The sequence below is a fragment of the Hippopotamus amphibius genome, chromosome 5, assembly GCF_030028045.1.
Source record: "Hippopotamus amphibius kiboko isolate mHipAmp2 chromosome 5, mHipAmp2.hap2, whole genome shotgun sequence".
Lineage (NCBI taxonomy): Eukaryota > Metazoa > Chordata > Mammalia > Artiodactyla > Hippopotamidae > Hippopotamus > Hippopotamus amphibius.
The window spans coordinates 38918118-39062296 of NC_080190.1; the positions used below are offsets into that span (position 1 = coordinate 38918118).

General features: G+C 41.2%; 2 protein-coding genes and 1 pseudogene across 6 annotated transcripts; all 3 read left to right on the top strand.

The window, feature by feature from the left end:
• The first annotated feature begins 5638 nt into the window (after positions 1-5638).
• On the top strand, positions 5639-7096 carry LOC130854197 (serine/threonine-protein kinase MARK2-like; annotated as a pseudogene).
• Positions 7097-23785: 16689 nt separating this feature from the next.
• Positions 23786-59617, top strand: LIPA (lipase A, lysosomal acid type). 5 transcript variants are annotated; one of them, XM_057736430.1, is made up of 11 exons: positions 23787-23987; positions 27044-27155; positions 28842-28959; positions 41782-41980; positions 43066-43175; positions 44658-44794; positions 46957-47103; positions 48013-48084; positions 55125-55196; positions 56074-56331; positions 56972-59616. In XM_057736430.1, exons 2-10 carry the CDS (start codon positions 27045-27047, stop codon positions 56305-56307), a joined length of 1200 nt encoding a protein of 399 aa, XP_057592413.1. In that variant the 5' UTR covers positions 23787-23987; position 27044; the 3' UTR covers positions 56308-56331; positions 56972-59616. The 5 variants fall into 5 exon arrangements, with proteins under 5 accessions (XP_057592416.1, XP_057592413.1, XP_057592415.1 ...); XM_057736431.1 differs by having other exon boundaries at positions 23788-23987; positions 56074-56328; positions 57128-59616; XM_057736433.1 differs by lacking the exon at positions 55125-55196 and having other exon boundaries at positions 23786-23987; positions 56972-59617.
• A 3909-nt stretch (positions 59618-63526) lies between these two features.
• On the top strand, positions 63527-65693 carry CH25H (cholesterol 25-hydroxylase). The gene is made up of 2 exons (XM_057736241.1): positions 63527-63882; positions 64288-65693. The coding sequence occupies exon 2, from the start codon at positions 64406-64408 to the stop codon at positions 65216-65218; it is 813 nt and encodes a 270-aa protein (XP_057592224.1). The 5' UTR covers positions 63527-63882; positions 64288-64405; the 3' UTR covers positions 65219-65693.
• The last annotated feature ends 78486 nt before the right edge of the window (positions 65694-144179 follow it).

Sequence of the window (144179 nt, forward strand, 5' to 3'; positions counted from 1 at the left end):
CTGTCAGTTGTCTGTTTACAGTTCTCTTTTTAGGTTCCTATAACCTCTCCTTTCTCTCGCCCCTTCATGGCCTAGTGTGTTATTAGCCCTAGGGTATTACATCACCTCTTCTCATTGCTAAACCCAACCTACTTCCCTATTCAACTGCCTTTAGTTACTCAGCTTGAGTTCAACATCAGTTTCCTGCTAGGAACCTGCCTAATACAGAAAAAGAAAGGAAACCTTAAAAATCAGGACTCAGGACCTGAGAACTAATTGGCAGATGAAATTAGAGCATTCTTTTTGTGACTTTGTGCAAGTTGTTTAGCCTTTCTGAGCTTAGATTTCTTATATCTTTTGTGAGGATTAAATGAGATACATAAAAAGTGCCTGTAATTGCCTGGCACATAGAAAGCATCTGAAAATGTTATTATTATTGTTATCATTATGGGTAAAAACAAATTACATTAACCAAGTTAGGCCATTCACAGGGATCATTTTATTTGATATTAACAGCAGCCCCAGGAGGTAGGAGGTCCATAAGCCCATTTTCAGATGAGGAACTGAAAGGACTATTTTCTTACACGATATCACACAGCAAATACATTGCCACTTCAGTCAACCAAATTGTGTGTGTGTGTGTGTGTGTGTGTGTGTGTACAGGAAAAGAAAGGTCATCGTTGAACAATGCATTCTTGATTTCTGGAATGATGACAGAAATCATAGCACCAGAAGCCTCTTCTAATAATAGTAGCAGCATTAACAAATGAAATCATTCTGCATCTATGTGGGTTCTGAGAGGAAGAAAACTCCCAAAATGTCTATCTTCAGGGAAGTCACCTCCCTTCCATCAGACATAGAAATGACAGTTCCTTCTGGGAGCCCCGGTCCCCATCCTTACCCATAGTCTCTTGTCATGGTCCAAGGATCAGGGGAAATATTCTTTATTTTGCCAGATTTCAGTAGCATAAACAGTCTTGTTATATGAGTCAATGAATACAAGATCGAGGATGCTAAGGGACAGACATCAGTCAAAAATGTTTTTTCCAAAAAAAATCCCTTTATTTCCTAATTAAGATACTCTGAAGACATGTTTTGCCCTGGTTTCTTAGCTGTCCAACACAGAAGTCTCTCTTTTTAACTTGTGGGCTGCTTTTGAGGACTGAGCAGAGCAGAGACTTGAGCATGCCCCCTTTTAAGAGGACCAACACCAAAGGCTGCCTGGACTCAGGCACCATGGACACATCCTGTGTCCATGGACGTGGTCCTTTCCCTCAAGGTCATCTGTCTCCTTCTCTAATTATCCCCAAATGACCAACAATGATGACATCCATATATGCTTCTCGTTTTCATTGGGTTTCCATCCTCTCTTCTCGAACAAAGACAATTCGAAGCAAAGGGTGTGCAAATATTCTTACAGCAGAATGCAAGACCAGAGGCAATCCTTTGCTCTCTTTTAGATTCTTGCTATTATTTAATTAAATTATATCTCACAGAAAGCATTAAAACATTTCCAATAACCAAAAAATACCCCAAAGGGTGTCTGTACTTTTGTCTGGGGTCCCTGGAACACCATCAGCAGTTTCTACCGTCTGATGAGTCTCAAGGATCCCAGGAATGGGAATCTCAGCTATAATACTGTTCTCTAGTAGAGATTGCTAACTTTTTTAAAGGGCCAGATAGTAACCATTTTCAGCATTGTGGGCAACACAGTCTCTGTCTCAACTCCTTAACTCTGCTGTTACCATGCAAAAACAGTCATAGATAATACATGTTCCAGTAAAACTCACTTACGAAAGCAAGTGGCAGAATGTACTGAGTCCATGAACTATAGGGTGTCAGTGCTTGCTCTGTGGCCCAATACAGTCTTCATATTCACAGGGCATCCTGAGGAAATGGCACCTAGTATTACTCACGCTACCTCCTTTTACTTCAAATTTCTGTTATCTTTTAAAATTTTTATCTATTTTTCAGTGTATTTTTGGCCACGCTGCACAACATGCAGGATGGTTCCCCAACCAGGGATTGAACCTGCGCCTCTGCAGTGAAAGCACCGAACCCTAACCAGCAGGCCACAGGGAACTCCCAAATTTCTGTTATAACAAAAAATGACCTACAGCTCAGGAATATCTCATTGAACATCCCACACGTATCATCTCCAGCTATACCTTGGCTAAATCTTTTGACTAAGGAATCCATAAAGTCCTGTCAACTGTGGCCCGATCCTCTCCTTAGCAGGCTCCTCGCTGCTCCCCACTTTACAATATTTTTCCTAGCAGACCTCTTTCCTGGGTGTCGAAAATGTATTAGTCATTAGCTGTGTTTTCTTAGCGTTTTGATCGATACCTAGGTAAAGTGGGGTGGACGTCGTTTCCTAAACAGGAAACAAAAAGCTAAATTAACCATGGAAGAAGTCTTGGTGGCAAAATACTTGCTAGGGTTTATTGCTAAAAGGTGCAGAGCGCTGTGAAGATTTAAATGAAGACGTGATCACATAAAATTCTGTGAGGCATAAATGGTTACAAGACTGCTGCAGAAGTAGCTCTTGGGTGTTCGCTGCAGGAGGCTGGAATGTTATTGAGGTGGGAGCACTGCTGGAAACCTCCAAAGACTTACACAGTAACACAAGAACAGTGAAAGCTTTATTGGGCACCAGAGAGAATTCCATTCGTTGGTATGTCATTGTTTGGAGCTGGAGGGAAAAGCTGGAGGCAAGTGTGGGAAGCCTCGAATCATCCATCAAAGGCTTTATAAGAGAACTGGCCTCTGCAGAATGGGAATTATGGCCACACCAAGATGAACAGAAACTTTCATCTTGAGTATCAACTGCCATGAATTGGTAGCAAAGGACTGGCATGGTTTGCTGGGAGGGATCCTGTTCGTGTCTGCACGGTGGGAAAAACGCTGCAACCAGTCAGTGACTTGTGATGTCTCCCATGGCCACTGGAAGGAGTAGTGGTGTATATATGTCATAACAACATGATCCCAGGACTGTATTTCTAGCACGGCACAATAACCCACCCGGATGTTTTCCTTTCCTAAATTTCCGGGTACAGATGACTCACCCTTATCCGTCTGAATGTCTGCTCCCAGGTTTGTGCAACTTCATGTGGGTTTCTGTGCTCCTGGCCTCCTGAGTTCCCTCTTCCCAGACTCCATGTTCCCGCTGCTTGTTTTGACCTAGACCTGAAATGAACACCATCACACAGCACCCCCAAAATATCCATTCACACAATGCAACAAACGATTTCGCATTTGTGCCAAAAAAGCCGGGTCATCCACCTTCCTCCCACCTTTGAATCCCTTTTGTCAGAGAACACCCAGTTTCCACACCCCATCTCTCTCCTCTCTGTACCCAAGGAAAAGATGTCCTCCCACGCTGAATCCAGAAAATGTACCAGTTTATTTTTCTCAAAAGAAGAAAAAGGAAAAAAATATGAAACAGGAAAACAGAACTGCACCCCCCCGCCTCCCCCCCCCCCCAACAAGAGGAATTGTGATGCCAGTGGCTACTTTAAAAAGGAAAATTCAACTCATTCCACACTAAAATGCTAGTGGAATCCCAGTGTTCCAAGACTGTGGATAAATTTATTTTCTTTGCAGTTTTCTGTAGTTTCTTAATTTTCTGAGAATTTCTTTTCAAGTAAGAACTACAGAAGAAGAATTTTGAAGCACTCACTTCGGAAGGGGGTGTGGAAACCTTTTGTGGGGAAAGAAGATGGACAGGCCACCGCAGCCCAGCTCTCAAGGGGCCAGTGAGCTGGCAGGCCCGCCCCCTAGTGGGGAAACCTGACAGCGCTCTCCACCCCTCCAGGGCCTGTTAAAATTGTCCCTGCAGGAAAACCTCCTTGATGTCCGTCTTGACAGTGATTGTTTGGATGTGATACCAGAAGCACAAGTACTAAAAGTAAACAAATGAAACTACATCAGGACATGACCACTACATGACACTGTTGTTTTCTTCTCTTTTCTAATTTCAGTGTGTGTTCTGTTTCCCCAAAGACTCCGAAGGGTGGAGGCAGTATGTGGAGCCCTGCAGAGTCCCCCACTCTGCGTAGCACAGCCCCTGCTCATGGTAACCACAGTACTTGACTGAAAAGCCAGAACATTTCCCCACAGTTAAAGGTGACACAATGAGAGTCCCTGATCCCCAGGATTCCCAGCTGCCTGAGTGGAGATGCTGAGATATTCCCAGATATGGGACACCTCCTGACTAACTGGTCTGAGATGGATGAGAGAGACAGAGGGCAGAGATGAGGGCCATACGACCACAAGTTTATGATGCAAATAGAAGGATGTGATAGCCTTAATGGGTTCTAATCCTGGAGATTTTGTAACTCAAGTTTGTTCTCCACATCTATTCAAAATAAATTATTTTTATGGATCAATTTCACTAAATTATAATAAGTCTTACAAGTTCTTTTCATTGGCTTTATAAAATAGGCTTGTTTTCAATGAGTTCCAGCAATGACAGGCTTTCAATAATGTAACTGGTTTCATACCCCTACTGTCACCAGTGTTTCCCAGGTCATTCCAATCTGGAGTCAAAACCAGCGTCTCCATAAGAGAAACAGAAAAGAGGAATAAAACCCTGTTTCTCTGGCTCCATTTCCACCCACAATAGCAGGATCCAGCCCAGCTCTAGTCCACCGCCCACTCCCAAATATGTCTGGGAGCTCCATGGAAGCTCCATGTGACATGGTAACACTCCTGTCACCCCTCTTTCCAAAGCCCAGGCTGAGCCTCGTGTCAGCTGCTCTGCTCCTTGGCCAGGCCGTCTGCTCCCCATTGAACTGGGACAAAGGTTTGCCTGCTAGTTCCTGTCAGCTTTAGAGATGTTAATAATGTTCTTTCTTGTGCCTTATGAAACAGAACATTTCATACAGTATTATAATGCCAATTAAATGGTGACATTATTTTGAGCTGAATCATTCAGATTTTAGAGGACAGTGAATATTTTAAGTGTGGACATGATGAGGTTTTTAAAAGCCAAAAATGATCGCACCTTTCCAAACTAGAAAAGGCCACTGAAGCATCCTACAGGTTTCAGTCTCTAATAAGGTAATGTCACTTGCTATAACCCATAAAAAAAGCTCTCTGAGGTCCTTAATAATTTTTTTTTTAAAAAGTGAGGGGGGTTGTTGACATCATAAAGTGAGAAAATCACCGTGAATTCTCCCCAGCCTTGTTGATAGGTTCATTTCTTCCCATGACCTCATACAAAACTATTGCTTTGGAGTTCCTAGCACTTATCCAAGTCCCTGGCTGGGCCTAAATTGTCAGTCCTTCTGGCTCAGGAAGCTGCTTTGCAGTCACTTGAGAGACTTTGACCAAAGATACCCTGTTTCTTCCTTGGCATTTTTGTCTGTTTCATTTGTTACTTTCTTTTTCTTCTCATTTTTTCTTTTTCTTTTTCTCATTTTTCTGTTTTCATTTTCTTTTTCTTTATTCTTTTTACTCACTCCTTTTTCAGTTTTTCTTATTTGTTTAGTTTATTTTCACTTTTGTCTGGCATTTTGTTTTGACTCTGTCATAAAGACGAGTTCATGGAGTGAATTTGAACTGATTTTCTTTTGATTTTGACCAAGCTTCTCACTAGCTCTTCCCAAGTGTAAGCTGACATTAGGATACCCTAACTCCAAGCGCAGCAGTGAATTCAATGTGCTGTAGGGCCTCTGAGCCTTCTCTGCTGAGGAGAGACTCAGATTCACCTGGTTTCCTCCAGACCCTCGAGACCATCGGCACGGGAGACTGGGCCACAGTGAGGTTGGCCAGCACATCCTGGCTGGGAAAACAACAGCCGTGAAGATTGTTGATGAGACTGGACAGAACTCCTTCAGCCTCTGGAGACTGTCCCGAGAAGCAGGAATCATGAAGGCTTGGATCATCCCAACATAGTGAAATATTTGAAGTCACGGAGGCTGAGGAAACTCCGCCTTGTTAGGAGGACGTTAGTGGAGGAGAGGTGTTTGAGTACCTCGTGACTCACGGCAGTAGGAAAGCAAAGCAGCTGAAAGCAGAGTCCACCAGACAGTGTGCGCTGTGCAAATGGTCACCAGGAGGGTACTGCCCACAGAGATTTGAAGGCAGAAAACCTGCTCTTGGATGCGAACACGAACAGCAGACTTTGGCTTCAGCAACAAATTTACCTTCTACAACATGCTGGACACCTTCTGGGGTGGTCCCCCTCATGCTGCCCAGAACTCTTCCTGGGAAGAACCACAGGAAGTCATCCTGTCTACACTGGTGATGGATTCCTGCTTTTTGAAGGATGGAAACTCAAGGAGCTGTTGGAGCAGGTATCAAGCAGGATGTATCCACTCTTATCAATGGAACATGAAAATCTGGTAGAGAAATTTCTCATTCTTGATCGAACAAGAATGGCCCTTTAGAGCAAATCGTGAAGGATCCGTGGATTATTGTTGGTCACAGATATGAAGAACTAAAGCTCTACATGGAGCCACTCTCTGACTGCAAGGACCCCAGAAGGCTGAATTCATGATGTCCATGGTTACACGTGGAGATAGAGATCCAGGACTCACTGACAGGCCAGAAATACAAGGTAATGTTTCAATATCTGCTCCTGGGTTATAAGAGATCTGAGCTGGAGGGCTACCCTGTCACCCTGAAGGCTGAGGCGGATCTACCCTGTTGGTTAGATCCGCCTCAGGCTTCAGCAGATCTAACCAACGCAGTCCTCCTTCCCCACCCTCCAGGAACGGCACAGGGTCCTGCCAACTGCAAGCAGTACATTCCCACCTCTAACTGCTACTTGAAGAACACTCAGAGGAGGAATGCAGATCTGGAGGAGGGTCAGGGGACAGGGCAGAGGGCCACAGCACAGCCAGCGTGTCAGCAGAGGAAGAAGACCACCCCTGTCCCCCTTGCCAACAGTGCCCTTTACACCAGCACAAATCAGAGCAGGAGTTCCCAGCATTGGGAGAGAGCCAGCCTCGGCCAGGCCTCCATGCAGAACGGCAAAGACAGGTTAACCGTGAGGGTCCAAGGCCCCTGTGGCTTCTGCTTCTGCTACAACCCACCCCCCACTCCCTGCACCAGGAATCCAAGTGCAGCCCAACCCAGCCTCTGGGCCCCGCCCCACTGGGAGTACCTGTGAGGAGCCCAAGCCCAGCACAGCCCCCAGCCTGTCCCCCAGCCTGTCCCCGTGTTCACTCGTCTACCTGCAAAGTCAGCAGGGAGTGGAGCCCTGGGTCTGTCCAAAGGGAACTTCGCCCACAAAAGCAGCCCGACAGGTGCCAGACCCAGAGTTTCTGCCCTGAGGTGAGACCCCAGCCTCTGCCCCTGTCAAATGGTCAGGGGGCCACTGGGACCTTCTCCAGGAAGTTCAAGTCCAGATCTACAGGAAGAAATTGAGGTTTGCCAGAACAACCTGAATGAACCTGACAGCAAAGACAGAGGGAAGACACTCCTCCCTCACGTGGTGGGCAGCAGGGGCAGTGATGGAGACCATGAACACTGGGGAGCTGGAGGAAATGATGTGGAGACAGGAGAGGATGAGGGGACAGGAGAGGATGTGGAGACAGGAGATAATGAGGGAGCAGGAGAGGATGCAGGGGCAGGCAGTGCTCCACATAAGAAGCTGCTGGTGCAGCAGAAGCAGGACCAGCTGCTGTGTGGGCAGCTAGGACTCCCAGGTGAGGAGGGCAGCCTCCCACCCCAGGGGATTGAAACGCAGACCCCTGGCTCCACGGCCTCCAGAAGCATTGCCTTCAGAACTGCTGCCCAGGGACCAGAGGAGGGGCTGCTCTGAGCTGAGGCCGCGCTTGCCCACCTGGGCCAAACCGCAGCCAGGCCCGGCACCTCCGTGGAGCCCTGCTTCTCTTTCCTTCCACCTGCTGGGGAGGCACAATGCCCTGTAAGATAAACACAGGTGACTCCAGTGAGAACACACAGCTATTTACTCAGAGCCGGCTAGAGGAGTTGCCACTATCACTTGCATTTGGTGGGGACCCCAGGCAGGCAGGGAGATGTGAAGCTCCCAGGTGGAAAGGGAAGGCTCTGGGTGTGTGGATTGGAGGCTGCTGGCACCTGGAAGCTGGAGGAGGACTAACTAGAGATAGACATCTTATGTGATTGGTTTAAGAAGCATATTTGGCTTTCTCTGGTTGGACCTGAGTTGGAAGGGGAGTATAGATGTGGGGAGGGGGAAACAAAAAGGAAGCTGGCAATCACTGATGCCAAGTTCTGATGCCTGTTGCTTTACTGCAATAAGGAACCCAAAGTGCGACTTAGCAATTTCAGCTACCAGGTTAAAGGAGCCACAGTCAATGTAGATCCATTAATTCTGGACATCTTTCCGTCTTGGAAAGATTAACGTGCGGGTTAACTGTTCGAAGCTCTTCCACTGGGGGAAATTCCCATAACTACTGTCCTTCAGAACCACCCCTAAATGGGGCTAGAGTGCTACAGTTGTCTACTTTGGGGAGGCACCAAGCATATCATGCAGAACCATGTATAAACTGGTCCAAACAGTCTCTTCCTTAGTCAGCTGGTCCCATGGAACTCCCCATGAGGCCACAGGTGATGACAGAGAGAAAAGGCAATGTAGAAAGAATATGAGTCATGGGAACCTTGCCTGTGGGACTTCCTTGCGTCTTTAGGTCCTACATGGGCTCAATTCCACCTACAGCATTTCTTGATGATGGAGAGCTCCTGTGCACACCCAGCTTTATAGTTTGATGGGTCAGGCTACACCCAATTCATGATGGGTAGCCAAGTCACATACAGCTTGATGGCCCATCATCGAGTATTCATTCAACCTCTACCAAGAGTCCTGGACAAGGCAGACACTCTTCCTCAAAGAATAGTAACTTTCAGAGGATGACACAGCTATGTTCCAAGATCCTAAAAGTGTGTTCTGTGATTCACCTGACTAAGGCTCCATAGAGCATCCCTATCTGTCACAGACACTTTGAGCATCTCAAATGTGTTGGGTCGTATGGCACAAGTAGTAGAGCAGCTGGCCTGCGGCTCAGACCTGTTGCAGAGCCTTCTCTCGATCCGGGTGCACTCAAAACTGGTAGCCTTTAGGGTTATCCAGAAAATGGGTCCAAGTAGCAGGCTCAGTTGAGGTACACATTGTTTCAAACCCCAAGGAGGCCCACTAGGCTTGGTGCCTCTTTCTCAGTGGTAGAAGGGAGCAGATGCAGCAACTTGTACTTCACATTGGAAAGTACATGTCAACATGCCCCAGACACTGGACTCCTAGAAATGCCACTAAGATGGCAGACCTCTGAAATGTTAAGGGGCTTATTTCCACCCACTGATACACATGTCTTACCAAGGTGTCTAGAATGGTTGCAACTTTCTGCTTACTATGTCCAAATCAGCAGCATACCAACAGCATCCGAGCAGACCAGCATGACGTCTTGGGAAATGGAGAACTGTATCCCTGAGGTAGGACAGGGAAGGTGAATTTCTGGTCTGGGAAACAAACGGCTTCTATTGGTCTTTACCTGCACAGATAGATAATATGGCATTTACTGCATGCATAGCTGCCTGTCACCTGCCCCAGGATGAGTCAGCTTGCTCCAACAATGAAAAGCTGGAACAGCAGCTAAACTGAAGTAACCATCTCATTAAGTTGAATAAAATCCACAGTCCCCACAATGCATCTGCCCTTTGCATAGGCATAATTAAGCAATCCTTTAAAGAGAAATTGGCACTAAGACCACACAACTAACAAACGTCAGACCAGAATTCTGACTCCAAAGTCTAAGCCCAGGTCCTCACATCTTAAGATCTCAGCGACTCTGTAATCACATCCGGTTGCCATGACAAATTGGACCTGCAGATTCATTACTAGGACTTAATCTCAATTTCTGGTAAAGAAATTAAAAAAAAATTGCCCTGTCAAATATGACATAGATTGCAAAGTAGATACCCAAATATGATCCAGTTCTGCAATAACCGAATGTTCTCTGATGAAAGTCTGAATGGTGACTGGCTTTCTAGATGGCGGTTTGATAACAAATCAACATCCTTAATGGCCGCAGTGGGCGCAGGCGGCGGGGCTGCGGGCTGAGTGTCCATCAGTCTCCAGCCTCCCTCCTGCGTCCCCGCCGACGCGCTTGGAGCCCCGGCCCCGGCTCCTGGGACTCAGGCCGCAGAGTCCGGTAGAGCAGCGGGAGGCGCTGAAGCACCAGGAGAGACTGTGACAGCGACAGATTCACTTGCAGGCTGCCCACCGAGGGAGAAAAGAGCTTCGACTCTGTGGCCAAACTGCAGAACGTGGGGAGCTTGGAGGAAAAGCGAACGGTCTCATCCTGGCGGATTAGCCTGTGCACCAAGGCGAAAAGCCACTGCGGGAGAGGATGTGGACACGGATAAGGGCCAGAATTCTGACAGTGATTCGCGACATTTTATGACCCGTTCCTGGCTGTTCCTCTGCAGATACCAGCAGGTCATCTACAGCAACCTCACACAAACAGGGACTGCGCGTCCCCTTCACGAACTACAGAGAGACTTCAGGGGCGAGTCGGCAGTGGGCGAGGGCCGGCCTTCCAGATGCAGAGCCCGGGCGCCTTCCTCTTCCGAAGACAGTGAGCACCTCCCTCAGCATCCACATTCAAGGCAAGCAGAAGACACTCCAGCTGTGACAACCCGTTTATCAATAGGTGACAATGGATCCCAAGGTGAAAATCACCCAGAAGAAAACACAAGTGCTGTACCTTGATAGGCCTTCACAGTGGAACTCGGAAGAAGCCTCGTTCATGGAAGGGCTAGGAGTTAGACCCAAAAACCCCGTGCTCCCACCACATCAAGTTAGAAGGAATGTATTACCTTTTGTGATTAGGTGAGAAGAGGGGCTGCTGGTTCCTCTGAAGGAGGAGGGCACGAGGGTAAGCAGCGTCTCAAGGGCACCCCAGCAGCTGCCCTTCCGCCGCCTCCCCATCCGCCGCCTCCCCATACACCGGCTCGGCTGCTTTCCTGGAAGGATCTCCGGCACTTCAGCAAGTGCAGAAGCAGTTATGAGGAGACGCAAGCCAAGCTCACAGGACAGAGATTAGCTGAAAGATTGAATATTAAAATGCAGACCTATAATCCAGAGGGTAGACGTGGGGGAAATACCAAGAAGTAAGGGATGAAGACGCTGATGAGTTCTCTGATGATGTATTCTGCAGATGGGCATTGGATAATCTCCTAAATCTCTCACTGTTGAGACGTGGTTATCTTCTATCAGACTTTTTAACAAGCATCGAGGTCAGTGTCAGACACTTTTGAAGGCAAGCATTTTACAAAGTTACACTAAGGAAACTATTGAAAAAATGCCCAGTTCATCTGTCAGAAGATGCCCTTTATGTGCTTGTATATTTTTAACCACATTGTATTACAGTTTTGCACTATATCGTGCATTGGTCTGAGTACTGCTTATAATAGAGTACTTTCTTTTTTCTTTAAGCCGAATGAAAGCAAGTAAGTCCTTTTTGTCTTATTCTCATCTCTATCAGATAGTACTTTCTACCTGTCTTTCAGTGAAATACTCAGTTGTGCCGGGTGTCACATAGACTGGATTAGAAAGACATAGCATCCTTCTTTTTTGGATAAAGAAGTGAGCAGTCTAGAGAATTTTATGCATATTTGCAAGGGGTTACTGAAATATTGGACGTGAAGTACTTAGGAAGACATGCATAGGAAATGCTTAACAAATGTGTTTCCTCCTTCTGCCTTCCCTTAGAAAGAATGTTATCTTTCATCTTGTTGGAAATAAGGACTACTTTTAGTAGGAGCTAGAGCTGAAGGGTCTTTCTAGTTAGCCAAAATTTCCTGGAGCAGCCTGGGATCTAGGAAAAGTCTAAGATGATGGGTGGAGGTGAAGGGAGTACCCATGCCTGTGCTTTTCCTGTGTTGAGTTCTTTGATCTAACAGGGCATGTGTTCATTTACTGAATGTTAACATTTGGAAAGAAAATAGTTTCAAAAGTTACAGTTGAGGGACTTCTCTGGTCCGGTGGGTAAGACTCCAAGCTCCCAATGCAGGGGGCTGGGGTTCGATCCCTGGTCGGGGAACTAGATCCCACGTGCATGCCTCAACTAAGAGTTCACATGCTGCAAATAAAGATCCTGCATGCTGCAGCTGAGACCCAGTGCAGCCAAAATACAATAAAATAAGATAAAATAAATAAATAAATAAATGAAGTGCTTACCCATTTAAAAAAAAAAGCTTCAATTGAATCGTCCTCTTGCCAATATGTCTCTTTAAATTTCCCCCAAAGAGGGGGAAACCTCTATGCTGCAGAAACTTCAATCTCACTTATACACACCTTCATGTCATCTTAAAGGATTGTATGGTTGTCTCCAGAGAAGTTAACACTTACATTACTAAAGATTTCTTTGTCTAATATGTTGGCATCTTTAAACAATGTTGAGAGAAGAATAAAATATTAATTAGAATAAATAAGAAAAATCCTTAAAGGAGAACCTATGTTAGACCTATAAGTTTTATTTCAAAGACTTTATCCTAATGGCATTACCATGGACAGTAGCTGATATTGGTTTTTAAAAATGGAAATAAACATCCAACAAAGGGGAGTTGTTAGTAAATTATTGTACCTCCAAATGACAAAATCACACATGCAGCGTGATTTTTAAAATGTTGACTGACAGAAAGATTTCCAATATTAAGTGGGAATAAAGTAGACAACTGAATAATATGTATAGTATGAGCCCACTTTTGTAAAATTTGGTATGCAGAGGAGAAAAAGTTTAGATGTATATACACCAAAGTGGAAATTATATTGAACCTATATAATAACTAAAGGCCATTAATAATAAGCAAATAAATTGAATTTATAGAAAAGAATTCACTATGAGGAAAAAAGTTAAAAAAAATTAACCAACATTTATTGAGTGCTATATTCCAGATTTATTATAAGTGCTTTACACATTTTATCTTGTCTAAACCTTGAAATGGTCTTAGACACTACTAATTTTATTTTACAGATGAGAAAACTGAGGCAGAAGAAAGTTAAAAGTCTTGTCCAAATTTGCACAGCTAACAAGTTGTAGATATTGGCTCGAACTTGGGAGGTCTGACCCCTGAGTCTGCACTCTTAACCACAATTCTGGACTTCCTCCTACTTCCCTCTGTCAACATAGAGTGTAGAAAGTTCATGTGAACATTATCTTGAATTTCCCTGCTCTAGCTCCATGTTCCATCCTTTTCCATCCTGCTCTGTGAAGTGGGAGGATTATGGAATAGACTGTATTAACAGGTTCCTATATCCTCCAGCTACTGGTTGGGTTTTGTCAATGAGGAACACTTTGCAAAAGATTGAAGGGAGGGAGACAGTGATGGTGAAGAGTTTATTTCTCTGGTTCTCTCCCTGCTGAGAGGCTAAGGGCTGGGTCATTCTACTGAAGGATACTGTTCCTTTCAAGGGGGCTTCTTTGAGACTCTTTCCTCCCGTTTTCCAGTAAGCATCTCATCTCTTTGGGCCTCGGGATAGCTAACAGCTGTGCCGTCTTGTGATTCCCTTACCCAACAACTGTTAAATAGTCCCTTTGTAAATCAGCTCTCTCAATCATCCCATTTTAAGTGTCCTAGTTAGAATCGAAACTGATACAAGTTGTGATCCCTATTTTCAGAAAGCGGACATTGAGCATTTTGGGTATATACCACATGAACAGGAAAGTTGAAGATAGTATAAGAATCGATCATCTGTAGGAGTAAAGTTGATGGTTACAAACTAAGATATTTTAAGTTGCACATTCATGGCCACCTGCACCTTATTCTCCATTCCTTATTTTCCTCTTTTAGACAGATTAGCTGTAGAGATGTCTGTAAAGCACGCTGCATGGTGATCAAGATGCTTTTTGAAGTTTTGCAGTCTAGCTGTCGTAAGTAATTATATCAAAGTAACTCTCACAGCAGTTTTCAGAGCAATTTTCAGACCTTGTGACACACGTGGACATTGAGTCATAGAGCATTTTGTAGACAGCTCTTCATCTGGAACAGATTTATGAGGTCATTAGATAGGACCTCTCTAGAAACTGAGAAATAGAAAATAGAAGCTGAGACAGACTTGAGTCAAAACATTTATATAGACTCCTTAATATAATACACAGTTCCTTCCCTGCTTTCTCAGTCCTCTAATGTTGAGGCCCTTTTTGTTAACTGTTGAACTATTTCAGAAGTCTGAACACAATGGACATTTGAGGACTTGCAACTTAGGAGAAGCCAACAGAAAAGGTGTGTCTACAGTCAAGCACTGCAAGTCATGACCTTGTCACTCTTCCACTCCCTTGAGGCATCAGCCTTCTTCCTTTGTACCCGACATTATTGACGGTGATAGCATACAGAAGTTTCATTAAAAAGAAAAATACACATTTTTCTAAATCTGAGGCAGTGAAAGAGGCTTTAATTTTCTGCTCTGACAGCTTAGTTCTGACTCACACAGGAAGAGAAAGTGTTGGAGGAGGAGGTGGAGAGTAAGGAGAAATTCTAGAAAATTGCCTACACAAATAAGGAACAAACCAGTAGATATGAAGGTACAGAGCATCTTTAAAGCTAATGCTGCATCTGCTAGTTCTGTCTATAGTTGTTTCCTTAACTATATTCAGATCCGTGCTCTCTAGAAAATGCCAATAAATTCTGTAATGCTTAGAGAGACTGATCATATGAGTGTAACTGTAAGACTGGTCTGGTTGTCTATAATTGTTGGCACTGAGAATTGACACCAGTTTCCGTATTCTCAGAGTTTACGGGGTAACAAGAATCCTGTGGGAGAACCCAGCACTGCAGACCACTGTGGCCTTTACTCAGGTCTCAGTCTGCTCTCTTTCACACCTTCTTTTCTCCTAAAGATCCCAGGGATTTAGCCTGGTTTGTCTTTTCTTTGGAAAGTTCCTTTTCTATAATGAAATGAATGGTATGGACAAAAAGTATAATTGCCTACTCCCTCTCTACTTTAATATCTCCTCTGAGGTTTTTTTGTTTGTTTGTTTGGTTTTTATTTGTCTGGTTTTTGTTTTATTTTGAACCATGAATCATTTTTTTAAAATAATAATATGTTACAGAACTCCAACAGAAATTTGTGAATTATAATATGATGGGGGTATAGAAGGTGCTGCAGACAAATTGTTTAAAGATGTAAGCACAATTTCATTGTTTTAAAATATCATGTGGTTGCGGAAATCGAATCGGTCTGTCGAGAAACCAAGCACCACACTCGGAGGGTTGGAGAACTCAGGTTTATTAAGCCAGCAGTCCCAGACGAGCTAACGCTCCAAAGTTCTGGGGCCCTGAGCTCAGGGTGAGCTTTACTTTTATAGGGGTCAGTGCACGTGGTTACAGTTAGCATTGGTTGATTGGTTACCTGGTTGCTATAGGTTACGGGCAGTTACAGAGCGTGGGAGTTGCTATGGGTTACATGCAGCGGGTTTCCAAACAGAAACTTGCAGGAGCAAGAACAGAACATTCCATACTTATCAGAACATCTTAAGGTTACAGTTGGTTGTTAGGTCATCTTGTTCGTATCTCGGTGCAGCAAGCAGATTTTACAGAAGCAGAGCAAGCATGAAGTTATTTCTAGCTGAGTGCAAACTTCTAATTTTCCTCTTCATTCCCCCTTCTTGATGCCCCTTAAATCTTATAAGGCATCAACCTTTTGATATTCTAGGCCCAGGGGCTGGTAACCTCTCAGGGCTAGGAGGTGTGCGGTGGCCCTCCTATCCAAGGTGGTTTCATCTAGGCTGCAAATTATCCTCGTGAATAATGGCAAGAGGCAAGGTAAGAGGAGGCAGGTCCCAAGGAGGAGTAGAACTATTTTCACAAGAGTTTTGAATCCTCCTAAGTAAGAGAACCACCCCCCCAAATAGCTCTCTGGGATTCCATCCCTTCCAAGTCTGGACTGGGACATGAGCTATTTTAGTCATCTTGTTGGTTATTTTTTTTTTTTTCATAACCTTGCCCTTATCATCTATCTGTAGACAACAGTTACTGAGATTGAGCTTTCCACAGACACCCCCCTCTGCAGCCAGTAAGTAATCTAGGGCCAGGCAATTCTGATAAACAGCATTATGCATCTTGGTTTGTTGTTTTGCTAATAACTTAAGAACCTTGGCCGTTTCATTAGTAATGATTTTAACTACCGCCTGGAGTTGGATAATTCTGTTAAGCATGTAAATTGGGGTTCGGTAGCCCCAGGACCCAACTTCTGTCCAAGTGGCTGGCCCATAATATTGGATTATGTGTTCATGAGGCCACTCATCATCTTACCAGTTCTCAATCTATAGAGACCTGCATTTCCTGGTGAGGCCTCTGTCTTCATAAACTGGGACCCCTAATGATTTACCTTGGGCTAAGGGAAGTAGGAAAACGGAGGATTTTTTTTTTTTTTTTGTAGGGGGGGTTTTGCTAGTCAAGAGGAGCAGACATCACCATGTGAGGATTTAGTGTTTCTCCAGATATGAGGAGATGCAAGGGTTGGGCTCATAAAATCAGCTCCTGAAGACATCTAACTATCTGAAGACCTGTTCCGCCCATCCTCCAAAGCACAGAGTGCCTCATTCCTGGTCTCCACCTGAATTCCCTTCAGGAGATGTGGAAGGTCAGTACCTACAGCAGCACAAAGTGATTTAGTCCTTGTACAGGCAGATGGCAAGTTCCAATTTGTAGTTGACAAGGGCCCCTCGTGGTCATAAATTCTACCATGCTTTGGGAGGCATTTCATGACCATTTTGTCCCATGGTGCTAGGAAGGCTCATTCCTAGGTCTGATGAAGATCTCGCCGATAGGCCACTCAGTGTGCCAGGACTGGGCTAGGTCTTTGTAACAAAAGCCAAAGCTCTCTGGACCACCTGTATTCCTAATCTGTTATGGTCCAGGAAAAATTCCCTCTTGTTGCATCTTGCCATATCCAGAGTTACACTATTAATTGATCACATACAGAACTATATATTTGATCAACTGCTTCAAGTAGCCTAGTCATCGTTATTTTTGTTGGCGGTTCCGTCACACATTTGGTAACATGAGAAGCAATAATCTTGAAAAGCAGGCAAAATACAAATGATATAGCTAGTGGCATCAATAGAGTTACAAGTAAATACCTAAGCCAAGAGCTTCCCACACCAAACCAGTTTTTGAAGAGGTCAAGACTTTGGAGTGGGTTGCAGAAATCTGAGCAGGTATTATTAATTGGCCAGCCGAGGGGATCCCCGAACAGCACTATAATTTTTTTCTTTTTTTAGAGCACATTTCCTAAGGGACATCCAATTAAAGCCTTGGAGGGGAGAAACCCACCAAGGCAACCCAAAAGTACTAGTCATAGGTAACTGGCCACAAACCCAACAATTGGATTGATTTTCAAAATTAGCATAGGACTGTGCCCATGAAAAACATTTGATTTATATGCAGAGGTTCAAGAAGTCAAGAAAAAATTATAAATGCTCATACGAGTCAGGTCCAGAATGTTGTGCTAGCTGTCTACTTCTGATGTCGGCTTCTTCTCGCCCTAGTGTGAGTGTAGTTTCTCTTTTGAGAAGTGTCCTTCTGTCTAGGTTGTAGATTGTCCTTTAAATTACATCCTTTTAGTATCCATAATGCCCTGGTTGCAGGTTGTGGGGCATCTGGTTTTCATCCAGTGATAGATTACTGAGATAAGCTTCAGAAACAAACTTAGAGTGTCCTTTTAAAAACTTTGTTGGATTTTACATCACTATAGCACAACAGCAAGGAACTATCCAGGGAGTGAATCTTAGTAAATACAGACCTCCATCAGCAAAACTGGCACTTAATATTTATTGAAACATAACCTTTTTCTCTCTAAAATTACCCTCATTTTTACCTAATGTAACCAGATTAAGGCTAATTTGTTTGCAAAATAAGTCTGGTCTCAAAAGAATCTTGGCCTGATAATTTATGTAACTATAATTGATCATATAGGCTTTTGCCTTTGTTGAAACTTTTATAAGGAGTCTCAGACTGGACTTTTTTTAAAAGATCTCTCAGGGGTAGGAAAACCATACCAAGGGCTTGGGCTTATCACAGATTTTTACCTAACAGATGTAGGTGAATTCCTCCCTTTTCAAGTTTCCCAAAATACCTTGCGTTTTCTGTACCTGTTAGTGAGGTAAAGAAAACCCTAACTTATTTGATAAAGCTGCTGGGAACCTAAGAGTTTCCAGTGTCTGGAGGGAACAGGTAGAGAGAAAAGATAAATGTTTCAATCCTTTTTACAAATGTATAATTTATCAAATTATTGTAAATCATAATTAGTTTGAAGGGAAGGTTTTCCTTACACCCGGAAAACACAGATTTAAACCAGTAATTTTTTTTCTTTAGATAGAAACCATAGAATTTATAACCACATTCACCAGTTTACTCAGTCATATGCAACATCTTTTTTGTTAACAGCTTATGAAACCATCAGGTTTTTGTATTAGGATTTTTTAATTAATTTTTTTTTATCTTGTTCAGCATTATGGTCTGAAAGTCAGAAACTTGTATTTATCCAAAAGTCCTTTTTATAAATCTTTTTGAAGAGGAGGCATTTTTGCAAAGGCATCAGAATAAAACCAGAATCATCTTAAGACATAAGGCCTAAGAAGGCGTGTTTAAAATCTGATTGCAAGGTCAGTCAATTTGGTTACTGTTGTGACATACAACATTTTAAGATAACAACTAGAATTATGACTGATAATATTTTACCAGGACATATCAGAATTTTAGGAACTCCATATAATTTCTAGAATATCTATATTAATAACAATTACCATGCATTAAAATCTAAGATTTATTATTTGCTTGACAATACTTTTCATGTAACAATGTACCAAATGAACCTAGTTTATATCTGTCTTTGGGATGTTTCAGGGGCCCTTTGAAGCATCCCAAAGTTACCTAGAGGTCAAAAGGACTTTATCAAAATTTGTTTTAGGAAGTTTTGTCAAAAATACCAAAAAGGGTTTAGAACATTCAATCAGATAGGCTTACAGGTCACTGTGAAACAATAGTTGTTCACTTAGCCAAAGTAACAAGAATAGATCACTTAAAAGGTAAGAAAACTTAAAATCTGTTATCAAAAGGCAGTTCAACATTTTAAGAAAACTTGTCCTCTTAACAGAGAGAAAAGCCAAATTCAAGTTTTGCACGGGCTTACTTTTAAAATTAATTTACTCAACTAAATTTATCTAGACTTAGTCAATCCTGATCACGCACAAAACTCTTTTCTCAGGGTCCACTTTCCACAAACCTTCTTATCACTTTCTTTATCATTACTTTATTTCCCATTCAGAAACAGCCACCTATAGTCAGACCTATTTTCTTTTCCTTAATAAAATGTAATTTCACTTCTCATGCCTTCTTGAAAACACACATCCTACTTTTCTTGAGCAACCATGAACTGTCCTTTATGTTAGCATTCTGTAGATTGGTGAATATAAACACCAGTAATATTTTCTGAAAACATTTGTTTTCTTTACAGAATGTGACACCAAGCATATTCATCAATAATCCTAAATATCCTTTTGTCTCTCTGTAAAAGGAAGCCAATGTTCAGTAATTAATGTTTCAGTATCTTATTTTATTTGGGAATGATCTAGCTAGTCAATAAACTTTCATCACTTAATTTAGGGCAACTCCAGAATTTCTAGTTACCACGATCTGGAGAGACTATTTTAGGTAGATATTCCTAAAGCATAATTCTTCTTGACAGAGTTTATCTAAAAGCTTCTATCTTATTTACATTTTCTTTCCTTAGAAGTTTCTTTACATCAAGTTACTTTCCTTGCTGACAAATTTGTAACAGATATAATAAGATTATATTTAGTTTAAATTACACCTAGGCACAATAGAAATTTTTATAAAAATTATACTTAATGTTGGTGACTCTAAAACATGTCTATATTAATCAAACCAACAAGCTTAAGCCATCTTCAATACCAGATATCACTTTAGTACTGAATTTTCCAGATGTCATGAACCTGAAATTCATTCTGGCCAGATTATTTTCTATTTCTGCGTATTTATAAGCACTTAATTTTTTTAAGCCAATTAGAGCTCTTTTATGAATTCTTTTGGCAATACCATACACCTACAATGAACATATAGATACATATGAATACACAAACACAGAGGCCTCCTAATTCTCATTCTAAAATTTCAGTACTGAGTCAGGTACAACATAAAAGCCATCAGTCACAGAGGTTGGATTCAAATTGGCTTCTAGCAGATGTAACAAATCAAGGTCACCTATCTAGAGGTCACCTATCTAGATGGCTAAACCCTTTTACTGTTTACAGAAGAGACATTTAGGATTTCTATTTATCTTTGACAAGTCAAGTTTCAAATTACTTTGCCTCTTTTTTTTTTAATTTGCATTTAAAAAGATAGCAGAGATAAGTGTTCTTTAGATGACCAGATAAGACATTTACCTCTCAAAGGTTCAAGCAAGTTCCTCCTAAGATGACTTTGTTTCCCCATTGTTGACAAGTGTAATTTACCTCTTTGACCAGGAAGAGGGGCGCGCACGGAAAGGGCCTTGTCTTAGGGCCTTACAACCTAGGTAGCACTGATGTCACCACTCCTGGAAAGCCCAGTATTCCCAGACAGCATGATTACATGCCTCCTTGAAGATGGCCCTGATCGTTAAGTGTCTCAGGGAGACGGAGCTGAAAGGAGGCAGTCCCTTGTAATGGGGTTCGCAGAGAAATAACTTCAGGTGGGGCTCCGGAGGGGGTTTGGGGTGATTGACCCTCTTGAGGGCACTGAGCAGGTGGAGGAGCAGTATGTATACTCCTTGCCTAAGTGAGGAGCTTGAAATCCTTGGGGAATCAGGGGATTATGAAGGAAAGGTGACAGAGGAAGGCAGCCTCGTAATGAGAATCCAAAAGTATACAAGAACATATCAGAGTGTGCCGCTCCACACAGACTGGCCCAGGGGACCTAGAGAGAGAGAGAGAGGTGCAAATCTGTCTGGCAAAAGGGACAAGTCTTTCAGGGAAAACCTAATTTCTCAATAAGTCGGCTCAAAGAGTCAGCTGACGGAAGTGGAGAGTGAGCCTTAAAATTTTTAAGAAAATTTTGGCAGAGGGCCCTAGGGCAAAAGGGCCGTTTGGACATACACAATTTCTAAATCAAATCAGTAACCAATCCACCCCCCCCCCACCACTATCCCACCCTGTGTCGGTGGCGCAAAAAAACAAACAAGGGTGGGTGCCCCCTCCAAAGAGGAGATCACTCAGGTGCCCACCTGGCCACGTCCCCATGGGTAACTTAGATGCCTATTAGCTTTGGCACGTGGTATAGAATCCTGACTTGAATCTGACTTGCAGGGAGGGACTGGGTCCCCCAGAGGCAGATACCGACCTGAGCTGTATGAGGTCACCACGGAACCACAGGTCAGGGCCCACTCAGACCCTGCAGCAATGAAGGCCATGGAGCCACATAATCGCCCTGGAACAAGGACAAACCAGGGCACTCACTCACACACACATTCAGACCAGAGTTTATCACAGTGCCTCCCCACTCTGGGAAGGTCCCTAACTGGTGGGTGCCTCCCCCCTCTGGGAGGGTCCACCTGGTGGTCTTCTTACTGAAGACCGTAGGAGGTGATCAAGCTCCTCTTCTGTCTGGAGACGGGACCTGACTAGGTTCAGTGCCCTGGGGCCTTATCTGATCCTGTGGCTGTTCCTGGTGAGTTGGTCCATCCCTTCAATGAGTCCGGTCAGGGTCCGGCCATCCAGAGAGTCAGAGCACCGGTCCGAAAGAGAACCCAGAATACCGTTGGGTGGCACGCCTCCTCTTTCATCTCAGAGCTCCTTCACCCCAACCCAGCTGAGCCACCAGTCTGGTGGCTCAAGGGGCTGGTATGGTTGGAATCTCACTGGGGCCTCCAGAAATGTTGTGGAAATCGAATCGGTCTGTGGAGAAATGAAGCACCACACTTGGAGGGTTGGAGAATTCAGGTTTATTAAGCCAGCGGTCCCAGACGAGCTAACGCTCTAAAGTTCTGGGGCCCTGAGCTCAGGGTGAGCTTTACTTTTATAGGGGGTCAGTGAACATGGTTACAGTTAGCACTGGTTGATTAGTTATCTGGTTACTGTAAGTTACGGGCAGTTACAGAGCGAGGGAGTTGCTATGGGTTATGCGTAGCAGGTTTCCAAACAGAAACTTGCAGGAGCAGGAGCAAAATATTCCATACTTATCAGAACATCTTAAGGTTACAGTTGGTTGTTAGGTCATCTTGTTCTTGGTACAGCAAGCAGATTTTACAGAAGCAGAGCAAGCATGAAGTTATTTCTAGCTGAGTGCACAGAGCAACCACAAACTCAATAGTAAGCAATATTAAAACAACAAAAACATTTTCAAATCAGTAAAAGCCAAAGTCCTCACAAGGATTTATGTGGCCATACATGATGGACTCCCTCATCCTTACCCCCACCTCTGCCACCCTCTGAATCTCCACCTGGAATGCTCCCCTGCCCCAATATTGACTGGGAAATCTCCCCCATTTCCTTCAGCTTGACTCAGTTTTCCCCTTCTCTGTGACAAAGTGAAAAATGGTCTGCTGGCAGTTAAACTATTAAGAGGTAATGGAATAGAGAGCCCAGATATAAACCCATGCACCTGTGGCCAATTAATCTATAACAAAGGAAGCACAATTATGCAATGGAGAAAAGAGTCATTTCAATAAGTGGTGCTGGGAAAACTGGACAGCTGCATGCAAAACAATGAGATTAGAACATTTCCTCCCACCATATAAAAAAATAACTCAAAATGGATTGAAGATCTAAATGTAAGTCCTGAAATCATAAAACTAGAAGAGAACATAGGCAGGACATTCTTTGACATAAATCATAGTAATATATACATATATTTTTGGATCTGTTGCCTAAGGCAAAGGAAAAAACAAACAAAAAAAGGAGTGGGGGGGGGGGAACCTAACGCTTTTGCACAGCAAAAGACATCATTGACAAAATAAAAAGACAACCTATGGAATGGGGGAAAATATTTACAAATGATATGACCGACAAGGTTATGTTGCATTTCTCCTGAAAACCTTCCAATGGTTTCTCATCTTGGTCAGAAGAAATAGCAGAGTCCTTACAGTTGGCCCCCAAGGCACCCAACTACCTCTAGGACTTCATGTTCCACCACTCTCCAGCACGCACATTCTGTTCCAGCCATGCTGACTGAATTTCCCTTACTAGAACCTACTAAGAATATTCCTGCCTCAGGACCTTTGCATTTGCTATTCTTTCCTCTCAGAATGCTCCTTCCCCAGTATCCACGTGGCTCGCACCACCGGCTTTTTGTTTGTGCTCAGATGTCACTTCATCAGAGAGTCCTTTCCTGACTACCTTGTACATAACATAGCACCCACCTTCATTATCCCTTTCCTGTTTTATTGTTCTTCATAGCACTTTCCACTGCTTCATTTTTATATTTATTCATGGTGTTTCTTCCCATTAGAACGTAAACTGAAGAAGAGGGCTCTTGTTTGGCTGCTATACCCCTAGTGTCTTAATGATGCTAGGCATTTTAGCATTAAAAATAAAATGTAAGGTAAGATTGCTTTGCGTCAGGCACACCGCTAAACGCTTACACGTAGCGTATAATTTCTTTTCATCTGTAGTGCCCACATTCTCTGTGCTAGGCGCAGGGGGTGGCGGCCCTGCAGGTGCTCCTGGGGCAGAGCAGGGGGCAGCCGCTAGGAGGCGGGGCGGGTGCGGCCCGCAGCGGGAGCTGGTGATCCGCTCCGCCAGGGAGGAGGCCGTCTGGCGCCGCACCGCTTGGGGCCGCCCAGGGCGCATGCGCCGCGGGAGCTGAGGCCCAGTTCAGAAGCGGCGGCGCCAAGCCCGGGTGGCGTCTCCACCGCCCTTCCCGGCGGCTGGCTTCTCTGATTGGAGGCGCTGATAGCCTGAGCCGGGGGCGGGCGCGGGTCCTCACGCCCAGCAGTCTCCGCCCCCTCCAGGTCCCTGCCTGGTGACCCAGCCCAGCGAACCGGCACTGCAGCTCTGGACAGCGGCCCGAAAAGATCGCTCCAGGTGAGTGCCGGCCTCGGTGCGCTGCCAGGTGCAGGTGCAGCAGCTTCGGTCTCCCTCCACGGGCTCTGAGGCCAGGGTCCTGTACCATCCCGAGGCCCAGTCCCGCCGTCCCTGAGCCACTGCGGGCCGGCAGACCCTAAGCTCTGGTCTCCCGCGCGTCTTCCCTGGAGCATCTGGGGGTGCCCTTTCTGCAGACGGTGGCCCGAGGCATGACGCGGTGGCCCAGGAGTTGAGGGCTCTCTTGAAGTTGCTTGCCCTTTCCCGGGTGCCCTCGTGTTTCCTGGGCAGACGGGGTCGCCGCTGGGCTGCAGCGACATCCTGGATTTCTGATTCCCAGCTCTCCTCACCTCCTTCCTCCTCGTCCTTTACTCCCATTAACTCCTCCAGGCGTTCTGCAGACCTCTCTAACTTGTTAGGCAAGGTGTGGTTGGGAACGGTTTGACATCGGTCCTGGTGAAAATCCTGGCGAAAATCCTGGCGATACTATTAATCTTGGCATTTTACTTCCAGTACTTAACTTGGGTGAGCCTCAGTTTCCTGGAAAAAGGACTTCACGGTACTGCAGAGAGTTGGTGGAGGCGTAATTGACATAGCAGGTCGGAAGCGCTGCCTGCGAAGTCTGGAGCATAGCAAGAGCTTAAATGGGAGCCGAAATTATTAGTGTGCTGTTATTACTAGAAAGCTGAACGACAAGCTGCTTTGGAGGTTTTCTTTTCTTCAGCCACTGAACTCTGGACCGCCCCAATCCCATTTTTCAAAGTTTGTCTTGTGCATCTTCACTTTACTAGGTCCTGGGGGTTCAGAGTTGACTCAGATGCTGGCTCTGCCCTTGGGTTGGGTAAAATGAAGACATGTACTTAACTGAATTGTTACAATTTAGAAAGGATTGAGATAAGGTTTTTAAGAGCCCAGCAAAGCACACTGAATGCATCCCGGAAGGGTTTTTTTCTCCTTTGAACTTCTCAGTCATCATTCTTATAAAGATTACTTGACTAGTAGGTTGAAAAACTTCCTAGTGTTTTGTTGGAAGGAAAGACCAACTGGGTGACATTTCCAGTTGAGTAGCTTCAGCTGTTGTCTTCCTGGAGCTTCCATTATGGAAAAGCAGATACTGCCAGAGGCTTCACTGTTTCAAATTGTAGTTACAAACTTTCATTTTTCCTTTTCAATCTACTCCTTATTCCCTAGTAATAATGGGCTTTTTGAAAGGTTGTATTTATGATAAAAGGTGGCCGGAACTGTACAGCCCTTCCCAACCACCATAAAGAAATGCAAACTTGTAAGCGTGGTGGGCTTGCTTTGCCAGTACAGACTCAAGATAACAGCCCCCAGACTTCCTAGGTAGTGCAGTGGTTAAGAATCTGCCTGCCAGTGCAGGGGACACAGGTTCAATCCCTGCTCCAGGAAGATCCCACATGCTGCGGAGCAACTAAGCCTGTGAGCCACAACTATTGAGCCCATATGCTGCAACTATTGAAGCCCGCACGCCTAGAGCCCGTGTTCTGCAGCAAGAGAAGCCACTGCAATGAGGAGCCCTCGTACCACAATGAAGTGTAGCCCCCGCTCACGGCAACTAGAGAAAGCCTGTGTGCAGCAACGAAGACACAACACAGCCAATAAATAAATAAATTAATTAATTAAAAAAAAAAGATAACGTCCCCTCCTGTCTAGAAGTTCTGGGTTCACTACTGCTGGGAGAAATCATTCCAGTACCAGCAGGAGATGCTTGATAGAAGGGAGTCAGTTCACTTTTGCAATCTTCTGAGAACCAATTTCTTAAGACTTGTGGAATTCTCAGTTTAAGCCCAAGTCTTAAAAACAGCTGTATTGTCTTACTGATGTACAATAGCAGGACATATTTAGAATATACAGTTTAAACTGTTTTGATATGTTTACACTTGTGAAACTGTGATACATTCAGTGTCATTAACCTGTTCATCACCCCCAGAAGGTTGCTTGTGCACTGGGTATCCCTTGCAGTGCTTACCTCCTGCCCCTCGTCTCCCCAGGCAGCCATTTATCTGCTTTCTCTCAATAAAGATAAGGTTGCATTTTCTAGAGTTTTATAGAAATGAAATAATATGTATTTATGTATATGGTCTGGCTTCTTTCACTCTCCATAATTGTTTTGAGATTCATCCATGTTATTTTATGTGCATTCTTTTTTTATTGCTAAGTAGTATGTATATATCACAATATGTTGACCCGTCCACCTATTCAGGGCATTTGGGTTTTTCCAGTGTTTGACTATTGCCCAGAGAGCTGTTAGAAGTATTTTTATACAAGTCTTTGTATGGGTATACACTCATGCATCTTTTAAAATCTTTTACATATTTATTTTCAAAAATGTGGGAGACCTTGGCTGTAGTCCCAGCCTTCCTCTAGTCATCTGGGTGTCCTTGGAAGAGTCACTTCATTTTGCCTTTAGCATCCATCCCCAAGGTCTTTGCTACGCTGTGATTTTGTGCCATCACTGCCAGAAACTAGATGGTCTTTGTCGATGGCTGGAGGGTCTCAGAAGCAGAGAAGGGTGGTTTTCTTTCCCTGTGTTTCTCTTGCAAGCTTTCTTTCCTTTCATTTCACTTTTTCCCTGGGGTGTAATTTTGTGCAAGAAGGGAAGTGAATAGCTAGTGGAAGCAAGAGCTCATATCAGCTGAACTTAAAAATATTTAAATCACAATTAGAGAGGAAAAGGTGGGAGTTAACAGGCTCTAGAATTTGGGGGATCTTCTTTTTCTCGGCCTATTCTCTCTGAGTCCTCACTTCTGCTATTTCTTTGGGAACATTATGTTTAACCTCGTGGTGAGGAGGTGAGGAGGTATTCTGGGCTCCAAATGTCACATATGAACTGGGGGTGGTGGGTGGGAGGTTTCCTAGTAAAAAATTTCTCAATTTTTGCTTCGAGATATGACTTGAGCCGTTTGTTCCATATTTACCCTTCACCTAACTTTTTACCTAAACCTGGTTTAGAACTTTTTATGGGAGCATTATCTACCAGCATAATTTTTGTGTAGTAAAATTTGTGTGGACAAATAACAACAGGCTGTTCTATACAGAATGAAAATGTGGCTCTGGGGTTTGGTGGTCTGTCTGGTCCTTGGGACCCTGAGTTCTGAGGCATCCAGAGGGAAGCTGAAACCTGTGGATCCTGAAATAAATATGAATGTGGTAAGTTTCTCAAAGTAAGAATGTAGTAAGCTTCTCTGCTTTTAACAACGCATCTGTGATCAATGGTATTTTCTGAAATCCAGTTATGTAGCTACACTAGCCACGCATGATGTTTTTCATGTTCTCTGAATCTTAGAGTCAGCTAGCTGAACTTTACCCACCGGGTAAATGTGTATTTTACAAACCTCATTTACTGTCAAAACTTATACTTCTTAATAAGATAAGTGATATTTTTATATATTCATTTCATTTTTAAGTCTCACTGAATTTGTTTAAACAACTATAAAAAAAAGTGTCAAAACTTTGGAAGAATGTTAATACTGAATGTGCTGAACAGGGACAGATTACCAATGTCCATAGTTCAATACAAAAATCAAAGTATCTGAAAAAAATTTTTAGAGCAAATAAGCAAAAATAATCCCTTGAGTAATGAAAACATTTCAAAGTTATTAATCTTAAGCAAAGAGTTAAATCTGGAGATACCTTATGAAGGCATAAAGTATCAGGAAAGTACAGATTGCTACAGAAAAGAGCAGCTTTAAAACAGATGATGCAGTGACACAACTGACGAATCAGGCAGCCTTGGAGATGGAGATAAATTTATAGTCAGCCAAGAGAGTATGACCTGATATCAGGGTCTTAAGGTTACATTTTATTTCTTATCCCAAATCTTTTCTTTTTTAAGTTTTTTTAATTAAAAGCATTTTTCTCTTAACTTTTTTTCCTGTGAGAATGATAAACTCAAATCCTTTCAAGTATTTGTGGTAGAGAAAATAATGAGTACTTATTTACATGAAGTCTTCCGGATAATTGAGTTATCCATATGCTACTGAGCTCCTGATTAACAACTGCCACATGGATTAAATGGTACAAACTGCTATATATAAAATAAGAAAGCTACGAGGATATATTGTACAACACGGAATATAGCCAATACTTTAAAATAACTGTAAATGGAATTTAATCTTTTAAAATTGTGAATCATTGTGTTGCACACCTAAAACTTATGTAATATTGTACCTCAACTATACCTCAGTTTAAAAAAAAAGAAGTAAAAAAAAACAACAACCAACAATTGTCCCATGGATCTTTCTTTATGGAGTAGTGACTTTGATCATAATTCCTTATTTTTTCTCTTTCCCCCCAGGTTTATTGAGCTGTAATTGAAATATAACATTGTATTAGTTTAAGGTGTACAACGTAATGATTTGCTCTATGTATATACTGTGAAATGACTACCACAATCATTTTATCCTTTCTTGTTCTACCTTGACATTCTAGTGTAGTTTTGTTGGTCCATTGGTTAAAAACAGAGTAGTACTGTTTATGCTTCTTTTCCCAGAACAGGCTCTTTTAAAACAAGGGAAATGGTAGATTACAATAGTAGCTGGCATATTTAGAAAAGAAAGAAGTGTTTATTTGTGCCTAGGAGCCAGGATGGAAACAGAGAAGCCCAAAGTTATGGTAAAATAAGACATCCTTGGTGTAGAACATGTTAAAACGGTGTAACCAAGGTTTAACTAAGCATCTGTGGGTAGAACACAGGGGTAGAACAAGTGGAGGATTTACTCTTGTCATGGGATGTTGGCTACTAGATTGAGCATAGTGAAATTTCAGTAACAATTGATTTCTTAAATAAAACTTGGAAAATGGCATTGACATTTTGTCTTCCCCTTTGCTCCACAGAGTGAAATTCTCTCTCACTGGGGATTCCCTAGTGAGGAACACCTAGTTGTGACAGAAGATGGATATATTCTTTGCCTTAACCGGATCCCCTATGGGAGGAAGAACCATTCTGACAAAGGTATGGGTGTTTTCTGTGCTGAGATTAGAAAGCTCTGAAAATTTAACAGCATTGCTGGAATTTGGCTGGTTTTTATGTCAGTAACTAAGTTCAGATATGACTTGAAAACATTGAAATGGGATTATTTTTTAGACCAACGTACTCAGCATGTTACATTTATGCAAGGTATATAAAAAATACTTCTTTTAAAGATAAGTCATCTAATTTCATATTTTGCTTAAAGATTCAAAGGTCAGATTTGTTTGAGGATATGCTAAAATCTCTGCTTTCTTTGTTATAAGGAAACATTTTATTTAATGAAATGGTTTGAGCATTAAGTAGATAGCTCTTGCTATTTGAAAATTACTTAATGTTTTGAATAGGCAATGTATTCACATAGTTCAAAAATCAAAGAGAATAAAAAGATACACAGAGAAATACCTCCCTCCCATCTCATCCTCCACCTCCCTAGTTTTTTATGTATCTTTCCAAAATGTCTCTACTTTAAATTTCTTTATCTCTAAAAAAAAATCTCTTTAGAAAGAAATTCTCCTGAAAACTGCATAGGTGCTTCTCTGATAGCTTGCATTTCCATGGTCCAAGGCAGAGCAGGGAGCTGAGGCTCTTCACTCCCATTCAGGAACAGTGTTATCCATGGTGCTAATTCGGCTTATTTAAGCCAGCCAGGCAGAAAGCACACACACAATCCTTCACACCCAACATGGAAGCCAGCTCATCCATGCCACTTCCTCTCCTGACTTCTTGCTCTGTTATTAACAGCCTCCTCCTCCTAATGACCTAGACCAGAAACTGCACAGTCATCTCTTGACTCCCATCCTCAAGGAGCTGGCAGGTCCTCTCTAGGCTCCCCATGTTGTATGGCTTCAGTTCAGCCCTTTCTTCTCTTTGCCAGGCCTCCACCCTACCTTATGCTCTTGTGACAGTTTACTTGGCCATCTGAAATAAGCTCAGAACCTGAGAGGGAGAGAATTTCAAAACAGGAATAGGAAAATTCAGTCTGCTTATCGTTTAAGAAATTAATGCTTTTGATACATAAGAAAACAATGCCATACATCTGTACTATTTGTAAGTCCTTACAAGATACATGGAAACATTATTCATTTATCAAGGATGAAGTGATGCTATTCCTCTTACCCTTCTAAATATAGTTTTTCTCAGTTTTTGTGTCCTGCTGTGATGCTGCAACCTTACCCCTGGGTTCGGGGGTGCTAGCAAAGGCATTCTTGTCTGTGGGTAGTTGCTAAGTTGGAATCTCTGTGAGGGTACTAGGGCTGGGGACCTCCTATTCTGCCATCTTGCTGATGTCACCTCCATTATTTATGTATAGGTACCACATTCCTTGTGGAACCTTGGTTTCAAGCTGTGCAGTGAGTGTCTTCCAGTCCTGTCTCAGTGGCCCCCTCTGAGTGTATGCAGAGCCTCACTTGGGGCTCACTGGAAGTTTTTTATGACCACAGGACCTGGCCACATGGCTCCTCTGCCCATGCCAACTGCTCTCCTTTTTGCCAGCCTCCCTGTTCTCATCCATCTCATGTAGTTTTGCAGGATTAAGCTTCACAGAGCCAGGTATAATTATATGATGTTGCCACTCAACAAGCTTCTTGAGCCTAATAAAGGAAGATAACACCATTCCTTAATATTTTGTCCTAGCTGTTGTCTTTACTGTTCACCCTCATTCTATACAGCAGTGGACCTTTGAAGTTCACCATGGATATGTGCGAGAACTTCATGGTTCCCCAAACTAGAGATCACCGTTGTAGGCTGCGATGTCTACAGTGTCTTCCCCTGTAGGATGGGATGGAATACCTCTTTCACAAGGTTCATGAGGAGTACTTGAGAACCATTGGTTGCCAGCTGTGTTTACCGATCATCTAAGAACCATTTATCATTTATCAACTGCACAGGTTTAAATTGGCACCATAGCCAAATTGCAAGCGCTGTAACTGAAGTTGTATCTGTTAATAAGCATCAGAGCACTGCTCTCTCACACCCTCAAATCCAAATGAGTTATTTCCTTTTTGCTAAATTCTCACTGGGCCTCAGCTAGTGACACAACCCTCTGGATTGGCGCCCACCCCGCCCACCATCTTCATTTGTACACAGTCCTAAAAACAGTTCTTTCTGTCCTTCCAGCCACACCCAGCTTAACTGCCAACTCTCCCTGTTGCTTGAGTAGGAAGGAGACACACTTCCTCTGAACTCCCAAATGCCTTGCTAACAGGCCTCCTGAGGTGCTTTTCTTACTCTGCTTTGGGGTTGACTTAGGTGTGTACTTCCCTCTCCCCACCATCCCTCCCTGCAGCCACTCTTTGAAGGCAGAGGCTGTGACTTTGTCATCTTTGTCTTGCTCTCAGCAACCAGCAGCACCATGATGTCTGCGATGCTGGCTTCATTAGAGGTGTATTGGGCAGTCTTCAGAACTGGGATTCTGAAGTGGATGAAGGCAATGGATCCTCTCTCTAGTAACATAACATTTGCACACACAAATTTTATATTAAGATGCGGAGAGTGTGAGGATCCAGTAAAGAATCCCCTGATTTAGTTTTTATTTAAAAAGTTTTTTATTGAAGTATAGTTGATTTACAAGGTTGTGCCAATCTCTGCTGCATAGCAAAGTGACTCAGTTAAACACATATATACATTTTTTAAAATATTCTTTTCCATTCTGCTTTATCACAAGATATTGAATATAGTTCCCTGTGCTATATAGCAGGATCTTATTGTTTATCCATCATGTATATAATAGTTTGCATCTACCAACCTCAAACTCCCAGTCCATCCCGACCCCCTCCCCCTTGGCAACCACAAATCTGTTCTCTATGTCTGTGAGTCTGTTTCTGTTTTGTAGATAGATTTGTTTGTGTCATATTTTAGATTCCACATATAAGTGATACCATATACTATTTGTCTTTCTCTTTCTGCCTGACTTCACTTCGTATGATAATCTCTGGTTGCATCCATGTTGCTGCAAATGGCATTATTTCATTCTTTTTTTAAGGCTGGGTAGTATTCCACTGCATATATGTACCACATCTTCTTTATCCATTCATCTGTTGATGGACATTTAGGTTGTTTCCATGTTTTGGCTATTGTGAACAGTGCTGCTATGAACATAGGGGTGCATGTATCTTTTTGAATTATAGTTTTGTTTGGGTATATTCCCAGGAATGGGATTGCTGGATCATATGGTAATTCTATTTTTAGTTTTCTGAGGAACCTCCATACTGTTTTCCATAGTGGCTGTACCAACTTACTTTCCCACCAACAGTGTAGGAGGGTTCCCTTTTCACCACACCCTCTCCAGCATTTGTTATTTATAGACTTTTTAATGATGGCACTTCTGACTAGTGTGAGGTAGTACCTCATTGTGATTTAGATTTGCATTTCTCTAATAATTAGTGATGTTGAGCATCTTTTCATGTGCCTACTGGCCATCTGTATGTCTTCTTTGGAGAAATGTCTATTAAGGTCTTCTGCCCATTTTTCGATTGGGTTGTTTGTTTTTTTGTTGTTGAGTTGTATGAGCTGTTTGTACATTTTGGAGATTAAGCCCTTGTCTATTGCATCATTTGCAAATATTCTCTCCCATTCTGTAGGTTGTCTTGGTTTTTTTATGGTTTCCTTTGCTGTTCAAAAGCTTGTAAGTTTAGGTCCCATTTGTTTATTTTTGTTTTAATTTCTATTGCCTTGGGAAACTGACCTAAGAAAACATTGGTAAATTTATGTCAGAGAATGTATTGCCTATGCTGTCTTCTAGGAGTTTTATGGTGTCATGTCTTGTGTTTAAGTCTTTAAGCCATTTTGAGTTTATTTTTGTGCACGGTGTAAGGATGTGTTCTAACTTTATTGATTTACATACAGCTGTCCAACTTTCCCAGCACCACTTGCTGAAGAGAGTTTTTCCCATTTTATAATCTTGCCTGCTTTGTCAAAGATTGATTGACCATAGGCAAGTGGGTGTATTTCTGGGCTCTCTATTCTGTTCCACTGATCCGTGTGCCTTTTTCTGTACCAATACCATACTGTTTCAAAGAATCCCCTGATTTAGGCAATCATTTGCCTGTCTGGTCAGACCTCTACTAATTAGGCAGCTTGAAATGTGTATTTAGGAAGTTTTTGGTGTCCCGTGGAGTGTATGTGGGCTGTTTCTCAATGTTAAGCAAACTTCTCCAAAGTGTTGAGTTACCCCTACTTTGCACTAACTCCGATAAGGGAACTGAAATTCAGAAATCCATCCTTTATAGGGAAGTGGTTATATCATCTGCTCAGCCTTATTTCAGAAAGTCATGGGATGCTGACATTAGAAGGATCTCAGAGTCTTGCCTGAGCTGGGGATTTGGAGAACTTGCATTTTTAACATAACGCCTTAGTGGATTCCAAGGTAAAATCCTTGGGTTTAGGAACCCTGGTTCTAGAGCAACACCCTCATATTACTGGGCAAGACAGCTTCAAAGAGGGAAAAGGATTTGCTTTAGGTCAAAAGATAGTGGCCCAGCCAGTCTGACTCCAGGTTCAGTGTTCTTTGAACTGGAGTGTGTGGCCTTAAGTAATAAGTATTGAACAAGTTGAACCTATGATAGTCAAAATATTTGTTTTATTTGGCTAAAACAAAGAAATAGATAAAGGGCTTGCCTAAAATACATAAAATAGCAACAATAACAGTGAGACTGACTTACTTCTTGCCTAACTGGGAAATAACCTGTAAAATAAAGCAATCATCAAAAAAAGCACCCACAGTGGAACATTTATATCTGAAAAGCAGTGCGTGTCTTCTGGCTGGATGAGTGAAGTGCCTTCTGGAGTATGAGTAATTGCCTTCCTGCAGAAACAGGGTCTTTGCACTTTGCCTTGGCAAAGTCTCCTCAGGGGTTGCCCATTGAACTTAATGAGTCATGATTGAAAATTCACAACCTGGCGTTTATGAGTTAGATTTTGCGGGGAAAGGCCATCAGCCTGTGGTTTAAAAAGAAAAAAAATTTTTTTTATTATTATATGTTTTAGGATTCTGCCCAGTTTCTGGATTTTCTGTTCTTCCCTCATACGTGGTTCCTAAGGAAACCATTTCCTAAACGCAGTGCTCTAACAAGCTAAACAGAAGCCTTGATCAGCTGGGATGTAATTCCTCACCTCCCGGTGGCTCTGGACAGATGTAGGGCCATTAGTCAGAGCCCAGGCTTGTTGACTCTGGCTCCCCGAGCTCACGCCCAGGCTTGCTTGGACCTTGATGGCACGCTGGGCAGGGGACTGTGTTCAGACCCTCTGCCTAACTGAGCACCACAAGGCAGTGTCAGCTGCACAGCACAGTTTGTCTCATACTTGCAGGTGGGGCTGGAGCAAAGAGTCGGAGTGGAAAGGAAGAGAGTGCTCAGCTCGGCACTCCTCCCTCCTCCAGTGCTCCCTTTCTTCCTCCCACTTAACCTCAATGTCACTTCAGGGAGAAATTCCCCAGCTGCTCACACCCACTCAGGCTCCAGGCTACATATTCTCATAGCTCTCTGTGTGTTTCCTTCATAGCGGTTAAGACTGTTGAGACAATGAATAATAGCGTATTATGTCAGTGATGTAAATAACCTCGGTCTTCCCCGCGAGATCGTGAGTGCTTGGAGGGCCCAAACCTTTTCTGATTACTTGATAATCTCTGCGGCCCAAGGCTTCAGTCTATCTGCTTCTACAGTCCTGGTCCTCCTGGGGACTGGGTTGAGCAAAGCATGCACACTTTGTAATGTTCCTCGCTCAAGACCACGTTGAGTTAAGGATCCTCCTGAGCTCAGCGGCGTGCTGCCTCTGTTTGAAGGCAGGCTGTGGTCGCAGAGGAGGGCAGGGGAAGCAGAAAGGCAGTTTGGCATGGACATCATGGGCAGTTTGGCGTCACGTGATCACATGGTTCCCAGCTCCACCATCTACTAATTGTATTTACATCCTTGGGCAGATTATTTCTTTTTTCTGTGCCTCGGAGTCCCATCTGTAGCATGGGAAGCATAACATAAATGACCTAGTGCCATCCTGGGTACACAGTAAACTCTAATGAAGGCAGTGCCCTGGGAAAGTGCACTTCGTGTATGTGGGGTGTGTATCTCTGTGTGTGTGAATATGCACTGCTTTTTTTTTTTTTAAGTTCCTTCTTTTATTCCTTCATTTTTGCTTTTATTCATCAAATTTGCCTGGAGTGAGCACCACATGGCAGACTCAGCCTTGGGTACCACAGATGCTGCAGTGAATGAGACAGCCCGATCACTGCCTTCTGGTTGCTTAGAGATCAGAGTGACCACTGCCGCTGGTGGGGAGAATGGCGCCCTGAGGCTGGGCTGTTTTTCTTCCCAGCTCTGTGATCCAGGCACTATGGTGTTCCCTCCTGCTGAGGGTCACCCCCTTTCCAGCAGGGTGACTGTGAAATGTGAGTGCGGTCGTCTGGACAGTGGCAAAGTCTGCATGCCTTTCTGAATGCTTCCTGTGACTGGGCCTTGTGCTGCGCTCTGTAAACCATCACATGACTTGTCACACAACTCTTGGAAGTAAGGGTTCTTATTACTTCCTACTACAGATAAGGAAACCAAGGTTACAGAGCGTCGTTGACTTGCTCATGATGAAGCAGCTGGTTGGTAGTAAGAGCAGGATTCCCATAGCTTGTGACCACGTCTGCCCCTTGGGCTCTTGGTACCACAGCGATGTCTCGGATCAAGGGACAGTGTGGAAGGTGCTTGATTTAGCCAACCTGTGTACCAGCTTCCATTGCTTAAGTTTCTGGTGATGAATGCTTTGGACATAAGCCTCTCCTTATTTTTTCCTCCAGTGAATGTAAAGTGTTGTGGCTGAGGCTTCTCTCTAATGTTATTTGTTATAGCGTTTTGGGCTGTTTTTGAGGCCAATTTTACAAATTAGAATTAGACTACAAGAATTCACCCCGTCGTCCCTTGTTGTGGATAAATGAAAGTCTGGTGTTAATAATTCTTGAGAAGGAGGCCCTAGAACTACCTTCAGGGGCCTGTTGGATGCTGGACCCAGGATGTCCGTGTCTGGTTGGCCTCTTCTCTGGGCCAGCCTGGTGCAGGGATTAGACATGCTCCTCTTTCGATGAATCTACTCTGAACACAGCTACAGATGGGCTGCCTCAGAAGCGCTGAGGGAGCTTGCCAAAAATAAATATTTCTAGGCTCCGTCCCTAGAGTTCCTGATTCCCTAAATCAGGACCAAGGGCCGAAATGTGTATGAAATGCCCCGAGATGATTTTGATATGTAGCCACTTTTAGGAAATAGTGCTTGGCTTGCTTTGAAGTGGCTGTGTACAAACGAAATATTTATAAACACTCCCCCTCTCCCCTACCTCTTTATTTTTGAATGAAGTTTTTCTTTAGAATAGCGGTTACAAGCAAGGACTTTGGAGTGCAGCTGACTTGGGTTTCAATTCTGGCTCACTGCTTAGGTGAGTGTTCTAGGGCAGGCTACTTAACCTCTCTCTCCAGGCATCAGTTACCTGTCTTTAACATGGGGGTGGATCTAACAGCTCTCTTTCAACAGTGTAGTCCATGTGAAACATGGTGCATGATAGGTAGCTGTTACTGACAAATACTAGTAATAATGACAAATCAACCAGAGGCCACAGTGCTTGCTAGGGTTTATCTTAAGTAGTCCGGGCATGTTCAGGAAGCCCCCTTTGGGTGATCTACAGCCTGTCTTTAGTGAGATAACTTTTTTAAAAATTTAATTTAATTTAATTTTTTGGCTGTGCCACACAGCTTGCAGGATCTCAGTTCCTGGACCAGGGAGTGAACCCAGGCCATGGCAGTGAAAGCCCAGAATCCTAACCACTAGGCCACTGGGGAACTCCCTTACCACCTGTCTTTGGGATGGTTGAGCCAGCTCTTGGACTTTGGGTTTGTCCAGTCCCGTGGATGTTGCATAGAATCTCAAGTGAGGGGTGATCCCGACTTTGCTTTACTCAGTATGAGGTGGCAGGGCTGCGTATGCACCATAAGCCAGGTCCTTGTTGCCATTTTGTCTGGAGCCTGCCTTTGCAGAAGGAGAGGGGGGCCTTTATGCAACTTACAGCCTGTCTTCTAAGCTTTTCTAGAAGATTTTAGGGCATGCAGGCTCCTCCCAAACTAGCACGGAGCCAGGTCTCTCTCTTCTTCAGGCCCAGGAGACATCCTGTCCGCCTCTGAGTCCTGGTTTGGGATTGCTGGCTGTGCAGCTCTGCACAGGTTACTTAGCCACACCGTGTCTCAGAGCCCTTATCTGAAAAATGGAGGTAAAAACTCGTCCCCCAACTGTATTAATTTCCTACTGCTGCTGTAACAAACTACCACGCACTTAGTGGCCTAAAGCAGCATAAATTTATTACCTTACTGTTCTGGAGGTCAGAAGTCCTAAGATTAAGGTGTTGGTAGGGCTGCCTTCTGGAGGCACTTGAGGAAGATCCGTTTTCTTGCCTTTTCCAGCATCTAGAAGCTGCCCACATTCCTTGCCTTCTGGCCCCATCCTCTATCTTCAAAGCCAGTAGGGCAGCATTTTCCAGTCTCTCTCTCATTCTGGCCCTCTTAGAAGGACCCTTGTGGTTACGTTGGGCCCATCGGCTAATCCAGGATGATACCACACCTCAAGATCCTTAATCAGAGCTGCAAAGTTCCTTGTGCCATGTAAGGTAACATGTTCACAGGTTCCAGGAATTAGGATGCGGTTGTCTTTGCTGGGCCACTATTCATCTTACTGCCTCAGCTCAGAGAGCTGTGTGGTGGCTTATCTGAGACACTACATGTGGAGTGTTCAGCATGGTACCTAACATAGTCAACACTTAGTGTGCTCTTACTATAGCTGAGATTATATTACCTTGGCTAAAGAATGCCACTTTGTGTTGTCTTTCTTCACAGAGCTTGTGTTCTAATAGTAATTTATTACATTTGTACGTTTATTATTATTATTGTGAGTCACTATTATTTATCAACCACGGTATCATCCCCACTTTAGAAAAGGACACCTATCCTCCAGAGAGATTAATTCCTAAAGGATTTCGTATTCAGTAAAAACCAAATTCTGCTTCATGCCGATGCCCCGATCTTTGTCATGTCCTCCTCCTCCTTCTTTTGGTTCTTTGTTGGACCTCAACTGATTTCTTACACTGTTTTCAAGGGTGGTGGAGGCCCGTCCAGACACTGCGCTGGTAGCGAAGGCCAGTGCCTTGGGAGGCAGGAGGAACTGCCCCGTGTACCTGGTCATCTTCCCCTCGTGATGCTGTGGGCTCAGCAGGTTCATTTTTGGAGCCTGAGGAATCCCCTCCTGGCTTCCACCCACGTTTGGCCCCATCAGGCAGGCAGCACCATGGCAGGCCATCGCTGGGCTGCATCTCTTTGCTGGCTCTGTGCTAACTACGAAGGTGACTGTGATGAAGTCACTTGCCTTCTCTGGGCCAAGGTGCTTTTAGGCCTTTCCCTCAGCCCCTAGCCCTTGTACAGCCAGTTTGGACAAACTAATTGTAAGGCACAGCAGGGAAGGCAGCCCTTGTCCTGTCCTGTTGGTTTGTTGCTCAGACAGTCCAGGCTGCAGGTGCTGGAGTGCATGGATGAGGCTGGTCCTTGGAAGAATTGCCTGAGGGGGCACAGTTGAGTGCCGTGGCCCGGCCTCCTGTTTCTCTGTCTTCTCCATCCATCTATTAGAGCTGCCTTTCTTCCAAGCACTCCCTCCAAAACAGCTTCCCCTCTTCGGCTTGTCATTCCCTGAGGGCCTCTGTATGTTGTAGAATGACTCTCTGTGGTTCACCTTTCCCGTAGCAAAACAGTTAAGAGCATGGACCCCGGCATTAGACTTATGTGGGTTCAAATCCCAGCTCCCCCACTTACTAGCTCTTATCCAATCTTGGGCAAATTACTTAACTTCTCTTAGCCACAACTTCTTGTTCTGTTAAATGGAAATAGTACTAACTTCATAGGATTTTCAGGACAGCATCTTAGAGCACAGAGGTGCGCAGTAATAGCTAGCTGTTACTTCAGTCAGCTCCTCTCAGCAGGATGAAAAGAGATCTGATTAAAGTAATTCACTGGAAGGTGTGAATGGCAGTAGGTTTAATTAACCCTCCTAGAGAGAAACTTCTTTTTCCAGCAAATCCTTAATTCCTTGCTTGGTGGCAGAATGGGAAAGATGACATAATGCCTTCCTTTCTCCCCCCTTTTCCCTCTCATAGGAGCAGGTAGAAGAAGCTGGCAGACAGGTGGGTAGGCCTGTCACAGTGCCCTTGTCTATTCTGCTGCCCTTTTGCATTCACTAAATGCCAGAGGGAACGAACAAGCAGTTTAGCACCCACTTTCCACACCAGGCCAGGATTTGTTAATATTTTCTCTTTATTGGTGGCCCATCATGTCTAATGGAGTCATGGGCACGGGAAGCCCAGTGAGTTGTATCCTCTGCAGCTTCCTCCTCAGAGGCCCCTTTTGTTCTGGAAGGAAAGGGAGCTGGCCCCGCCTGCAAGGATGTGCAGCCCTGAAGGAAGTCCTGCGTATCCCCTCTATGCCCAGGACAGACAAGGCACCACGCGCTACTAGTGGTTCTCCAAGCTGCCGGTGCATCAGACTCCTCTAGGGAGCGTTTACATTTGGGATGCAGTGTCTGTTCTCTGCACATCCAGGCTGCCGTTTCTTCACCTGGACCCTTTGTGGGGCAGTCTGTCTCTTATTTAAGATGCAGCTCAAATATTCCTCCCCGGCTGAGTAATTTTCTGTTTCCGCTGGGCTTTCCTGTGTGGTGGTCTGGCCTTTTCCACACTGGGCTAGAAGGTAACAGCATGTCTGTCTCCTTGACGGGGACAGAGCTCCGTGGGGGAGGGAGCATGGCTTACCTGCTTTTGTGCCCCTGAATCTAGAACGGTGACTACACATAGTAGGTACCAAGACAGGTTTATAGACAGTGTAACGTGTGTCTTGAATCACTTGATTTTTTTTAACTTCTAGTGCTCTGCTTATTATACGCTAAAATTCTCAGTAAAAACTCTTCAAATGAATGAGTAGGACACAGCTGAGAGGCCTGAGGTTGCTGTCAGGCTGCGCTATTTCTCAGCCATGTGCCTCTCCATGCCAGCCCCTTTCCTCCCCTGCTGGCATTTCCCACAAGAAAGCCCGTGGGGTTTGCCTTACCCTTTGCAGCTCTTGGCCCAGATCCTCCAGATTCAAAAACGCCTGGCTTTTCAAGAGCAGGTTCACTATTTTCTTCCTATCTGGTGCCTTCTCTTATTTCTGTTGTTCATTGAGTTTTTGTATTCAGCTTGAAGTGAGGGATGGGAGAACAACAAACAAAAAGAGAATTAGAAAAAAAAGTGACTTTGATCTGCCGCTCCCTTCCCCTATGACAGGTGTCTTAACAAATCACTGAGTTTTCTCTACCACCCCCTCCCCGTCATCCACACGCTGGATGGCTTTGCTGATACCCTGGGGTCTGCACAGGGGTGTGTGTGTGTGTGTGTGTGTGTGTGTGTGTGTGTGTGTGTGTGTGTGTGTATAGCTGTGTTCTCTTTATCCCTGTGCAGTTGCTTTCATTTTGTAGACCCAGCTGCTTGTGGCATCGGTGTTAATGGGTGTCCACAGACTACCCCTTAATGTAAACAGTTTATCAAAATCCCAGAGTAATTAAACATATTTTCTTTGTTTCTTTTTCTGTTAAACATACACTCTTTATAACTAGGATTGCAGTAGCGATTGTTTGGCAAAGCCAAGTCCATAGAAATTCAATGTATAGGGCAAAGATAGCTTACATGGAGTGTAGTGTGAGGGGTCTGGGAATGTTTTAAGTCTCGTGCAGGGGTGAATGGCAGGTGCAGGCTGCAGTGGGGGTATTTGCAGATGTTGTTGGGAGCCCCTCAGCTCCATCGTTGGCACATGTGCACGGTGGGCGTATGCATGGTGGGCATGCCTGTGTGGCAGGCGCGTGCCTGAGTTGGCCGCCCGCCCTTTCCTGGGGTTCGTGCTCGCCTCCTGGAAAAGCGTCTGTGACTCCTAATTGCCCGTGGGAATCCAGAAGTTATTTATGGTGATGTTTAAAGAGTTTCCTGGCATATCTTCAACTTGCCGACTTCCACATTTCTCCTTTGAAGCCTTCTAGGGGTGAGGGAGGGAAGTGCAGAGAGATTTCAGTGGAATTTGGAATATTCCCCATTGAGAGAAGGTTGGGAGCTGACTCCTGGTCCCTGCAAACTGCACCTGCCTGCCCTACCTGCTCAGTCCTGGCCTGGTGCCCCACTCTTTATCCCGCTTTCCCCTCCTCAGTTCTCCCGCCCCCACTGAAACCTGCCCTCCTTTCTCAGGACTCTGCCCTGTGAAGTTGGCTATGCAGCCTCAGGTTTTCCACCAAGTGTCTGAAGAGCCACAGGTTGGAACCAGCAGCAAGAAATTTGGCCCCTGCCATGCTTTCCTTCTGCCTCACTCTTGCTCTCCTTTCCCCAACAGAGACCCCTGCAGACGTAGACGCTCCTTCTCTCTTCCTGGTGACCAGCAGGAGCGCCTCTTGGAACAAGGCAGCCCTGCCCCACTTGTCCCCATATGTTGCCAAGGTCTTTCCTCGGTCAGCCTGACTTCCTGATCTAAGGTCCAATCTTCCTCATGGCCCAGCCCCAAAGCACCTTGGATGGGTGAGAAGTGTCGTAATGTGCCCAAGGAAAACATGCAGCTCCCAGGTGCCCTTCATGCGGTGTATAGTACAGTTACCACTGAATGATAACGCTACCTCAGTCTTTTGTTTCTGTTTCATTGTTTGCTTTGTGACCTTTTGTGACTTATCTGGTTAGCAAGATATCATGTTTGCTTTGCAGCTTAGTGCTGCTAACTCCTAAACATGATTGCCTTCCAGGTCCCAGGCCAGTGGTGTTCCTGCAGCATGGCTTGCTGGCGGATTCCAGTAACTGGGTCACAAACCTGCCCAACACCAGCCTGGGCTTCATCCTGGCAGATGCCGGTTTTGACGTGTGGATGGGGAACAGCAGGGGAAACACCTGGTCTCGGAAGCATAAGACTCTTTCAGTTTCTCAGGATGAATTCTGGGCCTTCAGGTATCTTTGAGTTGATTATGACAGGGGTCTGTTTCCTCTGTACCCTCAGTGTAGACACTGGGGAGGCAAACAGATGGGAAACTGTTTATGAACGGGTTTACACCTTGTCAGGAATTTAATAAATAGCAGTAAGGTAAATTAGAAGTATTGATTGCATTTAAGGATTAGATTCAATAAGGAATTTTTAGTTATTGTGACGTTGCTGGTGGTGTGGGTGCTACTAGGTAGGTTATGTACCATAAGCTTCTCCCTTCCTCTATAAACATGTACTCCAGATATTCACTTTTCTTTTTTCCAGAAGTTCTCCTCTTCTCTCTTACTTCTGGCTATACCAGTTGGTCACCGCATGATGTTAGGCTTGTAGCATAAGCCCTGTGTCTGTTGCCTTTTGTAAAATGGGGATAATAGATACCTATCTCGTAAGGTCACTGGGGGCTTAAAGGAGAGGATGCAGGGAAAGGGCTGGCACAGAGCCTGGCACGTCGTAAGTGGTGGTGACAGTCGGCACACGTGCGTGCAGGTTCAGGGCTGGGTCTCTGTACCAGGTGTTAGAGAAAGTCAGCCCCACGGACTCCTTCGGGCTTCTTCCCGTTTGTAAAACCAGAACCTACCCGAGGCCATGAAACACAAGAATGAGAGCTTTTACCAAAGGCATGTCCAAGAACATATTTGTTGTTACGCTATTTGTCATAGTGAAAAATTGGAAATTACCAAATGCCCATGAGCAGTGAACGAACAAAGTGTGATGTATCTACACCACGACCAGCCGACAGCTGTATGTGACGGCAAAGATGACATCAGATACAGGAGGATACACGGTGTTTGATCCCATTCATAGAAAAGTTAAACAATGGATCAAATTATTGGTGTAAGAAAGGAGGATAAGGGTTATTTTGAGGAGGCACGGTTAGCAAGGAGCCCGGGGAGGCTTCTGCAGTCCTAGTAATGTTCACTTTCCTGTGTCAGGGCTGCTTTACCCAGCTGTGTTCAGTTTGCGATAACTCGTCAAGCCTCACACTTGCATGCTGTTGTTCTCGTATTTGTATGCAATGTCTCAATGAAGGATTTCCTTTTTTGGATTACAGTTATGATGAGATGGCAAATTATGACCTACCAGCTTCAATTAACTTCATTCTGAATAAAACTGGCCAAGCGCAAGTATATTATGTGGGCCATTCTCAAGGCACCACGATAGGTATGTCTCAAATAAAGATGGGAGGTTGATATGATGTTTTATTACAGAGTTTGTGTTTGTTCTTAAAAGTAAAATATAAAAAAATAATGTTCAGATAGAGTTTTGTGTTTGTTTTTTAATGCCAGGCAGAAATAATGAATAGGGCAAAGAATTTTGGTAATATTGACTCTTCTCTGGAAAATCAGACTTAAACACATAAACATGGTGTATGGTTCTCTTGATTGAAGGAATTGATGTAAACTACAGCCTGTTACATATTTTCCTAGTTAAGCGATATGGGGCTGTGAGAGGGTAGAAAACAAGGAGTTTTATAAGTGCAGAGACTTTTATAAAGAAAACATGGAAATACACTGATCTTTTTAAGTGAAGTGAAATAAAGCTAGCTACAAGGATGCCGTAATACACTTTATTTACAAATAGTTTTTTAAACATCATATACATTTTTAATTTATGCTGATGATAAAAGTAATATGTGTTCATTGTAACCAGAAATAGAAAATTTAGCAAAGTTTAAAAAAAATAAAACTTGCCAGGAGATCTCTGGTGGTTAGGACTCTGAGCTTTCACTACCTTGTCCTGGGTTCAATCCCTGGTCGGGAAACTGAGATCCTACAAGCCACGCGACGTGGCTCTCTACCTGCCCCCCGCCCCCCACAAATGCCCATAATTCGAACAAACGAGAGCTTGTTGATTAGGGACTAGACACCTGTCCCGTAGTTTATTTAATCCCCCATATTAGTGTTTACTATGACTGATGTCTTCGTGTTCCTATCACACAATCTTAGAATACATTCCTAGAAGAGAACTACGATATGAAAGGTGTCTCCATTTACGTGGTTAAGTTATCTCACTGCCACCCCCTTTGTCAACCTGAGAGGCTTCCAGCAAAAAGTCATGTGGACACACTTGCCTTTCTTATTAATGGACCAAAGCATTTCTTTCATGTATATTCCTTCTTCCGTGATTTGTTCATGGGTGTCCTTTACCCCACTGCTTTCAAAATTGACATTCTGGGGCCAAGTTTAAGGCAAGAAGTGACCTGAGAGGAAGCTAAAAGATATTTTAAAGCTAGAGGATTCTCAGCATGTAAGTTCCTTTTGAGTCCTTGGCAACCGCTTTGAATACCTTTGTACCATCTTTCTTAGTAGGAGGGGGAGCAGTAGAGTGGAGCTGTCAGGAGTGCAGCCTTCGATCCCTGGCTTACATCATTAAAGGAACGGAAACGTCTTCCGGCTCCAGCAACCTGGATTTCTGCCAGTGTGTATCCAGGCTGAAAATCTAAACAAGCGCTTAGCAAATACTTGATTTACTAGTTTAATCACACTCAGTGCTTGTGCACATAGGAGTTCAGAGTTTTGCCTCCTGGTGTTGCTTGCACAGTTCTCAGATTGCCACTGGAGAGTGACACACAAGCCCGCCCTCGCCTTTTCAGAGAATCGTCCCAGAAGATGGAATTCTGTCATTTTCCTTTTGTTCCCACAGGTTTTATCGCATTTTCACGGATCCCCGAGCTAGCCAAAAAGATCAAAATGTTTTTTGCCCTGGCTCCTGTGGTTTTAGCCGATTTCGCTACTAGCCCTCTAATTAAATTAGGACAATTGCCGGAGTTTCTCATTAAGGTACTTGGATTCTCCCCACCCCAACTCCCTTCCTTCACAGATTTCCTGTTTGGTTCTGAAGAATTGGCCTTTAGAAGAAAAACGTGTGCCTTCCTCCTCTGTGTTTTGCTATCAGTGGAACAGTGGATTTTCCTCTCTCTCTGGTTTTTCTTCCCCCCTTCACCCCTACCTCCAGATCCTGGTGAGTCAGGGAAGGTATCCCTAACTCTGCACTGGAGCCCCCTGTTCTCGTGGTTAACACATCAGTGCATCTGCCTACCCACCATACAAAGAGAGCACGAGGAAGGCCGGGAGAAGGAGCTTAAACCTCCTTGCAGTTGCCCTTTATTCCATAGGGTGGGTCCGTGCACAGGAACAGGCAGAAGTGGGAGACAGGAGACGTGCTATTCCACATACCTGACCCTGGCCACACTGAGGGTGATCTAAAGACGCTGTTACTATTATATTTTATTATATGGCCCCTAAGCACAGGCCAGTAACTTTATCGGAGCTCAATGTGGGAACCCCCCAGAGCTCGAGGAGGAAGCAATTTTTATGAGAACCAGCTGAGGCCAGATGGTCCATTACGCATACACTATCTATGTTTTATGTATGGTAAGTTTACACACACATATGAAATCTCATGCAGGAATATATATACTTAACATATATATAATATGTCTCTTGGCCGTTTAAGGGATATGTTCGTAGGACATGCAGACTATACTCTGACCTCAGAATCTGATTCTCACATAAGATGGAATTTTCTGTACCAGTGGTCAGATAGGCAGATACAATGCGGGCCTCTCTAACCACATTTGTTTTAAATACCTTGGATAATAGAAGCTTCAATTTTCATAATAAACAATTCAGAGATAACAAATAAAGTACCCTTCAACTACCAAGGCTTATCCTAGTGCCTTCCTCAGAATTAAGCACAGTGCTCAGTCTGGGGTCTTTTCCTATGGACCTCGTATGTGAATTTACATACCTATATAGGTCCAGAGAGAAATGTGTTTTGTTTTAATGTAGATGGTATCCAACTGTGTAACTTGAGTACCTTGATAAAGGCCCTATTTTCTAATAGTGTTGCATGCTGAGATTCAGGGAATTGGGACTTCAACATATCTTTTCGGGGAGGGACACAATTCCTCCCATAAAGCTGCCTTTGTAGGCATCTGAATTTTTTACTCTGCTTGTCCCTCCAGAAGGTGGGCATCAGCAAAAGTGTAAGTTATAAGGAGACAAATTTGGGTTCACTATAAAGAAAATCTTTTTCCTATTTCCTATTACGCATGTATGTGAAGCTCTGCCTTGAGGGCACAGCAATTGCCCCGGAAATACTTGAACACAGGTCCAGGGGCCAGTGGTCAGGCCCGATGTACACCAGGAGTCAACAAACATTTTCTGTTAAAGGTCCAGATAGTGAATAGTTTTGCCCTTGAGGGTGGTATGGTTTCTGTTGCAACTACTGAACTCTGCCTTTGTCTGGTGAGAATAGCCAGACACAGTGTGTAGAGAGAGAAGCCAGGCTGTGTTCCAACAAAACTTCATAAAAACAGGCGTGTTGGCAGAGGAGGCATGCGGAGTTATTGTTTAATGGGTACAGAGTCTCAATCTGAGATGCTGAAAGAGTCCTGGAGGTGGGTGGATAGTGGCAGTGGTTGCACAACAATGTGAACATACTGATGCTGCTGAACTGAACGCTTAAAAATGCTTAAAATGGTAAATTTTGTGTTAAGTGTTAAAAAACCCCAAAAGGCAGTGGGCAGGATTTGGCCCGCTGGCCAGTAGAATCGGATTAGATGTACGTGCCCTAAGTGGACCCAGTGCTGACCAATCCGTTTCAGCTCTTTCTCGGAAGTCACTAGCCATCCCTCAAAGTCAGGTGAAACTGTTTGGGGGTGGCCCTGGGATGAGGGACCATTCAAGGCCCCCTCCCACCGTAAACGTCTTCTGTGGACCTATTTGATTTTCTGCCTTCTTTTTTTCTTTTGAGACTTCACATACACACATATAACATCTGCTGTTGTGTCGCACAGGTACCCTAGTTTAAATGACCACTGGTTGCCATTTCTCTTCGAGGCCATCTGTGGAGACAGGTGGCATGTGTGCTTGTGGGGTGGGACATGGAGGCCAGTACACCAGGATGAAATGCTGAGATACTCTTTTTTATTTTGTAGGACTTATTTGGGGTCAAAGAATTTCTTCCCCAGAGCGCGGTTATGGAGTGGCTGAGTACACATATTTGCGCTCATGTCATTCTGAAGGAGCTTTGTGGAAATGTCTTTTTTGTTCTGTGTGGATTTAATGAGAGAAATTTAAATATGGTATGTATGTTTACAATAAGACTTGCTTTAAACTTTCAGTGATTTTGTTTTATCTGTTCATGTGTTTCTTTGTGTTGGAGGATGTGGGAGAGGCAGGAATGATCTCGTTAGAGCTCTGAAGCCTCTTTCATTTGAGAGGCACAAGAATCAACCTCGGTAGGTGCCTGGAACACCATTTGCAACTAGACTCATCGCCAACTTCCCACATTGTACCTATGTGGAATCTGTGGAGTGAGGAGATCGGTCATCATTTAAATTCCAATATTTATATTTATTCTAGTGATTTTTTTTTCTTTAAAGTAATTACTGTAAGTGTGCTTAAATTCCAAATGGACACACCCCCCCACACACACTCATGTATATATACATTTATTTATTTATTTATTTATTTATTTATTTATTTATTTATCTACTTATTTATTTTATAAAATGTAAACCCGTGGCCAGCAATGTGCTGGTGTTTCTAAATACATTTGTAGTCTGTCATGTTGTATTTTGAAAACGGGTTTTAAAATTCTGGAGTGAAGTCTCTAGAGAATTTTTAAGGGATGTTAATTTTTCTTGTTTCTGATGACTAAAAGCAAGGTATGATTGTTATATAAAATTTTGGAAATTCAGTAAAATATGAAGAAGAAAATAAAAATGACCTGTAATTTCAACTGATACAGCCCCACGGTTACCATGTTGCTGTATTTCCTTCATGTGTATTCTGTGTGTGTGTGTGTGTGTGGTTATTCATATTTTTACAGGATGTATTTGTAGTGAAAAGAATTTTTTTCCTGCTCTTAATCTCATATGTTTGAGATGGTGGCTCTGTAGTTTTTTATGCTTCAAGGTGCAAACTGTGTTTATTATCAGTGTCTCCTTCAGGCTGTTTTCATTCTTTATTTCCACCTATTTATTTTGCAGTCTAGAGTGGCTGTGTATATAACACATGCTCCCGCCGGAACTTCTGTGCAAAATATGTTACACTGGAGACAGGTAGGCATTCCAGGAGTGCAGTGGGGGTTTGTGGAACATCGGCCTTAGAGAGTTCTGTGCATTCCGTGAAGCAGATAGAGGGACAGTCTGCTTACACATCGGAGCTGCTTTCCTTCCTGAGTCCTGGGTTCCTGTCACTGTGTTCGTGTTGCCTGTGTTATCCTCCCTTGGGCAGACGGTACTACGTGTGAATCCACCAAACTGCTATTGGCGTTGACTTGTTTTTTCTTTTCTTCCCCCCCATCTGTCAGTTTCTCATTGAGTCCCAGATTTATTTTATTTCTGTGTTGCTCCAGAAAGCAAGATTTTAGAGCAGCTTTGGAGATTGAAGCTGGTATTTCAGCATTAACCTAGGAACACGGTATGCCTGAAACATCAGTGGTTACACAGAGCTAAATCAATCAGGGATATAAAGAAGTCACTAACTTTTAAAAGAGTTTTGATTGTATGATCCCACATCACAAAAATATGCCTATTCATTCTAGAAAATTTATAAATTACATATGGGTATAATAATAAAAATTCTCTTAAGATGAAAAATAGAATTGTTCTGTGATCCCACACAGAGATAGAAAATGTGTACCCAGGGATATGAACTGTCTCTGATTCTACTCCGTATCTCTTGCTGCGTATCATTTCAGAAAGAAGTGGTTAAAGATACAGATAGAAATTGTAATTGTAGAAATAGGTTGATTTATTTTCTTCTTACTCTTTTATAGCTTTATTTTTTCACCTGACAACGTCAGGGACGTTTTTCTACCTCAGGACGTATTTTTGTACAATTTCCCCCCGGCCCCCCAGATTCTTTTTAAATATGAAATAACTCACCATTTAAGCTCCAAACCAAGATGCAGTGAGTGTCTTGGATAGCAATCTCCAAACACCTGGCAGTCACTGCCTGCATCAGAATCATGTGAGTTGTCCTATTTAGAAGTACACTTTTTAAAAAAATGCTGTTTTTAAAAAGTAAGGGGAATTGGGTTTGTGGTAGAGCTGTTGGGTTAGCTACAATCCAGGCTTTTAAACACAAAGACTCCTTTGTCCCAGCCCTAGAGAGTCTAATTCATTTGGACCAGAGTGTCTATACCTTTATTTTTTTAAAACATCTTCATTGAGGTATATGTGACATACAGTATTCAAAGTGTACAATGTAGTATGTTTTGCCATAGAAATACACCTGCAAAGCCATCACCACAATCAAGACAGTGAACATATCTATCACCCCCAGAGGCCGCCTTTAATACCCCCTCCACCCTCTCCCATCCTCAGCAACCCATCTTCTTTTTGTCACGGTAGGTTACTTTGCATTTTCCAGAGTTTTGTCTAAATACAATCATACAGTATATATTTGTTTTTGTCTGGCTTCTCTCAGCAAAATTATTTTGAGATTCACCCAAGTTGTCACGTGCATCCGTAGTTCATTCCTTTCTGGTGCTGAGTGGTGAGAATTTATATTTTTAAAAAATTCTGCCCATTAGATTCTTCTGCCCAACCGGGTTTCAGTACCACTGCTCTGGGACATCGCTGGCGCTTTGGTCTCCTTCCCCAGCTGTCCAGGAACCCTGTCAGTGGGGAGTGCCATCGGTCAGTTGCCTCTGCATGGGCTCATCCCTACAGAACCAGGCAGGACCGGGCCTGAGGCTTTTAGCCCCGTAGTGACTGAGGCCTGGTGTTAAGCATCAGTGACTTGGTGCCAGAGTTTGGCCTGGAAGCAGGGCATCTGGAAGCTGGGTAGCTCATGACATGCTGTAGAGCACGCCCTTCGCTCTGAAGGAGCGTCCCCAGACCTTCAAAAGTCCTCACATGTTCACTCCCAAGTGTCCATTCAGGCCCCTGCTTTTCTCCTCAGGCAAATCTCTGTCTATAGCTGCTTGTTTTCTTTGTATACCCTGCCACCAAAATAGCCTTATCTTTCTGAGCATTTTTACCCTCTTACCTAAGGGACATTTTGCAGAAAGGCCCAGTTTCTGTCACCTCGGGAGTCACTGCCCCCTTGTGTGGAGGACAGCTGAGCCGAGCTTGAAGGCAGATGCTGAGCTGCCCACACGTACCCCGTGCCTCAGCAGAGCACACAGATGACCACCAGCCCTGGCCTCTCAGGAACCCTTGGGCAGGTGGCAGCCAAGGCTGTCAGACTGCCCCGTTGCATGTCCCAGCACGGCATTCCTCCAGCCTTTTGTGGCGCAGGCCTCCACCGGCCTTGGGTTTGCCTAGAGCTCTCGGACTGGCTGCAGTCCAAGCTCCTGCTCTTGTCCCAGCCCCTTTCTCCGCAGCTGGCTGGAGGCCGGGGCTGCTGGCTGTGGATCAGAGCACCACTCTCAGGCCCCGGGGTGACCGTGTGGTTGTAGGTCCCGACCGTGTCGGAATGTGCGCCACGAACGTTTCTGAAGCCCAGATTCCCTGCGGAAGGCAGCCCTGCCCTCTGCTCCTCTGCTTCCTGTGTCATCCCTTTGTCAAGAGAAGAGGTGCTTTGTGCAGCTCTTTCATAGGATCTTCTTGATTCTCCCTCCTCTGGGCTGTTGGCCAAGGGCTGCCAGCCAGGGGCTGCCACTCCATGCCTACCCGGACACACTGGGGCAGCTGCCCTGGTCCCTGCTGGGAGAAGCTTCTGCTGAAGGCCTGCGGGGCCTGGATGCTGGCGGGCTGGAGGGCTACTATTCAGGTGCTAAGTTGGGAGGTTCCTGTGGCAGGAGTTTGGGGACGTCCTTAAAGACCATTCTATTCATAGTACATTTTGAAACGGATCTTTTGTTTAAGTAATTAGCATTCAGTTTTCGACAGTTCTAAAACCTAGTTCTTCACTGGGTTTTTTAATTTAGCTTACAAATATTCTTATTCTCTTCATAAGCCTCACACATTTCAGAGACCCTCCAGAATCTCTAGTCCCCTGGTCACCTGTGCCCAGAGCCCAGGTACTTGCTCCTATTTGAAGAAGGTCAGTCCTGATGTATCTTTACAGTGTTGCTCAGAATTACTTAGGGTGCTATAAAAAGATACAGATCCTTGGGTCTACCCAAGACTTGTTGAGAGTCAGAATTCCTGAAGGTATGGCTCTGGGATCTGCATTTTAATAAGTACCTTGTAAGATCTGATGTTCTCTATTGTTTGAAACCTGCTGCTTAAAAAAAAAAATCCAAAACACACATCAGCTAGGCTCTTCAAAACACTGTAAGAGACATTTAGTAAAATTTTATTATGCATATGTTCATTATGAAATTTTAAAAAATATGTGAGTACAAAGAAGAAAATACATCACCCGTATGTTTACCACCAGGGATAACTACTATTAGTACTTGGGTATTATAGGGGAGGTAAAATTTTTCCTTTATCCTCTTAGGGTTTCAGACTGGGACTGCCATAGGACAGATCGACAGGAGAAAAGCATACGGATTTTATTTATGTGTACATGGGAGCCCTCACAAGAAAAATAAGACTCAAAGAAGAAACCAGGCCTAAGTGCATCTATACTAAGTTGAACAAAGAGTAGCTGTTGTGGAAAAGTAACTAAAATATATGGGGAGACTTAAAGGACATGAGAGTTATTTTCAAAAGGTCTTTTTTTTTTTTAAAGAGTATTTATTTATTTATTATTTGGCTGCGTTGGGTCTTCGTTGTTGTGTGCAGGTATTCTCTAGTTGGGAATGGGGGCTATTCTTCCTATGGGCTGTAGGCTTGTGGGCTTCAGTAGTTGTGGCACATGGGCTCAGTAGTTGTGGCTCACAGGCTCTAGAGCTCAGGCTCAGTAGTTGTGGTGCACGGGCTTAGTTGCTCCGAGGCAGGTAAGATCTTCCCAGACCAGGGATCAAACCTGTGTCCCCTGCATTGGCAGGCAGATTCTCAGCTGCTGCACTGCCAGGGAAGTCCCTCACAAGGTCTTTTTGTACAGATTTCCCTCAGCTTCCTCTCTTAGACTCTGGTGATGAGCGGGTTTCTTCCTCCTGGTATAGGGAGGGCTCCTTTCACATGGGAGTTTTGTTTTCTCCTTTTAGAAAGAAAAGGAAGGTCAGTGTCCTCCTTACATCTTCTGTTTTTCAAGGGCCCTTGATTCAAAATAACCTTTATGCCAAAGTGGCATATTTTGGGGTGCCATGTCCTGAACTCTTTCAGTGTAATCTTTTAATAATTTATTTATTTATGTATTTATTTATTTTATTTATGGCTGCTTTGGGTCTTTGATGCTGCACACAGGCTTTCTCTAGTTGTGGCCAGTGGGGGCTCCTCTTCATTGTGGTACATGGGCTCCTCATTGTGGTGGCTTCTCTTGTTGTGGAGCACAGGCTCTAGGCACATGGGTTTCAGTAGTTGCAGGCTCAACAGTTGTGGCTCACAGGCTGTAGAGCGCAGGCTCAGTAGTTGTGGTGCACAGGCTTAGTTGCTCTGCAGCATGTTTGATCTTCCTGGAGCAGGGATTGGACCCATGTACCCTGCCTTGGCAGGCAGATTCTTAACCACTGTGCCACCTAGGAAGTCCCTCAGTGTAGTCTTATAATTTTTTGGTATAATTGTTTCCATTACAAAAGAAGGATTATGCAACATGCACTTTTTAATAATTTTATTTTTTATTTCATTAAACAGCATTGTATTTGTTAGGTACAGGCTAAGGTGCTGTATCAAAGACCCTAAAATACAGCATCTAAAAAAATAGTTTTCTTTCTCACAATCCAATCCAGACATCAGAGGCACACGGTTGTGGAGGGGGTGTGTGACTGCTCCAGGAAGTCACGCAGGGACCCAGTTCCCTCTGTGCTGTGGCTCGGCCATCTGCTGGCCTCTTCTGCCTGGTTGAAACTGGGTCATGTTCATGGAAGTTCCAGCCCACAGGAAGGAAGCGCATGAAGGATGTGGTTCCTAACCTGGCAGCCATGTGCTTAGCAAAAACTTTAGGAATTTTATTACCTAAGGGAAGAAGGCAAGAATGCCTATGGGGATGGGGGCGGTGGGCAAGCAGCAGTCTCTGCTATAATCAAAAATGCTTTTCCAGGTCAATAACTACACTTAAAAATATTTGTAACTGAGGACAGCTTTTTATTGCTTGAATTTATTATTATTATTACTACTACTACTATGATAGGTTTTTTTGGCAATAAAACATTCTGGGATAAATATTCTTGAATTAGAGATCTGTCCTATTACATTAAGCAGATGACTTTCTTAGGATACAGTCTTAGTAGACTTAGTGATCAGAGGGTAGGCATCTCTTTAAGACTTCCAAATATGCATGGTACTTTAGAAAAGATGAACCTATTTACATTTTCATTACCAACAAGATGTTAAAATAATTTTTAAAATTATTTTAAAATAGTTTAAAATTGAAATAAACTTAAAATATTTATATGTGGATAAAGATCAGATAGAAATGCTTATAATGAAGTCTCTCCTAATATTATAAGCATTTCCACCTGACCTTTATCCACATATGATTACCAGTTACCATATAACCATAGTGTATGTTCAAGTTTACTTTCTGACTTTTCTCCACTTAATATTATTTATAAACAGTTTTCTCTTTCTATCTTATGATATTTATATTTATGACAGTGGCATACCATGTGTATATTGATGTAGTATAATGTGTTTAACCAAGTATCTGTCACCGGATGTTAGCTGCTGAGCAGGTTTTTGTTACTATAGTCTTCTTCACGTTTCTCTCCTTCTGAGATGCCCTTTCAAGGGTGTAATTTGAAGTCCTATGACTCTGAACACAGAAGTCAAATCTGAAGTTTAGTCTGAACTCTTGGTGCATCTTGCCTTTGTTTCTGCACTCACCCTGGGTGCTTTACATAAATGCTAAAGACATATATGAGAAAGTGACGAACTGATATCTGTCTATGGGAGAGAACAGCTCGCACTGATGTATTTCCACTGACAAGCAGAGCTCGGTAACAGATGCACTAACAGGTGCTGTAAATTCATATCTTATTCTGCTTGTTAAATGTGCCACAGGTATTAATATCTGTCATTTGCAATGGCAAAAGCAGAAGCTAAACATTTCCTCTGTAGTACCTCATCTCACACTGTTTTTTGTTGCATAAAACAGTAGAATTTTATGCAATTGATAAGCACTGAAACCGAAAGCAATTCTGACAAAGTATGTCTAGGTTTTTCCTGTTTACCAGGTGCCACCCTCTGGCCAAAGCTTAAATAGTTTCCAGTTCATTTGGTTTGCCAATTTTGGATTTAATTCTTGACATATTGTTAATTGGGGGATATAGAGGAGGTATGGATTTGCATTGTTTTAAAAGTTATGAATAAGTGACTTTTTGTTAACATTTTTATATCGTGCTATTCTGAGTATACATTTAAATTTCATATACAATATTATTTCATGGCTCTAGTATCCTCAACTGGTTAGAATTGTTCTGGTATGCAATACAATTTGCTGATTTACTGGTACTGGTACTCAAGAAAAAGTGTTAAATAAATAAAATTATTAAAATATTAAGTAATATTAAGTAATATAACTAGTCAAATAGGATGATATATAGGAAATATAATGGAGATTATATGTAATTATATATAAACATGTTAACATATATTAATATAAGTATATAGGATTAATATTAATATATGTATGTAAATACACGATTCATATATTTACATGGTAATATAAATATATTTATCCATGTAAAGACACATTAATATATTAATCCATATATTCTGTGTAATTGTATTTCTTTCCCAAGTAAGATAGTTAACTCTTTGGAAAAGTTTAAGATTCAAATTTCAGTAAAAATCATCAGCATAAAGTTTATCCAACAGATGCAATATTGATCCAGTATCAATTACAGCATATATGTGTAGCTGCTTTATTGTGTCATGTAATAGCTACTTTCCAGTCATACAGTGAGAAATTGAGTCATTTAGGAAAGGAGAGAAAAATAATGCCATCATATTTTAAATTATGGTTTGGAAATGAAGAGTGAATCTGGGTATTGATGTAAACTTGATAGCTGGGGAGCTGGCTAACTCTTGCAACCTGTGATGTTATCTCAAATTTCTGTGTCAGATAACTTTTTTTTCTGCAATTATCTTCTGTCTAGCTTGTTAAATTGGGAAAGTTTCAAGCTTTTGACTGGGGAAGCAGTGCCAAGAATTATTTTCATTACAACCAGGTAACGTCTTCAAAGTCTTTAGAATTAAAATGGGCCCTGGAAACTCATCAAGGAAGCCACCCTGAGTTATAAGGCTTCTGGCTGGGCTCAGGTGCCGGGGGAAATGTTCGGGAGGATTGACGAGGTAGCCTTTGTTCCCCTCCCCAGTCAATTCTAGAACAACCTCAGCTTCCTGGTTCATGCTTTGGACTTTGTCCTTTCCCTGGCTCTGTATAAACAGCCATCTCTGTCATTGATCATGGGCAGAGATCAGGCACACAGACGTTAGAGTCAGACAAGCCTAGGACTCTTACCTGGTGGCTGGGGGGGCCTTGGCCAAATTGCATTGCCTGAACCTTTTCTTCCGTATACAAATGAATTGGCCATTTTTTGAATGCTGAGGGCTCTAAAATGTGAGGCACTCTGCCCATGTTTTTCTTATGTAATTCTCAGAATATCCCTGTGACACAGGTGTGATTATTATTATTAAAGAGGAAGAAATGGAGACTTAGAGAATTTCTATGACTTGGGTCACACCCGAGAGGGAGGGGAGGCGGGGGGTATGACTCCAAAGCCCCTTCCCAACCACTTGGTTTGGTTCTGCAGCTTGGCATCAACTACCTGGGAGAACACCTTCCTCCCAGGGAATGGAACTGGTTACCTTGCCCAGCACAGGGTAACAACTCCACAGCTAGAAGCTCTTATGGCTGGTATTCTTTTCTTGCGGGTTAGGCTTCTTTTTGTTCTGGCAAAAGCAACTGGAAAGGTAAACTGAGAGTGATTTTGAAAATTTAGTCTTTTATTGTCAGATCAGATTTACTGATCAGTGTTTCCTGGGGATTGTATTTTTGTCAATTAAAACAACAAAGACAAAACTTTCTATGGGTTTTTGTTACAGAGTTACCCTCCCTCTTACAATGTGAAAGATATGCTGGTGCGGACCGCTGTCTGGAGCGGGGGTCGGGACAGCCTCGCAGATGGCAGAGACGTCAGTGTCTTACTGACCCAGATCTCCAACCTGGTGTACCACGAGAACATTCCTGAGTGGGAGCATCTTGACTTCATCTGGGGCTTGGATGCCCCGTGGCGGCTCTATAATGAAATGATAAAGCTAATGATGAAGTATCAGTGAACGCCAGACTGGAGACATTCACTGGCAAGTCACGTTACATTTGTTTGCTTAATTTCTCTAAAATACTTGTTTTCCTTTCCCAGGCATTTTGTATTTTTATATCTAAGAAAATCATGCCATTGAAGATGCCCAGTTCTCTCCAGTTAGGATCAAAAATGCTTTCGCTTTTTTTGTTTAATCATGGCCAAATATGAAGCTGGTGCCTCAACCAGGCTTTTAAAAATGTCACTGACTCATGAAAGATCGTGACCATTCTGTTTATGCTTAGAATTTAGAATATACTCTATTGCCTTTTTTTACCCCTGACTCAAGACACATTGACACACGTCAGAATTTTCACGTAGTGTTGTTCATCGGTGAATAATTTGATACAGACTTGAAGGAAGCTCAGTGTATAAGTACCCAGTTCTTACCTGCTTGTCTTAAAGGGCTCTTGGTTGAATGGCCTTGTATTTGGGGATCTGAGTGACGCCTCCTCATGTCCTCATGTGGTAGGTACAGAGTCAAGTCCAGTGACTCCCCAGCTGTGTCAGTTACAATGATCCTATGAGGAATTTTATCAGACCTAACTGTGAGAGCCACTATTTAGCAAATGTTTACATTGCTCAGACCAAGCGAAATAATTTTCTGGAGCCTTAAAAAAATAAATTACTTTCATCAACAGCAATAGCAACTGTATTTTAAATCACTTAAAGACTGATACATTCAGCCATCGATATTCATGAACTTTTCATTGTGTGGAAGGCCACTTGTTTGAGAAGGAAAGTCCTGTGGAGAAACAATACCACTATTCTTCCTAAAGTTAATGTACTCTGTTCACCAGCTGCTGGAACTCAGTAATGACGTGCGTGAAGCAGAAGCCCTGAGGCCACCTAGGAGGACTGTCCTGATTCATTTTTACACAAAAGAAATGTGAGCTGAGACGAAAGCTCAGGGATTCGTTTTGTTTTTTTTCTTTCGTATGTGTCCAGATTTTTAATACTCCTGATTTGCATTCCTGTGTCAGAACGCCCATGTTCACCTGCTTTTCTTGAAGCCCTGTTTCCTTACAGTGCTGTCAGGTTAACAGTGACAATCACTATATTCTTCTAATATAGTTGCTTTGCAATAATAAACAATACTTGGTATTGGTCAGTCTGTGCAGACAGCATAATACTGCTCTGTAACATTCGAAAGACCTTATTTAAACTTTTCAATAAAAGTCAGCCTCCTAGGCCTGAAGGATTGCATGCATGTGTGAGTTCTCCTTTATTTAATAGTCACTCTCGACTTTCCTCTCTCTTCCAGCAGGACTTACACTTTCTTTTCTCATCTTCTCCCCCTCTTCCTTACTCCTTGTAAACCTCACTGATACTGCCCGCGAACCTTTGATTCTCTCCCATGGGGAGGAGAGTGGTCTTAAACCTGAGGAGGGGTGGGTGATGGTTTGGAAATCCGCAGTTTCCCCTGAGCAAGGCTGTACGTGGAGACTAAGCCCTGATTAAACCCATCTGCAGGGAGTGGCTGCAGGTGGGACCCTGGATTCAAGGACTGTCCATCAAACACTCTGCTTGAACAAATGAAGCAACCAAAGCTGGCAGAGACAACGCCATAGGGCTCCTGAAACGTAGATTCAGGGGGTCTAATGTGATCTCTGCCACTACTCTGTAAGTTTGAAGATATATGTTACTCATCTCTGTATGCCTGGAATCTAACACAAAACCAAGAATATTAGTGAGTTAATAAATATATGTGGACTGACAGAATGTGTGAAAAATGATGGACTTTGTTATTTAGCTAAATGAAATTAGATGCACAAATAACATCTAGGAGGGTCTTCAGTGGAATCTGATTTTTCATGGCAACTAAAGTGTAACTGTAAAGTAAACAGTAAAACTGTACGAGATGCAAAGGTTACATGTCCCCAGAAGGATGCCACTCTCCCTGCTGGCCTTATGTCTCCCTAAAGAAAGAACAATGTTTTCTCCTTTGACCAAGGCAAACTGGTCAACCAGGTGCAAGATTCTTGGGTTAGGACCAGAAAGAACAGGACAGTGAGTGGGCGTTTCTGTTTGTTGTTTTCCACCAGTAGTGGAGGAGAGCTCATCAGAGAATGGCTTCTGTGTCATAGGTGACTTGGTTTCCCTTCTTTGGTTGCTGCCATGAAGTCTCCCTCAGATGCCCTTGAGAACTTGTGCTCAGTAAATCTGTCAGTCAGACTATGGGAGTGAGTAAGCAGAGGCTACATTCTATAGAGTCCACCTTTTATTGGAGTGTTTTTCTCTTCACCTCCTTCCAAAACTTTGCTGTGGGGATTTTTATTCAGTGTGTGGGCCAATGCAGAGGTGGAGGTGTTGCATGGTGGTTTTTGCTACAGTTGGGTTACACGATGCATTTGCCTTTGTTGTCGGCCTCTTGCTCCTGACGCAGCTGCAGAGGCTCTTATGTCTTTACAACTCTAGCTGCATTCATGTAGCGTTGTTTCACTGTTGGCTGAAAGTGCAGAACAAGGTTGGACCTTGTGCCTTAAGAAATCCTGCAGTAGGTTGGGAGGAGTTCTGACTCTGTTCTTTCCCAGTGGGTTTGATATATAGTCTTTTGAGCAGAACACAAAGATCTCCGAAGACCTCTAGGGTAAAGAGAAGACTAGTTAATATTCTGTCAACTTGGAACTCCAAGATCTTGTGTTTACTTGGGCAAAGCCCCGACATGAAGTCACAATTGAGTATGAAATCATTTTTGTCATTCACCATAAGGGGGCAGTCTTGGCTCTGCTTCTATCCTCTTCTGGGCTAGGCAGAGAACTTTGCTGATGTAGGAGTCCGTCATTTGAGGACTGATAAGACCAGCCATGTCTGTGGTCATTTCTATCCAGGATCATGACTAATTCTGGCCTAAGGCATAACATCTGAAAAATGTTTTCAAAAGGATAACTGTGCCCCAAGTGGGACATGAAAATGAAAACTTGCCTAATAGGTAAGAGTGGTCAGAACCTCAGACATGAGGGAGGAGGCAGTGAATGCTTTGACCGAGACCTCACACTTATTAAGACTGTTGATAGTATCTCCAAACAATGATGATTTTGTGTCTGTGGGTATGAAATGTGTTAATTTGTTAAATGTAAACATTCAACATATCCTGTAATTTTTTTTACCCATAATGTGTTTATTTTTTTGTTTAAGAACTTGTATTGAGATACAATTGACATACAATAAATTGCATATATTTAAAGTGTACAATTTGTAAAATATCCTGTAATTTTAACTCTTTTTTTTTTTTGATATGTGGAGAGATTTTCAAATGTGACCTCTGAAAGGCAACATCAGGTTATGATAATTCTGATTTTAAAAAAAAGTTTGTCAGTGATTCATTCAAGAGTATTTATTGAGTATTTATTATACTGTGCAAGGTGCATATTTCAAGATCAATTTCAAAATAAACAAGTAAAACTTTCTCTGCCAGCTTGTTTCAGTAGTACTAAAACAAATGCTTTGCATTTTTACTCTGTGCCTTCCAGGGTTTTGAAGCCTTCTCATAAGGCTGTGATCTTTACAACACCCCTTTTGATGGGTGAGGTGAGTATTTTCTCTGCTTTACAGGCAATGCTATGCCTTTTAATGGGGATGGTTTTATATGCTTTAAATATTTTAAGCAGGTGGATGAGAGTTCCAACAATGTTGGTAGAAGCACCCACTTACATGGGACACAGATGGATCAAGATATTAAAAGAACACTTTTAAAATCAAATATGTGTCAGCATCTGTGTCAAATAAGGGCATCAAGGAGTCTTTTGGGGGAGCTGATAGCTCCTGCCCCCCATGTTCTTCATCAGCATCCCCTACTGTTTTGGTGTTGATAATTAATGTTTTCTGAGTCTTTTGTAAACTGCCCTAGACATGCCCCACTCCAAACCAAACTCCTCCTGTAGAGGTACCTACCTTGAAATCGACATTGACCAGGTTCTGCTGTTTGACTTTGACTTCCTATTGAACCCTAGCTAGTCTTGACTTTTCTGAGACTGAGTCTTCACTTTTACCACGAGGGATTAGATTTTGATCTTTGAATTTACTCTACCTTCTGTGAGTTTTACATGTTATAGCTATAAGATGTTGCAATACTTCCCAGCTCTGATATCCAGGAATAATCGTTTCAGTTAGATAGATGCCAAGACAGTCTCACCTAATTTTGGAAAGAAAAAAAAAAATCATAAAGTTCACGCAGAAAAAGAGATTGTGTCATTAGTAAAGGGGTTTTCCAACTACATGTTCTATTTTTCCTTGGGAGGGAGCATTACACGTTGTCTTCTGGTGAGTTGGTACCAAATAGCTTTGTGACTGTGTTAAATATGCACAGACCTCATTGATGTACTCTCAGAAAAGTGATTTGATTTCTAAGATAGCTAGGGAAGAAAGATTCCTATCCTCCAACCCTGTTGGAAAGACCACACCAAGATAAAAATACACAGGAAGTCAAAACCAACTAGAGAAGCACAAGATATAGTGTGGCCAAAATCCTAATGTCATCAGAAGTCAGTAGACACCCCCTTCTATGGAAAACCATCTATAGAAAAGTAAGTAGACATTAAGACATCAACCAGTGCCCCAGAAAAAAATGATTCCTTTTTAAGCCTTGATTTAAAGCCAATATCTTCTAAAATGACCATTCAGTCCACAAATATCTTTTGAACCTCATTATGTGCAAGGTATAATGCTTGACATTGTGGGAAAAAAATCCTAGAAGATAGACTCTGTGCCCTAAAAAGACTTATTCATCTAGCAAGCTGTTAAATAAATTTTGTGTAAATTAGAAGTGTTTAAAGGTGCATGCTTGCCAATTTAGGAAATGGCACCACTTAAGTAAAGACAAAATAGGGCTCAATTTTATTTGGGTCCATTAAGTGATGCTGGTTTTGGTCGGTGAAAATGTGCCTACTTTTTCAGCATCCTCTGTAACACAGAGTGGACAACAGATGAGATTTTAACTGACCACTTTTGCCATTGCATTTGTACATAGGAGGACACAGACTTCTGTCCTGGGCGTCTTCATGGTCTGGAAAGGCAGAGAAGCTGGTGGCTATTCTTCAAAGTGCTGCGAGTAAGAGGGGAGAGCCTGGGCTAAGCAGGCTGAAGCTGTGGCTTCCAGGTCTTGCTGCTCAGGGTTTTATGGAGCATATTTAACAGGCTTAGGGTTAGAGGATAGAATAACCAAGTAAGGAAAAGAATGGGTTGGTTGAGACTAGGGGCTCAAAGGAGGCAGTCCTGATGGCAATCTATTACCTAAGTCCACATTAAGCAAATTAAGCCACCCACTTTAAAAATCTGAGAGAATCTAAAGCATTCAAGCATGAGAGCTGAAACCACAAGAAAAGAACAGTATGTGCTGAACGGAAATTTGAAGCTTGACTTAGTTTCTGTGGAGGGCAAACCTGAGCGATATGTTACTTCTGTGCAGAACTCATTTGTAAGTTTGAGAAAGTGAGCTCTGATGGTCCCTCTGGAGCACTGAGGGGCCCAAGAGTGAAGGCTTAGTAAATGGTATGAGACATTCAGTAGTGTGGTGTAATTCTCAAACTTATTTTTTAAAATCTCCCTGGCCCCTCACCCCCCCCCCCCCAAAAGCCCTCTTCTTCTCTCTAAGATGCTGCTTGAATTACACAAAATTCAACAGTAGGGTGACGTCCACCAGGAACGGCAAAGAAGAAAGTCCCTTGGTTGCCCTAAAAAGTGGATTGCTAAGAGCGGTGGAGGAGGGGGAAGATTGAAAAGAAGCCTAGAAAGGATAGGCTGTCTAATTGAGAGAAACCTACCAGCAGGGAGGCCAAGGGCCTGCATGCTACCTGTCTCTGCTACCATTCAGATATCCAAGCAACATTACAAAATTCACCCCCTTTCCTTTCTTGCATTGGCTGTCAGAAAGCTTGAAGCTGCTTCTGAACATTTATCTCATCAAGACATAAGCACAATATCATAATATTCTTATGGCTGACTGAGTTTAAAAAAATTTTTTTAAAAAGTCTGCGGTAGAGCCAGAGGCTGGGGGATGCCCACTGGCATCTAAGGAATATCCATATTCCATCAGTGGCAGTTCAAGGAGGTTCTATATTATGAATTGACCTAGTATAGGTGTGTGTGTACACATAAAACATCCCATATATATTTTATATATTCTATATTTATATATATTATGAATTGGACTACTATATATCATATATTTCTAGGCCTATATTGGTCTATATTTTTGTTGTACTTATTATTTCCTTATATTACATGGCTTTATACCTTTTATTTCTTCTCACATAACTTTATTTGATTTTAATTGCAAACTTCCTCAATTATTCCCTAGGTAAAATGTGGAGTACACATTTAAAATAATACGTGTCTCATTCTGTAACTGTGTTCCAGGCACTATACTTTTACTTCTGTAAGACCACAGCAATAATAATCTTGGCAGCGTAGCAAAGCCAGCTCTTCTAAGGAGTGGATGAAATCACTTCACGAAAACACTTACCCAATGCCTAGCAGACATTACATAGTAACTTTATCATTATTATTGTTGTTTTCTCATTTAATGCTTGCAGTAGCCTCATGCGATGGGTACTACTGTTAATTCCCTTTGGAAAGGGGTGGGGCGGGGTGGGAATGGAGAACACAAAGCTTCCTAGAGTGAGGCGCTGGCCCCGACCTCATAGACGCAAGAAGAGGCAAAGCTAGGATTAGGAGTGATCCCTGGCTTCAAAGTTCCCGTCCCAAACTTCCCTCCTCTAGGCGTCCTTTGTGTCAGGCCCCCTGGTCAAACGCGGAGGTTGCTTTTCTTGCAGGTCCCTGGGTCACCCCCTGTCCCCGCCGCGAACCACCCGAGCTCTCCTGGTACTGACTTCCCCACGGCTCAGTCTCGGCCAGTGGACTCCAGCTGCTGGTGGAGAAAAGCAGAGAGGAGGGTGGGCTCTCTGCGCCAGGGATGGTTTGGGAGGATAGGGGTCAGGGACATGGGGGCAAGGTGGCGTCGCGAAGCCAGCCGAGGGGAGGGCAGGAAGGGAGCGACATCATGTGTTCAATCAGCAGCCTCCCGTGAGGCCTCAGGAATGCAAAAAGAGTCCCTTGATTCCTCAAAGTGGGTGGTTTACTGATCCCACCCCAGTTGAGATGCAGCGGCTTTTAGCCAGATCTGGGCAGGCTCTGGATGTTAAATCCAGCCCTTGACTTTTTTTTTCTTTTCTTTTCTCCTTTTGGTAAAGCGAAGGATAACAGTCGCGGTCCCCTCTCTTGCCGCCGTACCTCCTGGTTCCTGTCGCTGGTTTCGGCGACCCCGGCGCGTCGCGAAGGGACGACCCGCCGGCCGAGTTTTAGGGCTCCTGGGGGGTAGTCTGAGTGCCGTGGGATCTGGAGCTTTTCGCCAGCCGGCAGGGATAGCTCCTCACGGGAGACACTGGAAATGGAGAAGGTTCCCGTCTCGCCACCCTTCCAGCCAGATTTCCCGCACTGATCGCCGCTGCGCGCCACCGGGGACCAGAGGGTCCCTCTGAGAAAGGTTAACTTGCGGATCGCTGCTGGTTAGATCAATACAGCGCCAGCAGAAAAAAGATCCGAAATACGAAAGGTACGTGGCTTTTAAAAGCTTTTTTTTTTTTTTAAATGCAGTCACACTTGTGTCTTTATTAAAATACATAGATGCAATTTTATGTATGTATTAAAAAACGCAAGTAATTCTGCGTTGATTGCAAAGGGGCTCTTTCCGGTGGTGATGGAAATATTCTCTTTCTTATTTGGGGATGGTGATGACTTACGAATTGAGTTGTCAAAACTGTTAGAAGCTCTGCACTGAAGATCTGCATTGTATCGTGTGTAAATTGTACGTCAATTAAAAAAATCAGAACATAATCCTGCATGCTTAGAAATTACGTGCCATTGCGTAATTGCGTACAGGAATGTCGATTAACTGCCGCTGTAGATGAGTACTTAGAGCAATTAAGCGCAACTCTATTGGATTATTTATTTATGGAAGCTCCGCGAAGCCGGGAAAGGCAGAAAAACCGCGGCTGACATCACTCGGGGCGGGGCCGAAAGCCCTAAGAAAAGCCGATAGGACCCGAGCGGCAGCCGCTGCTAGACACAACCTCACCATGAGCAGCCACAACGGCTCCGAGCTCCACGTCCTCTGCAGCTCCGGCCAGCTGTTCCTGCAGCCCCTCTGGGACCGCCTGAGGACCTGGGAGGCCCTCCTCCAGTCGCCCTTCTTCCCCGTCTTCTTCTCCATCACCACCTACGTGGGCTTTTGCCTGCCCTTCGTGGTGCTGGACGTCCTGTGCCCCTGGGTGCCCGCGCTGCGGCGCTACAAGATCCACCCGGACTTCTCGCCGTCCGCGTGGCAGCTGCTGCCCTGCCTGGGGCAGACGCTCTACCAGCACTTGGTGTTCGTGTTCCCCATGACTCTGCTGCACTGGACCACCAGCCCGGCCCTCCTGCCCCCCGAAGCCCCCGAACTGCTCCAGCTGGTGCTCCACGTCGTGCTCTGCCTGCTGCTCTTCGACGCCGAGTTCTTCGTGTGGCATGTGCTGCACCACAAGGTGCCCTGGCTGTACCGAACCTTCCACAAGATGCACCACCAGAACTCGTCCCCGTTCGCGCTGGCCACGCAGTACATGAGCATCGGGGAGCTGTTTTCCTTGGGTGTATTTGACATGGTGAACGTCTTGCTGCTGCAGTGCCACCCGCTCACCGTCCTGACCTTCCACGTGGTCAATATCTGGCTGTCGGTGGAGGACCACTCGGGCTACGACTTCCCCTGGTCCACGCACAGACTGATACCTTTTGGGTGGTATGGGGGCGTGGCGCACCACGACCTGCATCACTCCCAGTTTAACTGCAACTTCGCCCCTTACTTCACACACTGGGACAAACTACTGGGAACTCTGCGGTCTGCTCACACCAAGTAACATGCACGCACCCCTCTGGGAGTAGTGTGTGGTGCCGTGAAGAGTGAGTGCATCTCAGACGTTGTGCATTTCACACTTGAATCAAGAGAGACACACTTGAGGGTGTTTTTTGCTTTGTTTTGTCTTTCATTTGGTAACTTATTATCTGCTGGAAACTTATAGAGAAAATCTTTTGTGTTTTTCACCATCTAACAAAGTAATTTATATCATGTTTGTATATCAACAATTGTATTCTTGATGTAGAATTCTAGCTCACTTCAATAGCCTTGATTTCTGGCTATAAAGTATCCAAAATCACTGGCATATTTAAATAATCTCTAAAAAGATTTATTAGTAGAACAAGGAATTTTACTCTGTTTGAGGGTGTCCTAGAACTAAGCTAAAAGTATATATTTTTATGGAGAATCTGCTCTCTGACTTTGTAAACAATGAAATGTTCCTGGTGGACAGTGACTAAGATTATTGTACTTTTTTCTATGTTTTTATAGAACTGTATATTTATATCAAAAGAAATGTTATTTGTGTTTGAAAAAAAGTAAAAAGAACATAAACCAAACAAGTACTGGCTTCTGGCATTTTCACTGGCGTTTTGACTGATAAAAACTGAAATGAGAAGAGGGAGCTGGGATGGCAGGGGCTCCTCAGAGTCTGCATCAGCCCAAGTGTGGAAAGGGAGGAATCTGGTGGCCCTGGGTTTGGGCAGGGGCAGAGTTTGTAGGAAAGGAAGTGGTAGGAGAAGGGTTCTGTTTGTTGGTTTTGGTCTAGAGATTTCACAGAGGAAAAACACTATTGTTCTGGATGTGTTTTAGCTGATTTCTGAGTAACAGGAAACTGATGAATTTAAAAGAGAGATTAACACTGGGCCACTATTTCATTATTTGGGGGGAAGGGTGGCGGTGTTGGAGGAAGAATAGAATTCCTGAAGTGCCTTGCTTTGCAAAACTGGTAAGTCAACGGTGTGCTTTAAAGGGGCTCTGATAGTTAGGGAAAGGATAATGAGTGAGCCCCCCCCAATTCATAAAGCCATCTAATACAAGTGACCATCACACACATTGTCTCTGCAATCTGAGATGTTTGTATGTTCACTTTTTTTATGAAGACATACATACAAACTGCATACTCCTGTCTCAAAGAAAGAAAAAGTGAAATTTGGCCCCAGATCCCTAGTTCCTCACCTGCAAAAGGAGACTGATTGTGTCCCAGATGTTCTCATAGATTACTTGTGACAGTAAATGTGCCTATAACTGACCACACACCTGTTACCCATCATGTGCCCCATTCTGCTGCTGCTTAATTGTTTTAATTTTATCTTTAGAACATAAAATAGACAGGGTAAAGTTAAATAAGACAATTTAGACAGATCTAAAGAACTGCAGCTTTGCATGGAATTCTCGGCTCATTATTTATGCACCAAACTATCTTATTTAAAGGTGAAAAAATCCACCGAAAACCTTGATATCCACACTCTGCCAAATGACCCTCCTGAGAAATATGTTCCTATGCTCCAAATCTTTGGCAAAGCGCAATCGCAATCAGAGTACCTGGCTGCCCGGCTGATTTTCTCACATTTCCTCCCAGTGGGTGTGCTCTCTTGGCTTCTGCTGAAGTCACCTCCTCATCTGCCCAATTGCTGGGACTTAAAGATTATATCGATGAATAAAAGTGAAATTCACAAAAGCAGGTAATGAGGGGAAAATGCTGCGCTGGAGGTAGTATGTTAATATCATGATCCACACGGCAAGTGGAGAAAGAAAAGGAGGATGAACAGGCTGGTGTAGCATATACATTAGTTGCTTTGAACAGCTCTAGGCATCCAAAAGCGGCCTGCCATTCTCGGATAATGACAATTTATTACAGCTCGCTCCCAGAGAATTTTTGAAATGGATCATGTTGCCTCACTGTGTAAGGGAATTTCCCATTTAGGACAAATTGTACACATGGAAATTACTTGGGTTCACAAACACTTTCTTATCAGCTTTTAATATCTTGGGAGGTGGAAATGGGGGAGTGGGGAAAATGAACAATTTTCGGATGGTTTTGAGACAATAATAGTAATAATGAAATAGTGTACATTTACATGAACTTTCTCATTATTTCACTTGCTCCTTTACAATTACACACTAAGGGATGTAGAATAGTTATTTTTTATTTTAATTTTTATTATCATTATTTTTCCATGTTATGGATGGAGAATTGGTATCTGCATCAGTGAAGTGACTTGCTCCAGATTATATTGAATAAAATAACTAGGAGTTAGGCGGTTCTTGAACTTGGGTCTGTCTGAACTTTACCTGTCTGCATGATGCTTATGATAATCTTCACAACTGCCAGTGAACTACAAACCCTGCAACACCAACAAATGGCCTCCCTCTGCTATTCCTCCCCAGTCAAACACAGCGTCCAAAATGAGTTCAAAGCCTCTGCTTGGCAGGGGAGAAAGCCAGGTCAATTTCAGCAGGACTTGGGAAAGCATGAAGCAGGTTCAAAGGCTCTGTTTTCTGTATCCCTCAGTGCACATCAGGTAAGAGCACACATGCTGAAGCCAGATTGCCTGGGATGGTGTGGTGTGGGAAACTTTACTTGGGACTTAACTAGCTGAGTGACTCTGGACAAGTTACTTAACCTCTCTGTGCTGGGCTTCCTCATCTGTAAAACGTAGATAATTATAGAACCTACCTCCCAGAGCTGTTGTGAGAGATTCTGAGCTACTATGTGTGAGTGCTAGATGGGTTGGAGGTCTGGACTGTATTTGTGTTTGCTGTAAATGATGCTTCATGATGTGAGCTCCTGGACTGCACCAGGATGGTAACCTTCTGTCCACAGGCATGTTTGAGCTCTCCCATCGACAGAGAACCAAGAAAAGCCAAGTTGTTGATTCTGCTTTTATCAAAGCTGCTTCTCTCACCATCCTTTCAAGGCCAAAGTGTTGGAAAGAGCCAGAAGTCTGGTCTGATTCCGCTTCCTCACCTCTGAGTCATCGCACCCCCACCTCTTCCTGAGACTTTCACTCCCTATTCACTGCTATCTTCCTAATGGTCATTTCCAATGATTTCCCACCCCTTGGTTTTCCATCTCCTTGGCTTTGTTTTTAGGGTATTTGTTTTTGCTCACCAGCCTCTTAGAATGTGACTCTTGCTTGGTTTTCATGAGGTTTCTCTATGTGTTTTCCTTCCTAATTCTCCAGCTGTTTCTCCTTCCTTCAGTGGCTCCACACTCTCCTCAGCAGGGAGGCCAGCCTCATGGTGCTTCTTATTTTATTAAAAAATATCTATGCTGTGAGTAATGACTATCCCTCCTCCCATCTTCTGGTGCACCCTCTAAATCTCCACTTGCATTGCATTCTAGTGCACGCCCAAGGCACCTATACATGCCCAGGGCATGTGAATGTACATTTATGCGAGACATATGTATACACACTGTATATGTACCTACCACACACAAACTATACCACACACTGTTATATGGACACAGACACGCGTTTGTCCACTATGTATGTGTATATGAACATACACAGCACATGTATGAACACTATATATGTACAAACATACTTTATATACCCTATACATGTATATATGTACCCATAAAATATGTATACATATACACTATACACATACATGTACAAACATGATATATATGTGTATATATAGAGAGACAGTATATATGTACAACCACCATATATTATATATGTGTATATATGTATATACACACGTGTGTGTGTGTACATGTATATATATACACACCTCTCTCTTTCTCTAAATACACACACACACTACCATTTCTGTCCTGTTTATCATTTATCTGTGGCCCTAGGACTATGCCTCATTCTTGATAAATATTGGTTCAGTGTCGTGTGAATCCTGGAAGCAGCAGAAACACAGATTTGCCATTAACCATGTTTTTCTTCATTCATTCCGTCCTCCATCACTAGTCCATCCCGGCTTCCTAACTAAGGCCGTGCTCGCAGCCCATAATCTCTGTTCTAGAGAAGGTCACAGTCTACCAGGAAAGAGAATCAGGCAAGCAAATGCATCTAATCTAATGTGATTAGTGCTGTAATGGGGGTGTGTTAATAGGTTGTTAAGGGACCCCAAAGAAGAACAGGTCATTTGAACACTAGAAATCCTGGAGGATTTGTATGCATTCACTAGGTGGGTGAAGGGCATACCTGGAAGAAGAAACAGCACTGTAAATCAGAGCAGGATGAAATGACAGGATATGCCAGAAACATGGTGGGAAGCTCTGAGCACTGGGTGAACAAGGAAGGAATGTCAAGGAGTACTGTTTCACCACTTGACAAGCCATTGAAGCTGCTTAGAACTGCTTGCTCATTTGCCTGTGTCACAGGAATTTGGGAGAGTGTATGGAAAATTGCTTTGAGATGAATGTTAGGCTTTGATATTATTTGTTGATTTATAATGAGCACATGGATGAATTGAAAACTGGACTTGGAAATGACATGCTAAGAAGCTTAGGCTGTATTCTTTAGGCAATGGAAGGGGATGGGGGTGAGAGCTCCACAGATCTTAAGCAAAGGGGTGATGTGATCAGATCTGGTGGGAGAAGATAAGTGGCAGCAGAGAATGGTAGTGGGGATTCCAGGTAGGACCACTGCAAGGTCGGCCTGCATTCCAGTCCTGCCTCTGCCGTGTACGGACTTTGTGTGTTTGAGCAGATTGCTTCATCTAAAGGCTCAGTTTCCTCATCTGGAAAAAGAGGGCAGTAATACCTACTTGTAGAATTGTGGTGAGGAACAAGGAAGATATTTAGAGAATTTAGCACTCTGCCCCATATAGAGCAAAAACTAAATAGTAGCTCTCTTGTTAGAAGCTGTTACAAAAGGGTTATAATTGCAGGTGAGAGGTGACACACCTGCCGCAAAACAAGCCAAGAGAGGTGGAGAAGTAGACATGGATTTTTCTTTTAACGTGAAAGTAACATATGCTCATGGAAAAATTTCAAACCCAGAGAACAGTGTAAGGTAGCATCCATCCCCATTCAATGAACTTACTTCCACCACAGATATAATCAGCTGGGATGCATTAAGCAGTTTGCATTAAATGAGTGCATTAAAATAAAAGCAAGTTGTGAACAGAAATTCTTTGGACAAAGGCCCAAGAGCATTTCCACCCTCTATTTAATATCTTTTGCTATTTCTTTTTCCTCTTCCTTTTGATCACTATTCAAACCAGAAGAGACACTCAAGTTGTCTCTCTTCCACAGCCTGCGTGGAAGGCTCGCTTGGTGGTGTGACTGCTCTGTCTCTGAACGGTCCGGGGCCAGAGGAAGAGCGAAGTTTTCCTTGCTTCCCCTTCTGATGCCTATGGCACTTCTCTGGCACCTCAGACAGTGACTACCTTCTGCCTTCTGGTGAAGCAATTGCCTTCCCTACCGGGATGGGGGCGGGGGGTGAAGATCTCGGAAAGAAGAGGCCATGTCTTATAGATCTTTGATTCCTTCAAGGATCTTACTCTTGAAAAATGCTCAGTAAATGTCTCTGGAGTGGAGGGTCCAGGGCTTGGAGCCTGAAGAGCCTGGGGTCGAGCTGCCTGATTTTCTGTTGGGGAGGAATCATTGCATCACACTCAACATCAGTTTCTCTCCCTGTGAAGTGGGTGGAGGTTGGGGTAATAGTAACTGCCCTTGCCTACTTCCTCAGGCTGCTGTGATGCTGCAATGAGATAGAGCAGCAAGTTGCTGAGTGGATATGGGACGGTGTGCACCTTTGGCGGCTATGAAGTCACGAAGGTGCCATGACTGCCATGTCCCTCTATCTCTGCCACGACCATACTCCTCCACGGATGGAGGGCTTCCTCCATCCAGCCCCTGCCTCTCGGGCTCCCTACCTTCGATTACTTGTATTCCTCTCCTCTGCACGCCTGGCTCTTGCTGCCCTGCTGAACCTCAGGAGAACACAGGAGGAGAGGGGAGCCTCAGAGGGACCGGAAGTAGAGGGCGCTGGCCCCAGAGTAGCACGGTTAGCAAAAGTAGCCCGAGCTGTAGTATTTGTGTCAGTCAGAAGTAGTGTCAATCTGAGACACGTCAGGAGAGGGCTCTTCTTTCTGTACCAAGGACTGGCTCCAAGCCAGGAGCTGCAGCCTGCTGGATAAGTAGATTTGGCCTCAAAAGCTTTTGAAAGGGAAGCCTTGTGGAGTTGGACAGTAACTGGAGAGAAGTCAGCCGCCACTAGGCAGTCTGAGTTCCTTGTTAGGAGGCGAAAAGAAAGAGTGATCCATGCTTGGCAGTGGGTTTGATCTGCCTGAGGTCTGGCATCGCCAAGGGAAGATAGCTCACGTGCTGACATTGTCAAGCTCAGAGTTTCTACAAATGCTAAGTCTGAGACACGACTGTCCAGTTTCCCTATTTTATGAATAAGGAAACAGAGGCTCAGAGGTGGGAAGTAACTTTCCCAGGGTCACACCGCTGGGTTAGAACTCAAAGACCCGTGCTCTTCCTGCTTTTCCCTGCTGCTTCCCTCCCACCCTCTGGGTCCTCACAGCCACTGGGGACTGTCTCTTGCTGAGAAGCAGAAATGCAGTTATGGGACACCGCTTGGAAATTGTTGCAATCCATATTCTTCATTAATCATTTGCATAAACACAACAGAAACAGCTCTGCTGATTTGTAGGGACTTGAGTGAAGCATTCATTTCAAATTTTGCTGAGCTCTATTTTGCACTCCTTCATGCGAAGGGTAGCTGGTGTGAACTTTTATTTTCTTCCTGTGAACTCTGAAAAATTGTTTCAGAAAATGTTTAAGAAAGCATCCACGCAATGGAATACAATTCAGCAATAAGCAAAAATGAACTTGATGCATATGACAACAAAGATGAATCTTAAAATAATTATGCTGCATGAAGGAAGCCAGACCGAAAAAGTGTGTGCTATATGGTTCCATGTATATAAAATTACAGAAAATACAGATGAATTCATAGGACAGAAATTCATATGACAGTAGTTGTTTGGGGCAGGGAGAGTGGCTGCAAAGATGGATCACTAAGGGGCACGAGAAAACTTTTAGGAATGATGAACATGTTCAATACCTTTGATTGTGAGACTGGTTTCATAGGTGTATACATACGTCAAAACATTAAATTGTTTACTTTAAATATGTGTAGTTTATTTTTTTTTATTTTTTAATTTTTTAAAAACTTTTATTGAGATACAGTTAACATACAATAAACTGCATATATATAGAGTGTACAATTTGGTATCCCAATCTCCCAATTCATTCCCCCCCAACCCACCCTGCTTTCCCCACTTGATATCCGTATGTTTGTTCTCTACATCTGTGTCTCTATTTCTGCCTTGCAAAACGGTTGATTTGTACCATTTTTCTATTGTCCGTATATATGTGTTAATATACGGTATTTGTTTTTCTCTTTCTGACTCACTTCACTCTGTATGACAGTCTCTAGGTCCATCCATGTCTCTACAAGTGTCCCAGATTCATTGCTTTTTACAGCTGAGTAATATTCCATTGTATATATGTACCACATCTTTATCCATTCATCTGTTGATGGGCATTTAGGTTGCTTCCATGTCCTGGCTATTGTAAATAGTGCTGCAATGAACATTGGGGTGCATGTGTCTTTTTGAATTATGGTGTTCTCTGGGTATATGCCCAGCAGTGGGATTTCTGGGTCATATGGTAGTTCTATTTTTAGTTTTGCAAGGAACCTCCATGCTGTTTTTCCATAGTGGTTGTACGAATTTGCATTCCCACCAACAGTGCAGGAGGATTCTCTTTTCTCCACACCCTCTCCAGCGTTTACCGTTTGTCGATTTTCTGATGATGCCCATTCTAACTGGTGTGAGGTGATACCTCATTGTAGTTTTGATTTGCATTTCTCTAATAATGAGTGATGCTGAGCAGCTTTTCATGTGCCTCTTGGCCATCTGTATGTCTTCTTTGGAGAAATGCCTATTTAGGTCTTCTGTCTATTTTTTGATTGGGTTGTTTCTTTTTTTGATATTGAGCTGGATGAACTGTTTATATATTTTGGAGATTAATCCTTTGTCTGTTGATTCATGTGCAAATATTTTCTCCCATTCTGAGGGCTGTCTCTTTGTCTTGCTTATAGTTTACTTTGCTGTGTAGAAGCTTTGAGGTTTCATTAGGTCCCACTTTAAATATGTGTAGTTTATTGTATATCAATTATACTTGATAATGACGATGATGGTGATAAGTTAATCCAGGACCTCATGTTTTTAATTTTAACTTTAAAGCTAATTTACCATGAAAAAATACGGCAAGGGACTTAACGATAACATCACAGACACATACATGCGCGTGCACACACAATCTAAGACCCATCCTTTGCTTATCTGTATTCCTGACCTATCAGAGACAGCCTCAGGTGGAAAAAGACATGTTTGAGAGCCTGAAAAATCCAGACTGTGTTCTCTGAGGACCTCCACTACTCCCCCATCCTCCTCCCAACCAGAGTTCAGAAGCAGCCGTATTATACTATCCCATCCCTCTATTGTGGCCACAGCTTTCTGGACCTGGGTTGGAATCTGATCGGCATAGGAATAAAAATATGATTTCCCAAGAATTTAGGGTATTAAACAAGGGGCTCGGGATAACCATTTGGGGGCTACCATCTTGCGCCAGGTGAGTGGAGTTGCAGAGAAAGGTCATCTGTAGTACAAAGGGAGGATGAGCAGATTTCCAAGGAGGAGAGAGGAGACACACACAGCCCCGGAAGGAGGGTGGGGGAAGGAGAGTAGTCAGGGCAGTCAGCTGCTTTGGTTTCTGGGGGCTCCACAGGTTCCAGGCAGCAAGCCCTGCCTTTGCGTTCCATGTCTTTCCAATCAATTCCTTTTCTTGGTGGTTTAAATGCCCTTCTGGTTCTTGTCAAAGAGAATACTGATTAAAACACGCGGGTTCTATGGTATCCTTCACCTTTAGGTTGAAGGAGGGAATCTCTTTGGGGCAAGCAGTCTGGAAGTTGTGGGTGGTTCTCTTCAGCGGACGACGAATAGGCACATCCTATGTGATGGCCAGAGACTGTGTTGCCTCACAGCCCGGGTGGGGAAACTGAGTCTGTGTGGTTGTTAGGGACCAATGAGAAGCACAAAGTGAGCACCCTGACATCATGTAGTAGCAATAAATCCCATCTTGACCTTTTGTTGCCCAAGGTAGGCAGGCACTGCTGCTGTATAACAGCAGGGTTTATTTTAAACTGTGCTGAGACATCCCAAGTCCCAACAAAGAGACTTTTTTTTTTCAAGTGAAAACTTTTATTTTGATTTAATAGGCAGTAATGCAAACTAAACACCAGTCGATTAAGACAAATGTTTTCAAGGCCTCACAACTCTATGTTATTAGTCACACATCCCTGACAAAGTTGCTCAACTTCCATAAATATGTTTTTAATGATCAGATGATATTTAATCTAGTGCATACTCTCTCTCACATTAAGCTGAAATTAAATGCACTGTTTACTGTGTCATATGCCTTCATGGCTTCAACAATCCTCTCTCTTCTCCTCTTTTGAGCTCTGATAACAATTTGCAATGCATCTATGTAGCATCTGGTAGGTAAGAAATACTGCTGGAGGTTTTCAGTCTCAATGACATCAAAGAGACTTTGAATCAAAGCCTACCCAAGTCGCATTTTGAATCACAGGGGATGTCTATTTCCTAACAGATCTCCTACAGGGAATGGGCCCAACAGCGGCACACTGGAGTCCTCATGGGTTTGGGATCTCAGCTGATGCTAGCAGCTTTCTAACACATAGCCCAACCTCTGCTGGGCTAATTTCCCATCTGATGCATTTTGGTATTTTCCTTGTCTCTGTCTGTCTCTCTCCAGCTGTGTCTTGTTTGTTGCCTTTTGTTTTTGTTTTGTTTTGTTCTCCAGCTGACGTTTATCAAATGTTTACTATGTCCCAGCCTCTATTTGACTCATATTACATCTAGTAACTCATTTAATCCCTCACAGCAAACCCAAAAGTGACAGAGAGGTTAAGAAACTTGCCCCATATCACTCAGCTAGTGTGTGCAGAGTTGCAACACATACCAGACAGATTGGTTCTAGAACCCATACTTGTCATCACTCTTCCTCAGTAGTTGATTTTTCCCTTTGTCACGTCAAATTCTCATGCTCTCATTGAAAAAGGAGTCAAAAGTTGCTTAGAAGGGTTTGTATTTGGCCTTTTCCTTGTGACCCTGTTCCTCTTTCTGCAAGGAAAAGATGAATTCCTACAAGCAGGGATTACACTGTCATCAAGGGAGGCTAGACCATGAATTCACTCAAGGGGACATTTCCAGAGGCAGCTTTTCTCTATATTTCCCATTACTGGGCTTGCTCAATGGGATGTGTTAAGACTGGATGGGAAGACCAACACAGCTGGTATTCAACGATGAAAGGGAGAAGAGGATCATAAATGAAAGAAGTTTGCAAAGAAAAGTTCTGTGTGCAACTCAGGTATGACCTACACTCTTCTGGTAAGATGGGGTGGTGGGCAATGATGAGGGAACAGGTAGGGGACTGTGAAGGTGGGTCCCCTGAGTGAGTCCTGGTAGCTGAGCAGCCACCAGCTATGCAGACAGCTGGGAACTGTGGTCTGGGGGTCCAGGGATTGACCCTGGTTTGACTCTCATCAGTGGCCTGCTTCAGTCGAGGGGCTTCTTTTTGACCATGTCATCAGGGCACAGCCAAGCACATCAGCCCACTCAGGACTGCTCTCTGTGCCTCCCTGACCTCATGCCCAGCTCTTCAATTCAATCAACACTTTCAGGAGCACTTACACTGTGATAATAAATAGTGATAATAGCAGCGATAATAATAATAAGAAGAAAGCTCTTAGGTAATAACTGCCTACTATGGCCAAGACATTTTGCACAAATGATACCTTTGCATACGTTTTTGTGAGAGCTAACTATCTGCTTGCTTAAGTGATGACTTTATTGACCTCAAAGCACCACCTCAGACAATAAACAAGTAAACAAATGAATGAACAAATTAATTTCAGATTATGCTAATGCTTGAAGAAAATAAACCAAGTTGATGTAATAGAGAGGACCTGGAAAGTGTGGGGAGGGTTCCTGTAGATAGAAGGTAAAGGATGTCCTCTTTGAGGAAGTGGTATTTAAGTGATGTTGAATGAGAAGAGAGAGCCAGCCAGGTGAAATACATTGTGTGCTTGTTCCTATTTCGCAGACAAGCTTGAAAGGTTTAGTAAATTGCCCCAAATTAAATAGCTTTATGGTGAGAGCTAGAGCAGGGACCCAGGCTAGTCGTATTGCATGCTCACATCCTTTCCAATGTGTCCATTCTGTATGTCATGGCCTGAAATAGCTGCCACCACTTCACCTGACCGTAAATTCTCCCTTTCTACTGGCTCTGGCAAGTCCTCTCCCTTTCCTGTTACCCATTTCTCTCTGACCTCTGGTTTTCCCAGTTCAAGCTCATTAGCCAGCTCTTAAGGCAGGTTTTACCCTTAGATGAAGACCATCTTCTAAGATGTTAGCTGACATTGTCTCGGCAGTTACTGTGGCATGGGGGTTGTGTGTATATTGTTACTGCAGTCTGTCTGCAGGATGCTACATTTGAGAGCTTCTACTCCAGATCCCAGCCTGCAGAATAAAGATAATAGTCAAATTCTGACAGGCTGGGATCCAAAATGGAGGGGAAATATGCAAAGAAGGTATGTATACAAATAAGGACATTTTTTTTCTTTTTCCTTTTCCATTTGGATGCCTTTTATTTCTTATTCTGCTGGCTTATTTATGCCTTATTGCACTGGCTAGAAGGCTATAACATCCAGCAAATTATTAAATAGAAATAATAATAGAGGACATCCTTGACATTTCTGATTTTGGAAGAAAAGCGTTCATTCTTTCATCATTAAGCATGACATTATCTCTAAGTTTTTTGTACATGTCTTTTATCAGATTGAAGAATTATCCTTCTTCCTAGTTTTCTAAGTTTTTATGAGGAATGAATGTTGGAAAGCATTTTCATCAAATTCTTTTACTGCATTTTTGAGATGATTATATGGTTTTTCTTTTTGGTCTGTTAATAAGATGAATTAGATTGATTTTCAAATGTTGAATGAAACTTGCAATCCTGGTGTAAATTTCACCTGGCTATGATGTAATATCTTTTTATTATATTGATATATTAGATTGGCTAAAATTTTGTTAAGAATTTTTCATATATGGTTATGAGGAATATTGTTTTATATTTTCTTTTCCTATAATATTCTTTTTTTTCCCCTCGTAATATGTCAGTATAATGCTAGCCTCATGGAGTGAATTGTAAAATAATCTCTTATAAATTCTTCTCTCTTAAAGAAGAGTTTATGTAGAACTGGTACTATCTTTTCCTTAAATATTGGCAAAATGAAGCCATGAGGACCTGGAGTTTCCTTGTGGGATGATTCTCTCCTCCTTGCCCCTCCCATCACCAAATTCGATGTCTTTAATAGATACAGGGTTACTTAGGTAATTTGTTTCTTCATGAGTGAGCATAGAAACTTCTCCGTTTCTTTCAATTTGTCAAATTTATTGGCATAAAACTTTTTATGATATTTACTTATTATCCTTCTAGTATCTGTAGGATATGTATTTATGTCACCTCTCCCATATGTGATATTGATAATTTGTGCCTTCTGTTTTTTTTTCTCATCAGTATAGCTAGAGGTTTATCCATTTTATTGATCTCAAAGACATTGCTTTTGCTTTATTTTTGTGTTATTTTTCTGGTTTCTACTTCATTTGTTTCTATTCCCATACTCATTATTTTATTCTGCTTAGATTAGGTTAATTTTGCTCTTCTTTTCTAGTTTCTTAAGGAGAAAACTGATGTCATTTATTTGATTTCTTTTTTTCTAATATAGATATGTTAGTACTATAAATTTCCTATAAGCATTGCCTTGGCTATATCCCACAAATTCTGTTATGTTTTCATTTTAATACAATTCCAAAAAAAATGTAATTTCATTTTTGATTTATTTTTTTGACCCATGGTATGTCAAATTGTGTTATTTAGTTTCTAATGTTTGACATTTTCCCATGTATCTCTTTGTTATTGATTTCAGATTTAATTCTAAATTGGTCAGAGAATGTACTTTGTATTTTTTTAAGTTGATATAAAACTTACATAACATAAAACTCACCACTTAAACTATTTTAAGTGTACAATTCAGTAGATTTTAGGATAGTCACAAAGTTGTATAAACATCACCACTATCAAATTCCAGAGAATTTTTATCACCCATAAAGAAACTCATGCCTGTTAGTAGTTACTTCTCATTTCCCCTTCTGTTAGCTCCTGAGAAGCACTAATCTACTTTCTATCTCTATGGATTTGCTTATTCTGCCGTTTCATATAAACAGAATCATACAATATGTGACCTTTTCCCTCTGACTTCTTTCAACTAGAATAATGTGTTCTAGGTTCAGCCACGTTATAGCAGGTGTCAGTACCTATTCTTTTTTTTTGTCCAATAATATTCCATTGTATTGATATACCACATTTTGTCTATCAATTAATCAGTTGATGGACATTTGGGCTGTTTCTACCTTTTGGCTATTATGAATAATGCTGCTATGAACATCCACATACAATTTTTTGTGGGAGTGTATGCTTTTATTTCTCTGGGGTATAATTAAGAGTGGAATTGCTGGGCCACACAGTAACTCTATGTTTAGTTATTGAGGAACTGCCAAGCTGTTTTCAAAATGAATGCACCACTTTATATTCCCACCAGAAATGCGTGAGAGGTCCAACTTCTTCATATCCTCCCAATACCTCTTATTTTCATTCAAAAGAATCATGGTGTTTTGTGGGCCAGTCTCAGCCTACCAACAAGCAATGTTGAGAATGGACTGGCCCTTATAGTTCTTATTATGATTGCAAGAAGCCCTTCAGCAATAGCGATCAGGAAACTTTGAAAAATAAAGGTGTTTTACTTATAGGAGCTGGGAATTACACAGCACACCTGGAGCCCTACAGCAAGGCCATAAGCAGGGGCGGGGAGAGGGGGGTTAGGGGAGGTGGGGGGAGGGGGGCAGAGAGAGAGGGAGCACATGAGAGAGTGAACGCACACAGACCTGAGGTTTGGCTTTTATTGGGGTCGAGAGTGGGAGCCTAGGGTTTTGTTGGTTTACTCTATTGATGAATTTATGACATAAGATGGGGTGGGGGGGGGGAAGTGGCCCAAATGGTCAGTTATTTAAATTAGCCAAGATCTCTAAAACAAAAATGCCTCAGTGGAGGAAGTCAGCCTGGCTCTTTGCCTAGCCCATGTGACTGGTGATGTGCTTACTGGAGATAGTCATCTTTGAAGTGGATGCCTCAGCAATCAAAGCTTGTCAGGCACTTACATCACAGAAAGACACACACAAAAAAACCCCCACTGTCAGGGTTTACACTACATATAGCCATTCTGGCAGGTGTGGAGTGAAAGCTTATTGTGGTTCTGATTTGCATTTCCCTAATGACTAATGATGTTGAGTTGGGGAGTGGAAGATTGGAGGTAAGATAAGATTCAGCCATTTTTTTCTTTTTTTTTTTAAATAAAGAATTTTTATTGAGTTATAATTGACACACAGTAAACTGCATATATTTAAAGTGTACAATTTGATATTTTTTCTTTTTGGTATTGTATATATGGCAATCCCAATCTCCCAATTCATCCCACCCCAAGCCACTTTTTTCTTGATTAAGCACTTTCCTGCTCCCTATAAGCTTTTGGTTAGTTTCCAGAATTCCAAAAATGTTGTTTCTGAGAGTTTTTCCTATACCTTTAAAGAGGGATACATTTTGGAGTTCTTTACCTTGCATTCACTGATGACATCCACTTTGTATGTTTTGAATGGTTTTAAATTCATGCACGCTTGTTTTGTGGCTCAGAATGTGGTCTATCTTGTACTCATATTAGTCAGTTTGGGCTACTGTGACACAATACCATAGACTGGGTGGCTTAAATAATGGCCATTTATTTCTCACAGTTCCGGAGGCTGAGAAGTCCAAGATCACTGGCAGATCAGTTCCTGGCGAGGGCCCCCTTCCTGCCTTGCAGATGGTTATCTTCTTGTCATGTCCTCAGATGATGCAGAGCAAGCTCTGGACTCTAGTCCTCTTCTTGTAAGGACACTAATCTCATTATGGGAGCCCCACCCTTATGACCTCATTTAAGCCTAATTACCTTCCAAAAGCCTCATTTCCAAATAATTACATTGGTGGTTAGAGCTTCAACACATGAATGTAGGGGATGGGGACACAAACATTCAGTCCATAACAGTACTTGAAAAGAGTGTTTATTCTAGGGTATTAAGTGTTCTGTAATTGGTAATTACATCAAGTTGATTGAAGTGTTATCCAAGTCTCCTATATATTTATCTTCTTTCTACTTGTTCTGTCAGTTATTGAAAGTGAGTTTTTGAAATTCTGCTTATAATTGTGAATGTGTTTATTTCTCATTTTAGTTCTATCAGTTTTTGCTTTGTGTAGATTGAACTCTGTTATGTAATGTATAGAAACCTTTATAATTATTATGCACTCCTAATTTATTGAGTACCTACTATGTGACAAGAATTGTTTTACCTGTTTTCTATACATTAACTCCTTTATTGTTAAAAGTGTATTCAATAATCAGTATCTGAGTTTTAGGAGAGGTGAAGAAAACTGACACACAAAGTGATGAAGAACCTTCACAAAGTTTTACATAGTAGGAGAAAAACCCAACCAGTTAGATCCCAGAGTCCTCAGTTTTAACTACTGTGCTATTTTAGGTGTGAAGTGGGGACTTGAACTTTGGGCAAGGTCAGGGTAAGGAATATGATTGGATTGTTAAGATCCCTTGACATTCTGGCCTTTTGTTGTAGTTGTTCAACTGGTCCAATTCTTGGCACATCATGCATACCTATTATCAGATGAGAAAACAGAACACATTTCCTGACACAACAGAAATAATTTAAGTTACAGCCAAATTCCACATGTTTCTGTTCCTCTCTCCTGTTTTATCTGTGTGGCCTGAGAGCTGATCTCTCTCCCTGTCCCTGGATTGTACAAAAACAGTCTCAAGATGGTCAATGAAAAAAGATGGAGTCACCTTAAATAGACTTTAGCAAGTCTGTGAAACCTATTGCCGAAGAAGCTCAGTAGCCAACCCATTTTCCCAGTGGAGCTTCCTTCAAGTGCCTCCCACAACCCCCCCCTTTTTTTTTCTGCTTAAATGACTCTGAGATAGGGCATTGAACTTGTAAGGAAAAGAAGGGATTTGAGTCTTGGCTTTTCCACTTACTAACTTTGTGATTTTGGGAAAGCAACTTAACTGATCTGTAAATGGGTCTACTAATAGTACCCACAAAAAGGTCATTTTAATAGTAATACATAAAACACTACTTAACTGTGGGGTATTATTATTATTATTATGATTAATAATCTCTTTATAAATAAAGGAGGCCTGCTTCCTCCAGTATCTGCTTAGCAGTTTGAATCAATACTAATAATTGTTAGTAACTGAGTTTCTTCCATGTATCAGGCACTTTTATCTACATAATCTCATCTAGCCCTCATTTAATCCAACAACTTTGTAGAATCTTTCTTGTTATCAGCTTTTTCAGAGGAGAAAACTGAGACTTGAAGAGGTTACTATACTTGCCCATGATCATGCCTAGAGTGTATGTGGAAACAGGGATACACATTCAATCTGTAAGTAAAGCCTCTTTCTTCCCAACATCTCTCTCCTCCTTCCTTCCTCAAATGAAAGAGGGACTCTCCTAGGCCATCCATGTACAGCCATGCACGTTGTACACTGAACAAGTCCAGGGAGTGTCTTTTTCATAGATATCGGTATGAATGGTGTCTCCCTGGAGGTATGAAATGCACACCTTGTAGATGTGTATGAGGAGGCCCTGGAGCAGCTGATGTGTTTTTTTCAGAAAGGAAAGAAGATTTTGCTGATAATCACATCCTCACCCCTGCATCCCTTCTCATAATCATTCTTGGAGGTGCTTTCCATGCCTTTTTGATTCTGAGTAAATGGCCTGAAGGGACGTGACCGCACTACCTCTTACCACGTGGTATGACTTTCTCAATAAGATGGTGATGGATATGCCTGCGTTTGTATCCTTTGGGAATTTACCTTCTACACGCCCCTACCTGCCTGTCACCTTCCAAAAAATTGCTGTGAAAGAAATTACCTGACTGGATTTGGCAGTATGATGCTAAAACATAGGCAAGGGTGAGCTATCTTTGTTGAGTTCATCTTAGAAGATTTCTTTCATGTACTTGCGTGTGCTGACGCCGCTAAAATTCTGAGAAGCAGTCTTCCATGAAATAAACCCTTTCATGTCTCATTTTCCAGAAAAATTGCTCTATTCCACTGGCTGTGAGATATGCCTTTATCCATATATGAGTGAACGTCTGAGTTTAGGGATAAGTTAAAGGACGGGAATAGTTTTCATTTGGGCATGTTTTCTTCATCTCTAGGCCAACTTCTTAAATGCTACAGTTCCCAGAGATGCTTCCCTATGAGCTAAGCTTTAACAATGGTGTTTGCACTCAGGGGAGCTGGAGGCAGAGGAAACACTAACTTTCAGTGGACCTGAGAAGGGTCCGTGATCTGGGCTGGGCCCAGTGAATGATTTTATTTAAGTACCTCAGTAATAGTTACAGAAAGATTATAATACTTCCCTTACATTTATATAGGGTTTTACAGAATGCTTTCGCAGTCAGAAACTGTGATCTATGTTATAACTTTGTGAAGTTGGAGAGAGAATTTTATGTCTTACAAAGGAGGAATCAGGAATAAGAGGCTAGAGATTGTCAAACAAAAGGTCTGAGTTCACAAATCAAGCAAGAGTTGGAACCTTGTTTGAGCTTTCCTTCTAAGGATGGCTGTAGCAATCACTAAACCCATTTAAAGGTCTCAGAGACCTAAATCCTTTGCTTTTCTCAATTCCTAAACCCAAAGAATCACTGCAACAGTGTGGAGAACATGAAAAACCTCCCCAAATCATAGTGATTTTAAACTAGACAGAGTTGAGTGAGTATTCCAGTAGAATAAATCCGTGTTTTTGTAAATTGCCTCATCCAGAAATAGCCCTTTATGTAATCCTGTATCTCATCTACAAGTGCCAACATAAACAGTAAGGAGCAGAACTGCGGTTGTTGTCTATTAAAAGTTGCTTCCACAAGAATTACCCCGAGACCATGTAGTATTCATACCCCAGTGTAAACTGTGGTCCCTGTTGGTCTACAGAGTCAGAGGGACGTGGAGCGTGGACAGCCCAGATGACCGATTGTCACTCAACCATATTATGATGCTGTCTTCTTCTCAGGGACTTAAGAGTAACTTTATGCTCTAAGAAATCTGTGCTTACACTCCCCAAGTCGTCCCCTCTACTACTTCTGTCTTCAAATGGGGTCTCCAAAGAGACACGAGTGTTTTGTGTCTAAATGTGTATGTTGATAGAACAATGTGCGTTGACGTACATCATTAATTGATGACTAAGAGGCTCTTTTTATTCTCTTTCAACATCTGGGTTCTTGGGGACAATGGAACCAACTTGACAGTAGGATGTTGATGTGAATGGCAAATATTATTTTGAACAATGGAAATGTCTTTTGATTCAATGGAAGCCAGTGCTGATCACAGCTCAATGGGGAGTTTAGCCAAAAACATCAGCCTAGACCAAGACTGGAGTAGGTTGGAATGAGAGAGAAAATTCAGAAAATGGGAGTTAAGCTTTGTGATTCCAAATTTCCTTGTGTGGCTTGACATGGTTCCAAAAACTTTCTCTTCCAAGTGAAATATCAAAGCAGTAGTTCCATTGAAAGTTAGTGTTTCTAACTGCCTCCAGCTCCCTTTAGGGCAAACACCTTTATCAAATCTTAGCTGATGGGGAAAGAGTTTATGACATGTAACACAGGTAGATGTATTCCCTCTTAGTCAGAAACATCAAAAAAGACAAGAAGGGGAGAGTGGAATATAACGTCAGAAACACTTTGTTGGAGATAAATACTTGACAATGTATCTATTCTAGGGTAACATTTAATAAATTTTCTTTCTTGTCTTAACTGAAATTTCATGTAATATAAAATGTGTAGAGAAAACTGGAACTATTACGGTTGAATGGGAGGTAGTTATTTGAAGCCTACTTGATCTGCCACCCACATGTGTCCTCTGGGGAACATCTGAGGGACTTTAGATCTCTAAGGAACACAGTGAAAAACCAGCAGACTAGGGAATTTCTAGAATTTCTTTGTGAGGAATGAAGTGGTTGTTTGGTAGTTATTGCTAGAGGAGGCCAGGAAGAAAAGATTGGATTCTTGAATTCTTTGATGGAAAGGATCCTAACTTATTCATTTCTATATTGTTGATGACAAGCACAAGGTCTGGCTCATGGCAGGTGGTAATTAATTTTGCAATTTATTAAATAAATGACTCTATTTTAAGAAATTTGTATTTGATGACAAAAGTACCTAAAACCAAGTGAGACCAGGAAAGTAAAAGTAAATACACTAAGGAGAATGAACATGGGCCTTACGTGGCCTGCTGTCCTCATAACTGCGTACTTGGAGGGGGGTACCTCTTGCTCCTTGGTCCTAATGAGGAATGAAATACGTAACACCGATGAATCTCCCAGCTTAATGAAGTTTTGCTCTGATATATTGTCAGATCTAATTCATACACATCCTAGAAGCTGGATTTAGGAACTTGTAAAACTATGGCTCTCAAACATCAGAACACATAAGAATCACTCCAGAATATTAAAAACATAGGTTCCTGGGTTTTGCTTATAGGAGAGCAAAACTTGTCCCCTCAAAATGTCTCTTTGGTATGTGGATAATTCCACACTGAAAACAGTCAGGCCCAAAAGACTCAGGAAGAAACTTTAACCTTCCTCCTAAATGTCTAAAAAAATTTAGACAGAAGGCCTATTACAGGAATAGAGCTATCACCAGAAATATCTGCAAGAATATGGGCTAGGTGTGGTGGGGAGAACAAAGCCTAGAGATCAGAGTCCTCTCTGTGTCCCATTGTCTCTGCAGGCCCAGAAAACATTTGTGTACCAAACACTAGCTTTTCCACCTCCCTGTGAATTACCCTCCTCCCCTTTGACCTCCCAAACCACTACCCCAACATCCACTTTTGTCTTTAGCTGAAGATGGTATTTAAGGTGAAGGTTTCAACCATTTTAGTGAGCTTCTCAGCTTTCCTGCATCTCTCCCATGTGTACATGTTATTAAATTTTTGTTAGAGTTTCTTCTGTTAATCTGTCTCAGGCTAATTTAATTCTTAGACCAATCAGAAGAACCTACACAGATAAAGGAAATGTTCTTCCTCCCAGACATGCTCTAGGTGTTCTGATTCAGCAGGTCAGAGTAAGGACTAGGAGTCCTTATACAAATGGTTCGCAGGCCACAATTTAAGACACTCTGACTGCCCTGGATAAAAGGTACAGGAAACGAAAGGTAATTGCTTGTTTTTGGAGGTAATGACTACGCTTTTAGAGTTTGTGAATTCTAGGCAAACCAAGAATCCCAGCACAAATCTTGAAGGCAGCCCTAAAATCACCCCCATTCCTCCAGACATTCCCAGAATGGTCACTTTCACCTTGCAGGTTTGTCAGCTCACCCCCTGCTGTGGGACTATAGGAGCGGAGGCTTGGGAAGAAGGCCCCAGGTGCAGCTGTAGCCTGGATTTGCTCTTTTGACACACTCTATTAAAAGTCTGGAATAGCCCCAAAAGGATCAAGCAGTTGTCAGAATGTGTTCAAAATAATGTGAAAAGAATAACAGAAGATTACAATACAAATCTCTATAACCACATTCTTTCAAAGAAACCAGCCTCTTAGCAGAGTCTATGAAATCTACCAGCAGGACAGAATGGAAAAACCAAATTCCTTAGTGATTGCAATATTTTCCTAGTTGTTAAATATTATGACTCTAAATAGAGGCCTGGCTTTTAGATTGTGGTAACAACTAAATTTCGTGTATAATGCACATTTACAAAGAGTTATTTTAATCAACTAGTCCACAAAGAAGCCTAGAGAGGTTGGTATGGCAGATTTGATTTTAGAATATTAAGTAATTTTTTAAAACAAAGAAACATCATCTTAAATGGTGTCAGTTCCATAATTACTTCCAATGTCAAAAAATGTTTTTTAATACCTTAGAGGATGGTTAAAATAACACGTACAGACAAAAGCCCCTGAGGGCAGGTTACAAAGGGAATCATTGTACCCTCCACCCTCTTCCCCACCCCACCTCCAGAATGTTTGAAGCAAGAGTGCATCTTTACAGGAAGTCTAAATTAGCCCCAACACGTCTCATTGATTAGTTATAGCAGCCTTGTTTCAACCAAATACTGAACAGTCTTTTACAGCTGAAGTATCTCTGGATATTGATGAGGTCTGTCATGCCAGCTACTTCTCAATCCTGTCAGCTTTTACTCAGAAATAGCTGAATGCGAAATACCACAACAAAATGCATTAAAATATGTAAATATAATCTACAAACATTGCTAAGGGAACCGAGGATGCCTGCCAAGAAGACTTTTAATACTTAATGAGAGTCCTCTTACTGAAACAATGCTTTTCAAACTTTTGGGAACATTTGTCTCCCTTTTAATTAACATTAAAAATTTTCAAATTTCTTCTTGCCTCCCTTCTTCCTTTGAAAATCACTCTTCTTCATGGATGGAATCTTTTGTTAATGGTGATCCTTAAAAATAATCTTTGCAAATGGGGAATATAATAAGGCTGCGTCACGGAGAGCTCTGGAATGGAAGTTAAAAAATGAAGGGTTTGGGGGCTTCCCTTGTGGAGCAGCGGTTAAGAATCTGCCTACCAATGCAGGGGACACGGGTTCAAGCCACAGTCTAGGAAGATCCCACATGCCGGGGAGCAACTAAGCCCGTGTGCCACAACTACTGAGCCCATGTGCCGCAACTACTGAAGCCTGTGTACCTAGAGCCTGTGCTTCGCAACAAGAGAAGCCACCACAATAAGAAGCCTGTGCACTGCAATGAGGAGTAGCCCCCACTCTCTGCAACTATAGAAAGCCCACACGCAGCAATGAAGACCCAATGCAGTCAATAAACAAAAAAATAAAAAAAATTAAAAAAATATGGGTTTTATTCATCCCATGGCCCTGCCCCATCATCTGTAGCCTGTGCTATGCACCCTCCTCTTTGGCCCTTTCCATTTTTCATTTATAAACCTCAACCTATAACTCCCTTCCAGCTCTGATGTGTTATGCTGTGAGAAATATGACAGAGTTATAAATTGTGATCATGACTGATGGGCCATGTAAAGTATCTGGTTGGTTTCCCAGCCAGATAATTTTTTAGCTGAGACTCTGGAGAGCAATAGCACAGCGTGGAAAGGAAGGGAGAAAGTATTATGAGTCATGATCCATGCTGGTCCATTATCTAGATAAGATCTGGTATGGAAAACATGGATGTGTCATGGAGGAAGAAATGTCCCTCTACCATTCTAGGTTCTTCTGGCTGGTCTAAGAATTAAATGGACCTGAAATAGATTAACAGGAGAAAATAAAACAAAAGTTTAATCACATGTACACATGGGAAAGACCCAGCAAAACTGAGTAGCTCACCAAAATGGCTGAAACCCTCACCTTAAATACTATCTTCTGCTAAAGACAAAAGGGGATGTTGGGAGCAGTGGTTTGGGATGTCAAAGGGGAGAAAGGCAATTCAAATGGAAGTAAAAAAGCAAATTTTTGGTACACAAATGTTTGCTGAGCCTGCAGAGACAGTAGGACACAGAGTGGACTCTCATCTCTAGGGCCTGCTGAGATTCCCCTCAATACCTGGTCTGTATTCTTGGCAGATATCTTTGGTGATAGTTCTATTCCCGTAACAGGGCCTCTATCTAAATTTTTTTTAGGCATTTAGGAGGAAGGTTGAAGTTTCTTCCTGAGTCTTTTGGGCCTTGATGGCTTTCAGCGTGACATAATTCACATGCCAGAGACATTTGGGGGTGGCATGTTTTGATCCCCTATAGTCCATTTGTGAAACTTCTAGTTTCACAGCCCAGAAGTTGAGTTGACAAATTGCTTTATATCTCCTTGAACCAGTCTCTTAGTCCTGACAATAGGTCAGTCCAGTTAAATTCATTTCAGGAGGCTGTGGTGCAGGTGGATTCTCAAAGTTAGGCCTATAAGGTGCAAGTAGTCAGGTATTTAATGAGAAGCATTGCTATGGAGACAAAAGAAAAACAAAGATTAATGATTAGAGCAAATTATAAACCCAGTGTCTGAGTCCTGAGAGCTGCCAGTAGAGAAGATTTCTAGATGTCAGGCTTGGAACATCTTTTGCAGGTTGAAAAGTCTGATGATGTCATCAGGTGTTCAGGTAAACTCTCTGAGTTACTTACACTGTCAACAGGCATAAGGTTTTTCTAAACATCAGCTCTTGTGATTTCTCAAGTTTATATCAAGTTGTTCAGCTTCAGTTTTCAGGGCTTCAGAAAAAGACATTTTTAGTTCTTAACGATTCCAAGTCAAAAGTGGAGAAAAATTGGAAATGTTAGTTTGGAGAGTTGTAGCCAACTATTTGAGGAAACCACAAGAATTAAGAATCCAGTCTATTTTACAAGTGGAAAAATAAAACTTCAAAGATAATTAACAGAACTAGAATCTATCCACAGCTATGTATTATAGTTTCTACAGAAATACATTTTTTTCCCTCCAAAATAACCCTTATTTCTATTGAAATAGCCAAACTGGGACTAATTTATTTGCAAAATAAGTTTAGTTTCATCAGACTTGGCCTGATTACTTACATAAGTCCAGCAAGAATAGCAATTGACCACACAGGCTTTTTAAAAAAATATCTTTATTGGATTATAATTGCTTTATCATGTTGTGTAAGTTTCTGCTGAGCAACAAAATGAATCAGCTATACGTATCCATATATCCTCTCCCTCATGAACCTCCCTCCCACCCTCCCCATCCCACCCCTCTAGGTCATCACAAAGCACCAAGCTGATCTCCCTGTGCTATACAGCAGCTTCCCACTAGCTTCTATTTTACACATGGTAGTGTAGTGCTACTCTCTCAGTTCATCCGACCCTCTGCTTCCCACCCTGTGTTTACAAGTCCTTTCTCTATGTCTGTGTCTCTATTCCTGTCCTGCCACCAGGTTCATCAGTATCATTTTCCTAGATTCTATATATATGCATTAATACATGCTTTGCTGGAACTTTTCATAAGGAATCTCCAGACTGAACTTTTTTACCTTCTTTTTTTTTCCTTCCAATTTTATTGAGAGGTAATTGACATACAGCATGATATAAGTTTAAGGTATATATGATTTGGCTTACTTACACCATGAAATGATGTAAGTTTAGTGAACATGCATCATCTCATATAGGTACAAAATTAATGAAATACAAACAATTTTTTTTTCTTTGTGATGCAAACTCTTTCCTCAGTGGTATGATATGAAAGTTATGAGAGACTCTATTTGTTAAAAAGTTTTTTCTATGACTCTTCTTGAATATGAAGCATTTTTTCCAAAAGCATCAGAGTAAAGTAGTAACTGTCTATAAATGACAAAGGACTTAAAATGGCATAGTTAAGGATCTGATTACAATGCACAGACAAAGAAATTTGGTTATCTCTGCGACACACAGCACTTTAAGATAATAACTAGAATTATGACTGATAACATCATATTAGAACATATCCAAATTTTGGGAACTTCCTATAATTTCTAGTTTATATTAATAACATCTACTCATACAATATAACCTAAGGTTTGTCATCACTCATTTGATGATGCTTCCCATATAATTTAACACACCAAATAAGCTTAACTATTTAATACCTCTCTTTGAGACATTTTAGGGGCCCTTGGAAACATCCCAAAGTTAATTAGAGGTCAAAAGAACTTCATTTAGAATTTGATTTGGGAAGTTTGTCAAATGTATCAAAAGATTTAAAAATTCTTGGTCAAATAGGATTATAGGTCACTATGAAAGAATACTTACCTAACCAAAGTGACAGTAAAAGATTTCAGAGGCAAATACAGAAAATTACAACAGATTATTTCAAAGATAAAGAAACGTTATAATCTGTTGTCAAAACAGATCAATAGTTCAAGAAAACTTTGTCCTCTTAACAGAGAAAGAAAACTGAATTCCAGTTTTACACAAAATTCACTCATCTCTCTTTAGGGCAAAATTACTTTCTTTTTCCTTAACAAATGCCTTTCCATTCCTTATACCTTTTTTCTTTGCACATGAAGATTTTTTTCCTTATTAATTTTAGTAGTTTTAATGCATATAGTAATTAGAATTCTCAACACTTAGAAACCTTAATTTCTAGTGAAAACTAAGCAAGCAATTGTGAACTGTTTTTTATACCAGTATTTCTAGATTGGCAAATTTATGAATACATTTCATGATTTCTAGAAACATACCCTCATAGTATAATAATTTTTTTCAATGTGGTACATGACATATTTCTAACACACTTAAATATCTTTAGTTTTTTTGTAATAAGAAGACAAAAGTAGGTAAACTCAGACTTGTTTCGCAATTAATGTTTCAGTATTTTATCTTATTTGGAAATGATCTAGACATTCAATAAATTCTCATCATTTAAATTAACCTGGCAAAACTCTAAAGTTTTAAGTTACCGAAAAGATTTGAAGAAACTATTTTTAAGTAGACATACCATAAAACATAATTATTCTTAAAGAGTTTACCTAAAAATTCTTAGCCTAGTTGCATCTAACTAGATCACTTGTTCCTAACAATTATATTTAGATTACCCATGAAAACTTCATGAAACGTTACACAAAATCCACCATCATGTCAAGCTATTTTTCTTGCTGACAAATTTTGTAAGAATCAACATGATCTTATTTGACTAAACATAAGTACAGTAGAAGTATTAGACAATGTTGATAACTCTAAAGACATGTCTGTATTAATTAAACCAGTAGCTTTAAAATTGCTTTTATTTACTAAAAATCAATCCTAGATCACATGAACTTGAAAAACGTTTGGATTAGTTTCTATTACATTTAGAAATATTTAATTCATAAGTGCATACTTTTAAGCCAATTAAATAGAGCTCTTTTACAAATTAATTTTGGTAATATTTTCCAGAGGTAGAAAAATACCATACCTATTTACATATCTGTACAACCAGAGATCTCATCACTTTCATTTAAAAATGTGAGGCATGAGTCACATATAACAATATAAAACTCACTAGTTTTTTTATAAATAAGTTTATCAGCTCAGATGGTTAAGGCTTTTTGCTATTTGTAGAAAAGATTTTAAGATTTGTGTTTGTCTTCGACAAATCCTTAAGGAACCTGTGAATTAGATTTTGGGTGAGGGTGCCTTTCCAACAGTTTGTACTTTTAAAAAGACCTCTTTCTCTCTCTCTTTTTTCCCCCACTTTGGTTTCAGGTTCTACGTGATTGAGTCAACTTAGCTCAGTCTTAGGTTATTGTGGGCTGTGTTTACATTTCTGATTTTGTAGAGATTTGCAAGACAAGGACAGTTGCTTTCCATTCTGAAAAGAACTGGGCTACTGCCTAAATTATACCCAAAAGCTGATCTGCTCATGAGCAGATTTCTTTAATTTGCTTCTTTATATCAGCAAGGAGATTTTCAACTAAAATGGAAATTGAAAGATTTCTATGTTCTAGAACTTCAGGGTTCAGTGTATCATGCCTTCAAAAAATTCACAGAAGGCATGCAACAAAGACCCTCTTACTGAGGATACAGCTCAATCCCAGGCCAATTCACCTCTGATTTCTCTTTATTCTTCCACTTTTAATATTTGCTTTATTTACTTTATTTCTTAATAACTTTTTAAAAACTGTCCACCTTGTTGGGAAGAGTCTCCTGACTTTTCCCTCTACTTCTTCCAATTTTCTTGTTAATTAACCTAATGCTTTTGTTAGCATCCCTAAAACCCATTGAGGGGAAGCTGAGACCACAAATCCAATAAGGCTCCCCAAACTGTTTTTTTTTTTTTAATTTTTTTAAACTAAAGGGTTTCTTAAGACTAGCCATTATATTTCTTTTGTATTCACCTTTTAATTTGGCCTTTCCATAAGTACCAATAAAACAGCTGTTTATGATGAGAGCTCTCTAAAAATTTCCCAGTTTAGAAGTTTTTCCAATTTAAAGGCTCCATCCTCTGGTCATTGATGAGTAGTGTCTTAATAGTGACTCAAACCAATAAGCCTATTTATGGAAAGACCCAGAGGTAACTTTCCAGCCTTAGTACCATGGATGCAAGAGTTGTCCCTGGTGAGGCACAATGATGCAGCCCTCATGACCCAAAGACTCACTCCAAAAAATAGTATAAGAAAGTTTGAGATGACAAAGGCCCATTATGGACCGAGATTCCTGAGAGCTGACACAGCTGGACAAAGATCTTGGAATTCCAGTCTATTTAACTAGTCCCCAAATGCACACCGGTATGTGTACTTTCTGGATGGCAGAGACCAGAGAGAATATTTTCACTGATTAAGAAGCCAAGCTCTTAAGGCTGCATAAAGCAAAAGGAAAATCTCATCAGGCCAATGGTTTTCCTCCTTATGACAAATGACACAAAAACGGAAACAAAGAAAAACTGACCATCTCTGGGAGGAAAAGACTCAACAAATCAAGAGTACTCAATCAAATTTCAAACCAAGAGTTGTTGAGTCTGAGTCTAGCCCTACAAATATTTTTTCCTGTTAGTCTAATTTTAGAAAAAAGAAAAACTCTTATCACTCTTGTTTCCAACAGACCCTGGAGGCAGAGGTCCAGGAGACTGAGTGATGTGGTAAGACTTCTCACCTTCTGCTGGCTTTTATCAGGTGCAGGTCTCTTAACTGCAGCAGCTTTGGGGCAAGTAGTGTCCAGCCAGTAAAGTTGCATCCCATTCTCGTCCCAGCTGTCGGGGAGGAAGAAATTTCCATCTACCCTTCTAGGTTCTTCTGGCTGGTCTAAGAATTAAATTGACAAGAGACAGATTAACAGGAGAAAATCAAACAAAAGTTTAACAACATGTATACATGGAAGAGACCCAGAAAAACTAACTCACCAAAATGCCTGAAACTCTCACCTTAAATACCATCTTCAGCTAAAGACAGAGGGGATATTGGGGGTAGTGGTTTGGGACTGCAAAGGAAGGAAGGCAATTCCACGGAGGTGGAAAAGCAAATGTTTGGTACACAAATGCTTGCTGGGCTATGCAGTGCAATGGGTCACAGAGTAGACTTTGATCTCTAGGCTCTGCTGAGTTTCCCCCACCACACCCAGTCCATGTTTTTTTAACTTTTATTGATTGATTGATTGATTGGCTACGCTGGGTCTTTGTTGCTGCACGTGGGCTTTCTCTAGCTGTGGCGAGCGGGGGCTACTCTTCGTTGCAGTGTGTGGGCTTCTTATTGTGGTGGCTTCTCTTATGGCAGAGCACAGGCTCTAGGCACGTGGGCTTCAGTAGTTGTGGCACATGGGCTCAACAGTTGTGGCTCGTGGGCTCTAGAGCACAGGCTCAGTAGTTGTGGTGCACAGGCTTAATTGCTCCGTGGCATGTGGGATCTTCCTGGACCAGGGCTCGAACCTGTGTCCCCTGCATTGGCAGGTGGATTCTTAACCACCGCGCCATCAGGGAAGTCCCCTAGTCCATATTCTTTGCAGACATCTCTGGTGAGAGCTCTATTCTGGGTACAAACCCTCTATCTAAAAAAAATTTTTAAGCAGTTAGGGGGAAAGTCAAAGTTGCTTCCTGAGTCTCTTGGGCCTGGATTATTTTCAGCTTGAAATAATCCACATGCCAGAGACATTTTGGGGTGGCAAGTCTTGCTCCCCTACACAAGCATATCTAGATGACTATAAATTAGTCCAAGAGGAAAACCGCTGTGCCCTGCCTGGCAGACACTGAGCTCTGCTCAAATAACTGCTGCCAACAAATTCATCCACGATGGAGGACCCACTGTGAAGGGAAGAGCCTGGAAGTGTTTTCTTTCCCGGCACGTAGGCTGTGGCAGTTTGCAGGCGTTCTCTGGCAGAAAATGGATATGTGTGTATTATGACAAGGGTTGAGCGGTCCTTGGTCTTTTGGGAAAGCCAGCTTGGACTGTTATCCTGCAGCTGTCTGATATGATAAATTGGAATTAGGTACTGACAGGATAGGCTGAGGGCCTTGTGGGGACAGGAAAATGGCTGGAAGTCATAAGGCTAGAAATTCCTTCTGGATGTTTGTTGGCATTTGCATGAAATTTGGCCTTGACTGACACCTTATCATAAATACTCCACAGATGAACACCACTTAAACAAATTTTTTTGCACTTGGAAGTCACTAGAAAGCCAATTATTCTCTTCATCAAAGAATTGAATTTTTGTTTTTACCATTAAAATTGCATACAAATGTCTATAACATTTGTAGATACTTAAAAAGGATAGTGTATAATATATTGTCTAAAAAATATACACCAAATTTTTAAAAGGTATAATCTTTGATAAGATTATAATTGCTTTTTTCCCTATGTTCTTTTCTTTTATTTTTAATTTTTTAAAACATAAGCATGTATTATTTATACATTAAAAGAAATATAATTGTTATTCAAAATTGATGTAATGACAATTGCTGACAATTTTGGAGACTTTTTTTTTCCAGGCCAGGTTCTGGGCTCAATACTCTGCATGTACTGCCTGCTTTAATTTTCCCAATACCCTTTGAGAGTGGAACTTGCATTTTCCACATTTAACCAGTTCAGAAGTAGGCTTATCAAGGGTCAGTGACTTACCCAACTTCATACAGGGTAAATCCATGGCCAGGATTTAAACTCAGGTGTTTTGTGATGCTAGGGCCTTTGGCCCAAACTTTATTAATAAAATCAGGACACCTCTTCAACTTTCCTTGCTGTTACGTCTTCTTGCTCTCAATAGGATCTAACCACTAAGTGAATCCTTCTAAGATGGCAAATTCTGGATTTTTAATCTCAACAACAAGATTTTTTTCTTCACTTCTCACCATTTTACTCTCTCTCTCTTTTAAACTTAGAAGCCCAGGGACTTCGTATTTTGAACAAACCACAGGAAACATGATTCTAAAAATTAGTTTTATGAGGTCAGGACTCTAGATGGTCTAAGAGGTTGGCTGAAAATTCACGGATATCAGAAAATTAGCTAGTTTTGGAAAATCTTTTATTTTTCTTATGAGTTGCCCCCACCCCTCTCTCTTTTTAATAAAAGAGCTCACACAATGTTGATTGAATAAAAGTTATGCTGGTGAGTCCTGCTTAATGGACGACTTACATTCCCTAGGGGAAAGCACAGGCGCCAACTTGTCCGAGGGGGAGTCTCCCGTGCTGTGCAGACCCTTGCCGGGCCTCCAGCTGATCGACAGTGGGTGAGTCTGGAAGGGTAGGGTAGGCGGGAAGAGGACTGAGCAGCCAAGGCAACAGGAGGACCCTCAGGGTGTAGGACTAGTAGCTATGTACTAGAGAACATGGAAGAAAAATTGATTCTCATTCTTTGTGGGACTTATGTGCTATAAAGTGGCTATGATCTTGGAATTGGTGAACACCTAGCCAGTGCTCCTAAGGGAAATATGGGGTTAGGTTTCTGAGAGCCTCTGGTCACAAGAGTTTCGTCAACTGATCCATAGATAATCTTGTTTTATGTGTGTTTCTGTTTCAAGACATGTTAATATCTCTTATCGACTCATTACCATCGCACTCCCGGTCAGCATCGCTATAACTCATGCCTGAGCCAAGCCTACTTTCCCCACAAGGCACGTCACAGCCTTTCTGTGCTTAGGGACACTAGACTTCATGCAACACTGCACTTGGGGGTCATTTAAAACACCCACAAAAGCACCGAATGTGAAAAGCATAGCACTACACAGACCACGGAAAGGACGCTCTTTCACAGTACGAGAGCTCCTTCACAGTACGAGAGCTGAAAACGGGAAGATGGAGTGTCACCTGGATCAACCTCAGCTGGGAACACGTGTGCAGGTGACTCAAATCATTTTGCTGCTCTGGGTGTGTCCACGAGTGACCCCGAAAATGCCATGTGAATTGATTTTGGGGTTGCAAGTAAATTTTAGCAAGTAGGTAAATTTGCAAATGGAATCTATGAATAAAGAGGACTGACGGTATTTTAACACTTTAATGTCTGGTAAGGCCTTATTTGGGCATGGAGTGGAACAGCAGCAGTGGCGTAAAATTCCATGGCCTTGAGAGATGTCACCTTGCTCTGAGGCTGACCTTCTCCCTCATACCTTATTGTACCATCTGTGCCTCTGCTCTGGCTTGTTCTTCAGCTTTGGCAAATTACTCCCTTCTTTCTCCCATTTAAAGTCATCCTGTAAGCCTGTCAAATATTCAGCCTCCTCCACACGCTCACCCCTGATAACCTTAGGCAATATTAGCCTTCCCGGCTGCCTCCCCCGCCTCACCATAAATACTACTCCTCGGTGATATCTTGCTTCTATACTGGGTCTCTTTCTTTTACATCCACCTAAAGGTTGCTCAATAGAAAGGCTCCTTGGACAGTGGCCGGTCCTTTTCATGTCTCCCTCCCCCTCCGCCTATCAACCTTGCTTTCACAGAGTTTAATAAGATGGATTTTCAGCCAGTCATAGAATGCAAAAGCTCTTATAGACCGCTGAATTAAGAGTTATACACAGATTAAAGCTTAATTTACTTGATCTAGCTTAAAGTTTTAACCCTTCCATCATTTTCTTAACAGATCCAATTCTGTTCTACTACAGGCTGCGTGGCAACGCAAGCTCTGAATTTTGAAGTCGTTCAATGCTATACTTTTAGACGCTTGCATTGCTGTTTCCAGTCCAGGTTGAAGTCACTTTCACTAAACTGGGCTATGAAGTTCATGCAGGGAAGGACCACACCTGACATATTCACTGCTGAATCTCCAGTGGCTTGTCTTCTATAGAATAAATGAATACAGCCACTGGAACTCACATGTAAAGATTCTGTTCGCAGATCAGTCTAACCCTGATGAATCAAATCCAAGCCCGCCTTCCTTGGCACAACGTGGCTGAACGTCACACGTTCTTAGCATTCTCAACCTGCTTCCAAATTTCCATTTCCCCCTCTTCGCCCTCTGTCATCGGCACTCATCACATACTGCCTTGTGTTATAGTGATTTGTATACATTTATCATCTCCTCTTCAGAACTATCAACACCTCAAAGGCAGGTGTTGTGTTTCAGTGGACTCTTGTTCCCACTCGTCCTTAATACCTAGCAAGTGTGTAAGTATGTTTTCATCAATTTATTAATTCATGGACCCAATGAGCACCTATCGTGTGCCAGAAACTTCTGAACCCTGGGAAATAGTTCCAGCCCTCATGGAAATTACGTCATAATGGGCGAGACAGATAATAACCAGGACACGCAGTATGCTCGAGGTTTCTGAGTGCTCAGGGGAGTTACAAAGGAAGGAAGGACTAGAGACCATGTGCTCCAGGACAGTGGTGGGAGCTGTCACACAGTTTTATAGCGGGTGGCCAGGAAGGCTTTACAAAGAATGTAACATTTGAATAACAGCCTGGAAGAAATGAGAGGGTCATGGACCTACCTGGAGGGAATCCAGTTAGAGGGATTCCCCAGGGCAATGGCTTGAGACAGACGCCTGCTTAGAGCTTGTGAGGATCAGAAAGGCTAAAATGGAGTGAGTGGCTGGGAGTTTACAGGAGAGAAGGTCAGAGAGGTCAGAGATCAGAGAGGTCAGATTACGCAGACCCTTGCAGCCTGTTGTGAGGCTTCCTGGGAAGCCAGGGGAGGAGTTTGTGCACAGGAGTGACAGGTGCTGACTCCTCCCCGCTGTTTGCTTGCCCTGGTTGCTGTGTGGAGCGCAGACTATAGAAGCAAGTTTGGAATCGAGCAGAGAGGTAAAATTACTTCTATTTTCTCAGTGAATAGAAGTCAAAATTATCAGCTGAGAGAGACGGTGACGGAAGGGGCCTGGAAGTTTGAGGAAAGAGGAGAGGGAATAAAATAACCACCTAAGAGATGGGAAAAGCGAATGGATTGGGGGAAAATAACGTGATTGCCAAGCAACATTAAGTTCCCATTTGGGGTTAGTGGTCATGAATTTAAAGTAGGGCCATCAGAGACCTAGAGATTATGATACTAAGTGAAGTAAGACGGAAAGAGAAAGACAAATATCATATGATGTCACTTATATGTGGAATCTAAAATATGACACAAACTTATTTATGAAACAGACTCACAGACATAGAAAACAAACTTATGGTTACCAAAGGAAAAGGAGGCAGGGATGAGATAAATTAGGAGTTGGGTATTAGCAGATATAAACTAGTGTATATAAAATAGGTAAACAACAAGTTCCTATTGTCTAGCACAAGGAACTATATTCAATATCCTGTAATAAGCCATAATGGAAAAGAATATGAAAAAGAATACACACACACACGTGTATGTATATGTAACTGAATCACTTTGCTGTACACCAGAAACTAACACAACACTGTCAATCAACTATATTTCAGTAAATAAATAAATTAAATAAAGCACAGCCATCAGCATGATTGTGTCTTTTTCTCCAATGCAAGTACTTGTGTGGGAGTAGGTACAAAGCAGGTGGAGATCTAGATTGAGCAAAGCTTGGGGCTTTGCCAAGCAACTACATCAAACAATAGAGAGTAAGGAAGATGAGGGAGAGAGCAAGGGAATGGTTATAATAACTGGCCATGGCATTCAGCCTGGGGAAGGAGGAGCGTGAGACTCCAACTGGGTGAGGCTAGTGAAAAGTGGGAAGAGCCTATGGATTATAGATCTTGGTGGGGATCAAATGACTGACGGAGCTGAGGTTTTAGGGAGAGGTAGGTGCAAAGATAGGCAATGGGGTGGTCAAAAAATGGGATGGTTGAAATTGGATTCTGGTGGGAAAGCAGTTATTGGTAATGACAGTGTCTAGGTTGTGACTGTGGAAGTGAGTGACTAAAGTGGTGTGGTGGGCAAGATCACTGAAGGACAGAAAGTCATGGCATTCAGAAATCGGAGAATTGGAAGGATAATTCTTTTGTAGAGATTTGGAGAGAATGACAGCGAGCCAGGAGCTAAAGTCTTCAAGGAGTGAGAGAGTGTTCCAGGGATCTTTAGGTAAAGAAACTGAATACAGGATGGTATAATCTGATGACATGAGAATCAAAGCTAGGTGATTTTAGAGAGGAAGGGGGGAAGATGGTTTCAAGTAGCATTAAAGAGTAAGAAAGGCATCTACTCATCCATCTTCAGAACCAGTATATGCAAAGCTGGGAAGGTGGCATTTAAGAAGGCTGTCGGGGAAGCAGGATTCTCAGGGGAGAGCCAGGTTTCATTTAGGACATGGAGGTGAATGGAATCCTCACAAAAATGGAGACAGATAAAGGAGAGTTTGCTGGTGATAGATGATAAGTCCAAGAACTGATTTTCATTTTGGGTTTTAGGGCATGGGAAAGGTAGGAGATAAGGTCAGAATAGGTGGCAGGCATTAGAGCACAGCATCTGGAAGACATGGGCATCTTTTGGATTATTCCTAAAACTCCCCTCTTGCAACAAACCATTTGGTCCTGTTTTGTTGGAAGTCTCCTGCTCCCTATTCAGTACACAAAGCTAGAAGCTCCATCCTCACATTAATAATGCAGCCATCAGAAATAGCATGAGGGAAAAAAAAAAAGAAGTAGCATGAGGGATTCAAGATCCAGAGGCTCTATAATGAGTAGAGGGAATTTACCGAGGTTGCATACATGGTCAATAACCACAATTTTCTCTGTAAAACTGTGCATAAAATAATGACAAGACATTGAAATTTCTGGAAAATGATGGTCCTCCAAAAAGCGAATCATGCATTGCCAATCAAGCTAAAGAAAAGTGGATTTCTGACAAAGTGGTGTCAGAATTATAGAAATGCCAGAGAAGATTGGCCTGCTTCCAGATATTCTGCTATTTGTTGTGAAATGTGACAAATGTTCTCAAAACACTCCCAGTCCTGGGACATTGTGAGAATGGATTACAGACAACTCCTAAGGACAACTGAATAGCACAGTGGGCAAGCCAGCGTTGCCAGTGGCCAGTCCTGCACTGTCTCCCTACTTTCTCCCTGTGTGGTCAGGGGCCTGGAGCAGGCAGTATCAGCATTTGGGTCCTTCCATCTCCCCACGTGTGCCCCCTCCTTTCTTCTTCCCACATACATTCTTCCTGTATGGGTGTCTCCTTATGGTCCTCTGGTGGGCACTGGCTCCCAAAACCCTTTAGTTGGATCTGAACTTCTCCACCCCCATCAAGAGCCCCCTCTAAGGAGGAATTTAGGTACGTGCTCAGCAGGGGCAAGCTGGGGAAGGCATCGCGCAGCCCTGCAAGGGATCACCATCCTACTGGCGCTCCACAAACTTCCCTGTGTTCTGATTGGAGGCTCCTTCTCTTGTTTGCTTGGCTACTATACCACCTTCCCCTCAACTGACTTTGGTTGGAGGGCAGGGGGGTGGGGGTGCGCGGGTGCTGTCTGACCCAAAGCTTGGGAGTACGGTGTTGAAATCTTTCCCTATGTCCCCTCATGTTCTTTCCCCTGGGGAGACAAATGGGACAAATCTGTACATGAAGGCTGAACCAGGAACCTCTCGTACCTCACTTTGAACTGGCAGTGTCTTACTCCAATCAAGCTGCTATAACTAAATATCGCACAACTGGGTGGCTTATGAACAACAGAAATTTCTCTCTCAGAGTTCTGAAGGTTGGGAAGTCCAAGATCAAGGCACCAGCATGGCTGGCTGAGAGCCCTGTTCCTGGCTCACAGTCAGTGCCTTCTCTCTGCATCCTCACATGGTGGAAGGGCCCCTGGTTTTCTGTGGAGTCTTTTTTTTTTTATGAGAACACGAATCTCATTCATGAGGGCTCATGACCTAAGAACCTCTCAAAGGCCCCCACCTCCTAATACCATCATCTTCAGAGGGTTAGGATTCCAACATGTGAATTTCAGCATCTGAATTCAAACATTCAGATCAGAGCAGGCAGCTTTTTTTTTTTTTAATAAATTTATTTATTTATTTATTGGCTGTGTTGGGTCTTTTTTGCTGTGCACGGGCTTTCTTTAGTTGGCGGTGAGTGGGGGCTATTCTTCGTTGTGGTGAGCAGGCTCCTCATTGCCATGGCTTCTCTTGTTGCGGAGCACGGGCTCTAGGCGCGTGGGCTTCAGTAGTTGCAGCACATGGGCTCAATAGTTGTGGCTCACGGGCTCTAAAGCGCAGGCTCAATAGTTGTGGCACACAGGCTTAGTTGCTCCACGGCATGTGGGATCTTCCTGAAGCAGTGATCGAACCCGTGTCCCCTGCATTGGCAGGCAGATTCTCAACCACTGCACCACCTAGGAAGACCCGAGAGCAGGCAGCTTTTAACCTAAAGTTTTCTGGAAGGATATCCTGTTTGTTCTTGGAGTCGATCTGAAGTTTTGGGCAGAGACTAATCTTCTTCCATATTTTTCACCCCAAAGCATCAGCCTCCTTAGGGGGATTTAAAAATGATCTTGGAGTGTTACGACGGTGGTGGTAATTCGCTCATTTTGTGTGGCTTCTCAGAGGTGACTGCTGTTCAGTCAGGACACTTATCCTGACTATTCTAGCTGTTAATGGAAGAAATAGTGAAGGCAGCAGTGAGGTTTATGAAAACTTGACCATCCTGAATTGGAAAGCAAGATTCTTCTCATCCTAGTACTTCTCAATGAATAAAGATGACAAGGCACACATCCCTCACAGAATATAAGAGGGCTTAGAATGAATTTAGCAGAATCAACAAAGTCGATTTGCTTTCTGTTAGCTCTATTTTTAAAGAAAGACATGTGCAGAAAATAGTTCCAAATACCTAGAAACATAAGAAGGAATTTTGGCCTCAAAATCTTCTTTGAATGTTGCTGAGAACGTTTGACCAAGTGTTGTCCAGAGATTCCTCATAAGGTTCTTATTCCTAGGCCCCTTTAAAAAATTTGCTTAATTAATTTTATTAATTAATTAATACTGATTTTATAACTAGCTCTGCAGTAACACAACTCTAGAGTGTATTTGCCATGAATAAGGCACAAACCTCATTCACGATCAATGAACACATGCATGATTCCATCACGCTTGGCATTCCTCAGGCTAATGCAAACATTTCACTGCTTGTTGAAATGACTGTGATTCTTCTTCTTCCAGAAATTATTCCAGCTGGTTTCCACATGAGAGTCAGAGGTTGCGCTGGCTGGCTTTAAAGCTCTTGATATCTGTGGAGAACTAATAAAAATAACTAGCATTTATCAGCACTCACTGTACACTAGGGAGGGTGCCAAACAATTTGGTGTAGCACACTATAATGTTTAATCCTGTCAACTGTTAGGGGAAGTTACTGTTAATGGCATCTTTGTTTTGGAAGCGGAGAAAACCGAAGCTTGAGAGTATTACCCAGCTCACTTAATGCCACGTGGCTAATAAGGTGTCAGAACTGTGATTCAAATCCACATATACTGCATGCCAGCCCACTTAACCTATATTCTCTACTGCTGTTACGAGGTTTGATGTTTTCAACTGAGGTTACATTTGGCATAGTTCAGATGAGTGGATTTGGGAGGTAAACCAGCCATAAGCCAGAGAAGGTATTACTTCATATTGGTCACACATGGAAAAAGAAATCTCACCTTTAACTCTCAAAGTGGCAGCCATTAGAGTTCAATCTTTGCTGAGGAAAAACCATGCCGTAGCCAGTCATACATAATCGGGTGTCGGGAGGTCATAAAGATCAAAGAGGAATAAGACAGAGCACTTGTTAGATTATATATAACCTGCTAAAAATACTGAATCCTTACGCTCTACACCTGAAACTAACATAATACTGTAAATCAACTATATTTCAATAAAAAGACAGAGTGCTTGTATTCTTTATGTTTATAATCATGTGTGAGAGGAAGACACGCAAACCATAAATAGGTTATTTTTTCTTGTGTATGTGTATGGTGTGGCATACTTGCATGTGGGTGGTGTGTTCCGTGTGTGTGTGTGTGTGTGTGTGTGTGTGTGTGTTGTGCACGTGTGGATGTGTTCCTCTGTGTGAATGTTTCAGGTCTGTGTGTGGTCCATGTAGGGTGTTGTGCGTGCATTTGGGTGTGATGTGTGTGCAGTGTGTGCGTATGCGAGTGTGAATTTGTGCACGTTGGAGAGTTGTGCTGATGGTGGCAGAGTGCAATTATCCCACTGAATGATCTTGAACTCAGTTTCCTCTCAGACTTCAGGCCAAGTTTAAACTTTAAGATGACATGTGCCCTCAATAATAGAGAAAACTGGAGATATCTTTAAGGAAACAATCATCATGAAAGAATTTAAGGAAACATATGTGACTAAAACTCACCGGCTTTTCAGAGAAAACAGTGGTAGAATCACATAGTTTACAGGAATAACTTAGCTCACAAGGAATGTTTTGGGGTCAAAAAGTGTCTTTAGCTTCTGTGTGTAATCAGAGAGGATTCTGATGTCATTCCTCTTACTGGTAAAGCACAATGAAGTGACTTTTGCAGTCCCAATCAATTCATTTGTCTGTGTATTCAGTGAGAGTTTCTCCCTGAATTTTGAGGATGGTAAACTGGATTACATAGAGGGCTGGACTTTTCGCGCATGATAAGTGGACTTCCGAACCTTCCTCTCACAGACATGAGTAATCCACCACAACATTCCTTCCTGCCCAGTCAGGAGCTGTCTGCCAATTTCTGGACATGTGGCTCTTTGGCCTCAGCTTCAGTGTCAGCCTCTGGCCTTTCGGACTTGCTGCTCTTTGCTCAGTAGACTGGCACGTGGATACTGGCCATCTCTTACACTCTTTACCCTTTTGTCTCAGCATCTTCCTTTTTCTCACACGGGAAGTTTGTGCTCCAATCCAGGAACTGAAAGGAGCATCATACATTTTTTGATTGGGGTCAGTTTGGGTCAACCCTGGCTTTGGCAGTATTTGGAGACCAGGCTCATCACATATCTGTTCGGTTATGTCTTACCTGCCCATTACCATTGGTAAGCCTCTAAGGCAGGAGTGAGGCTTTATGTTGCTTTGATTTCCCAAAGTGTTTAGCCAGCCTGGATCCTGTCTTACAGGTGTTTTTGTTCTTCACAGTGACTGGCAGGGCGGTTGCACATCTACTCCCCTGCAGATACCTCTGTGCAGGTGCTCAGTGACTGCCCAATAAATGTTAGTTCCTTTCTAGTTCCCTAGGTGGTACCCTCACTACCTGGACTGGCTTTCCCTGTTTGAGAACCCATATGATGGCTGTTCCTTAGACGCTCAGGGTTTGCTGCTTTAACACTCTCCCTCTACCCTGAATAATAGTTCTGTGTAAGGCCAAACTCCTGCCTTCTAACGTGATGAGATACTCACTCAATTCAAGGATGTATTGAGTACCACTGAGTATTAGGTACTCAGCTAGACACAACATGCCAAAGACAGGTGGTGTCTTTGTTTACAGCTCAGAAATTAACAGTCTTGTGGGTCAGTCAATTAAGTGTCTAAATGGGATTTGGCATGAGACTGGGAACAAGGAATATGATGAAACTGGTGATGGAAACAATGACACTCAGCAGATTTGTGAATAAGACACTATCTTTTGTGTAAAGGAAAATATGGATATATATATATGTGTATATACATATTCATATTTGCCTATATATATATAAAGAGACTGTGAAAAGATTCACAAGGAAATAGTAACAGTAATTATCTGTAGTGGAAGGGCTGTGGGTAGGAAATGATCTGATGTGGGCAGGAGATTTTACTGTATTCATTACTAAATATTTTTGAAACATACAAATGTAATAGTGACTCAGAAATTAAATTAGAAAACAAAATGCAATACATTTAATATAAACACTCTAAAGGTAATTTAGGATGTGGAAAAAAGAAAGAAAAAAAATATTTCCTAAACTCACCATTCTGATACAACCTATGATAACTCTTCAATATATTTTCTCTCTCTCTCTCTCCCTCTCTCCTAGTAATGAGATTTTGAACACAAATTCCCTTAAAATGAACTGTGAATGGATGGTAGTGGGTAAGCCAGAAGAGATTTTTCCTATATCAACATTTGACCTATGGATATTTTATTATTATAGAATTCTCAGGATTAGAAGATAACTTTGGGGCATGTCACCCAATACCTACCCAATTTCCTTTGTAATTTTTTTTAAAGTCTTCAGCACTTTCCGCTTAGGATTTTATATAGCCTCTTAAATTCATATCAATAAAAGTTAGATAAAGATATAAATTCATTTTTTCATAGATACCTAAACAACTATTTTCTCAGTGTTATTAACAGAATGTTTCTTCTATTGATTTTAATCAGAAGTCAAGGTCCATGGTCTGCTCGAGGCTAAGTGTGTATCTCTGCATTTGTAACTTTAGTAAATCATACCAATTGCTTTCCACAGGGGTATATCAACTTGCGCTTTCACAAGCAATGTGTAGAATACCTATTTCTTAACAAGCAAGTAGGGAAAGAGATAAGCTTTGTGGGAATTCCCTGGTGATCCAGTGGGTAGGGTGCTGCACTTCCAATGCAGAGGACATGGGTTTGATCCTTGGATCCCACAAACCACATGGAACAGCCAAAAAAAAGAAAAAAGCTGAAAAGAGGTAAGATTTGTGTGGTTACCAGAGACATGGGGGAGGGGGAGGGGCAGGGGAAGGGGGAGTTGGATGAAGGCAGTCAAAAGGTACAAATTTTCAGTCCTAAGATAAATAAGCTCTAAGGATGTAATGTACAACATGCTAAATATAATTAATACTGCTGTTTGTTATATTGGGTTGGCCAAAAAGTTACTTCAGGTTTTTCCATAGCATCTTATGGGAAAAAAAAGAATGAACTTTTTGGTCAACCCAACATATGAAATTTGTTAACACAGTAAATCCTAAGAATTCTCATCACAAGGAAAACAAATTTTTTTTCTTTTCCTCTTATTTTATATCTCTATGAGATAATTTATTGTGGTAATCATTTCATGATGTATATAAGTCAAATCAGCCTACTGTACAACTTAAACTTATACAGTGCTCTATGTCAATTATATCTCAATAAAACTGGAAAAAAAAAAAAAAAGAAAGAAAGAAATGAAACCCAGCCAGATCCTGTGAGGCCCTTGTGGGTACAAAAGCTTTTCCATATCCTCCATTTCTTGTTTGTAGGAAAAAGGCTTCGGCCTCCTAGATCTTCCCTGAGTTCCAAAGGGCAGATTCAAAGTTACTAATTAGGGAAGTATAAGGGAATACAGAAACAATGGAAGAGCGGTCAAGAAGCAATAGAGCAGTGAAAAAAGCAGAGTCCTAGCCCCTCCTCGAGGGATGTGTTTAGAAATCTGATACAAACCTCTGAGTTCTTCTACAGGAACTAAGGCTCCCGCCTAGAGGAAGGATGGTAACTTCAGGCTGAGCCCAAGCACGTGGACCACAGAGTGGCTGGAACCAGAAGGCTGATGACTGAGATTCTCAGAACATCACCCTGTTACCTCACTACCAACCAATCAGAAGAAAGCCACACACCCTAAGCTCTCACCTCAAATTAGCCTATAAAGACTCTTCCCTGAAACCCATTGGGGATTTTGGGTCTTTTGAACATGAGCCACCACTTTTCCTTGCTTCGCCTTCGAAATAAACACTTCTTTGCTCCAAACTCCAAAGTTTCAGTTTATTTGGCCTCACTGTGCATCGGGCACACAAACTTGGGTTCAACAACAGAAATACCTGTATCATCTGTAGCTTTATAAACTTATACTTTCCTAGTCTGGTGGGTAAAAAATGGTATTTCAGTGTACCATTCTTTTATTACGAGTGAGGTTATGCATTCTTTCATAGGCTTGAAAGTTATTTGTATCTTTTTTCCTACAAACTGTCTGTTTGTATTCTTCATTCATTTTCTCTTGTGTTGCTGTTCTCTTTCTTAACAATTTCTGGGGATTATATATCTATGTTAGAGTGATTAGTCTTTTGCTGGGATGAATTGTGAATAGTTTTCCTAGTTATTAATTTATTTTTTGATTTGTTTATGGTGAGTTTTACCCAAGCAAAGTCATTAAATTTTTTTTTTTTTTTTTAAAGAATTGAACATCTCAGGGCTTCCTAGGTGGCACAGTGGTTAAGAATCCACCTGCCAAAGCAGGGGACACAGGTTTGATCCCTGCTCCAGGAAGATCCCACATGCTGTGGAGCAACTAAGCCCGTGTGCCACAACTATTGAACCTGCGCTTTAGAGCCCGTGAGCCACAACTATTGAGCCCATGCGCTGCAGCTACTGAAGACTGTGTGCCTAAAGCCTGTGTGCCTAGAGCCCGTGCTCCCGCAACAACAGAGGCCACTGCAATGAGGAACCCGTGGACCACAATGAAGAGTAGTGTCCATTCGCTGCAGCTAGAGAAAGCCTGTGTGCAGCAATGAAAACCCAACGCAGCCAATCAATCAATCAATCAATCAAATTTATAAAAAAAAAAGAATTGAACGTCTCAATTTTTTAATGGTTTCTTGATTTTGAGTCAAATAATAAAGGCCTTCTCCATTACTCTACGGTTATAAAGAATTCTTGTTTCTTGAGGCCATTGTGGTTTAATATTTTATACACGTGTACATATAATAGACACTGACATTTTATGAGGTATGAAGCCAGGTTTACTTTTTTCCCAATAACAATGCAATTGTCTGGACTCCACTTATTGAATTCATTATTTCTTTTATTTGCCTGTCAGCCTATTTAGTACCTGTTAGTTATTGTAGCTTCATAATATGTTTTATTACCTAGTAGGACTAGTCACCTCTCATAGCTACTCTAATTTTTTTCAAAAAATTTTTAACCAGTCTTGTTTGTTTATCTTTCTTTATAAACTTTCAAATAATTTGTCTTGGGTCCCTTCAATCTCCACCAAACTCTGTAGGTTATATATATATTGCTACTACAATAAATTTATAAATTAGATTAATTAGAACAAATATCTTTATTATGTTGAATCTCTTATTCAAGACCATGGTGTAGGGGGACAAAACTTGCCACCCCAAAATGTCTCTTTGACATGTGGATTATTTAAGCTGAAAACAATCTAGGCCCAAAAGACTCAGGAAGAAACTTTGGTCTTCTAGTTCACTCTGTGTCCTACTGTCTCTGCAGGCCCAGCAAACATTTGTGTACCAAACATTTGCTTTTCTGTCTCCATGTGAGTTGCCTTCCTCTTCTTTGATGTCCCAAACCGCTGCCCCCCAGATCTCCTTTTGTGTTTACCTGAAGATGGTATTTAAGGTGAGGGTTTCAGCCATTTTGGTGAGTTACTCCATTTTTCTGGGTCTCTCCCATGTACACGTTATTAAACTTTTGTTTGATCTTCTCCTGTTAATCTATGTCTTGTCAATTTAATTCTTAGACCAGCCAGAAAATCCTAGAGAGGTAGAGGAACATTTCTTCCTACCCAACAATGTGGGTAGTTTTTCAAGTCGTGTTTTATGTTTCTCTTTATAGAATTATAGAATTGATGAAATGAAAATTCACATTTTAAGGCAAGACAAGAAAAATTTAAGCATAAAACTTTTTTTCCTCTGCCCTTTGGCCTCTTTCTTCCCCTCTAGCGTGCATTGTGCACCTGCATTATGTGTTAGCCAGACCTCCCCAATGGCAGAAATACCTGCTTAACCACAAAGATCAATTTTTCTTCTTCTGGCGCCAATCATGTAACTCCTTAGAAGATAACATTCCTCTCTCAGTCTTGTAAGGGGTCAGGATGATCCACTCCTCATCTACATAAAGTTCACCAAGGAAGTATGTGCAGACATCTTTGGTGAACTGTATGTACAATATCAGTATATCATTCACCTTAAAGATAGCAATTGGTACAGAACAGACTGGTCAGACTACCTGGAAAGAAACTGTGCTGCACCTAATGGAAGGTCTCTGCTTAAATACTTACTTATGACCTTATAAATGTTACTAGCTATATTACTTGTACTCTATTTTACAAGATTAATATTTCTTGCATTACCAAATGTGTGACTGAGCCTCAGATAAAATCAATGATGATTAGGTGACTTGATACAATTGATCAAAAATATAGTTCTATAAGATTAATATTATAATAGCATAACTCTAGATATGGGAAGAAGCAAAAAGAGGGAATCATTTCCTCGACCATAACAGACTAGTAAAGACAGGTGGTCCAGAGGCCTTTGGTTGCTGTTAACATCTAGTCCAGAGGGCACACTCAGTGGCCTATCAACGAAATCCTCACCTGACCTGGCTCCATGGGACAAGTTGGTTATGAAATGTCTCTAAAACCTTGGTTGATATAAGGTGGAAAGGGAAAGGATTGTAGAATAAAGGATGTTGCCACCATCCAGTTGTATGAGATGATTCATTAGCCATTGCAGTTGCTGGCCTAAATCTACTCCAAAAGGAATTCAGGGCACTTTGTGCTCTGGGAAAACTGACAGAACTGTTCCTTAGTTAGATATTTCCAGAAGAAGATTTTATAAACCCACTTTCCTGTATATTCCCATGCTCAGAAGAGTAGGAAAACCATTAACCAAGGTATCTGTTCCTCAAGAATAGCAGTAACCTCTTACTGAGATGTGAGCTTGACTGCATGTACCCCTTCAATAAAATCACATATATACTGGCCTGCCTTTTACCTCATTGGACCAGTTCTCAGAGTTCTCCACAGGTCTGCCTCCTGGGTTGTACTCCTCAGGTTGGTAGGAATAAAATTTTTCATTTCTTTCTTAGATTGACTCCTGATTAATTACTTTGTTGACAGGATCATCTGCAATGTTTGTAATCTTATTCCTAAGTATTTTACCATTTCTTTTGCTATCGTTAATGTTTTTGCCCCCACCCTCTCTTTATAACTTTCCATGTAGCCTTGTTTGTATTGGGGAAAGATACTGATGTTTAAACAAATGCCTATGCATCACTGTACCAAATTCTTATTTCTTATTCTGAAGCATGCATTTACTTTTCAATTTATTCTCTTAGGTTTTTTAATATTTACTATGATATTATCTGCAAGTACCTATCGTTTTACCTCTTCCTTTCTAAATTGTCTGTAAGTTCTTCCTTGTATAGTAGATTTACTGGTACCTCCAGTAAAATGTAAAATAATAGTGGTGAAGGAAGACATTCTTGTCCAATTCCTGACTCTTGTGGGAACTTCTCCAATGTTTTGCTTACAATAAGCATAATATTACTTGGGCCTGAGATAGGTTTTTTTTTATAATATTGAGGAATGATTCATCTTTTCCCATTTTACCATTATTATTATTTTTAATAAAGAAAGGTTATTGAATTTGTCAAATGCGCTTTAGTGTCTACGGAGATGATACAATGCAATCTGTTAAAAACCCTTCATTAATATGATCTCATAGTCTGATAAATTAAATTAATAGATTTCATCATATTGAACTATTATTACATAGCTGGAATAAAACTGTTTGGTACTATTGGTATTATTCTTCCAGTATGCTGCTGGATTTGCTTTGCCAATATATTTTTAGAATTTTCTAAAAATTCTAAAATTTTTTTAGAATATTCACTAAATATTCACTACTGAGTTTGAATATTGTCGTGTGGTGTATATGTCAGAATGGGGGAGGGGAGCATGAAGAGAGAGAAAGATGAGGGAAGGAGAAAAGAAGAAAAAGGAGGAGGCAGAGGAAGATTTCAGTTCGTGTTTATCAAGTTTTGGTATTGATGTTACATTCATTTCACAAAAAGAATATGAGAGCTTTCCTTCTTTCTCTGTGCTCTGAGACAAGTAACATTGAAACACTCTGCTCTTTAAAATTGTTGTATCCTATAAAACGTCTGATCCTGATGTACTTTGGGATGAAAGATAGAGCAGTTCATCTCTGCTTGCTCTATGCATACCTATTAATTTCCTAATTACATTTTAAATTATACTTAAATTAATATTTTCCTAGAAAATTACTCATTTCAGCCATGCTTGCAAATGTATTTGTACTAAGTTCAGCAAAATAGCTTTTTATGATTGTTTTATTGTTTCTATACTTATTCTTTCTTATTTTGTGTATTAAGTACCCCTTCCTATTTGGAAGAAAAATTTGGATGGGTATAAAAATTGCGGTTCCCATTTTCTTAAACATCTTGCCACCTTGTTCTACCCTCTTCTGAAGTTGTTTGTTGCTATGGACAAATCGAAGGCCAAACTGATTTTTTTTCCCTTTTAGGGACTTGATCTTCTGGCTCAGATGTCCGAAGTAATGTTTATCTTTCAAGTACAATAACTTTATCAGGATAAGTCTTCACATCCAAATAAATTCTGAGTCATTTTCCAGGGCATGTGCTATTCTTTCAATATGAAGATCTGGGACTTCTTTCATTTCAGGAATTTTTTTTAACAATAATAATTTTTATACTATATCTTCATTTGTAAATATTTATTCTATTCCATTGTTCCTGTCTTCTTTGGATTTCCTTTTCCTATTTCTGTATCTATTTATCCCTCAAATCTTGTTGAAAACGAAGGATATAGCTTCTGCCTTTCAAAGTGAACTCTTCTCTTTTAGGAAATTTATTTGCTGACACATTCTAAGATCTGCCACTGCTCAGCCCTCCTACGGTTCTTTATGTTTCCTTTTGTGTGGCTTCTTCCCAATCTCATCCATATTTCAAGACCCTACACATATGGAGTGTTTTAAAATCTCTTAGTTCTACTGAAAATACACTGCTGTTGTTGTTATTCTTGTTGTCCTTTCTCCTCCTCCTCCCACCCCCCCCACCGCCGCCCCCCCCTTCCTCCTCCTCTTTTCTCTGTGTGATTTCAGGAATAGGAGAAAATGCTGCCTTATCAATTCATTTTCATGTGGCAGGATTATATTAATTAAAAACTATATACATACAATAATCTTCAAAATTATCAAATATGGTTTTACTTTTCCATTTTAATCTTCTAGGGACACTTGTTGATAATGACACGTCTCATGTTGTGGCCATTAACTTGACAAATTTCTCTTTTCTCTGCCCTCCTCCTCCTCCTCCTCCTTCCTCTTCTCCTTTTTCTCCTTCTTCTCCTTCCTCTTCTTCTCCTCTTCTGCCTCCTTCTTCCCCTCCTCCTCCTCCCCCTCCGCCTCCTTCTTCTTCTCCTTCTCCTCCTCCTCCTTCCCCCTCCCCCTCCTCCTCCCCCTTCTTATTCTTCTCCTCTTCCTCCCCTTTTCCCTCCTCCTCCTTCCCCTCCTCCTCCTCCTCCCTCTCCTCCTCCTTCTTCTCCTCCTCCTCCCCCCTCCTCTTCCTCCCCCTCCTCCTCCTTCTTTTTCTCCTTCTCCTTCCTCTCCTTCTTCTTCTAAATCTTGTGTTCTATTCATGCCCTTCAGCCACTTAGCCACTCGGATGTTGACTTTGGAGTTAGACAGACCTGGGTTCAATGCAAGTGCTTGCATCCCTGCCCCCTTACTCACTGTCTGTGCTCTTCTTATCCCATTTCTCATTTCTCCTTTGTCAAAGGCACCACAGTAGACATGCTATATGGCTACCACTGTTGTTTGGTCCCCCAAGAGTCATTCCCATTCCTTCTGGTTCCGTATGTACCTCTTATTATGAAGTTAAAAAAAATCTACATGCTTACTATGAAGTTAAAAAAATCTCTCTCTCTCTTTCTCTCTCAGCTGCTGCAAGTTGTTTTTCTAATAAGTTGACCAGAGATGGGAACTCTCTGACCTTTCCAGTAGTTGTTTCAATTTAAATCAAAACTTTAAGAAAATACACAATCCATGTATGATTTTAATTTATCTTATTCTTTTGATCCTTGTTTTTTATTGGCGAATCATGGGTGTTATTCCCCTTCTTTTTGTGTAGTAATTACCTGAGAAACTCTGCTCTAGTCAGTGGTAAATTCAAGGAGAGATGGATATGAGCCCAAGGATTAAAAAGAATCACGGTTAATCCATTTCCTTTGGAATCACCCAAGAGCAACCCTTCAACAACTCACCAATCCATCAGGGCTTTGTTTTCTAACCCTCAGAGAGAATGGGTGGGGAGAGGTGGGATTTTAAAATATCAGAACTGGGTGCCTGCAGGGGGTATGGTGGATTCCTGAAGCCATTTAGTTCCATCTGTTTTCTTCACCTTCTCACCCCAGCTTTTGTGCTCTGCTGTGATTTTATTTCCAAAGACTTCTGCATCCACCCTCTGGCCATTGTTGCAGATTTCTGCAGAGAGGAATCCCATAGGCAATGATTGTCCTAAGATAATGGAGGGGGAAAGGCAAGAGCAGAACCTACTCTGCTTTTCTCGGAGTGATATTTTCACAGTGCCGGCCACCCTCCACCTGAGGCTGTAGCCATCACGCACTGCCTTGGGGAACACCCCCCCCCCCCCATTAAAAACAGTCTTCCATCTCCCAAGGGGTTTCTTCTCTCCTGCTCTACTTATCCCCCTTTCTTTCCCTGCCCCTTTCTTCCTCCTCAACTCCCCTCCCCTCTCTTCCTCCTTTTTCTTCATCTGCTCTTCCTTTTTAGCCTCCTTTTTTCTTCTCTTTAATTCCTAAAATCTATATATTCTTCTATATTTTCTTTGGGCCTGATTTTGCTGAGGGAGCCAGCATCCTGTGAAAAGCCATCATCTTTGCTGGCCTCCTGGCTGTTATGGTGACAGCAATAATTAGGCTGGCTATTCTGAGTGTTGTTTATTTCAGCAGATATCACGCAATGGATCCTTTGAAGAGCAGTTGAGTTTTGAGCAGTGTCTCTGCAAATGGTAAAAATGTAACTTTTGTTCTTTTTTTTTTCTTCTTTTTCCTAGCTAACTTGACTTGTTTCATTTCACTGAAAAAGTCCCTGAGGTATACTTGACTTTGTTTGGAACCGTTGCTGAGAAATATAAAACAATAATTTAACCAAAGTCTTCAGTTAAGTTACACAAAAAGCTCTGGCTACTTAGGTTGATAGTTACTTTTATATGTCAACTTGGTTAGGCTATGGTGCCCAGTTGTTTGGTCAAACACAACTGGTGTAGCTGTTGCTGTCGAGGTGTTTCATAGATGTTATTATAATCAGTTGACTTTAGGTAAAGGAGATGTCCCTCCATAATGTGGGTGGGCCTCATCCAATCAGCAGAAGGCCTCAAGAGCAAAAACAGATCTCTCAGAGAAGAAATTCTGCCTCATGAGTAACATAGAAATTGTGCCTGAGTTTCCAGCCAGCTAGCTTGCCTTGCAGATTTAAAGCTTGGCAGTGTCTGCAACCACAGAAACTGATTTCCTTAAAACAAAGCTCTCTCTATAAATACATACATACAGTAGCTCCTGCTTTTCAAAAGTTTGCTTTATGCCATTTGCTTTTATGGAAGACCTACATTAGAACCTGTTTTCAAAATCAAATGAAATCCAAAAATTTTTGCTTTTCAGAAAAAAGGCAAAAAGTGAAAATAGTGTTCAGCATTTGTTTTGCAGTTGTTTTGGTGAGGTGGTACCCTGCAGGGCAGTGATAGTAGCACCACCAAGCTCCTTCCCTGGGAACTACACTCAGCATCTCAGCATCTAGCTGCCAGAGCTTTGAACTTCGTAAGCATCTGCGCTTTATCTCGACTTATTTTGTGCAACTCTTAGCAAGATGTGTCCTGAGGTAATTTCTTCTTCACACTATGCCATTTTGACTCACCAAAGGTTTCACAGGAACGTTCTACTTTCGGATAAGGGGGGGAAAGCTGCATCTTATTGGTTCAGTTTCTCTGGAGAACCCTGACTGATAGAGAGGTCATGTCACATTTTTTCTTTTTTTTTTTTAATTTTATTTATTTATTTATTATTTTTTTTGGGGGTACACCAAGTTCAATCATCTGTTTTTATACACATATCCCCGTATTCCCTCCCTTCCTTGACTCCCCCCACCTCGCGTCCCCCCCACCCTCCCCGCCCCAGTCCTCTAAGGCATCTTCCATCCTTGAGTTGGACTCCCTTTGTTATACAACAACTTCCCACTGACTATCTATTTTACAGTTGGTAGTATATATATGTCTGTGCTACTCTCTCGCTTCATCTCAGCTTCCCCTTCACCCCCTGCCCCCTCCCAAACCTCGATAGAGAGGTCATGTCACATCTTTTCTTGAAAGAGAAAAAAGCTTTTAAATCAGAATTCATTAGATACATTTCTCAGGTGTCAGTTTACTAGGGTAAGTAGTAGCAGGTGGTAGCTGATGCTTGATTAGAACTGCCCATTAAACAGAGGCATGATAGAATAACTTCCTTTGAAGCAGAACTCAAAACCAAATTTACCCAAGGTAAATGGAAACTTTGATGAGAAATAATAAGTAATCAAATGCTTTTTCCCAGAAATATACATATTCTTGGCCAAAGTGCACATCTCTTGAAGCAGAGCCAGCAGCCCTTTAGACCCTGCACATCTTCAGCTGTCTTCATTAATTCTTCATTCATTCATTCATGCTTGAAACATTTATTGAACAGGGCAGAGACTCTCTCTGTCCTATTCACCACTGTATCGCCAGCATGTAACCTACTTAAGTGTCAGTCGAATGAATAATTAAACTAGAATATCTGCAGAGGGTTTTCAGCTCCTTACTTCGCTCGGAGTCACCTTCTCCTGTAAGTATTCATGATGATATGCCTCGTTCCTTCCTCCCACACTAGAAACCCTTCAAGTTTAAGGCCCTAGGGTCCCATCTGCTGACTAATCCTGACTCCAGGTTTGAGTCCAGGTTTGAAAGGCGGGGTTTAAGAAGGTTTAACTCAGCAGCTGCTTGCTGTGCGTGCCCTGCCCTTGGACTTCTGTGCCTGTGAGGGGGCACTTGAAGTCCACTCGGTTAGGGCATGCTTTCTTTCTTTACCACTGACAATTAAGGCTGAGTTTGGGTTCCCTTGGATGTGGGCTCAAATTTACGACCTGCCTTGAGCCCCAGTTTCCTCATCTGAAGAAATGCACGTAATAAGACCCCTCTTGCAAAGTTGTTGTTCTAAGTGTGCTTCAATGCTGCAAAGCACATAGGGGACACTCAACAAGTGTCGATTCTTTCCTTATTCTGGGATCTAGGTGCATCTGGCCTTTCCTTGTGCTTACAGTGAATGCCATGCCTTGACAAACCAGTGTATCTCTGTAGGGAAACTTTTTCTCCCTCTCCAAGAAAAGATTGAAACTGAATATAACTGATCTATTCCAAACATGAAATAACAGATGTTGTTTTAACTGTTTATTCACAAACACTTACTGAGTGTTAAATTTGTGCCAGATGCTTCACTGCACTAGGCATTCAATGATGAACAGGAAGAAAAGTTCATGCTTGCGTGGAGCTTACTATAAGAAAATTAAAATTTGTCATTAAAATGTGATGAAGTGGGCTGATGGGTGGTTTAAGTTTGGTGGTCAGGAAAGTTTCTCTGAAAAAGCTTCATTTAACCTGAGATCCTAGTAACAAGAAGGAGGCAGTCGTGTGATCACTAGAAGCAAGAGGATTCTAGGCAGAAGGAATCACTCTTTCAACATCCCAAGATATGTTGATGTGGTTAAAGAACGGAACGGAGGCCATTGTGAGTCAAGGGTAGTAACTGAAGGAAGAGCTTTAATGTACTCTTGTGAAATGTGAATGTTGAAGGGGATGATTTAGTTTGCAATATTTCTCAAGTTTGTTGGATCAGAAAACACTTTTTGCATAGGGTATCTATTAACATTTCTTGGCAAATAATGTTTCTACACCAGTTTCAGATTCATTTCTGCTTCTAGACTTCCCAGCCCTTGATTCAGTTACAATTCCCACTGAACCCTATTTGGAAAGAAGTGATGTGATGTCGGGCGTTGAACAGATTTCCTGTCTCTCTCTATGGCAGGTACTAGTCCCAGGTTTCCTAGCTGAGTGTTCTGAGATTCTGGTCTGGTCCAATCAGAAGTCATTGCAGGCTTCTTCCACAAGCACAATGAGAAGGCATCCTTTCTTCAATAAGAGCAGCCTGCTAAGGTTTTCTTTCCAAGTATAGATTGCCGTCTATATTTGACTCCTGTGATTAATTTGAAGGATGTGTGGGGAAGGTCTTTGAGTTGAAAGAGGTTTACTTGAGTCTCTGGCCATGGCAATTACTTCCCTCCTTATCGCAACACCATGAAACTGTTCAGACTCATTCTCACAGTAATTATGGTAACAGAGAAGAAGATTTACTGTTATTCTTAGTCTTGTGTAAGTAAAATGGCTACTTAAGTTTAGGCACAAGGTGTTTGCAGATGAAGAAGTACATCATCCACAAAAGCTATATTACTACAGTTAGTAATGATATACCTGGGCCTTAAGCCAGGACTTTCAATTCCAAAGTTTATTTCCCTTTAAACTATACTCTGCTATTTTCCTAAAACTTAAGAATTCTGTTACCATTCACACTCATGGTCTATCCCTAGTTTGCAAACTCGTTTTTTTATGCCTGCACATTCTTTATGTGTCCAACACATCCCCAAGCAGTAACTTTTGTTATTTTCATTTTACTGTTTTCATTAAACAAAATAAAGGATAAAGGCATGCTTTCATGTCTGTTTTATTTGTGAAAATAAATGTACTTCAAGTATAAAAAGTAATATTTAAATATTATCCAAAAATTCTGTTCAGTTTAACAAGTATAAAACAAGACTTCTGACAAAAATTCTGATACAATCCCACCAGGAAAGTATGCTGTTATCCTCTATTTTGTGTAAAAGGTAAGTAAGCCCCTATTGATAATTCCTGGTGAATCCAGTCCAAGATTCCATTTCTAAGCAATAAGAGATGTTTGCTTTTTTCTTTTTCTTTTTCTTTTTGTTTCTTTTGGCCATGTGGCATGTGGGATCTTAGTTCCCCAACCAGGAATTGAATCCACACCCCTTGCAGTGGAAGCACAAGGTCTTAATCTCTGGACCACCAGGAAAGTCCCAAGAGATGTTTGAAGAGAAGATACACTGTGTTTCTTGAAATCAACCACCAAAGGAAGCTGCTGTTTCTCCCTCATCCTCCATCCCACCCCACTGCAGGAGCTTCTTTTAGACTCATTACAGGATCATGGCTAATATATTTATTTCCTCCAATGTCTTCTTGAACAAAAATTTCTTTTTTCTTGTGCCATGGCTTATGGCTACAAAATATTATACATTTATCACCTGCCATATAAAAGAGCTCTGTGTGAAGTAGGGGAGTGTAAATCTGGCTTCTCATGACTGACTTCTGATGGGTCATCAGTGCGCTAGGAAACTTTAACCAGACTTAACATTTTTGGGGGTCTGAAAAAAGATGTTTGGTCTATCAAGGTTGTTTGGGGAGGCAACTGACTGCCTATGAAGAAATCCTTCAGGATTAAATTGAATTGCAAGCTCCATGAGAAGAGGATCATTGTCTTGTTCGTTACTCTGTTCTTAGAACCTGGCATGATGCTGGAAATACAAGGTTCAATATTTGCCAAGTCAAAGTGAATCACCATTGCATGGCATCCCATATGCAGCCCAGACTCTGGTCTTAAACTGTATACCCAGACTCTTAGCTTTACTGACAACCCACATGGATTAAGTAGCCCACTTTTTATTTAACAAGGGGGGACATCCCTTGCCCAGGATGCACAGCTTCTATTGTAGTATTTCAGTATCTAGGGAGCTAATCTAGGTGCCAGGAAGTTGCTTGCTTAATTCTGAGGCCCCTTAGCTGCATTGGCCCTAATGAGCCTGCTGACCTCATCTGTGTGTTTCCAGACTGCACTTCTCTAAATTTCCCAGCCCATCAGTTGCTACATTCTTTTTTTTTTTTTTAAATTCTTTGTTTTTTATTCTGTTTTTGTGTTTGGCATTTAAGGAAATCTCTGTTTACTCACTAGCTGATCATTAGGCTAATGGAACAAAGACTTCAGTGACCATATGTGACAAAAAGTATGGAATTTACAAGGTTGAATCAAAAAATACTCTAAACAAACTGACAACAACTGTAATAACTTACATAGGAAAAGAATCTGAAAAAGAATATATATATGTATCACTTTGCTGTACACTGGAAACTAACAACATTGCAAATCAACCATACATCAATATAAAACAAAAATTAAAAACCATCAAAACTAGCAACAACTGTTCCAATAAGCAGCAACTACAATTGCTGGATGGGGGGAGACCCTGATTTTCCATAGTTGTCACATTAGAGTGTGAACTGATGTCCCCAGTATAACTTTCTATCAAAAATATATTTTGTACAAGTACAGAGAAAGAATGGCTTATACCAAGGAAAAGTAGATTAATATAAAGGGTCCCTGAGGAACCCCTCAAGGGTTATTAGGCAAACACTCTATCTGGTTGTTGCTGTATATGTTCCTTTGTTGAGCGTACATCTTCCTAAGCTTTTTGGCCTTCATATATTGAATATTCTGTTTTGTGATTGAGACAAAATCAGAGGCCATAGATACTGAGTATTTAATCGTCTATTTTCTTCTATTTCCTCATGTTGATCTACAAGCAAAAACTTGCAAATCTATAAAAATAAGTGTTTTGTGGTCTAACAAGGAATAAAACAGAACATTTGTAGTTGTATTTGGGGAAGAAAATAAATTTTGTGTGGATTATTTCAACCTTAATGAAACACGAAGATTTTTTAAAAAATAAACTCAGGACTTGCACTCTTAGATATGTCGTCCCCAAAATCGGACACAGGTGTTCAACACACAATTTGTGCATGAATATTCAGAGCAGTTGTGACATTCTTGCTTTGCTTGAATTGTTATTCCTCCTTCATCAAGAGCCATTCCTACCCAAGTAGTTATTTTTATGGACTTAGAATATTTTCTTCCTCTTCATCCTAAAAGTGAATTTCACCCTCAAAGGGCAGCTTAATTTCCCTTATTTACTAGTCCTTGGGGAGAATGGAATTGTTGCATGCCTGTGTATCTAAAATCACCCTGAGGAAACTACCAATGTTCTTCATTTTTGGCGTTAAAGCAGGCTTTCTCTTAGATGGTTTGTGTCTTGGTTCTATCATAGCAATACTAATTGCTTCCTCATTATTATAATTGCTCTCAGAATTTTTTTTCAGGGTTTCAAGTCTTGATTCTTAGTGTCTTTCATGCATCTAAGAAAGCCTTTCTCAGGAATATGAGATTCACGTAGGAGGACAGGACATGCTGCTCTAGCCTCTGAATCATGCTGGCTATGTTTCATTAGAACAGCCAAAAGATATTTGGGGAAAACGAAAGAGACTATTTTACCTACTTGAGTCATTCAAGCACAGACTTTCTTCCCATAAATTTAAACTCAAGCTAAGGTCCCAAAGCTCATGTAGTTGCACTTGGCTAAGGGTTCATGTTACATACAAATTAATGTAAATCATATCAAAAATACAATTTTCAACTTAAATTCAGCAAACATGAATGTAAAGCTTTTTCTGTATGTAAATGGAGGACCAGAAAAGAACCTTAGAAGTATGTTCTCCTTAAGTGAATAGAGTGATAGGATGAGTCTCTTCCACCAAGGTGTGAGTTGTTGGAACCAACCATGGGAGTTTACACTTAACCTTTTATCAATATATTATATCCCTTAAATTTGACCTTTTCCTCTAGTGAACTAGGATCATTTTGGATTCTATTCAACTTGACTTTTTGTCTCTTGTACATTTTGATATACAGATTCTGACTGCATATTATTCACTGGAGAAGAAGTGTAAAACAGGATAGCAAGGGGGACAGGTCCCAGTAAGAGGACAAGTCTCAGTGATAGGTCTCCTCAATTTTCCTACCATCTGTAGAGCAGCTGTTCCCTCCCATTTCATTCTTCTTGAATCCCTACCGTCTGAAGAAAAAAATAAGAAAAATAAACCCTCTGTGCAACTAAGAGGGTGAATGGGAACAAGTATTTGTTGAGTACCTGCTACATACTAGGAGCCTACTGGTCTGGAAGCTTTATGCCAATTGATGTTATCTCATTTTATCTTCATTATAACCCAAAGAGAAATGTGTTGTTATGGCTACTTTACAGGCAGGGAAACTGAGGCCACAGGAAATGCAGTAATTTGCTAAAGCCCACTTTGTAAGTAAGTGAGGGAGCTAGGATTCCAACCTAGGTCACCAGGTGCCATATTGGTCCTCTTTATAGCTCAAGCTCCTTTAGTTTCCTCCCTTCAAACCTCTTTGTCCCTCAAACTCTTCTGAAGGTGTGATCTGCTCAATTTCAAATTCAACATTGAGTTTTTAGAATTTACCTTGTCTGTTCTCCACTCGTAGCACTTTTTCCAGTCTCCATAATTTCTCAGTAGTGTATAAACACCGGTTCAATAATTACATCTATAATTTTTCTTAGCATCTTGCAACCTATTTCAGCTCCATTAGAAGACTTGGCTCATTTTTAAAGAATCCGTCTGCCAATGCAGGGGACACAGGTTCAATCCCTGGTCTGCAAAGATCCCACATGCCATGGAGCAACTAAGCCCACTCACCACAACTACTGAGCCTATGCTCTAGAGCCTGAGAGCCACAACTACTGAGCCCACTCACCACAGCTACTGCAGCCCATGTGCCTAGAGCCTGTGCTCCACAGCAAGAGAAGTCACCACAATGAGAAGTCTGTGCACCACAATGAAGAGTAGCCCCCTGCTCGCCACAACTAGAGAAAGCCCGCACGCAGTAACGAAGACCCAACACAGCCAATAAATAAAAATAAAGTAAATAAAGTAAAAAATAAATAAAAAGAATAAAATAGCAGAGTCAATCTTAAAAAAAAAAAAAAAAAAGACTTGTCTCATTTTGAATATTTATGTGCTTTCTAATGGCCTTTCACGTCTCCTTAGCCAGTTTTCTTCTATTTTCCTCGCCTAAAAATCCTTCTCCTTGAAAGAGATAAGTAAAATCAGTGTCAACAGTTTCATGGTCACTTTTTAATCTTTTCCCATTTACCATGTGTCTCCAGCTGAGAGGCTTACACTTTTTTTTAGTATCTTCTTGTTCTAAATACAACTTTAAAGGCTCACTTAAGGACAGAAAGTTTCTGGAATATATTTTGGAACTTTGAATGTGGTGTACCCTTTGATGAAGCAATATCATTTCGCATGTTGATCAATAAGATAATCACACATGTGGCAAGTTTTCACTTCAAGGATGTTCGTTGCAGTGTTACTTATAATGTTAAAAAATTAGAAACAACTCAAAAGTTCAATAGTATGATATTTGTTAATTAAAATATGGTAGAGCCATAACATAATAATGATCAATAATTCAAATTCACATTGATGCTTGATGACAAAAGCTAAGACATACAATGTGTTACTGGATGAAAAAGAACTTGAAAAGTTATTTAGAATAAAATTACATCATTTGTAAAAACATACATAGAAAGAAGACTTGTAGGAGAAATATCAAAATGTTAACTGTGATTATTGATGGGTGATAAGATTGTGAGATAATTTTGTTTTCTATTTTGCTAATATGCATATTCAAAATTTTCCATGAAGAATCTTGTATTACTTCACAATTAATACAGTTGCTTTTATTTTTTTATTATTTTTTAAATTTTATTTATTTATTTATTTATTTTATTGGCTGTGTTGGGTCTTTTTTGCTGTCCACGGGCTTTCTTTTAGTTGCGATGAGTGGGGGCTACTCTTTGTTGTGGTGCGTGGGCTCTTCATTGCCGTGGCTTCTCTTGCTGTGGAGCACTGGCTCTAGGTGAGTGGGCGTCAGTAGCTGTAGCACATGGGCTCAATAGTTGTGGCTCATGGGGTCTAAAGTGCAGGCTCAATAGTTGTGGCGCACGGGCTTAGTTGCTCCGCGGCATGTGGGGTCTTCCTGGAGCAGAGATGGAACCCGTGTCCCCTGCATTGGCAGGCGGAGTCTTAACCACTGCGCCACCTAGGAAGCCCTACAGTTGCTTTTAAATTTCTTTTTTTAACCCTAGATTTGCCTGAGCTTTAGGTTTTTGAGACTCCTCTTAAGAAGTCCATTATGTATCATTGACATGTATTTTCCTTTCATATTTTCTACCTGCCCTCTAAAAATCAGAGCATAGTAAAGAGCTTCCTATCTAAACCCAGAGCTTTCTTTCGCTGCCTTCTCCTAATTTTTCACATGACTTTATTGTCTGAATTCCTTTAAGAATGTTCCATCTTGCTAGACCATCTTACATTTTAGATTCTCAGGTCATGAGATCTCCCTATCTTTCTTTCCCACTTTACTCTTTTCACTAAAACAAAAACAAAATGACAACAACAAAAAAACAAACAAAAAACACCCAGACTTTATTTTTTAGAACAGTTTTAGTTCACAGCACAATTGAGAGAAAAGTATAAGAGCATTCTCATATATCCCCCTTCCCCTCACTCAGCCTCTGCCTCCATCAACATCCCACACCAGAGGGGTACCTTTGTTATAATCAGTGATCTATGTTGACACATCATTATCACCCAAATTCCATAGCTTGCATTATGCACACTCTTGGTGTGGTACATCCTATGGGTTTTGACAAATGTATAATGACATGTATCCACCATTATAGAATCATATAGAGTAGTTTCACTGGTCTAAAAATCCTCTCTGCTCTGCCTATTCATCCTTCCCTCTCCCATAACCCGTGGTAAACCCTGATCCTTTAATGGTCTGCATAGTTTTGGCTTTTCCAGAATGTAATAGAGTTGGTATCATACAGTACGTAACCTTTCAGATTGGCTTCTATCAATTAGCAGTATGAAATTGAGGTTCCTCCATGTCTTTTCATGGCTTTCTAGCTCATTTCTTTTTAGTGCTGAATAATATTCTATTGTCTGAATGTACCACAGTTTATTTATCCATTCACTTACTGAAGGGTATCTTCATGTTTCCAAGTTTTGGTAATTATGAATAAAGCTGCTGTAAACATCCGGGGCAGATTTTTCTGTGCACATAAGTTTTCAACTTATTTGGGTAAATACCAAGAAGCATTAGCGTGTTCAGTTTTGTAAGAAACAGCGAAACTATCTTCCAAAGGGGCTGTACCATTTTGCATTCCCACTAACAATTAGTCCTTGTTGCTCCACATCCTTATCAGCATTTCATGTTGTCAGTGTTTTGGACTTTGACCATTTTAAAAGGTGTGTAGTGGTATCTCATTATTATTTTATTTGCAATTCCCTAATAAGATATGATATTGAGCATCTTTTCATGTACTTCATTGCCATCCGTATAAATTCTTTGGTGAGGTGTCTATTCAGGTCTTTTGTTCACTCTTTAATCAGGTGGTTTGTTCCTTATTGTTTAGTTTTATGAGTTTTTGGTATATTTAGATAACAGTCCTTTATCAGATATGTTTTTTGCAAATGTTTCCTTCCAGTGTCTATGACTTGCCTTCCTATTCTCTGGATAGTGTCTTCTGCAGAGCAGAAGTTTTAAAATTTTTAATGAAGTCCAGCTTATCAATGATTTCTTTCATGGGTTGTGTCTTCGGTTTTGTACTGAAGTACCATGGCCATCCCCAAGATTATCTAGATTTCTCCTCTGAAATCTAGGGGTTTTATAGTTTTGCATTTGACATTAGCTCTACGATCCATTTAGAATTAAAATTTGTGAAGGGTATAAGCTCTGTATATAGATTCAATATTTTTTGCTATGTGGATAAGACCATATTTTCTTTATTGTATTACTTTTGTTCCCTTGTCAAAGATTAGTTAACTATATTTATGTGGGTTTGTTTCCTCTTTGTGGATAATTTAACCTAGCAATAGCTTTCACTCTCTTTAGTTTTACTTTCTTTAAAGCTGAGACTAAGCTTCAAAACTAAGGTCACAAGTGCATTCAGTTCTCTAATTTTAGCTAATTTAACCAGATATCCAGATAGCAGAGGTTTTCTGTAGCCACTATATTTCATTCTGTGCTGATTTAGCTATTTTTGTCAGGAATACACTTTTACGTCCTTTGCCTGGTGATTGGGAATTCTAGAACTTATTCACTAATTATTATTTCTATACTTTCCCATTTTCTCTAATTCCCCATCATCATATTTATGCATTTCTTCTAGGTATACAAACATTTATAATCTACCATTTTTATGTTAGCGCCAACATCTTTCAGAGATTGAGAGAGGCCCAAGCCATTAAAAAAATTTGATGTTAACAGATTACTTAAAAATGATAAAAAGTCAAAATGCAGTGCTAAAAATCATAGTGTATTTTAACTGTTTATATTTTTAAAATATAGTTTTTCATAGAGAGAATAGTAATTCAATTCAATTACTAAATAATAATTATAAGATTTACTTAAAATATTAATTCCTATCATGATTATCAGTTTGCCCAGTTTTGAGGCTTGTGGGATCTCAGTTCCCTGACCAGGTATTGAATCTGTGCCCCCTGCTGTGGAAGCATGGAGTCCTAACCACTGGGCCCCCAGGGAATTTCCCTTCTTTTCCTCCTTTACTAACATAATAATTTTTTTTTTCAGAGCAGAAATGAGACCAGCTGAAAATTAGATTTCCTGGCAGTAAGGGGTGGTCTATGACAGTGTCCTATTCATGGTGTAGCAGGCAGCCCTGGGGGAGGGAGTCCCCTTCTAAAAAAATCAAGCAGCAATCTTTGCAACTGGCCTGCAACAATCCTCATTAGACCAATGCTTTTGAAAAAGGAATATCCTTCTTCTATTATTATATTTTGGTTGTAAATTCCATTTGATAAAATAGCATTGATTATTGATATTTATTGTATTAGTCTTCCCTCTTTATATTAAGAACTCAAATGCACTCTACTTATGTCCCTTGTTCTGTGCCTTAGCAGATGAACATCTGCAGTGGGAGGTATGGTTCTAACTCCATTTGTTTTCATTCGATAAATGCTTCCCAGTGATTTTTTTCTGTGGTGACGTTCTTCCACTGATAACCTCCTTCTCTATGAGTGACACTTAAAGTTTTCCACACCACCATCCTCAGCCTAGATTAATAGCCCCTTTATCCTGTAACACAGAAGATATAATGAGCAGAATCTTCTTTCTCTCTTTTTTTCCTTCTCTCCTTTTCTTTTAAAATGCTTCTCTTGCTTTTCCCAGTTAAAAAAATTTTCCATTCTTCTTCTATTTCTGTTATTCATTTATAGCAGTCACCATATCCCTGGCATAATCTAGGGAAAACTATCCTAGGCTCAGTTGGCTCAACCCAACCCTCCACTCCCATCCATTATGCACTGGCTGCAATAACTCTTATAGTTAGTTCTTTCTCCACCAGGTTCTACTTGGCAGGTGCCCGCACCCTGTCCTCTGCCTCTTGTAGTTTCTGAAATGCCTCCATGAGAGTCACTGGCAGCCATCTACCCCTTCTAATCACCTTGAGTAGCCATGCTGCCTCCTTTCCACCATACCCTTCTCTCTCACATAGACAAAATTTATTTTTTCCTTTAACTCTCTTTAAGGTTGGCTTTGTAGACATATTATTCCCAAAGAAGTTAAAAGACTCCGAATACCACAAAGTTTACCGGAGAAACCACAAGTAGAATTCCCAATCAAGAATGCTCAAATAGGGGCTTCCTAGGTGGCGCAGTGGTTAAGAATCCGCCTGACAATGCAGAGGTCACGGGTTCGATCCCAGCTCCAGGAAGATCCCACATGCCACAGAGCAACTAAGCCCGTGTGCCAAAAAAAAAAAAAAGAATGCTCAAATAGATGATATGAAATCAAACTTAACATTGCCACCAATTCAAATTCATGTCTGTGCAAAGATAGGCAATTATGTATGTTGGGATGCTGACAGAGCAATGTTGGGACATGCTATCTGGTGAGTGGCCTCTCCTGTTTGGTTGCAAGTTTCCATTTCCTGACAAGTCTTGTTTTGCTGCCTGCCTGGTACAAATGCACAGCAGGGAGCCAGGATAAGAAGAAAGCCAGCAGATACCGGAAATATAACTCATCTCGCAGATGGTGTTAGTTTTTCAGACACCTACTCATTTTTTTCCTTCCTGCAACTAGGTTAGAACCTATTTGTCAACCTATTGGAAAGTTGACCATCAGCCAGATTGCAATTCTGATCCAATATGCAGAGAGTAAGTCTTGATTACTTGCACGAAGGGAAGATGAATGCCTATTTTCGCTTCTCAGGGACACATAAAGTTTGTTGTCTTGCTTGGTACAAATTCTAATTTATGTAAAGGAAACCACTAAGATTGGACTTACTAGAAAGCATCCTGGGCGGTTTATCCCTGAGAAGGCCAAGCTGTGACCCACACTTACTACATATATCCCACCCAGGGCCAGTCATGCTTCTGCTACCAGCAGTAAAGATATCAAGGCTCTGATTTAGGTCATGTGTATCTTCAGTCTTAAGTTCATCAGCTCTGTGCTCAATTCTTCATCTGTGAAATGGGAATATCACCACCTATCTTGTAAGACTGTGCTAAAAATTAAATTTTTTCAAGGCATACATTAGATGTACAACAGACATTCTGTTCATTATTTATGGAATATTTATTGAGCATCTACAGTGAGCCAGATACTATACTAGGGATGGAGTCTCTGCTCTTAGAATGCTTATGGTTAATCTAGTGGAGGAGACAAAAATTTTACAGTTAATCTTACAAATAATGCTATAATTACAATAAAAATTAAGAAAATAAACAGGGCACTGTGTTAGTTCCTGTCATCACATAACCCTATGTGTGGTTCAATACTGGAAATCAGCAGTTTTTAATATAATGCAAGCAACAAAACATTTTAGCATTAATTTCTTAGCAGAAAATCGGAGCTATTACAATAATGGGTTTTATGATACATACTAGAAAATTTGAAACAGTTGTCCAGTAGATAATAATTTGTTTTGCCTTAATCTTCTCAAAAAGGAAATGAAAATCAATCCAAGTCAAACCAAACAAGCAAAGCAACTAACTCAACAGCAAATCAATCAACCAACAAACATAAAATAATTAAACAGCGAGGTTTCTAACATTAGAGAAACTGATTGCAGTGACACTAATTTCAAAATAAAATAATAATAATGACAGTAGCTGATAATTATTCAGTTCTTCTCATGTCCCTGTCCTGTGCTAACTGCTTTCATGGATGCCCTCATCTATTCTTCACACCTCTTCCATGTATGCAGTGGAATATTCACATTTTACAGATGAAAGAATTAAGAGTTAGAAAATAACATGCCAGGAGTCCAACTGTAAGAAATGGGCTAAGTTGGGTCTCCAGTAAAGATCTTTTTGACCAAAAAACCCTGTGCTATTAGCTACCACACAATGAAGCATTTATCTAAAAATAAAATGATTTGTGAATGAATTTTGGAAAGAATTAGATTCTCAGACCACCCATGAATAAATTCCAGGTAGGTAAAATATCTAAATAAAAAATGTGAAACTCCATGAAGAGATAAAATGGAAAAAAACATTTTTATATTATTAGGGGTGGAGAAGACTTTTCTAAGTACAGCATCAATCCATAAATTATAAAAGAAAGTAAAGACTGATAGGATATTTATTTATTTATTTATTTTTAAGTTCTTTACTGGAATATAATTGTTTTACATTCTTGTACCAGCTTTTGAGGTACACCAAAGTGAAGCAGCTGTATTTATACATATGTCCCCATATCCCCTCTCTCCCACCTGTCCCTGTCCTGGCCCTCTAAGGCATCACCCATCATCGAGTTGATCTCCCTTTGTCATACAGCAACTTCCCACTAGCTATCTATTTTACAGTTGGTAGTGTATATATGTCTATGCTACTCTCTCACTTTGTCCCAGCTTCCCCTTTTTCCCCTGCACCTCCCAACCCTGTGTCCTCCAGTCCATTCTCTGCATCTGCATCTTTATTCTTGTCCTGTCACTGGGTTCATCGGTAACTCTTTTTTTTTTTTTTTTTTTGATTCCATATATATGAGTTAGCATACAGTATTTGTTTTTCTCTTTCTGGCTTACTTCACTCTATGACAGACTCTAGGCCTATCCACCTCATTACATATAGCTGCATTTCATTCCTTTTTATGGCTGAGTAATATTCCATTGTATATATGTGCTACATCTTCTTTATTCATTCATCTGTTGATGGGCATTTAGGTTGCTTCCATGTCCTGGCTATTGTAAATAGTGCTGCAATGAACATTACAGTACATGTTTCTTTTTGGATTATGGTTTTCTCTGGGTATATGCCCAGTAGTGGGATTACTGGATCATATGGTAGTTCTATTTGTAGTTTTTTAAGGAACCTCCAAACTGTTTTCCATAGTGGCTGTACCAACTTACATTCCCACCAACAGTGCAGGAGAGTTCCCTTTTCTCCACACCCTCCCCAACAATTACTGTTTCTAGATGTTTTGATGATGGCCATTCTGACTGGTGTGAGGTGATACCTCATTGTGGCTTTGACTTGCATTTCTCTAATGATTAGTGATGTTGAGCATCTTTTCATGTGTTTGTTGGCCTTCTCTATATCTTCTTTGGAGAAATATCTATTTAGGTCTTCTGCCCATTTGTGGATTGGGTTATTTGCTTTTTTGGTATTTAGCTGCATGAGCTGCTTGTATATTTTGGAGATTAATCCTTTGTCTGTTGCTTCATTGGCAAGTATTTTCTCCCATTCTGAGGGTTGTCTTCTTGTCTTGTTTATGGTTTCTTTTGCTGTGCAAAAGCTTTTAGTTTTATGAGGTCCCATTTGTTTATTCTTGATGTTATTTCCATGATTCTAGGAGGTGGGTCAAAAAGGATCTTGCTTTGATGTATGTCATAGAGTGTTCTGCCTATGTTTTCCTCTAGGAGTTTTATAGTGCCTGGCCTTAATATTTAGGTCTTTAATCCATTTGGAGTTTATTTTTGTGTATGGTGTTAGGAAGTGTTCTAATTTCATTCTTTTACATGTAGCTGTCCAATTTTCCCAGCACCACTTACTGAAGAGGCTGTCTTTTTTCCATTGTATATTTTTGCCTCCTTTGTCAAAGATAAGGTGCCCACATGTGCTTGGATTTACCTCTGAGTTCGCTTTTCTGTTCCATTGATCTTCCTTTCTATTTTTGTGCCAGTACCATACTGTCTTGATCACTATGGCCTTGTAGTATAGTTTGAAGTCAGGAAGCCTAATTCTACCACCTCTATCTTTCTTTCTCAAGATTGCTTTGGCTATTCGGGGTCTTTTGCATTTCCATACAAATTGTAAGATTTCTTGTTCTAGTTCTGTGAAAAATGCCATTGGTAATTTGATGGGGATTGCATTGAATATGTAAATTGCTTTGGGTTGTACAGTCATTTTTCACAATGTTGATTCTTCCAATCCAAGAACATGGTATGTCTCTCCATCTGTTTGTATCATCTTTCGTTGCTTTCATCAGTCTCTTTTAGTTTTCTGCATACAGGTGTTTTGCCTCCTTAGGCAGGTTTATTCCTAGGTATTTTATTCTTTTGGTTGCAATGGTAAATGGGAGAGTTTCCTTAATTTCTATTTCTGCTTTTTTGTTATTAGTGTATAGGAATGCAAGAGACTTCTGTGCATTAATTTTGTATCCTGCTACTTTACTAAATTCATCAATTAGTGCTAGCAGTTTTCTGGTAGAGTCTTTAGGGTTTTCTATGTATAATATCATGTTATTTGCAAAGAATGACAACTTTACTTCTTCTTTTCCAATTTGGATTCCTTTGATTTCTTTTTCTTCTCTGGTTGCTGTGGCTAGAACTTCCAAAACTATGTTGAATAATAACGGTGAGAGTGGGTACCCTTGTCTTGTTCCTGTTCTTAGAGGGAATTCTTTCATTTTTTCCCCATTTAGAACGATGTTGGCTTTTGGTTTCTCATATACGGCTTTTATTATGTTGAGGTAATTTCCTTCTGTGCCCATTTTCTGGAGAGTTTTGATCATAAATGGATGTTGAACTTTGTCAAAAGCTTTTTCCACATCTATTGAGATTATTATATGGTTTTTATGCTTCAATTTGTTGATGTGATGTATCACGTTGATTGATTTGTGTATATTGAAGAATCCTTGCATCCCAGGGATAAACCCCACTTGATCATGGTGTATGATCTTTTTAATGTGCTGTTGGATTCTGTTAGCTAGTATTTTGTTGAGGATTTTTGCATCTAGATTCATTAGTGATATTGGTCTGTAATTTCCTTTTTTTGTGACATCTTTGCCTGGTTTTGGTATCACGGTGATGGTAGCCTTGTAGAATGAGTTTGGGAGTGTTCCTCCTTCTGCTATATTTTGGAAGAGTTTGAGAAGGATAGGTGTTAGCTCTTCTCGAAATGTTTGATAGAATTCACCTGTGAATCCATCTGGTCCTGGGCTTTTGTGTGTTGGGAGATTTTTAATCACTGCCTCAATTTCTATACTTGTGATTGGTCTGTTCATAGTTTCTATTTCTTCCTGGTTCCGTCTTGGAAGATTGTATTTTTCTAAGAATTTATCCATTTCTTCCAGGTTATCCAATTTATTGGCATATAGTTGCTTGTAGTAGTCTCTCATAATGTTTTGTATTTCTGCGGTGTCAGTTGTTACTTCTCCCTTTTCATTTCTAATTCTGTTGATTTGTGTCTTTTCCCTTTTTTTCCTGATGAGTCTGGCTAATGATTTATCAATTTTGTTTATCTTCTCAAAGAACCAGCTTTTAGTTTCATTGATCTTTGCTATTGTTTCCTTCCTTTCTTTTTCACTTATTTCTGCTCTGATCTTTATGATTTCTTTCCTTCTGCTCACTTTGGGGTTTCTTTGTTCTTCTTTCTCTAATTGTTTTAGGTGTAAGGTTAGGTTGTTATTGGATATTTTTCTTGTTTCTTGAGGTAGGACTGTAATGCTATAAACTTCCCTCTTAGAACTGCTTTTGCTGCGTCCCATAGGTTTTGGGTTGTTGTGTTTTCATTGTCATTTGTTTCTAGATATTTTTTGATTTCCTCTTTGATTTCTTTAGTGATTTCTTGGTTGTTTAATAGCATATTGTTTAGCCTCCATGTGTTCGTATTTTTTACAGTTTTTTTTTCAGGTAATTGATATCTAGTCTCATGGCGTTGTGGTCAGAGAAGATGCTTGATATGATTTCAATTTTCTTGAATTTGCTGAGGTTTGATTTGTGACCGAAGATGTGATCTATCCTGGAAAATGTTCCATGTGCACTTGAGAAGAAAGTGTATTCTGTCATTTTTGGATGGAATGTCCTATAAATATCAATTAAGTCAAGTCGAGATGGTCTAATGTGCCATTTAAAGCTTGTGTGTCATGTATTTTCTGTTTGGATGATCTGTCCATTGATTTAAGTAGGGTGCTAAAGTCTCCTACTATTATTATGTTACTGTCAATTTCCCCTCTTATAGCTGTTAGCATTTGCCTTATGTATTGAGGTGCTCCTATGTTGGGTGCATAGATATTTACAATTGTTATATGTTCTTCTTGGATTGATCCCTTGATCATTATGTAGTGTCTTTCCTTGTCTCTTGTACTGGTCCTTACTTTAAAGTCTAATTTGTCTGATATGGGTATTGCTACTCCAGCTTTCTTTTAACTTCCATTTGCATGGAATATCTTTTTCCATCTCTTCACTTTCAGTCTATATGTGTCCCTTGGTCTGAAGTGGGTTTCTTGTAGGCAGCATATAGAAGGTTCTTGTTTTTGTATCCATTCAGCCAGTCTGTGTCTTTTGGTTGGAGCATTTAATCCATTTACATTTAAGCTGATTATTGACATGTGTGTTCCTATTACCATTTTCTTAATTGTTTCAGGTTTGTTTTTGTAGGTGTTTTCCTTCTCTTGTGTTTCCTACTCAGAAAAGTTCCTTTAGCAATTGTTGTAAGGCTGGTTTGGTGGTGCTGAATTCTCTTAACTTTTGCTTGTCTGTAAAGCTTTTGATTTCTCTGTCAAATCTGAATGAGATTCTTGCTGGGTAGAGTATTCTTGGCTGTAGGTTTCTCTCTTTCAGGACTTTCAGTATATCCTGCCACTCCCTTCTGGCCTGCAGAGTTTCTGCAGAAAGATCAGCTGTTATCTGTATGGGTTTTCCCTTATATGTTATTTGTTGCTTCTCTCTTGCTGCTTTTAATATTTTTTCTTTGTTTTTAGTTTTCATTAGTTTGATTAATATGTGCCTCTGTGTCTCTCTCCTTGGTTTATTCTGTATGGGACTCTATGCGCTTCTTGGACTTGATTATTTCCTTTTCCATGTTGGGGAAGTTTTCCACTATAATCTCTTGAAATATTTTCTCAGACCCTTTCTTTTTTTCTTCTTCTTCTGGGATGCCTATGATTCAAATGTTGGTGTGCTTCATGTTGTCACCAAGGTCTCTGTGACTGTCTTCCATTCTTTTTTATTCTTTTTTCTTTTTCCTGTTCTGTGGCAGTTATTTCTTCCATTCTATCTTCCAACTCACTTATTCATTCTTCTGCCTCAGTTATTCTGCTGTTTATACCATCTAGCGTATTTTTAATTTCTGTTCTTTTGTTGTCCATTACTGTTTGTTTGCTCTTTAGTTCTTCTGAGTGCTTATTAACTGTTTCTTGTATTTTCTCTATTTTGTTGTCAATATTTTGGATCATCTTTACTATCATTACTGTGAATTCTTTTTCAGGCAATTTTCCTATTTCCTCTTCATTTATTTGGTCTTGTGGGTTTTTTCCTGCTCCTTTGCCTGCATGGTGTTTCTTTGTTTTCTCATTTTGTCTAATTTATAGAATTTGCTGTCTCCTTTCTCTGTGCTGACTAGTAGTAATTCCTCTTGTTTCTGTCCTCTGCCCCCTGTGGTGGGGTTTGTGCAGTGTCTTGAGTAGGCTTCCTGGTGGGGGGGCCTGGGGTCTGCTTTCTGGTGTGTGGCTCTGTGTCTTTTCTCTCTGATGAGCAGGGCCATGTCAGGTGGTGTGTTTTAGGGTATCTGTGAGGTTAATATGGCTTTAGGTAGTCAGTGTGCTGATGAGTAGGTTTGTGTTCCTGTCTTGTTTGTAGCTTGGCGTGAGGTGTCCAGCACTGGCAATTGCAGAAAATTGGATGAAGCTGAGTCTTAGACTCTGATACAGGGCTCTGTGAGAGTTCTCTGCAGTTAATCTTCCCTGTGTCTGAGGACCCCCTAGTAGTCTAGCATCCTGGATTCAGTGCTCCTTCCCCAGAGCCTCCTACTTGACTTCTGATGGAGTAGTCCAGACTTCAGAGGTTGCTTGTCCTGGCAATAAAGGGGTTTAAAGAAGACTGTTCAAGCCCCAGACTAATGGCAGAGTGTTGAGTCAAACAAATACTAAGTCAAGGAAACACATACATGTATAAGACACACAAATACTGAATCCAATAGAACATAAGGCACTAGAAAGACCTAACAGAAGAACCCCAGTATGCTATCAGACAAAGAGAAAGCCAACAGAAATTCAAAACCAAAAAACAAAACAAAACAAAACAAAATCCCAACCCCCACCCACACACACACACAAACAAACACATATCCAGGGAGATCTTGAAAGCTAGGATCAAATATAATAAAGAGTGAGAGTACCACCAGACAGACTGAAGATTCTCAGAATGAAATCAGACAATTATACTTAGAATTAAGATAAAGACAAAACCTAATAATAAAAACCAAGGCAGTGTGTCATCTGAAGAATAAAGCAAGGAAACAGAGCAGCCCAATAATATTGCTTATAAGTATATTAAAATAAAATAAACTGAAAAAGGATAGAAGACAGGGCAATGGAAGAGCATAGTGAGACAGGAAATATGGAAAGAAAAAGAGAGAGAAAAATAGAAATGCATAAAAGATAGAGAAGGAAAGAGGGTAGAAGAGATAAAGTTAGCACTACAAAAAACTTAGAAATAGAAATATGTAAAAAGTCTAAAAATAAAAATAGGAGAAAAAATAGAAGAAAAAGTATGTTATAAAACATGTAGATCCCTTAGGACTAAGATCATAATTAATAAAAAAGAAAGAAAGAAAGAAAGAAAGAAAAAAAAACTAGAACTGACCCTAGAATGGACCAGATCAATAGAATTAATAATAATATTTCTGTTTCCCTGGGATCTCAGCAGTAAGTGTCTTTCTACCCACCTTGGGCTTTTTGTATTACTCTGCGACCAGCAGAGCTTCCTTTATTGTTCATATGTAAGCACCAGTGTGTGGGGAGAGAGAGGGTACAATAGTGACTCCTTACCCTGGGGGTGAGTGATCAGTGGTGCCCTGCCTGTGTCACGGCAGCTTGGGCAGCTCAGGCCGAGAGAGCAACTCCAACCGTGGCTCCTCCACCCATTACGACTCCACCAGGGTGCCCTGCCTGGGTCACGATGGCTCAGTCAGCCATGGTGGTGCCTGTTGCAGAGGGACACCGGTGGCTCAGGTGTAAACAAAATGTGTCCAGAGCTGGGACATTCTGTGGACTTTTGGCTCTCGGCTGCAGGCCCTCTAGGCCAGCCCTGCCCAAGGGTGTTTGTTATCCCTGAGTGCATTAGCCAAGCCCACAGGGGCCCTTCCTTTGTCCATCACAGGCACTGAGAGAGAAGCTACACCTGTGGCTCCTCCCCCCTGCTTGTGAGTCAGCAGTATTGAGCCACTGCCATGGCCGCCCAGCTTTCTGCAGTAGGCACTCTCCACTGCGGATTTCTTCCCTCCTGTCCTCTCAGTCCATCTCCCCACTGCCAACAATGTTTCTCACCCTGAACCACTTCTCTGGTTCCCACGTTCCAGCTCCCAGACCCCCTGTTCAGCTGCGAACTGATGTCTCAGTCTGGACACGTTGAGCAGTGGTGTAGACCCTCCATGTGTTTCTCACTCTTTCCCTTCTGCCACAGCTCAGCCACTTCACCCTCTTTGAACAGTCCCAAATGCCTCCCTTCCAACCCAGGGAAATTCCCCATTGGAGAAGGGGTTTCCCTGTCAGATAAGGGACGTTTCCCCAAAATCAGCATTCTCCGCTCTGTTTCAGATCCTCCCACCCCAGGGTGTGGGACCCATCCCTTTCCTTTCTTCTCCTCTTTCTCCTTCCCCCCCCCCTCTGTCCTACCCAGTTATATCAGGATCTTTGCAATCTTTTCTGGTGTCTGAGGTCGTTTGCTGGTGTTCAGCTGGTTCTCTGTGGGAATTATTGCATCTTTTGGTGTATTTCTAATGCATCTGTAGAGAGGGATGCATTCCATATCCTTCTACTTCACCACCATCTTTCTTCTCCAATAGGACTAATTTAAAATGTCGTTAGGGCAAAAGAAATCATAAAGTTTAAAAGGAAACTACAACTGAGAAAAAAATTTGTAATCTAGGTAACAAAGAGGAAAGTTCTATAAAGAATCCACTAAAGCAAATAAAGAAAACAAACAACTGGAAAAATAGATTAATAATATGAATATAACTATCATGGTAAGATTAACTTTACTGATAATTAAATAACAAATAGAAACCGTAATTATTTCTTAAATATTTTCAAATTTTAAGAAGTCAATCAAATGTCAAACTAATAAATACCAACAATTTGTCAAATATTAAAATAGCTATTATAATTTTAGCTGTTGCATTTCTTGATCTCTTTTAGTTCTAAGATGTAACCTAAAACACATTTCCATATCTGTGCAAAAATTCAGGTATAAAACTTCAATATTGCATTTCATGAAATAGAGAAAAATAGAAAAAACTAACTGCTGTCCATGTAATTTAGTGGAGACAGGTCCTTCAGGAAGAAGGCAGATGTTACCATATGATGGGCTTTAAAAAATGCAGTTATTAAAAAAATGTTGACCTATATATTCTGATAAGAAGGGTATGATTTGTTACAAAATAGAAAAGCACGTTGTTGAACAGTATTTCTTTATTTGTAATATAAAACTGTATATCTGTATCCATAGAAAAATAGTTGAAACATATGTACTCAAATATTAGTAATAGTTACCTCTAGGAAATAGAAAGAAGAGCCTTCAGTATCTACTTTTGTATTGCTAAATTTTCAACACACACACACACACACACACGTGCATGTATTTCTTCAAAAGTTTTAGAGACAAGTCAGAAATAAAACATTTAGTCATTTCATAAAATACAAAAAGAGATTATTTATTTAAGATCCACCTGACCAAAATGTGATTTTATTCCGTGGATGATGGTTGGATGGTCATGTTCATTCTGCTGTAGCTATTTTGGGGAATCGCTCAAGATTGCTTTCTTATTCTTTCTGAGGGTTTCAATGGTTCTGTCTGGATTTCTTCCCTGAGGGAGGGGGAAAAAGACTATTCTAACTAACTGGTGATGTGGACCTGTCTATTGGCTTGGAGACGTACCCAAGTGTAACTAGCACCTGTGTTCACAGTGCATACAGAGCCAGCCCCCTCAGTGTTGAGGTTGCTGTGTACACACTGGACCAGGTCTCTAACTCTTCATCTTCATTAACTCCCAAAGGAAAGCCCAGTTCTTGTGAGCAGCTCCCAAGTTTCAATTGCCAAGCCTGAGACACAAGACTTGTGCCTTTTCAAGTAGATAATGTTGTTCATGAAAAAACAACAGAATTTGATCAACTTTGGGCTGGATAGTCATCAGCTGGGATAAGAGGTTCTGATAACAGAGGGGCTATCATTCACACTGGCCACATGGGCACCCATGGGATTCCTGAATGGAAGTCATTTATGAATATCTCATCATTAAGGTCAAGATGTTAAAAGCAGTCTATGAAATGGAAAAAGGTAATGAAATTTGGATGGAATGAATTGAAGAGAGACGATTAATAAGTGAATCCTTCCCTTCCTTCCTTCCATTGAACAGATACAAATTTGCATAAAACATCAACATTGCTTAGTGTATATATGGAAACTGTCTATAACCTATTTATGACTTATTCAGACCCATTCAGGGTCATATTTTCTTGAAATCCTCTTCTACATGTTTAAATTATATAAAAATATTCTTGTAGGGACTTCCCTGGTGATCCAGTGGCTAAGACTCCATGCTCCCAGTGCAGGAGGCTGGAGTTCCATCCCTGGTCAGGGAACTAGATCCCACATGCCACAACTAAGAGTTCTCATGTTGCAAGTAAAAAGATCCCGCATGCTGAAACTAAGAAGTCATGTGCCACAACTAAAATTCCGCGTGCCACAACTAAGACCTGGTGCAGCCAAATAAATAATAAATAAAATAAATTTTAAAAAACCACTCATGATAGTTAATGGTTTCTGACTGAGCAATAGAACTCGGTCTTTCTTGATCTGGTGGTGCCCATAGTCTAGTGATTTGTTTTCCTTGAAGCGATATGACTCTAAAACCTGCAAGTAATTGACCTTGCTGTTAAAATCAGAAAAGCCAGACTTTTTGAGAATCTGGAGACTAATCACTTTCTGTCTGATTCATTCTCCTGTTAAATATTTGTGGTCTTTTGGGAAAGTAATGAAAAGCGCATGCTGTACATTTTCAGTTTCATTGCTTTGCAGGCTCAGGAATCAGCCTTTCCACTCTCTTCTATCCTTCTCTCCAAGAAAAGCAACCTGTTTCCCAGGAAATAGACTTATTTCTTTAAGAGTAGGGCAAAAAAGTTAAATGTTGATGCAGATAGCAAAATGGGAACTATTGAAAGATGAATTAATTTAGTCATGTTAGTATATATTTATTGTAAAACAAAAACAAACAAAATATTAAAATATGTAAAAGTAAAAAAGGCCTTCTAAGCCAATCCTCCTTCCTAGAGTGAATAAATGTATTTTCAAGTTTACTTTCTTTATTAAATATCTTCATTAAATTAGTATCAACAGGAATTTCCCCTAAGGTTAGAAACATATGGAGCCCTACAGTCTATTGGAAAAACTCTTGGAATTGAGTCTCTTAAGACAATGAAGTGCTTTAGAGCTCTAACATTGCTTAATCCCAGTATGTTTGAGGAAAAATAATTTAACATCTTTCACTATTAGAATATTCCTTTATTATTATTGAGTTGATTGTTGTTAAATAAAATTACAATTTTAAACTCTCTGTTTAAAGAAGAAATACAACAGGAATTAGATTTGATTTGATTTTTAACTTCCAGCAGTGTGGGAGAAAAGGAAATTTCCAAATAAGGCTCTCACTTAACAGTGGAAACTCAAAGTATTTATTCCTTTTGGTGAAGAGGGATACAAATTTAAATATTATTATCAGCACATAATATTAAATAAGACAACCAATCAAAATTAAAGACCTTTTTAGGGTTTCTTTCATAGGACATGGAAACAGTCTCTGAAGTCCGTTTACCTTGTAGGACTAGCTATCACAGAGAGAGACAGACAGACAGAGACAGAGAGAGAGAGATAGGGAGATAGAGAGAGGTCCTGAGAAGATCAAAGCTTACAATGTGGAAAAGAAAAAGATGGAATAGAAAGATGAACAAATGACATAGTGAGCACGTAATGTTCTGTATCTACATTACCAAATCTTAAAATTTGCTAAAGATCCATGAAATAATGTCTTTCAACACACTGCAATTACATTCCTGAGAATTATCAGTTTATACATCCAGCAACAAACATAGAACTAAATATTGTTGGAGAAAAATTTCTAAGGATGTATTTTAAATTAATAAGTTTGAAAAATTCCATTAAATGATGTCACAAACTTAGTAACAAAAATGTTGGTATGTCACTGGTTAATGTTTTTACTTCATATAAGCAGTGTACCACTGATTCCAAAAGGACATTTACTGCTGACCAGTGGCCTTTTTAATTCATCTAGTCCAATCATTATCCCACAGTCTGAGATGACTCTCTTCAATCCCATTTGATGACCTTTTCTCTTGTTTCACTGGGAAAAAGGAAGCAATATGAACAAATATTTCCTGTATTTCTACCATGATATATTTCTATCCATCTGTCTAATATATTGCTTTCTTTCCTCTAAGGATGAGCAGTCCACATCCCTGTCTCAGCCCAACTATGACATTCTTCTCCTGGATCCCATCTTCTCTCCCACTCAAAGACACAGCTTTTGCAATTGTGTCCTCTTTCTTCAGTATCCCTCATTTTTCCTCTTCTTAGTGGATCATTCCAATTAGCTTCCAAACATGCTTCAATAGGCTCTATCTTAAAAACAAACAAATCAGTTCCTTAATCCCCGCCCTCCCAGTTCAGCTCCCTCCTTTCCCTTTCAATTCCATTTGACAGCTAAATTCCTTGAATGCATTGTATAAACTCACTGTCTCCGATTCTTGTCCCTCCTTCTCCTTTGAACCCACTCACCAAGGTTTTCATTGCCACCGCTCTACCAAAACAGTGCTTTTCAAGTAACTAAAAACCTCTACATGGCCACATTCAGCAACTGGTTCTCAGGCTTCAACTTACCCTACATACTGGAAGTAGCAGATTGTTCCCTTCTGGAAACACATTCATCCCTTGACTTCTACAACTTACTCTCTCTCCTAGGTCTTTTCCCACCTCACTAGTCTCTCCTCATTCTCCTTTGTTAGTTCCTTATTCTACCGAACTCTAAACTTTGAAGTGCCTCGGAAATTTTACTCTCTTCACTTCCCTATCAACACGGCCTCTTTTAGTAAATGCATCTAATCCCATGATGGATAACTCCCAAATTTGCATTTCCATCCCGGAATTCCCCTCTGATTTATGATTACATATCCAAATACCTAATTGACATCTTTACGTTGGGGTCCAATAGGCATCTCCCACCACAGTATATCCAAAACTAAACTCTTTTTTGCCTTTTTTTCACACAAGCCTACTCCTTTCCATGGTCATTCCCATCTCAATGACACCTTTATTTTTTCCACTTGCTCAGCTGAAAACACAAATCCTTGACTCTTCTCTTTCATTCATACCATATCTAATCCATCAGTAAATTCTACCAGCTCTTTCTTCAATCTGACCACTTCTCCACTGCTACTACCTTAGTCTAGCTTACTATTGTCTTTCATGTGGGCTCTTACAGTTTTCTCACTTGTCCCCTTCTTTTCCATTGTGCCTGGAACGAAAATATCTCAATAGCCTCTCATGTCATACATAGTAAAATTCCAGTCCTTTCCATAGCATACAGGGCTCTACATTCCCCTGCTCCGTGTTCTTCTCTGAACCATTTTCTTCAACTCTGTGCTAGTTTATGGTCCTCCAGTCATGTTGGCCTCTGCTGTTCCTGGAAAACGGCAAACACATTCCTGCCTCAGAATATTTGCACTTCCTCCTTTGGCTTCTCAGAAACTTTTTCTTCTGATTATCCGCATGGCTCTTTCTCTCATTTCCTTCATGTTTCTGCTTAGATAGTATCTCATCAAAAAGGCCATCCCTGATGACCTGATATATACGAGTACCTCTGTCACTCGCTATAACCCTCTTTCCTTCTTTAATTTCCTTCATTAGATTTCTTATGTCTTGATATATGAGATACTCATTTGCTTCTCTGTGTATTGCCTGTCTCCTTCTATTGTAACATGAATTTCTCAAATTCAGGGGTCTATTTGGTTGATTGCAATATCCTTAGTCCCGTAATAGATGCTCAACAAATACTGAAGGAATAAATAAGTGAATGATAGCTACCAATTTTGAGCACTTGCTGTATGACTGATACTACATACTAATGTACTATATCTACACTATCTCATTTAATCCTTTTAACAAAGTCCTATTGTTATTCCCATATTATAGTTGAGGAAACAGGTTTAGGAAGATCAAGAAAATTACCCAGGGTTGTGCTGTAGTGAGTGGGATCTGTCAGACTGCAAAGCCCGTGCTTTACATTGATTTCCTTGTATCTTCCATCCTTTAGAACTCATTCTCACATACATTATCTTATTTTTATTTTTCTCCTCTAAAGAACTCCACGAGAGAGGCAGGATATATTTTATTATCCTTGTTTTGGCAATGAAAAAACTGTGGGCCAGAAGGTTGAAATATTTACCTAAAGTCACAGAACTAACACATGTCATAGTAAGGCTTTTAATAATTGTATACCAAGCAAAACAAAAAAGTTATTCCAAATTTTTGAATTTATTTTATGAAATAGCTTGTAAAATTTCTAAAATAGTTTAAGTGGGACCAATTGCTTTCAGTGATAAGAATACACTTTTAGTGATAAGAATATTTTTTAAAAAACTGACAGAGGTCTAGGATGTATGGATTTTATGTTTACTCCCCAGGCCTAGCCTAGAGTCTTGTGTTAATAAATGCTTATTGAATATAATTTCTAGTTTTGTTCATTTTGTGTATAGTCCTAGCCTTCTATGACAAAGCTTCTGGCTTCTACTGATGATGATAATGTATTTGGTATTAAGAGATTATTTTATGAGTCTAACCCCTAGGAAAAATGACTGGGCAGGGGTGACTTGGTTTGTCCCTTCATCTTTCCTGTTCCTCCCTTATCCTTTAAAGAGTTTTCTACCCACCAAGTTCCCAGGGTCTCCTCATCCTCTTCCCTAACAGTTTCAGGGCTTTCATTTCACTCTCATTTTATTGATAGTCTGTGGTACCAAGTCCAATGAGGTAGCACATTGCTGTGTTGGGTCTTCGTTGCTGCACACGGGCTTTCTCTAGTTGTGGTGAGCGGGGGCTACTCTTTGTTGTGGAGCACAGGCTCTAGGTGCGTGGGCTTCAGTAGTTCTGGAACGTGGGCTCAATAGTTGTGGCTCGCAGCCTCTAGAGTGCAGGCTCAGTAGTTGTGGTGCACGGGCTTGGTTCTCTGTGGCACGTGGGATCGTCCTGGACCAGTGCTCGAACCTGTGTCTCCTGCATTGGTAGGAAGATTCTTAACCACTGCGCCACCAGGGAAGTCTCTGTATATGTTTTTAGACTAGTATTTTCCTATCTGAATCTTACATTGGTTGAACGAATCCCTAAATTCTCTACCACCGGTACAGAGGGACAAAAGCATGGGTCACGGGTGGAACCCGGGGCAGGATACAGTCAGAATTTTCCTTGATGGTCCATGAACAGGAGGTGGAGAAACAGTGATGTCAAACTTGATTTCCTTCTGAAATAAACCCAGGCTCTGGATTAGATAGATTTGTATTCAATTTCCAACCACAGTGTTCATTTGCTGTGTGACAGTGGGCAGATTTCCTGGTATCTCTAAGCTTCATTTTCCTTATCTAGGAACCACAGTAAGAGCCTTCTTATTTATCCAAAGAATGTGAAAAACTAATTTGAAAAGATATGTGCACCCCTATGTTCATTGCAGCATTATTTACATTAGCTAAGATATGAACAACCTAAATGCTCATTGACAGATGAGTGGATAAAGAAGATGTGGTATATATATATATATATATACAATGGAAAAGTATTCAGCCATAAGAAAGATGAAATCTTGCCATTTGTGACAACATGGATGGACCTTGAGGGATAAGTGAAATAAGTCAGATGGAGAAAGACAAATACTCTATGATTTCATTCATATGTGGAGTCTGAAACAAAACAAAACAGGAACAAATGAACAAACCAAAATCAAACAAAACCAAACAAGTAGATACAGAGATCAGAGTGGTGGTCACCAGAGGAGTAGGGGCTGAGGAGGGGGAGAAATGGGTAAAAGGAGTCAGATGTTTGGTGATGGATGGAATCTAAACTTTTGGTGGTGAGCATGCTGGAGTGTGTACAGGAGTCAAAATACAATGTTGTACACATGAAACTTATATAATGTTATAAACAATGTTACCTCAATAAGCAAAGAAATTATTGGGTGAATAATTGGGCGAATTAGATGAGATAATACATGTACTGTACCAACCCCAGTGTTTGGGGCCCACAGTGCCCAATTAACAAAGGGATATGATTATTAGCTCTCAGTTACCTTTCAATACTTCAAAGTCATTTTCATCCCCAAAAGAAGCCGCTAAAATTAAAAGCTAAGTGCTCATAAATAAATCAAATTAACCATTACTTACTGAACTCTTTCCACGTATAACACACTATAGCGGGCTCTGGGGCACAGCCTGGGAGAGAAATGCTGTGGTGTCTATTTGGAGACCAAGTGCTGACACTAGGATATTTGGAATTAACAGTCTTGCCTCATAGAGGTTTTCCCCACATTTTCTAGTCACTTATATAAAACGTGTAGTTGATTCCTTTCCCCATTATGCCCACAGAATTCGTCCTTGCCAGGAGGCAATTAACATCTTATATGTGACTCATTTAGCAATCTGTTTGAAACTCACCCAAAGGCACTGATTTCAAGACAGTTTCTAACT

What these genes read in the sequence shown, in the direction of transcription:
- LIPA (XM_057736430.1), top strand. Translation starts at nt 27,045, where the DNA reads ATGAAAATGTGGCTCTGGGGTTTGGTGGTCTGTCTGGTCCTTGGGACC. An exon ending in ATGAGAGAAATTTAAATATG is followed by an intron (nt 47,104 to 48,012) that starts GTATGTATGTTT and finishes TTTATTTTGCAG; the next exon opens with TCTAGAGTGGCTGTGTATAT. An exon ending in ATTATTTTCATTACAACCAG is followed by an intron (nt 55,197 to 56,073) that starts GTAACGTCTTCA and finishes TTTTTGTTACAG; the next exon opens with AGTTACCCTCCCTCTTACAA.
- CH25H (XM_057736241.1), top strand. Translation starts at nt 64,406, where the DNA reads ATGAGCAGCCACAACGGCTCCGAGCTCCACGTCCTCTGCAGCTCCGGC.